General features: G+C 40.5%; 5 protein-coding genes across 8 annotated transcripts in view; 3 read left to right on the plus strand and 2 right to left on the minus strand.

Annotated features, from left to right (window-relative positions):
- Positions 1-5,043, plus strand: part of LOC139447531 (aldo-keto reductase family 1 member B1-like) — a 10,751-nt gene extending 5,708 nt beyond the window's left edge. Inside the window, exons 4-10 of the mRNA XM_071228936.1 lie at positions 257-340; positions 1,037-1,153; positions 1,474-1,586; positions 3,108-3,189; positions 3,542-3,625; positions 4,265-4,347; positions 4,641-5,043. Coding sequence (XP_071085037.1) covers positions 257-340; positions 1,037-1,153; positions 1,474-1,586; positions 3,108-3,189; positions 3,542-3,625; positions 4,265-4,347; positions 4,641-4,683 — 606 coding nt within the window. The 3' untranslated portion in view covers positions 4,684-5,043. The remainder of the gene's footprint in view (positions 1-256; positions 341-1,036; positions 1,154-1,473; positions 1,587-3,107; positions 3,190-3,541; positions 3,626-4,264; positions 4,348-4,640) is intronic.
- Positions 5,044-9,802: 4,759 nt separating this feature from the next.
- On the minus strand, positions 9,803-29,086 carry LOC139447385 (glycoprotein 3-alpha-L-fucosyltransferase A-like). Its single transcript, XM_071228712.1, has 2 exons — positions 27,545-29,086; positions 9,803-10,303 (listed from the first exon to the last, which is right to left on the minus strand). Exons 1-2 carry the CDS (start codon positions 28,531-28,533, stop codon positions 9,985-9,987), a joined length of 1,308 nt encoding a protein of 435 aa, XP_071084813.1. The 5' UTR covers positions 28,534-29,086; the 3' UTR covers positions 9,803-9,984.
- Positions 29,087-61,170: 32,084 nt separating this feature from the next.
- LOC139447351 (WD repeat and FYVE domain-containing protein 2-like) lies at positions 61,171-81,027 on the plus strand. The gene is made up of 12 exons (XM_071228657.1): positions 61,171-61,331; positions 64,658-64,725; positions 67,271-67,344; positions 68,831-68,885; positions 71,374-71,524; positions 72,383-72,495; positions 73,875-74,001; positions 74,678-74,783; positions 75,028-75,129; positions 77,207-77,337; positions 78,084-78,192; positions 79,016-81,027. Exons 1-12 carry the CDS (start codon positions 61,180-61,182, stop codon positions 79,040-79,042), a joined length of 1,215 nt encoding a protein of 404 aa, XP_071084758.1. The 5' UTR covers positions 61,171-61,179; the 3' UTR covers positions 79,043-81,027.
- Positions 81,028-93,177: 12,150 nt separating this feature from the next.
- Positions 93,178-101,877, minus strand: LOC139447690 (dehydrogenase/reductase SDR family member 12-like). The gene is made up of 9 exons (XM_071229128.1): positions 101,782-101,877; positions 101,169-101,302; positions 100,223-100,305; positions 99,035-99,130; positions 98,461-98,542; positions 97,864-97,925; positions 96,187-96,385; positions 95,194-95,331; positions 93,178-93,573 (listed from the first exon to the last, which is right to left on the minus strand). Exons 1-9 carry the CDS (start codon positions 101,835-101,837, stop codon positions 93,458-93,460), a joined length of 966 nt encoding a protein of 321 aa, XP_071085229.1. The 5' UTR covers positions 101,838-101,877; the 3' UTR covers positions 93,178-93,457.
- Positions 101,878-103,511: 1,634 nt separating this feature from the next.
- On the plus strand, positions 103,512-121,564 carry LOC139447359 (AP-1 complex subunit sigma-2). Of its 4 annotated transcripts, none has more exons than XM_071228668.1 (6): positions 103,512-103,607; positions 104,830-105,008; positions 106,181-106,289; positions 108,190-108,327; positions 110,078-110,134; positions 120,047-121,564. In XM_071228668.1, the coding sequence occupies exons 1-5, from the start codon at positions 103,605-103,607 to the stop codon at positions 110,120-110,122; spliced, it is 474 nt and encodes a 157-aa protein (XP_071084769.1). In that variant the 5' UTR covers positions 103,512-103,604; the 3' UTR covers positions 110,123-110,134; positions 120,047-121,564. The 4 variants fall into 4 exon arrangements, with proteins under 4 accessions (XP_071084769.1, XP_071084770.1, XP_071084766.1 ...); XM_071228669.1 differs by lacking the exon at positions 120,047-121,564 and adding an exon at positions 115,999-117,121; XM_071228665.1 differs by lacking the exon at positions 110,078-110,134.
- Positions 121,565-121,896: the final 332 nt, after the last annotated feature.

Here is a 121,896-nt window from a genome sequence, read left to right on the forward strand (position 1 = left end):
TTAGTCGCCTCTTACGACAAGCATAGTCGCCTTTTACGGCAAGAATGGGTTGCTGAAGACCTATTCTACCCGCATCTTCACGGGTCCCTTTTTGTGAATCATGATTCCGGTTTCCTTCAAACTATTCTTCTTGCAATAAATTGTTAATATGTAAGACATCATGTTAATTCAATGATTTTAAACATTCCTTAACGTGTGTGGTTTGTAATTACTTACATCAAGTACTGTCCTTATTGGGACTATGTTTGTGGAACAGGAAACAGGCAAAGGAAAACTTTTCCCTCTGGATGAAAACAACAAGCCTGCATTCTCGGAGGTACAGCTAGTGGATACATGGAAGGTATGTTTCTTCACTTATGAAGATTTGAGGGGCATTTGTCCTAGGGGATTGGGGGTTATGTCCCAGAGGTCTTTTTTCCACGAGGGCTTTTGTCCATGCGGGCTTTTGTCCGTACATCTAAGAGTGAGTGAGTGAGTATGGTTTTACGCCGCTTTTAGCAATATTCCAGCAATATCACGGCGGGGGACATCAGACATCGGCTTCACACATTGTACCCATGTCGGAATCGAACCCGGGTCTTCTGCGTGACGAGCGAACGCTTTAACCACTAGGCTACCCGACCGCCCCCGTACATCTAAGAAATCAGCTTCAACTATAAGAGCGATTCTTCACACCCTGTTAATGTTCTTGTGTAAATGTAAATGTGTACACATGAAAAACTCAAGTAGTTCTTAGAAAACATGTTATTACAGTTTTGTGAAATGAAAAATGATATTTCCATAGATATATTACATGCAATATGTATAATATAAAATGTAAAAGCATTAAAGTATTAGACAAACAATACATTGATTTTAAAACATTTTTGGTTTTTAAGAAAAGATGGACTGCATGATAAGAGACGTACAGTGTTTTCATGTTGACTCCTCGTTAGATGCTTCATTGTACTCATAGTCAAATCAAATCGAGTCATGTCAAATCGACGATCGTCAACCTGTGTAGATGTCCACATGTCAAGCTATGATCTTTTTACAGGGGATGGAACAGGTGGCTCGTGAAGGCAAAGCCAAATCCATTGGTGTCTCAAATTTCAACATGCAACAGATTGAAATGATTTGCAAGACAGCTACAATAAAACCAGCCACAAATCAGGTATAACGGACGCTTTTAATACTGTTGGTTTGTATTACTGTCAGTTTAACTATTTCGTTAATTATACGTCTTTTCTAACATAAGGTTTGTTAAGGTTTCACCAAGGACATTGCTGTTTTTAAGGCGTGAAACCCTATTACAACTCTTCACACAAATCAATATCTATTAGGCCACGAACTTTTTTCTTTACCCTCATAATTTCATTATTGTTACTGTTAGCAATATACATTTAATCACTAAATTATTCTGACATAACTAGTCTCTTATCCAATGCAATTTACATAAAAAGATTTCGCTAGGAGGACGCTTCTTCTTTGCAGGTTGAGTGTCATTTGTATCTCCAACAAACAAAACTCTTCAAGTTCCTAAAGGAAAGGGGGATAACCCTTACTGCCTACAGCCCCTTCGGCTCACCAGCTCGACCAGCTCACTTGTAAGATTATTTAATGAACAATGATTAAACCAGTATGTTGTGAAGTATGTTTGGATCTTGACATGGTGAATAATCAAAATAACAATATCTGTAACGAGATTTTACCACTGACATCTTTTTTGGTTACCATAAACAGTGACCTCCTATTTGTCCTGCAGCTGACCAAGGGACAATCTCCATCGTGTTTGTTTAGGCACTGTTCATCCGTACATTCAGCATTCGTTTACTTTAAATGTAAAAGAAACAATTGTTAAAAAGAATGAGCACTGTATAACATAGTGTCTTATTTGTCCAATTTCACATTTAACATCCATTTACATAATTCACAGTCCAACTAGATGTGAAACAGCATTGTCATAATCGTTCACTGGTTTCTGGTTGGTAAGAAGTTCTCTTCTCCCGAAGGGCATAGTCAAGGTTTCGATACTTTTTCTTCTTGGGTGGCATCAAACTACCTGGATTGTGATGCGGTATTATCCTGTCCAACCTGCAGTATCTAAATGAATCTGCACTTATTTGGATGTCAGTCCTCGAGATGATTTTGTGGCGTCGTCCCACTGTTCAGAGACATATAATTGTGCTTCGTGACAAATTCATCTTTGGTGTTAATGATGGTTGGGCATCCTCTTTGGGAGCATTTCCAATGAATGGAAGTTTGTCGTCTTGTTTTACTCGTGAAATTGTATCGGGCAAAGTCCAAGTGCCGATTCCTCTTAGCGTTAGAAATAAACTGTAAGTCACCCTGCGCATTTCCCACAGTGAAATACTGTTTCTTGTCTGTAGTTATTTGTATAGCCCAAATCGTAATGAATGATTAATATGTTCAATCACTCATTGATATATAAGTTTTCACCCAGTACAGTGTATTTGAATTGAGTTCACCAATTAGCTGTCTTGTTATAGTTTGTGAGATATTCGCCTATCATTTGTCTTATGTAAGATGCGCCTTGCTGGCGGAATTCTTCGTTTGCCTGTCGTTTTTTATCGTCCATTTTACGATATTTCCCCTTTTCAAATAAAATTTTGGTCAACCATTTGTAATTAATCATCTAAAGTATTACATTTTGCAAATTTTCTATGTTGACTTCACTTGCCCTGTTGTGAGATCGAATTCATATATTGGAATGGGAAGATGGTAACAGAATTACTGCCTACATTCATCACATTACGATACCATTGAAAGTATCTGACCTCAGTGTTTAAGTTATATGATTCAGTAACAATTGTAAACCCCCACTTTAGCACTTTATGTAGATCAACTAAAAATGCGTGCATGAAGAAACATAAAAAGAGCATCACATACGCCCATCCCCAACCCCATCCCAATTTCCCCATCTCCGCACTCCCTCTCCAACAGCCCCATCCAACACCTACCAGCCTAATACAACATAGTTCGAGCTGGAATGTGAAACACAAAAGCACACCCCTCTTTAGACATTAGGCCCTGAACTTTTCTCATATATCTAAAGTACCTATCGATCATATTTACTTGTACATTGTGTGTCAACGCTATGTATTCAGACAGGTGGAAGGTGCACCCAAAGTTCTAGAAGACCCAGTTGCTAAGGATCTTGCTGCAAAGTACAAAAGATCTGTTGGACAGGTACGTTACATTTAGATCGCAGTATGCTGTGTATGTTGTTGTAATATGGTCAGCACGAACGAGGTTAATCCATACTCGTGAAGATTCCGGGGTAGAATAGGTCTTCAGCAACCCGTGCTTGCCGTAAAAGGCGACTATGCTTGACTTAAAAGGCGACTAACGGGATCGAGTTGATGCATGTCATCAATCCCAATTGCGTGGATCGATGTTCATGATATCAATCACTGGATTGTCTTGTCCAGACTCGATTATTTACAGACCGCCGTCATATAGCTGGAATATTTCTGAGTGCGGCGTTAAACAACAAACCACCACCACCACCGTTTTCAATACAACTCTGTTTACTATGCAGATTCACCTACGCTACCTTGTCCAACGAGGCATCATTGTTATACCCAAGAGCAGTAACCCTGAGAGAATTCGGGAAAACTTGCAGGTTTGTTTCCTTCTATGACTTTTCAAGTATCTGCAAATATATAACGTCAATGCAAAAGAATAGCTTGAAGGTAAATATGTGTCCTGTAATATTAATTGTAGAGAAATCACACAATACCCTGCTGTGCATCTTTAACATGAGTATTACACACAGCCACAACCTGCACTATCATTATTCACATATCACAATGTAATGAAATGTATATAGGAGAAGGCCTCGTAAGTGTGTCACTTGTGCCTAATACATTTGATTTTCCGCAATGAAATGTGTTTAAATCAAATCAAACCACAACCTTCACAATGATCAGTCATTGTTATTGTTGTAAAAGCAGCGGTAATCAGAAGGGAAAGGATGGCTAGAACGAGGCATGATGTTCAATTGCTGTCATTTACATTTTTAGGTAAAATCACTCTGCGCCAAATAAAGGCAACTTATATATGATAACTATCATAACTATGATCCTTTTCTGTCATAATCCTACTGTGCTTTGTTCTGTATAGGTATTGCTGCTATTATTAATATTCGAGTTTTCATCGTAGCCTGCTTACAAGTTTCAGTTACACCCGGTTGTCTATGTTTAAAGACAAGTATGTTTTTGCAATGGTATTCGTAATTTAACTGGTTTTCTTGGCATCAAAGGTATTGGACTTCAAATTATCTGACAGTGACATGTCAAAACTTGCCTCACAAGACAGGAAGCTACGGTTTTTTACCGCTCTGGAGTAAGTTTAGATTTTTCCTATTCTGAATACTGAACATGGATATTTTTGCTCATTGTTAATGTCGTGGATATTAATGAAGAAAGATCCACACACCTATTCGGACCACTAAAACACGGTATTAAAATGTACTGAAATGACGGTATTGTTTCTTTTGTCACGAAAACAGAAAATGTTATCTTATGAGATGAAAATAATATTCCTTACAATCGCATTCTGAAAACATGTTAAAATTTGTAAAAGTGGCTTCTCTTGGCAACAAATATTATTCTGTAATAAAACTCTTCACCGTGCAGATTCAAGGGTCACCCCAGCTACCCCTTTGACGAACCACTCTGAAATGGGTATCTGCAGAACGGTTCAAGAGAGGTCCCCCATTTGGACACCAGATGCGATGATCTTTTTCGTGGCAGGATATTGACTCCGTGATAAACATTGTGTCTCATCAGTATGTTCTTCTGTCTGTTACTGTGTTAACGTTCGTAAACCTTAGCAATATAGTTTAGATTATTTTGTTTCTTTCGTTTATTAACACAAGTGTTTGGCTTATTTGAAAGTACTGTAAAGTTATTGTCATATTTCTCTGATATGTAAATGAAGTTTGAAGCTTACAAAACAAACGTTTACGAATACATGTACCTTGTTACCAGAGTGCTGTATACGCCGTCAGTGAAGCGTTAATCTGTATGTTGCTTTGAATGTGTGATGTTGATTTTGTTTTAGATATTAAATGAATAAATTCTGTGCATTGTATTTTCTTGAAGTGCATCTTGAATAAAAATGGTGTACACCCCATGTTAATGTGCAAGAGCAAGTGTCAGTATGTACATTAGCTTCATACTGAACAGGTTTCCAAAGGCAAGTTCGTGGGTATTCATGAGAAAGCGTGACAATGTGTATTGATATACGTTTTTCACGAATTCGGTATGCTGTGGTAGCCTGGTGGTTAAAGCAATTCGTCACCGAAGACAGGGATTTGGACAGATAATTTCAGCCCATTATTAGTGTCCTGTGCCGCTGATACAACTGGGCCTAGTTCGTTTTAATGTACATATTCACTTTCAATAACTTCATTTCAAGTAGAACACAATCTCAATTTCAACTGACGTTGACATTGACATTGACATTGACAATGAGTGTCCTCACGCTTACACTTTTTACTCGCTTTCATTTAACAATGATTGCCCACACACATATGGCTGCCCTTTGCAAAATTTGTACAATGGCTGTTCACTCGCTTACCTTGTACAATGGCTGTTCACTCGCTTACCTTGTACAATGGCTGTTCACTCGCTTACCTTTTACAATGGCTGTTCACTCGCTTACCTTGTACAATGGCTGTTCACTCGCTTACCTTGTACAATGGCTGTTCACTCGCTTACGTTGTACAATGGCTGCTCACACGCTTACCTGTACAATGGCTGCTCACTCGCTTACCTTGTACAATGGCTGTTCACTCGCTTACCTTGTACAATGGCTGTTCACTTGCTTACCTTGTACAATGGCTGACTTACTCGCTTACCTTGTACAATGGCTGCTCACACGCTTACCTTGTACAATGGCTGCTCACTCGCTTACCTTGTACAATGGCTGTTAAGTCGCTTACCTTGTATAATGGCTGACTTACTCGCTTACGTTGTACAATGGCTGCTCACTCGCTTACCTTGTACAATGGCTGACTTACTCGCTTACGTTGTACAATGGCTGCTCACTCGCTTACCTTGTGCAATGGCTGACTTACTCGCTTACGTTTTACAATGGCTGCTCACTCGCTTACCTTGTACAATGGCTGACTTACTCGCTTACGTTTTACAATGGCTGCCGCAAAACGTTCATAAGAGAATCAACGACACATTTTGACGTTCACAAGACTGTATTCTTGGAAAGGCCAAACACTGTATAAACGTCGACGTAAGCTTCATACATTTCGGTTCCCACTATGTGGCGATTCATACTCCAATGGCCTCACAAAAAAATCTTCTTTCTTTCTTTGTTGTTTAACGCCGCACTCGGCAATATTCCAGCTGTATGACGGCGGTCTGTAAATAATCGATTCTGGACCAGACAATCCAGTGATTGACGTCATGAGCATCGATCCACGCAATTGGAATGCTATGACATGCATCAACCAAGTCAGCGAGCCTGACCAGCCGATCCCGTTAGTCGCCTCTTACGACAAGCATAGTCACCTAAGTTAAATCTCAGTTCCTTAGCGTTCACAATAAGCGTGTCAATATACTAGTACGGAATCGGAAAAAAATGTAGTGTATGGTAATACAAGTAAAACAAATTAAATCCGCAAAAATTTAACACGTTCAAGCATATATATTTTACTGATGACGTCTATTCTATTTCAGTGTCAGTATATGCAATATGCATGAATACATTTTACAATATTAAACGTCAACGCCAGTCTCGATTATTTGCCGAAACAGATTCCATGGGGTGTGAAGGGCAGAACAGTGATGAAAAAGTATATGAATGACACCAGGTTTTTGCGGAAAGGATAAGCATGTCCTACTCTACGGGTAGCACCCGACACTCACACAGTGAGTGAGTGAGTGAGTTGGGTTTTAACGCCCTTTTAACAGTAATTCAGTTATACTGCGGCGTGTCAGCTTAATGTGGGAGGAAAGCACGAAGTGATGCAGGTCTCAGACGTTTACCACTTTGGTGAAACCCACGAGCACGGGTATGGTCTCACACAGTGTGCACGGATAAGTTAGTGTGCGTTGCCTAACGCAGTACAACAGTACTCCTGCCATTTAAGACACTTGATAGTTTGCGAACATTAGGAACGTGTCAAGTGACGTTGACTGGTGTACTTGAGGAGTTTAATGTGATTTATAGAACATGTTCAGACACCTGATCACCTCTGTGTGTAAATATCATATACATGTGCACGTACATAAGCCATGAAAAACCCCGCCGAATGTGAGGTCAACATACCTGTATTAATCCCATATTGTGTGGTTTTGTCGACAAGATAAAGACAACGGACAAAAATGGTATTCGTTGGAATCATATGCGGATAAATGAGAGAGGAAGCTGTAGTAAAATGTCCAATAGGCGTTCAGCGCTGTGTGGGAGGAAGTTGGTGTAAATTGTCTTATACGTGTGGAAGAAAGATGTATTATTATCCAATGAGCGTTCAGTACTGTGTGCGAGGAAGATGTATAAGCGTTTAGCGCTATGTGTATGAAAGATGTGGTATATTATCTAATAAGTGTCTAGCGTTGTGTGGGATAAACTTATTAGTATAATGTTAAGCCCATATCGGCTGTTTTGAACAGGTTACATTGCTCAAATATGTTGGGTATTTTCAATTCGAAAGAAATGTAAATAGGGAATGTTCGTGTCTCATAGGCCCTGCGGCCGGATATTGCACTGTTTGCTTTTTATATGATTTCGGTATCGAAAAAATGTAAATACGTAATACGTAAATAATAATATAGAATCTTCTTCTTAACTGTTAACTGCAAAATACACATCGGGGAAGGCAGCTGGTGTGGCCAGTGTATAGAGGCAGGTCAACCTGATCCGCTCGACCGGATAGAGCATCGTTACATACTAGAGTTCTGCTGGACAGGTACAGCGTTGTTGTAAGCTTGTTGTCAGCCAGACAAGAATAATGAAGTTGTATACTTGAGTTCACCGGACAAGATAGCATATTTGTATAGTGGAGTTCACCCAAACAAGCATAGCATAGATATTCACTAGAGTTCGCCCGGACAGGCATATCACAGTGCTGGAGTTAGCCAGACACGCACAGAAAGTTGTATGCTGGAGTTAGCCAGACACGCACAGAAAGCTGTATGCTGGAGTTAGCCAGACACGCACAGAAAGTTGTATGCTGGAGTTCATGCACACAAGCACAGCATTATTTTTATACTGTAGTTCACCCAGCCAATAATAGTGTTGAGGGCAAGGAATGTACACCACGAAACGTATCGTATTCTTTTGTAGAAGAAGATGAACAGGTATACAAATTTATTGAATGTAGTAATTACTCCTGCTTGAAATCACTTGAAAGCAGTCCCCCGTCACCTTGATCCCTTGCATACGGCGTCAGAGGAATGTTTGTGTAAGCTGTGAGTATATCCCAAACAGGTTCTAAGTTCATGCTTGAACGCATATCATTATTCCATTCGATTCAACGTCTTCAATATACAACATGTTTTTAAATGGCAAAAGATAGACAACCGGTGCAGCGTACGACACGCTCTCCTGGCTTGAGATTATGTTGGGGAAGGCGGTTATGACTGAAGATCGGAGTCAACCCTCAGCTGTGATAAGTAGCATCAGAGCCCATTCAAAAAGATCATTTCGTTCCTCCTTTTGTACGGCTTGTCCCATGCTGTTGTTTAAATAGATTCCTATAATTGTCTACTGTATATATTTATAAAGTAATTGAATACAGGAAGCCGTGACAAATATGATATGTGTCGATGGGACCTTCTTTAACAGGATTGTTCTTGGCAAAATGCGTGGCGTTATCTTGTCAGTACAAAATATTCTTTTTGCGATCTGTTTAAGTAATCTGCTCTTAGTTACTCATGTTGGAATTTCCCTATGTATGCCCTATATCAAAATGAATAGATGTCATATGTGTATATACAGCTGTATATATAACAGCGACAAAACTATGCCCATATTGATAAAGAATCTCCGTTAAAAGCAGAGTCGATTGTACGATTCCGACTATATCATGAGCACGTGTTTATGAATCACTATCAAAACGTGCTGACACCAGGTGTGCAACACATGCAAACCAGTGCAACCCATACTTCCTCCGCCAGTGGACGACACGAAGAAATACGATTCAGACAGTGAAAGTAACTTCACAAAAGCACGTTCAACTCAAGCTTCATCTGCGCGTGAACCACTTGGAGAAATGAGTGTGTTATGTTTAACGCCGCTTTTAACAATATTCCAGTTATATCAGGGCATGTCAGCTTGATGTGGGAGGAATACCCGAAGTGATGCAGGTCTCAGGCGTTTACCACTTCGGTGAAACCCACGAGCACGGGTATGGTGCTGACAAACCTAGAAACATAATCGGGGCGAATCGGGATTCGAATCCACAATCATAAGTTTCTGGCGTGGCCAAGGGACGCAACTCTGCACAGCAAATCGCGGCGCCTTAGACGACTTGGCCACCCATGCCCCTCTTGGAGAAATGAGATATTTGGGGATTGATTGCAACAACATAACGCGTGTGCTCATTTGCAACTCGGAAAACGAAGTTTGCAGCAAAGGTCTCCTGGTCTGTGTAGTAGGTGGAGAGCATTCTCGACAAGTGGAAAGCTCAGTGGAGAGCTCAGTGGAGATAGTGTCATCATCAGTTCAATTGGGAATTTTGGGCGTTCGAAAGTGACATCACAATGAAAGAAACTGAAAATATTCTGGATAACCTGAAACGAAAGTTTAAGGTTGACTTGAAACTATGCGATAAAAGTGATTATTAAAATAATTTTATTCATTTTTCAAATCTAAAGTCATATAAGAAAAATATCTTCATCTAGCCGATTGCACACATACACACATTAAACGTCAAGCTGAAGCGTCAAGGCAACATAGTTCAACCATTCAACCATTTACATTCACTCATTGAATAAATTATCACATATGATTTGCCCATCAATCTGTCCATCTTCCATCCCGACAAGTATCCGTGGACCTCCACCATTTTTCTAAATCTTCAACAATTAATTTCGGTTTCTGATCATCACTAACCAGCGAGCACAACCGACACCAAAATTTGGTGTTTAAGAAGCTGCCAGTCCCTTTCCAGTTGAAATATTCATTATAAAGTTCATCATTTTTGTCCAGCATTTTCATATATTCGGCTAAATCTTTCGCTGACTTGAAGTTCTCGACGTGAATGTAGGAATGTGGGGGTGCAACCTCCTCATAGTCTTCTGGGTGCGCGCCCATCACAATCGGAATGGCGTCATGACTGAAAACATAGAAAAGTACAGTCCTTTAATTTATTATCACATGGTATTTGACAGAAGTCGAAAAAGGCTGAAATGGAACTGTCATATTCACGAAGATTTCAACGTCTTCGTGCATAGGAATGAGTGATTTTAGTTTAACACCTATTTGAACCGTTTTTTTAGTTGAGTGTCAGCTTGATGGTGGCGAAACCCCGTAGTGATAAGGGGTTCTTGACGTGTCACTACCGTGGTACTGATGTGAGAAGGTAGATTTTCAAAACATTAACGTAGCATTGTGGTATATTGAACTTAAAAGGCTCGTTCAATGTATTTTCTTGTAGTTATTGATTATAAACAAATCCACGAATCCAAATGTCGTGAAAGTAAGAGATGTGATTTTAGAGTAATTAGGTCTGTGTGTTACACAGCGGCACACTGACAGCTTCACCCAATCGCCAACTTTAACCCAGTCTCACTGGAATCTTTGTGCCAAGTTTACACTTTTGTAACCAAAGTCAACATCGAATCGTTTAAAAAACATTGAAGCAGGTACAAAATGTCAAAAGCTCGGTCTATATCCACAGACCTGTTGCCATTTAAATGTCATGGCACCGAGCAAAATGTCAAATAGTGAATACAAGAGTTAAAGATTAAAACCAAATTGCAAAGAAAATTTGAGTCGGTCATTGGTAAAAGTTTTAAAACTTAACTAGCACTTTACGCTTAATCATAAGCGATCTACTAAAAGCAGAGTCCGCTGTATATATTTTTTTCAACTTTATATATGTTTTCAGGTGGAGACAAGTTATGGAAAGTTTGTTGTCACTCTTCATCTTGATGCATAGCTCTAAATATCAAACAGATGAGTCAGCATATTTCATTTCTATAAATGTCTTATTTTTATAAATAATTGGATGGGAATAGGCCATTTCACCATTATAACAATATATCAGATATCAGATGTACCTACAGCTTACGTTAAACTTTTAAGTTAAAACAATTCCAGTGTTTTGAAGTTTCCAATCCGAGCACAAATTCTGTTTCGCGGTTGGTACCGTTGGAGAAGCCCATTCTTGCCTAAACATTCCCCAATTTCCTTTTGATGTTATATGTTAAGGCAGCATTTCACGTTCTGGTTTCTCAGTAAACTTCAGATAACATTTGCCTATAGTTTTAACAAATTGTCCTGAACCTTTGAAGATGGTGATGTACAGGTGTTGCGTGATTCACTTATCGCACGTTCAAGGGTACATGGGGCCTAGTCGTCTATGGAGCCATTATTCCGTTTGGAGATTTGCCCGTCAGAAATCGATACTCCTTGGTTCCAATCCCAGATTCACCCCGATTATGTTTCTAGATTTGGCATTACCTGTGCTCAACTGCGAAAATTTTTGGCCAAATTCCCAAGTGCAAAAATGTCTAAAACCTTCATTGTTGTAGTCTTCCTCCTTTGTATGAAACTGACATACATGATCAGAGTGGCGTTAAATCAAACTCACGCACTCACAGACGTTTACGGTCATAAAGTCTGAGTACTAGGTTAATATGTTCTTCTTTTATTTCGATTGGTTACCTAAACTCGGCTCACTTCAATATCCCAGCATTGGGAGGACTTCAAATTGGAACTGGATTTTCTAGTTTCGTTGTTTTACGTGAGTATTACAATCACAACACTCTTTATAAAATGATGAATAGGTTTTCTCAAAATCGTTGGTAACGCCACACGAAACACATGAAGATGGATCACTTTGTATGCTGTATGCTGTACCAGAATAAACCGAATAGAGGTGAGGTGAAATGGGGTTTAACGTCGCGTCCAAGATTATTGCACTTATATAGGGACGTGTTCATGCACGTGTGTTTGTGTGTATGGCAGCTTGTACTAGTCCGGACTGATGCCGATTTATAGTGCTAGCCCACTGAGATACCATGCCGCAGTTTAACATGAATACCCCACTCAGACACAGTGAAATGGAGTTTAACGTCGCGTCCAAGATTATTGCACTTATATAGCGACGTGCATGTGCGTGTGTGTGTTTGTGTGGCTGCTTCACTGAGATACCATGCCGCAGTTTAACATGAATACCCCACTCAGACACAGTATACTGACTCCGAGCCGACCAGTCCTTGTTTTAGCCCCTTAATGCCGAGCCCCAGACAGGGTAACAACAAGTACAATCTTTTAATGTCTCTTGGTATGACGCGGCCGGGGATCGAACCCCGGACCTTCCGCTCACCGGGCGGACGCTCTACCACTAGACCACGGAGGCGGTCCAAATCGAATCGACACATATGCACTTCAACACCTGGTGGTAAATGTGGAGGGAAGTCAAGATCGTGAGCACGAATACCCGCCCTCATCATTGTACGTTGAGGCTCCTCATTAAACGCGTACAACCGTATTTTCTCGCAAGTATGTTTACCATTTGGGATGTCTCTTTCTCGCACTTTCTGCGAACTCGTTGGAACGAGCTGAATTGAATGTAGCATGTTAAGAATAGAGTTTTGGACAATCCCAGCATATAATCAGATCCTGTTCACTTTGTAATTAAGGTGATTAAGGATAAGAAAGAAGGATAATTGTTGTCGCGATTGGTCCTGATCATTGACAGACAGGTTTGTAATTTAACGTAACGTAACGTAACAGCATTATTTCAAAAGCTATTTTGGAAATTGTAACCCCAGTTGAGCTTCGCCCCAAACACCCTATCGCTGGTCGTAAGAGTGAGTGAGTGAGTTGGATTTAACGCCGCTTTTAACTTTATTCCAGTTATTTCGCGGCGTGCCTGCTTAATGTGGGGGGAAAGCCCGAAGTGATGCAGGTCTCAGACGTTTACCACTTCGGTGAAACCCACGAGCACGGGTGTAGTGCTGGCAAACCTAGAAACATAATCGGGGCGAACCGGGATTGGAACTCACAAGCATAGGTTTCTGGCGTGCCCAAGGGACGCAACTCTGCACAACGAATCGATGCGCCTTAGACGTCTGGGCCACCCGTGCCCCCGCTGGGCGTAAGGCGGTTTAATTAAATCGGTGGTCATGTTTTCAGTCACTGGTTTGCCTGACCCATTCTCGATTATCTAGAATATGGCTACGGCGTTTAACAACATACACTCTCATGTATTGCACGGTAAACTTGTAGGAATTTCAAATATTACCATGAAAATTACGATATTTAGATCCGTATTAGGTTTTCTACATCTGTACAGGCCATAACACTTACAGATAGTAATCGACAAATAATCCAGACTTATTATTATCAGGCGTTTTGACGTTTTATATTTACAAAGGAGCACAATTCTGTAACTTTTTATCTCAGAATGTATTAAACGCTTGCCGCACACAGAGCAGTATTTTTGGGTCAATCTGCAACGGGGTGTTAGTTCCAGGTTTGAATATAGACTGCTGCTGGCATACTGGGTACTGGTGTAACTATCTATACATACTGCAACTGTAACATTAATAAAGTATATTGCAATATTATTTTTCGATTCACAAAATAAAATATTATTTTAGTTTCATGTGCACAATAATTTTATAGGAATGAATAGCAAAAACAGCACAGTGAGTACATTGTTAGTTTAACATTATAAGACACCATGGTGAGAATGAAAGCGAAAAACAAATCTTTCCATATTCAAAAGAAAACTCTGCCAAAATCGATTGTACGATTACGACTATATCTTGAGCATGTGGCGTAAAACCATATTCACTCACTCTTCATGAAATGACATGTACTGATTTCGTTTCATTTATTTCTCTAGAAGATTTGTTATAATTAAACGTGTCCTCTTACCATTCTCCGGTTGGCCTGTAATATACACTCTTTAAAAAAAGAAACGAACAGGTAGTATGTAGTTCACTGAATATAAATTGGATATATCTTATTGGAAAATGTTGGTGGCCTGATATTCGACAAACGGTGCGTCAAAGCGCAGCCATGGTCGATTTGCAATGTCTTAAGCGGCTTTGTTTTCACACTTGTTAAAAAATGCCATGGAGGAAAACAGTAAAGCAAAATGCACGTGCCAGTTACGGCATTCGTAACTCGTGGTAGTGAATATAAAAGGCAAGCTTAAGCCACTAGTTTGTCATTCAATTGTCAACATTTTTCAAGTTCGTAAATGCCGAGACTCCGCACTGCCGATCGGAACATCGCCATAGGACGTATCCAAAGAGGGGAATCGCAGTCTTCTGCTGTATGCCAGTTCAACGCAGTTCGACGCATCACTGGTTTGAGGAGGATATCTGACCAGACTGTCAGGAACCATCTTCGCGAGGCTGGAATCCGACCCAGAAGACCAGTTTTCGTCCCTGTTTTGCAACAGATCCATCCACTGCGACGCTTGCGTTGGTGCCATACCTTACAACCTTGGAATTCGAGAAACTGGACACGAGTGTGGTTAAGCGATGAATCACGATTTCTTTCTCACCGGCGAGATGGAAGACAACGTGTTTATCGTCGTCGAAATGAACGCTTTGCCCCACATTGTGTACATAAATTCGACCAATTCTGTTGCTGTAGTGTCATGGTTTGGGGGGCCGTATCCTACACCACGAGATCTGACTTGGTTGTGCTTCAGTGAAAATTGACAGCAAATCGTTACATGAACCAAATTCTTCAACCTCACCTACTTCCAATAATTGACCGCCAGAGGGAGCTGCTTGTACAGGACATCGCTCCACGGCACACAGCTCGTGTCAAGGTAGAGTACCTGCATAATGCCCACATAAACGACTTGCCCTGACCGTCGAGATCTCCAGATCTCAACCCAATCGAACACCTCTGGGATGAACTCGATCGACGTGTACGTCAACGTCAGAACACTCCCACAACTGGCCAAAGCGTTACAAGCAGAATTTGGGCAGAATTCCGCAGGACAGAATTCGTACACATATCCAGTCAGTGATGAGGAGATGCAGAGCCGTGATTGCTGCCCGGGGCGGTCACACGAGATACTGAGTTCAGCGCTACCCAGTGGTCTTAGGTAACATGACAATGAACAGTTTTCAATGCCTTTTTTCAAAGCCAACATGTGACTTTCGAGCTCCAAAATTTCATTTTTGTATCTTTTATATTTAATTAAAAATATCGACTATATTAGGTACAATAAATTAACAAAAAATCTACCTGTGCGTTTCTTTTTGCGAAGAGTGTATGTCTATACAGATCTTCTTAACTTGGTTCACGGATATTCCAAGTCATAAATTGAAAAATTATATGTTTTTATCTTCTCACCGCGACGTGTAATAAATGTGCCCCCTTGTGAAAGCTTGATTCGACACAGTGCACACTGTAAAAATTAAAACTATAATATCTGACAGACGGACATTGCTGAAATGTTGTCCATCGTGGGGTGAAGTATAATCTAAAAATGTTTACAGATACGTGGTTTGGGTCACATGGTTTGAGAAAAGATCGACGTAAATCAGCGACCTGTTAGTTCATCCTGCCGATTAGGTCAGGCAGAGCAGTCATTTGAACTGTGGGGGCACAGAACCTACAAGTCCTTTCCTTTCATCTTTTTTCTTTAGACTATAAAAATCAGAAAAATGGCACCATTAAACATTTCACGGGGAACTATGAATGAACAGTAGGTATCCGAAGTCGTGAAATTGAAGCATAAAAATACTTCAAATCATCCGCAGTCCGGGACAAATATAGGAGCAGATATTAGACTGTCGTGTTGCATAAAGCAGTGGCAACAGGGTCCCATCGTCTTTAACGACACTTCAAGTTAGTCGAGTTCGAGACAAGAGGAATACCGACATTAGACTGCCGAGTTGTAGAAGGCAGGGGTCCTAGGGTCACATCGTCTTTAACGACACTTCAAGTTAGTCGAGTTCGAGACAAGAGGAATACCGACATTAGACTGCCGAGTTGTAGAAGGCAGGGGTCCTAGGGTCACATCGTCTTTAACGACACTTCAAGTTAGTCGAGTTCGAGACAAGAGGAATACCGACATTAGACTGCCGAGTTGTATAAGGCAGGGATCCTAGGGTCACATCGTCTTTAACGACACTTCAAGTTAGTCGAGTTCGAGACAAGAGGAATACCGACATTAGACTGCCGAGTTGTAGAAGGCAGGGGTCCTAGGGTCACATCGTCTTTAACGACACTTCAAGTTAGTCGAGTTCGAGACAAGAGGAATACCGACATTAGACTGCCGAGTTGTAGAAGGCAGGGGTCCTAGGGTCACATCGTCTTTAACGACACTTCAAGTTAGTCGAGTTCGAGACAAGAGGAATACCGACATTAGACTGCCGAGTTGTAGAAGGCAGGGGTCCTAGGGTCACATCGTCTTTAACGACACTTCAAGTTAGTCGAGTTCGAGACAAGAGGAATACCGACTTTAGACTGCCGAGTTGTATAAGGCAGGGATCCTAGGGTCACATCGTCTTTAACGACACTTCAAGTTAGTCGAGTTCGAGACAAGCGGAATACCGACATTAGACTGCCGAGTTGTATAAAGCAGGGGTCCCAGGCTCACATCGTCTTTAACGACACTTCAAGTTAGTCGAGTTCGAGACAAGAGGAATACCGACATTAGACTGCCGAGTTGTATAAGGCAGGGATCCTAGGGTCACATCGTCTTTAACGACACTTCAAGTTAGTCGAGTTCGAGACAAGAGGAATACCGACATTAGACTGCCGAGTTGTAGAAGGCAGGGGTCCTAGGGTCACATCGTCTTTAACGACACTTCAAGTTAGTCGAGTTCGAGACAAGAGGTATACCGACATTAGACTGCCGAGTTGTAGAAGGCAGGGGTCCTAGGGTCACATCGTCTTTAACGACACTTCAAGTTAATAGAGTGGGAGACAAGCGGAGTGCCGACATTAGACTGTCGTATTGTATAAAGCAGGGGTCCTAGGGTCATATCGTCTACAACGACACTTCAAGTTTCTCTGTAGTCGTTTATCCAGGATTGATGTGACAAGGGCTACTTGAATAGCCACGAAACTGTGAAATACTGATGAACCGACTTGCAGTAATATAGACTCATTCTCTTATTCCCTCAGTTTATTTCTTTGTCAGCTTCAATTAGTTTTTCCTTATACAATCTCAATTGGGCCTATCTCGGATATACGGGACACTTTGATATGTACCAAACAGCTGCGGTATTATATTCGCTTATCGGTAATCAAGAAATCCGTTCAATCTGGCGCTTGTTAAAACATATGTTGTTGACACAAGCGTGTCAAAGGAATCGGAAAAAACACAGGGAGGTGACATGTACAAAAGACAGCGTGTTGTCTTATGTGTGTCTGTACCACCTGCTGTCTGTGTTTGTACAGCTGTGCAATATTGCAGGTATATTGTGACATATCTGTTACGTTGCCGACTACATTCTGCCGTGGATACATACAGCTGTATAATATTGCTGACGACAGACCACCATGGTATACTTACACGCCTACTGGCTACAGGTGTCTGTGGTATATCGGTACAATATTGTTGACTACAGACCATGATGGTATACTTACACGCCTACTGGCTAAAGATGTCTGTGGTATATCGGTACAAGATTGCTGACTACAGACCATCATAGTACACCTGCACGCCAACTGGCTACAGGTGTCTGTGGTATATCTCTACAAGATTGCTGACTACAGACCATCATAGTATACCTGCACGCCAACTGGCTACAGGTGTCTGTGGTATATCTCTACAAGATTGCTGACTACAGGCCATCATGGTATACTTGTAATCCTGCTGGCTACATTTGTCTGTGGTGCAGCTGTACAAGATTGCTGACTACAGGCCACCATGGTGTACTTGTAATCCTGCTGGCTACATTTGTCTGTGGTACATCTGTACAAGATTGCTGACTACAGGCCATCATGGTGTACTTGTAATCCTGCTGGCTACATTCGTCTGTGGTGCAGCTGTACAAGATTGCTGACTACAGGCCACCATGGTGTACTTGTAGTCCTGCTGGCTACATTTGTCTGTGGTGCAGCTGTACAAGATTGCTGACTACAGGCCACCATGGTGTACCTGTAATCCTGCTGGCTACAGGTGTCTGTGGTGCAGCTGTACAAGATTGCTGACTACAGACCATCATGGTATACCTGCACGCCAACTGGCTACAGGTGTCTGTGGTATATCGGTACAATATTGCTGACTACGGACCACCATGGTATACTTACACGCCTACTGGCTACAGGTGTCTGTGGTATATCTCTACAAGATTGCTGACTACGGACCACCATGGTATACTTACACGCCTACTGGCTACATTTGTCTGTGGTGCAGCTGTACAAGATTGCTGGAACACAGTCATCTCTGATTGATTATATTTTCTTGCCAGATGCTCTTCAATCATCTGTGCTGACGACCTCTGTCAATAACAACATCGATTTCGAGATATCGGATCATTCACCAGTAGTGGTATCATTCCTTAGCGATGCGTTCTTAACAGAGCAAAAGCTATGGACTCCCACAACTTACAAATGGCAGAAGGCGAATGGCCTTGAACTGAAGATGTACTCATCTGAAGTTAACAAAATACTTGGGGACACCCTTCCAGACGTGACACATGCTGACAGCGATATGGTGGAATATTACTTTGATGCTATAGTGAGCTCTCTCCACACGTCAACAGCAATGTACATCCCAACAGGATACTACAGACCATACCTTCGACCCTATTGGAGAGGATCTAGTCTAGACTACTACCACTACCAGATGCGTCATGCTAGACGACAATGGATATCTCAAGGTAAACCTAGAGGAGATTCACATGGCTCTTATAAACAGTATAAAGCAGCTAAATGCAACTTCCGTCGACAGAAAAGAAAAGCCGAACGGCAATGGGACAGACACAAGTATACAGAGCTGAACTCTGCCTGTGAAGTGGACATTGGTGAATTTTATAGAACTGTCAGGAGACAGAGGAAGACTAATGTAACGTGTACATCTCTACAGTATAAAGACAAGACGGCCAGCACACCCGAAGACATCTGCAATATGTGGACTGATTACTACGGAGATCTGCTGTCTCCTCTCGATAGGCCTGAGTTTGAAACGGACTTTTATGAGGAAACAAAATCAAAGGTTTGTGATATAGCAAACAGTAACATATCTGAGAACGATCCAATCCTGGCGACAAGTATTGCATCTAATGAAGTGAAATCAACCATTAAGAGGCTGAAAAAGAATAAGTCTCCTGGACCAGACTGTATTACTGTAGAACACCTCTGTAATGCTGACAATCTTCTGTTTAAACATCTGGCACACCTCTACAATATGATGATCAGTGCTTGTTACACGCCTGTCATGATGAGAACTGGAACTATTATTCCCATCTACAAAAGGAATAATAAAGATAAATGCAACCCAGCTAATTATCGCGGTATCACTCTAACATCCGTGATTGGGAAGGTATTTGAGAGGCTGTTGCTAGACAGACTGGAGTCCTACATCAAATCTATTAATCCTGATTTCCCACATCGTCTCCAATGCGGCTTCCGGAAAGAGCATGGCGCCAGTGTTGCTACATATGTGTTAAAAGAGGCTATTTCCTATTATCAAGATAGACACTCAAATATATATGTTGCCTTTCTGGATAACGAAAAGGCCTTCTACAGGATATGGCATGAGGGGCTGCTACTGAAACTATACAATCTTGGTGTGAAAGGCCGTGCATGGCACATTATCCGTCAATCTTACCAAGAAGCAAGTGCTTGTGTTAAATACAATGGGAGCACAGGTGATTTGTTCAATGTTCAACAAGGAGTAGGACAAGGTCGCGTGCTCTCAGCATGGATGTTTCTAGTCTATATTAATGACCTGATATCCCAGCTTGATAATCTACAATGTGGACTAATTGTTGGTAAGGAGCACATCCCAACGGTAGTACTGGCTGATGACACTACTGTTGTGAGTACGAGTGTACATGGACTGAATATGTCTCTTGATACTATCCACCAGTATGCTCGGCGCTGGAGACTGACATATAACGCCAATAAGAGCTGTGTCTTGTCTTTTTGCAATAACAGAAGACATTGTAATAGACCTGTGTTCAGAATTGGAGATGTGACAATGAAGATCCAAAACAGTACGATTTATGCCGGCTCTCTGATACACACGGAAAAAGCAAGTGAACGAGCTGCTAGGGCTTGTGCTAAGGCGCGACAGACAATCAACTCCTTAAGAAATGTTGGTCTTAGAGCTGGAGGATTGAGCCCAGTATCTTCATCGAATATCTGGCAACGAGTGATCTTCCCCACTGCCTTCTATGCATGTGAGCTCTGGCCTAATATCAACAACCGTGAGATCAGTGAGATGGAAACCCTACAGCGCTACTTTGCACGACGAGTCCAAAACCTTCACAGGAGATCCTCTACAGCTGCTACAACCCAGGTTCTAGGATTGTGGTCAATGCTGGGCAAGGTGGAGAAAATGAAGCTTCTCTTTCTGGGAAGACTCTGTAGAGCAGCAGGCACAACCATTGTGAAGCCGATTTTCTATCTCAGACTATCCCAGTATGTCACCACTCTCTCACACAGTGCCAGATCCATAACACATGATTTACTGAATGTGGCTCAAAAGTATGGATTCTCAGGCGTCTTAGATAAACTAATCAACTCTGGGGAATTTCCATCTAAGAGTGTATGGAAGAGCATGGTACAACGAGCTATTAGTGAGTCTGAAAATATGAATTGGAGAAATACTTTGCAACAACGTCCAGACATGCATAGGTTTAGTGCTATCCACACCCGCCTTGCCCCACATCGTCTCTGGTCTCTGTGTATATGGTATGATATTGCTTCCCCCCCTGTATATGCTCTTGTAAAGCTCGGCATATTACCTGTAACGTCTGGACTGTGTCTTATCTGTAACAGTGAATGTGATGACATTGTTAAGCACCAATTGCTTTACTGTGATGGCCTAATGAAACAGAGAAATGTGCTTAGTGAGTCTCTATTTGACAATGTTAGCCTTGAAACATATCTCAGACTTCAGGACACGTCTAGTGATGCCGTCAAGATTCTGACATACCTCGGTGCTATTACAGATGTGGTCCAGGACATGACACTTGACAGCTGGGCAACATTCATGAGTATCGTGGCTAAACATGTCAGCTCATGGAACTTAACATCCATATTGTATTTGTGAAGCTATGTCACACAACATGTAAATAGAGTTTCACGCATCACTTCATTACTGCTTACCCAGCTCAACCTGTTGTATTCACATGTATTTTGTCATTGCCGTTGTCAAATAATGTAATGTAATTGTATGTACTACTCTCCAAATCATTGGGGGAAATAAAGAGTATTCATTCATTCATTCATTCATTCCTGCACGCCAACTGGCTACAGGTGTCTGTGGTATATCGGTACAATATTGCTGACTACGGACCACCATGGTATACTTACACGCCTACTGGCTACAGGTGTCTGTGGTATATCTCTACAAGATTGCTGACTACGGACCACCATGGTATACTTACACGCCTACTGGCTACATTTGTCTGTGGTGCAGCTGTACAAGATTGCTGACTACAGGCCATCATGGTATACCTGCACGCCAACTGGCTACAGGTGTCTGTGGTATATCGGTACAAGATTGCTGACTACAGGCCACCATGGTATACTTGTACGCCAACTGGCTACAGGTGTCTGTGGTATATCGGTACAATATTGCTGACTACAGACCACCATGGTATACTTACACGCCTACTGGCTACATTTGTCTGTGGTGCAGCTGTACAAGATTGCTGACTACAGGCCATCATGGTATACCTGCACGCCAACTGGCTACAGGTGTCTGTGGTATATCTCTACAAGATTGCTGACTACAGGCCACCATGGTATACTTGTACGCCAACTGGCTACAGGTGTCTGTGGTATATCTCTACAAGATTGCTGACTACAGGCCACCATGGTATACCTGCACGCCTGCTGGTTACAGCTGTATAATATTGCTGACTACAGGCCAGTGTAGTGTCATTGTACAAGGTTGCTGACTACAGGCCAGTGTAGGGTCACTGTACAAGGTTGCTGACTACAGGCCAGTGTAGTGTCACTGTACAAGGTTGCTGACTACAGGCCAGTGTAGTGTCACTGTACAAGGTTGCTGACTACAGGCCAATGTAGCGTCACTGTACAAAGTTGCTGACTACAGGCCAGTGTAGTGTCACTGTACAAGGTGGCTGACTACAGGCCAGTGTAGTGTCATTGTACAAGGTTGCTGACTACAGGCCAGTGTAGTGTCACTGTACAAGAATGCTGACTACAGGCCAGTGTAGTGTCACTGTACAAGGTGGCTGACTACAGGCCAGTGTAGTGTCACTGTACAAGAATGCTGACTACAGGCCAGTGTAGTGTCATTGTACAAGGTTGCTGACTACAGGCCAGTGTAGCTTCACTGTACAAGGTTGCTGACTACAGACCAGTGTAGTGTCACTGTACAAGGTTGCTGACTACAGGCCAGTGTAGTGTCACTGTACAAGGTGGCTGACTACAGGCCAGTGTAGTGTCACTGTACAAGGTTGCTGACTACAGGCCAGTGTAGTGTCACTGTACAAGGTGGCTGACTACAGACCAGTGTAGTGTCATTGTACAAGGTTGCTGACTACAGGCCAGTGTGGTGGAGCTGCAACGTTGCTGAATACTTCCCTCACTATGTAATGGGCAAGTCGAGCACCTGTGAAATCTGCTGTGTTTTGAACCTTATCATTATTTGCGAAGCTTGTTATCCGACACAAATACCCTGTCCCGGGCAAGAGTGCTTTCAACCTTGGCCCGGGTCACGCTCCTCTAATAGGCCCCAAATCTTTACAGTGTTATACGTCTCCTGTCCAATTTTAGGAGTTCTGGGGCTTCTAACAGTTCCAAAGCTTTTGGATGTGCATGTGACCTTTTCTTACCTTAAACGGTATAGCTGATTGCGTTTATTGTCGAGATACACTATTATTTGTGTGCAGTAGGTATGCAGTAATATATATATTACTGTCATGTTAACATGTGACGAACCGCCTTCGTGGTCTAGTGATAGAGCGTCCGCACGGAGAGCGGAAGGGCCGGGGTTCGATCCCCGACCGCGTCATACCAAAAGACGTTAAAAGATGGTACTTGTTGTTACCCTGTCTGGCGCTCGTCATTAAGGGGCTAAAACAAGGACTGGTCGGCTCGGAGTCAGTATACTGTGTCTTAGTGGGGTATTCATGTTAAACTGCGGCATGGTATTTCAGTGAAGCAGCCACACAAACACACACACGCATATGCACGTCGCTATATAAGTGCAATAATCTTGGACGCGACGTTAAACTCCATTTCACCTCACCACCTAACATGTGACGATAATCACGAGCTACAATTCTGAAAATATGTTTTACACTGTAATAAGTGTGAGATCTCTCAAATAGTTGAGTTAAAAGTCACCTTGATTCTTCCACTTCAGCTTTTTCTATCACAATACTCATGTCAGTCCGACAACTTCAACGCATGAAAAAAATAAGATGTGTCTTTACAACTGTGTATACCTATATAAAACACATATATGTTATATCTCACCCATCCTTCTTTCTGAGGATACAACTGTGTATGCCTTTATAAAACACATATATGTTATATCTCTCCTGTCCGTCAAAATAATCAGGTTTCAATTAAAATAATCCAAATACAAACAGTTCCTCGTAAAGTGATTAGTATGTCTTTAAGTGTATGTTGATTGATTTTCGATGTGAGTATTTATGTGAAAACTATTCGTTTTTGGTAAGTTTGTATACAGTGGACAAACAGATATACAGTGATACGGATCCTCGAGGTCGTGAGTTCATGTACAGGGCGGTTCAGAGCAAGCGACGCAACAAAATGGGGTGGGGGTTAGGGGGTGGGGTGTGAACGTGTGTCATTCAAGCAACACGCACACCCCACGTCACCAACCACACACGCCTCCAATACATGAATAAACCTGTACACAAACATACCTGAACATACCATCAAGCATGGGCATTTGAAATAGTAAAGGGGGTGAATTGGGCCCAGGGAGTCATTTGGGCCCTCGTTGACGGGAATCTTGCTGAGCCTAGGCCAAAGTCACTCCAAAGTGATCTCAGCCAAGGCCCACATTACTTTAGAGTGACTGAGGCCGGGGATTAAGTTGGGCCTCCTGCACGAAGACAGGGCGAACTTAATCGCCAATAGCCTAGTGACCGCGGGACACCAGATTAGTCAGTTTCGCGTTATCAGCCTATGTCAACTTAGTTGTTTCATGTATGTCAACATAAGATAATATTTAGAAAACACACTTGACATGAACCAGGCCTATCCACCCAGGCATCTGGTCACCAGATGTCAGTAGTTACGGCGTCTCACGCCTTGTCATAGATACATAAGTAACACAAAACTGATGGTGACTAAAATGAATCAAACAAGAAAAGGCTATTCAACAGTGATGTATTTGATACGGTGTCATAGTTGTGTTGGGGACGTTACGTTTGAAGTGCTTCGCCATTTTTTCAGCATTTTAACGTGATGGTAACGTTTGTATGTGTTTTTGTATATTCCAATTTTCAAGTGTATACTTTCTTTAACTCGACAGTTCATGTATATGACATTAGCATCGGCCTGTATGACGGCCTGAAGTCGGCTACTTAACAGTTATACAATGACGGCCTATAGTAGACTATTTAACAACTATACTATGACAGTCTGTAGTCAGCTATTTAACAGCTATTCCATGACGGCCTGTAGTCAGCTATTTAACAGTTTTACCATGACGGCCTGTAGTCAGTTATTTAACAGCTATTCCATGACGGCCTGTAGTCAGCTATTTAACAGTTATACCATGACGGCCTGTAGTCAGCTATTTAACAGCTATTCCATGCCGGCCTGTAGTTAGTTATTTAACAGCTATACCATGACGGCCTGTAGTCAGCTATTTAACAGCTATACCATGACGGCCTGTAGACAGCTATTTAACAGCTATTCCATGACAGTCTGTAGTCAGCTATCTAACAGCTATACCATGACAGTCTGCAGTCAGCTATTTAACAGTTATACCATGACGGCCTGTAGTCAGCTATTTAACAGTTATACCATGACGGCCTGTAGCCAGCTATTTAACAGTTATACCATGGCGGCCTGTAGTCAGCTATTTAACAGCTATACCATGACGGCCTGTAGACAGCTATTTAACAGCTATTCCATGCCGGCCTGTAGTCAGCTATTTAACAGCTATACCATGACGGCCTGTAGACAGCTATTTAACAGCTATTCCATGACAGTCTGTAGTCAGCTATCTAACAGCTATACCATGACAGTCTGCAGTCAGCTATTTAACAGTTATACCATGACGGCCTGTAGTCAGCTATTTAACAGTTATACCATGACGGCCTGTAGCCAGCTATTTAACAGTTATACCATGGCGGCCTGTAGTCAGCTATTTAACAGCTATACCATGACGGCCTGTAGACAGCTATTTAACAGCTATTCCATGCCGGCCTGTAGTCAGCTATTTAACAGCTATACCATGACGGCCTGTAGACAGCTATTTAACAGCTATTCCATGACGGCCTGTAGTCAGCTATTTAACAGCTATTCCATGCCGGCCTGTAGTCAGGTATTTAATAGTCTGTAGTTAGTCATGTACAATCGTTGATAGAGTTAGGGCGGTGAGCCATTGGTCGAGAATATGAGCAGTGAGTTATTCCATCTGATCCTAAATGATTCATCTGAGAATTGACAGTATACTATTATACCACATCACGAGAAGGCATCGTTGCCACCCATCCACCACTTACTGCTTTACCACAAACATAATCGGTCCAAATGATATAATTAGTCCCATGCATTTACAACGAGCCAATGCTACTAAGAAACTATGCTTTCCTGGTTTTCATACAAAATACCGCATGTAATTTATTTATGGACCTATTTTATTTTTAATTTGAAAAATAATATAGAATATTTCGTCAGAGTAGACTTAGAGCTATCCCACTTGTCGACGTTTCCAAACAAATAAGAAGACTATACGTCTATGACAGCTTCATTTTGCGAAAACGCCATGGTATAATAGATTATATTACTCGAGGATGAATATTTAACGCTGGTTAAGGTCATCATCAGTTCAGGGCCCATGCCCCCTCTACACGCAGCCCAGACAGCGAATGGGACTTCTCCAAGGAAGCGCTACCTCGGCAAACCCACCCAGAACTTTTCGCAGAATGTGAAGACACACCAACACTGCAGCCTTCTGCATTACCCAGATTGTCAGAAGGCTGTATTCCTGGTAGCAAGCCCGGGTACTCTCCCAATGTCAGTCAACAGATTGGGAGGTACATGTACCAAATCTAAGGCACCGAGAACAATCGGGAGTCGGACAACTTGGAACTTGGGATGCAAGCGAGACATTTCGAAAGCGAGGTCCTCATATTTGCTATGTTTTCCCTTAATCTTGTCAATCACATTAGTGTCAAAAGGGACAGAAAATTCAATGATATAAATGATTTCATTGGATTTATCAAAAAGGACAAGATAAGATTTGTTGGCCTGGATACGTCTGAGGCTGTATACGGGCCTATTCCAAAGAAGTTTGTATTGATCAATTTCCTTGACGCCCTCTGCATATTCCGGTCGTACCATGAATGGACCTATGTGTCAAAACCACAAGCATGGCGAAGACTGTAATAAAATTATCGAGCCCCACACCATGGGGCATACGATACTGTTTATCATTATTATTGTTTTTTTGTAGTTGTTTTTACTATAACTATTACTACTACTACTACTACTACTACTACTACTACTACTATTTGGAATTTGGACATGTAGTAGTAGTAGTAGTAGTAGTAGTAGTAGTAGTAGTAGTAGTGGTAATATTTTAACTATAATTATTATTATTGTTTTTTTGTTGCTAACCATTACTACTACTAGTACTACTGCTGCTACTATTACGACTAAGGCGCCTCCATTCGCTGTCCAGAGTTACCTCCCTTGGGCACGCCAGAAACCTGTGATCGTGGGTTCGAATCCCGTTTCGCCATGCTTATGTTTTTAGATTTGTCACTTTGGGCTTTCTTCCAACATTAAGCTGACACACCGGAATACTGTTCACAGCGGCGTTAAAACCAACTAACTCACTCACTTACTAGTTTTACTTGTGACATGTTTGTTTTAGATTATATATCACATCACTTTCCCGACCGAGCATTCACTACTTCAGCTTTAGCTTGGCAAGTTGTTTGGGATTATATAAGTTCCATTCACAGATTAAAACGCAAAACGTGCCACTTGTATTCACACTTACCTTAATCCGTTGACGAAGAACTTTTCCGTTATGTAATCCCTACAGTTAGCGTTCTCGAATGCAAGGTAAAACTTGTAGTCTTTGTCTAGCATCCCAAAACAGGTTCTAGCATTATTCCTGGCGCACTGTTTGTCGCCACAAAAACCGTAAATGTCAACCTCGACGTATCGTTTAAGTTCCTTGGCGTATTCCAATCGTCCGTTTGACGTTCCACAATTTGACACAAATATGGCGGCCATCTTTGATTTACCTTTCGCATAATTTCTTGTGCGGGTAATACTAGATGCATTGTCAAAACGCAACCATCGCTCATAGGGAGCGACCATGGTAGAATCTCTCCGATATGTTGCCGTCCAGTTTAACTGCCGGACAAAATTGAATGTTCCTGTCGCCATCGGACTTTCTAGAGCAAAGAATATCCACACAGCATCGGGGTGTCTGTATCTGCTCTCGTAGGGTTGTAACCATCCAATATCCTGCCCGAACAATATGGCATCTATTCGCTTTTCCGTGGTAGATTTGTCAACCAGTATGCAATTTTGAACTGGGCATTGGTGGTCTATAAATGTTTGTTTGCCATCTTTGACGTTCCAGTTCACCGGCCCGCTGTCAACCAGAATAACACGCGTACGAGTATCTCCATTAAGAATATTGGCTGGAATGTGTTTCATTTGTTCGGGTATTCTGTCGTGGCCCGACCCCGTGTCCCAAACAAACGGCATATTAGAAACGTTTTCCTTCGCCATATTCACTGCCGCCTTTGATTGTGTTGACCGAGCTCCACAACCGCCGCCTGAACTGTTACATATCTGTGCTGGTGTGTACTCATTGACTGTGGTATCCAGCTTAATCTTAATGTCCGCATCGGCCGACACGTCCGTCTGATATATGAGAATATGTCCCCTTTTCCACCACATGAATTGAAGTCCCAGTGAAATACTTATGAACAGTGAACCAACCAAAATAAACTTGGAATATAGGGACTTCATGACTGTTTAGCAGATGTGCACAGGTATATTCGCTCCAGGTCGGAGAAGGGACATGTCGATAAGGTGCCCTATTACACTGCGCCGATAACGAAGAGTAACACGGACTTAGACGGCGACCCTGTCGCACACCCACCAACACTATCTCTATCCAGCTGATAATAGAGCCATTATCAGATGGACTATACACCAATAATGCATTTCAAAACAGATTATCACAGCATTTATGATGAATTCCCTGAGGCCCCAGAAGGATTGAGAGTAGGAAAATCAATCGATCCATGAAAAAGATTTAAACAATACCTGCTTACCCTTTTGCATATGTCAAGCTACAGTCTACTGTGTGTATTATCCATGTTTGTGTATTCTTGAACACAGCCGTATGGTTATAAGCCTCGGGTAGGTATCTGTTTTCTGTCGACAAGCGTCAAAATTATGGCCAGTAGGTAAGGCTGATCACACGGGCTACTTCTCCACATATCTTTGGCAAGGATGACACGTTGATGTAATTTGAACCGACTATACACTTCCTCTATTCTATTTAACTGGTTTTCCACTGAACACTTGATACGGGAGGTTCAACATGGGTGGGTTACGTGACAGGGAATTTCGATATTTACGTTTGAAACCCAGTCTTACACCCTGTCTGAACCGACACCTGGGTTCTCTTACACCCTGTCTGAACCGACATCTTGGTTGTCTTACACCATGTCTGAACCGACATATGGGTTGTCTTACACCCTGTCTGAACCACAATCTGGGTTGTCTTACACCATGTCTGAATCAGTATATGGGTTGTCTTACACCCTGTCTGAACTGACATCTAGGTTGTCTTACACCATGTCTGAACTGACATCTGGGTTGTCTTACACCCTGTCTGAACTGAAATCTAGGTTGTCTTACACCCTGGCTGAACTGACATCTGGGTTGTCTTACACCCTGTCTGAACTAACATCTTGGTTGTCTTACACCATGTCTGAACCGACATATGGGTTGTCTTACACCCTGTCTGACTGACATCTGGGTTGTCTTACACCCTGGCTGAACTGACATCTTGGTTGTCTTACACCCTGTCTGAATCGGTATATGGGTTGTCTTACACCCTGTCTGAACTGACATCTTTGTTGTCTTACACCCTGTCTGAATCGTTATATGGGTTGTCTTACACCCTGTCTGAACCGGCATATGGGTTGTCTTACACCCTGTCTGAACTGACATCTGGGTTGTCTTACACCCTGTCGGAACCGACATATGGGTTGTCTGACATCCTGCCTCAGCGACATCTGGGTTGTCTTACACCCTGTCTAAACCCACAAATGGGTTGTCTGGATGAGTGAGTTTACCGCCGCTTTGAACACACGGTACGTCAAATTGATGTGGACGAAAAAACTGAAGTGATAAAGGTATCAGACGTTTACGAATTTGTGTAAAGCCAAGACAATGTCCCACTGCCCTTAGGGCAATCATTAACTCATAGAGTGATCCGTATGTACAACTTAAAGTTTGAGTTGGTCATGCTTACAAAAGGTTTTCCAACGCCATGAACTGAAATCGCAAGGACTACCACTCTACCCAAGCCTTGACTCCCTTTACTGTGTCCCGTTTCTTTGAATGTCCTATGCGCCGTATAGACTCCCCCGATGGAGCCTCACTCGGGCTGTTTGTTTAGCGTCCAAGGTAGGCAAAATCGCCAGGCATGTAACTGTCGCACGAGCAACAGGTTCTAGTTTAGAACTGAGCCTGTTTAAACAAGCGAACGCGTATATTATCAATACGCACAGATCAAACATAGGTGTCCCGCATCTATTCACGGTGTATAAAGGAAACCCGAATGATAAAAACGTTTATGGTGGTTGCTTTTCAATCAATGCATTGAGGTTTACAGAAGGCCGCGGGAACAAACGTTTCATAATACCTTTTCCATTATGACAGCAAACACGTACCTTGCACCAGTGTGTTGATGTGTACAGGTAAACCATACATACGCAGTCAGAGGTTGAAATTGAGAAAGCTTAAATAGAAAAATAAATCTGTGACTGCGATCATTAACCATGATCAATACATATGTATATATTTAAGGATTTACAAACCAATTTCAGGCTTGATCGTTTAAGCCCAGTGGGACATAGTAGCGTAGTCGTATTGAGATGCAACAGTCGCTGTCGAGTGACGAATCTATTCAACCTCAGTTATCTAGGACATCAAATATCCATTTTATTATGAGATAAGATAAGAAAATATATTAATGTGTCAAACGGCACGTTACACTGGAATAAAAACAATTAGCATCACCGAAATATGATACACCGTCCGGACAATAATGCCTATGAGATACAATCTCAACATGATACATGTTTTACGCCGCACTCAGCAGTATTTCAGCTACATCACGGCAGTCTGTTACTAATCGAGTCTAGACAAGACAATCCAGTGATTGATATCATGAGCATCGATCTACGCAGTTGGGATACGATGACATGTATCAACCAAGTCAGCGAGCCAGACCACCCGATCCCGTTAGTCGCAGGTGAGCGAACAAAATGAGAAATAACAGTAGACATGAAATATAGAATGTATATATTAGCAGCGTGGGCATCATCGTATTGTGATTGATTTACAATGTATATCGATAGCCCTCAAATCATCAAATGCGAATACATAATGTATGATATATAGAGAATCTCACCCGAGTGTCTTTTGATATCAAATATATCAACAAGAGTTGATAAAACTGGAAATATTCCGAGGCTTGCCAAGGATTTTTGCCACTTTTATCAACGAATGATGATATATATGATACCAAAAGACACGAGGGTGAGATTTTATTTATCATCCAACATCATTCTTCCAACTTTATCAATTTGTAGACAATAGTTAGCAGTGTCTTCAGTGTAAAAAGTACTGCTAACAGCTTCAGTAGCAGAGCCATTAGTGATGTCATTTGATTGTAACGTCATGGTAACCAAAGACGTCACAATGGTCTGCAAAGCATTGTGATGCAATTTCATAGCAGCGATATCTACAGTGTAGATATCGCTTGATCTCACCCAAGCGATATCTCCTGTGGGAACCAGTTTTTGATGATAAATTGATATAGCATGACTCAACATCAACTAAATTTAGTTTCTATTACGTAAGCATTACTCAAAGCGCCTCCTCGATATTTGTAACGCTCTTAAAATTCGGGCTGAGTGAGTTAAAATTTAACGTCACATCGTCACTATTTCAGCCAGGCCGTGCCGGTGCTGAGGAATCGTAATCTGAGGCCTCTCTTTTACGCGAGTAAACGTGACAAATTCATGCACGAATCACGTCTTAGTACGTGCTACATGCAAAAACTTAGTCGGTATATTTTTAGGTGACGTCACCTGCATACAGTCGGCATTTTACTCCCACGGTTGTGAGTATTACGTGTCTCCTGTTCATAGCAGACGTGTCGATCTGCACACACCACAGGACCGGGAACCGGTTCCACAACCCGGCCTCATCCATACGTCCATACGTGTTAAAGAATGAGCGAATGTTGTTTGGTGGTGAAGGTGAGGTGAAATGGGTTTTAAAGTCGCGTCCAAGATTTTTGCACTATAATTATTTAGCAAGGTGTGTGTGTGTGTGTGTGTGTGTGTGTGTGTGTGTGTGTGTGTGTGTGTGTGTGTGTGTGTGTGTGTGTGTGTGTGTGCGGCTGCGTGCGGCTGCGTGTACTAGTCCAGACTATTCCGTGCCAACAGTTAAACATAAATTCCCCATTTAGACACAGCATACTGACTCCGTCCTTGTGTAACCCCTTTAATGCCTAGTACCAGGCAGGGTAACACCAAGTTCCATCTTTAACATCTTTTGGTATGACGCAACCAGGGATCGAACCCCTGACGTTCCGCTTTCAGGGCGGACGCTCCTCCACTAGACCACGGAGGCGGTGTTGTTGAACATCGCCGTCGTTATTAATTCAGCCATATCATGGCGGTATGTTGGTTGGTTTGGTTGGTTTGTTGTTTAACGTCGCACTCAGCAATATTACAGCTATATGACGGCGGTCTGTAAATAAGCATTTTCTACACAACAACTATGTGAGACGATGATCCTTTGTGTGTGTGTGTGTGTGTGTGTGTGTGTGTGTGTGTGTGTGTGTGTGTGTGTGTGTGTGTGTGTGTGTGTTTGTGCGTGTGCGTGTTTGTTGTTTAACGCGGCACTCAGCAATATTCCAGCTATATGACGGCGGTCTGTAAATAATCGAGTCTGGACCAGACAAGCCAGTGATTAATGTCATGAGCATCGATCCACGCAATTGGGATCGATGACATGCATCAACCAAGTCAGCGAGCCTGACCACCCGATCCCGTTAGTCGCCTTTTACGGCAAGCATGGGTTGCTGAAGACCTATTCTACCCCGGAATCTTCACGGGTATGGCGGTATGTAAACAAACGAATCTGAACTAGACAAACCAGTTACTGAGCGGACCAGCATCGGGACACGATGAAACCAAAAACAAAGAACCTTTACCATCGACAGCAATAAGGCGCTGGGGGCCCATTTTACAAAATGTTAAAAATTGAAGTTGTGGCATGCCTGATGCTTTGTAGAATTGGATCCGCTAATCGATGGAATTAGTTTGTTACTGTTAAAGATCAAGGAGTTACGATAGTCTAAGTGCTCAGATCTCGTTTGTGAAATTATGTTTCTAGGTTTGTCAGCACCATACCCGTGGTCGTGGGTTTCACCGAAGTGGTAAACGTCTGAGACCTGTATCACTTCGGGCTTTCCTCCCACATTAAGCTGACACGCCGTGATATAAATGGAATACTGTTAAAAGCGGCGTTAAACCCAACTCACTCACTCACTCACTTGTTTGTGAAAACCGTCCAGGGTCATGGGTATCCAACGTCGTGACTGTGCATATACAATTAGGTTAGATGCATCATTTCCCCTGAGTATGCGGAAAGACGCGTTAATCAATATGCCTTTATATCACTTAACATGTGTGGCGTCTTTGAGGTTGTCTACCATAGTGCTCTGGTGGGTCGTCCTGTGTGCGCAGTTTTAAGAACCCATCGAAGTGTGTCGGCTATTCTTTTTCTCCACATCTCCTAGAGACGCGATTGTGTCCTCATTTATCACAAAGCCACCCAGCTCACTGCCTGAATGAAAGCTAGCTAGGCCGTGTTACAAGTCTCGGTACACCGCAGTCTGGTGCATTAGGCCTGTGTACGTATAATGTGCTTATGCCTGAAAGGGGCCTTTCGAGCGTGTATTAAACATGCCATGTGTTATCTGTACCTTCCTTTTTCAGGTGTATATTTGGCTTTTTCTTTGTTTTTCTTGTCGCCCAGGCCAATTTATTATCTTAATTTTCTGATACTGTTTTAAAAATAATGAACATGTTCTTGTTTGTATTTTCGATTAAAATCTTTTGTCAAGTGTGTGCGTTTTTTTAGGAATTTTACCTCAAATCATCGTTTGTATATTTTTGTAGTGTCACACTGTGTAAGCAAATCTGTTAAACAAGAACATAAACCGGCAACACGGCTCTGGATTGCAGATATTAATAAATGTAAACATCTCAAGTTAGATACCCAACCAAAGCATGCACAGGTGACTGTAACATGGTATGAATATATATGTAAATATGCCATGCATTCAATTAGGAACCCCATTTAAATTAGACTATGCCCCCAGTGCCCATGGCTGTATCGCGTGACTCTACTGTGGGTACACCTGAAACATACAGCTGAAATTATCAGGCACGACTAACGGTACTTTTGTTGACTTTGAGATTGTTCTTTGATGACGTTGGATACAGTTTTTGTAGAAGCAGTAATGTGTGTGTGTTGCATGTTTATAGCAGATTTATATTCTGATAATATACCGCAGACATTGTGTTATCTACAAAACACAAGCAATGGAGTAGTGACATGGCAACATTTCAGTGTAAACCGCGAGTGTGATATTGTCTTGTAAAGTTGCGTGAGTGAGTAATTGAGTGAGTGAGTATGGTTTTACGCCGCTTTTAGCAATATTCCAGCAATATCACGGCGGGGGGACACCAGAAATGGGCTTCACACATTGTACCCATGTCGGGAATCATCCCGGGTCTTCGGCGTGACGAGTGAACGCTTTAACCACTAGGCTATCCGACCGCCCCCTGTAAAGTTGCGACCCTAGTTGGATACAACAGTAAACTACGGTAATAACGAACTCGAGGGGACCACTAATTTTAGTTCGTAATAACCGTAGTTCGTTATAAGCATACATACAGCATATATACAACTGGCCGGGACTAAAACATAAGTTCGTTATATCGGTCAGTTCGTTATAAGCGTGTTCGTTATAAACGTAGTTTACTGTAGTTAATACAAACATTTATATTTTAAATAAATGATTACCTAATTATTGTTAATTTAATTAAATGTTTGGAAGCATGCTGGTTGTGTATTTTCATTTGACCTTTTCTGTGGTTTCACAACATACTGAGATCATTTCAAATTATCAAACTATTAGAGCTGAAATAAATACACAAACTGCAGAATTGTGCCTTCAGTGCTTCATAGGATGATGACGAGTATTGGTTTGTTATACATGTAGTTTGATTAAAGTTTGAGTGATTCTCACCCCTACATATTCACGTTTAACCTCTTAAACCTAATTTCCGTAATGGAGAAGTCATGAGAATCAACATATTTGAGTGATTTCTCCGGCTTTAACAATATTATGGTTTCTATAAAATTTCACATTAGTTTCTTTGTAGTTTATAGTATCATCTACGTAGACGTAAGTATTATCTACGTAGATTATAGTATCATACTTTCATCTACGTTGATGATACTTTTTGTAGACTGTGGCACTAATACGCTCCCATAGTCATTCGTTCTCTTTGTTGCAGAGGGAACTCGCGTCAGTGTGATATTGGTAGATACACGCCCTGTCCACGTTCTTTTCCATCCCAGTATACTTCCCATAATTTACCGTCCCAGTACTCCATCACAGAAATTGTTTCCCATCTTCAGTGTCGTTGCCGCAGCTTGGAAAGCGTGGGTCTACCCCGTCCCTACACTACTGTATCATGGCGAGCATGGAGTGTCACTTCTGTCAATGTTATAACGAGCCACCAGCAAACAAGCTGTTTCTCCAAGGCGTCAGCGATAGGCTCTCACTTCTGTTCCATTTGTTCATCCAAAGGTAATGAGAATCCGCCTTCAACAAAGATGCATTTGTAACCCGAATTCAGTTTCTTGTCATTTGAGCAGGGTAAAGTGAATGTAGCCCTTCTACCTGAAATGTAAAAGGCATGAAAATTTGCTCGGTCAACTGATATAAGGCTGTCAGTTGACTCATACATTGGGGTCAACTGAAATGGGGGGGGGGGGGGGGGATGCGTGAGAGAGAAGGGTTGTCTGGCTCGGTGAACTGATATAGGGTTGGGTGTCTAGGGTCAACTGATACAGAGGTGGGGTGTCTGTCTAAGTCAACTGATATAGGGGTGTTTGGCTCGGTCAACTGATATAGGGATGTCTCGCTCGGTCAACTGATATAGGGGTGCCTGGCTCGGTCAACTGATATAGGGATGTCTCGCTCGGTCAACTGATATAGGGGTGTCTGGCTCGGTCAACTGATATAGGGGTGTCTCGCTCGGTCAACTGATATAGGGGTGTCTAGCTCGGTCAACTGATATAGGGGTGTCTGGCTCGGTCAACAGATGTAGGGGTGTCTGGCTCGGTCATCTGATATAGGGATGTCTCGCTCGGTCAACTGATATAGGGGTGTCTAGCTCGGTCAACTGATATAGGGGTGTCTCGCTCGGTCAACTGATGTAGGGGTGTCTGGCTCGGTCATCTGATATAGGGGTGTTTGGTTCGGTCAGCTGATATAGGGGTGTTTGGCTCGGCCAACTGGTGTCGGGGTGTCTGGCTCGGTCAACTGATAGAGGTGTCGGGTATTCGGCTCGGTCAACTGATGTAGGAGTGCTCGGCTCGGTCAACTGATGTAGGGTTGGGGTATTTGGCTCGGTCAACTGATGTAGGGGTGGGTTGTCTTTCCCGGTCAACTGATGTAGGGGTGTCTGGTTCGGCCAGCTGATGTAGGGGTCGGGTGTTCGGCTCGGTCAACTGATGTAGCGGTGGGGTGTCTGGTTCGGTCAACTGATATAGGGGTGTTCGGCTCGGTCAACTGATGTAGGGGTCGGGTGTTCGGCTCGGTCAACTGATAGAGGTGTCGGGTTTTCGGCTCGGTCAATTTATGTAGCGGTGGGGTGTTTGGCTCGGTCAATTGGTCAAATTGGGGCCGGCTGTCACTTGGCTGGAGTTTGTGAGACGTTGATTTCTCTGATCCAGACTCGACTGCCGGGTGCCCTGATATGGCTTGTGTTAAATAACAAACTAATTTCATGATAGCATATTGTGTTCGGAAGATTATAGCGTTGAGGGGAAAGACAATTTGAGATAATGAGTACAGGAGTGAAACTGTCTTGATATCTTGATATAATACTTATAACCATAAGATGTCCTTGTAGGATTTTCACAGACAGAAATACACATTTTTTTACAAAGGCTGCGTCAAGAAGCTTACTGTTAACACCTTACCTGTAGTACAGAAATCTGATAACCATCCCAGTTTGAGTTAAAGTGTCACTTATGCCACCTACAAAGTAGTTCATTTTTTAAATAAAAGCCTTTAATTCAGAACAATACCTTTTTATAAAAAATAACGTATCTTTTAACAAGAGCATTTACCTCAGTGAAAGACCAGTGAGTTTCAGGCCACTGATTAGACTGTTCGTGTATTTACCTAGGTGAAGCCAATGTTTGCTCTGCAGATTCCCGTAGACACAACATACGATTTACGTTGCAGTAAGAGGTCCGCTGTCGTGCCGGCTACTCCTTTGAGGTCAGGTCAAACGTGATGTTCCTGAAATTAACGTCATGTCACGTTGCGGACGCGATTTCGCGGCATTTGATTCATTAGCACCAGACGGGGATGTAACAGGTTACGTTCTCCTCGACTTCATTCACGTGTTTGTGGCAGCAAACCGGTAAAACGGTGTATGTGAGTGAGTTGGGTTTAACGCCGCTTTTAACAGTACCAGTTATATCGCGGCGTGTCAGCTGAATGTGGGAGGAAAGCCCAAAGTGATGCAGGTCTCAGACGTTTACCACTTCGGTGAAACCCACGACCACGGGTATGGTGCTGACAAACCTAGAAACATAATCGGGGCGAATCGGGATTCGAACCCACAATCATAGGTTTCTGGCGTGCCCAAGGGACGCAACTCTGCACGGCGAATCGCGGTGCCTTAGACGACTGGGACACCCATGCCCCCGGTTAAACAGACTTTGGCCATAATGAAAGGACAAGTGTTACAACCCTCAATGTAAAAATTACTCTTGATGTAAAATAATTTACATTAGGAGTTGGGGTTAACCCTTGTTACAACTCTTAATGTAAAAAATACTCTTAAAGTAAATAAAATACATCAAGGGTTGAAGTGACAGATACTATTTTTTTACATTAAGACTTATCACTATGAAATATACTTACCGAACATTCATGAAACTTCGCAGATTTATTCAATCCTTACTTTGTCTAGATGTACAAATGATTTTTAGATTCCCTCTCTACAACAACCACCTGGTTGCTATATGCAGGTTTTATAAAAGGGTTTATGACCCCTAACCCTTTAAACCGATTTCTATCAAACTTACCGTTGTACAAATGACGCACGCCGTATGAGGACGGGTGGCATTACGTCACATAATCCATTCGGCAATTTTGCACGTAGGGATAAAAAATTAAGCTAACTAGAACTGTCCTATGCTGAATTAAATACCTACTCGCAGACGTATGAGATTCCAAACGTTCCTCTGCAATCATGTTGGACGCAACCTCTGTTTTTTAAGATTATACGAAATAGGGTAAAGTATTTAAAGGAGCAATCATTAGGACTGCTTTCCATTGACACGGTAAAAACAAAACCTGTGGTTGAGTTTGGAGTCACATTATAACATGTCAATATACAAAATTTTAACGAAATCGGACAGTTTCTAAATTACGACCAAAGTTACGTTGCCATGGTGCCACATTTGTACTGGAAATGAAGGCATGGCGTCGGTGTCCGTAGCTACACCTACGTACATATCTGAAAGAAATCGATGTAGTAGTTTAGAAGTTGTCGAGACAAATTGAAATGGCGAAGTAATAAAAGGCAATAACTCCGCCGAAATGAAAAACAAACAATTGCAATGTGCCCAACTGCATGTTGAAGTGGACACGTGTACACAGTTTAATTGAAATCAGTCATTTAGCGTCATACCAAGGACGTTAAAATATGATACTTGTTGTTACCCTGCCTGCATGGCGCTCGGCATTAAGGGGCTAAAACAAGGACGGGTCGGGTCGGACTATAATGGGTCTGAGTTGGGGGTCCATGTTAAACTGTGGCATAGTATGTCATTGGACTATAAATCGGAATTAGTCCGGACTAGAACAAACACAGCACCTCCTGCTTGTCGTACGAGTTGATTAAAATGAGGATAGGGTGGGCGCCAGAAACCTATGATTGTGGGTTCGAATCCCAGTTCGCTCCGATTATGTTTCTAGATTTGTCCGCACCATACCCGTGCTCGTCGGTTTCACCGAAGTGGTAAACGTCTGAGACCTGCATCACTTCGGGCTTTCCTCCCACATTAAGCTGAGACGCTGTGACATAACCGGAATACTGTTAAAAGCGGCGTTAAACCAAACTCACACACTCACTCACAATTCTCAGAATAATAAAACTCCGAACTAGATAGATATGGGAAGGGAAATTAAAATCCTTCACTCTCTTTCACGTTGTCTAAGGTGCCGCTGTGCGTCATCGTGGACTCTAATCACAGGTTTGTCAGCGCTGACGTAAACGTCTAACGCCTGTACATGTTCCTCACACACAAACTTGACCACGCCGTGATATAACTGAAATATTCGCTCACTTATTCATTTGTGCTGAATGCGATCGCAGCGCTTCGAGGGACGTGGTGCTGTCTGGTTGCTTCGAGCAAACAGGCTTATCCTGCCATCCCCATGGGCAGATGGGTTGGGGCCTACAGAGAGACATTTGGTGATTTTACGGCTTCTTCCTAAACACATGATTGCCATGTCAGTAAAACTGTATACCAATACCCCTTGTATATTTTCTTATACCCTAAATGCCCATGTATATCTACATATATAACAATCTTAATTTTTATAAAATTCCCAAGAAGAATTTGTACAAGAACACTATGTTTGTCATGACGGTCACGAGTCCAATTATGATCTACTCAGAAGTGAGATGTCGAAATGGCTTGACCAGCACTGACTTGCATTATCGATTCATATTATGTAAACGGTTATATGTAAACAGTGTCTGTTTCATTATCCGGCCTCTGTTTCTTCATCCAGTCTCTGTTTCCTCATCCAACCTCTGTTTCCTCATCCAGCCTGTTTCCTCATCCAAACTCTGTTTCTTCATCCAGCCTCTGTTTCCTCATCCAGCCTCTGTTTCCTCTTCCAGCCTGTTTCCTCATCCAGCCTGTTTTTTCATCCAGCCTCTGTTTCTTCATCCAGCCTGTTTCCTCATCCAGCCTCTGTATATTCATCCAGGCTCTGTTTCCTCATCCAGCCTCTGTTTCCTCATCCAGCCTGTTTCCTCATCCAGCCCCTGTTTCTTCATCCAGCCTGTTTCCTCATCCAGCCTGTTTCCTCATCCAGCCTGTTTCTTCATCCAGCCTCTGTTTCTTCATCCAGCTTCTGTTTCCTCGTCGTCCAGCCCGTTTCCACATCCAGCCTCTGTTTCTTCATCCAGCCTGTTTCCTCATCCAGCCCGTTTCCACATCCAGCCTCTGTTTCTTCATCCAGCCTCTGTTTCTTCATCAAGCCTCTGTTTCCTCATCCGGCCTGTTTCATTATCCAGTCTCTGTTTCTTCATCCAGCCTCTGTTTCATTATTCAGTCTCTGTATATTCATCCAGCCTCTGTTTCATTATCCAGCCTCTGTTTCCTCATCCAGCCTCTGTTTCCTCATCCAAACTCTGTTTCATTATCCAGCCTCTGTTTCCTCATCCAGCCTGTTTCCTCATCCAAACTCTGTTTCATTATCCAGTCTCTGTTTATTCATCCAGCCTCTGTTTCTTCATCCAGCCTGTTTCTTCATCCAGCCTCTGTTTCATTATCCAGCCTCTGTTTCCTCATCCAGCCTCTGTTTCCTCATCCAAACTCTGTTTCATTATCCAGTCTCTGTTTATTCATCCAGCCTCTGTTTCTTCATCCAGCCTGTTTCTTCATCCAGCCTCTGTTTCATTATCCAGCCTCTGTTTCTTCATCCAGCCTCTGTTTATTCATCCAGCCTATGTTTCATTATCCAGTCTCTGTTTATTTATCCAGCCTCTGCTTCTTCATCCAGCCTCTGTTTATTCATCCAGCCTCTGTTTCTTCATCCAGCCTCTGTTTCTTCATCCAGCCTCTGTTTCATTATCCAGTCTCTGTTTATTCATCCAGCCCCTGTTTCCTCATCCAGCCTCTGTTTCTTCATCCAGCCTCTGTTACCTCATCCAGCCTCTGTTTCCTCATCCAGCCTCTGTTTCTTCATCCAGCCTCTGTTTCCTCATCCAGCCTCTGTTTCTTCATCCAGCCCCTAACAGAGACAGCAGTACAACTAAAAGAACTAGTACGTGATGTTATTGGCATCAGGCCTCCACCAGACAGAAGCACCTTTACACCTGGGCTGGTGCTCCTGAGCAACCCACGTTTCACTAACATACGTATACCATGTGAATAGACATAGGTCTCAATGATTACGTGAACAAACAAATATCGTATTTAATCAGGTATATACTTTTTGCGTGCAGCTGGTTTGGACTTGTCCGTGTAGAGCGTATAAGTCACGTTTCCATTACGAATCTTTATGTCATGCAATGTACATCGAATTTAAAGTGGTAATGTTAACGGAATATCGATACATATACTGTAGCCATTTAAAGAAATCGTATCCTGCAGTAATATGCTGACGAAAAATACTCATTTCGGGGATAGGGAACAAAAATCGAGAAGGCCCGATGACATGTTTTGTATGGCAATAGTTATTTTTTTTTTATCCTCATACTATTTTTTGCCTCATATGATCTGGACACGTGCTTCCGATCTTCTGGAGGAACATACGTTCTTTTTTTTACTTTTAGACCTATATTTAATTGAGATTGATGTCATATATATACATTTTCCAGTCGTCTAAGGCGCCGCAATTCGCTGCGCAGGGTTGCGTCCCTTGGGCACGCCAGAAACCTATGATTGTGGGTTCGAATCCCGGTTCTCCCCAATTATGTTTCTAGGTTTGTCAGCACCATACCCGTGCTCGTGGGTTTCACCGAAGTGGTAAACGTCTGAGACCTGCATCACTTCGGGCTTTCCTCCCACATTAAGCTGACACGCAGTGATATAACTGTTATACTGTTAAAAGCGGTGTTAAATCCAACTCACTCACTCACCAAAGTGCATGAATGGTTTTCAAAATACTTTCCACCCACATTAATCTGACGGGCTGTAAAATATCTTTAATATATTTGGAAGCAGGCGTTAAAACCATTTCACAATTTATCTTGGCCTAACCCTTTCCCGCCAATGTTCGAACTGAATCAGTCTTAATTAAACCATCTGGAATAATGCTTTGAACGCCAATCCATCGAGACTGCGGCCTGGATCCAACCTGAATTTAAAGGTATGGATCCTATTCTGTCTATCGTGTAAGCGTGGGTATCACAGTTAGACTTGGAGTTGCTTTGGAGATATGTCAGATAAAACCTTCGAGGACTCACTCCACGGCTAGTATCTGCAACAGCAGAAATGAGAAGACATCCTTCCATCCGCGTTTATCCGTTTGACAGATCAGTGACATGAACTCCACAAGGAAGTGTTCAACACGCACCAAGCAGCAATACAACTAAGGACACAATTCAGATAAGTAGTTTATATGTCAGAAAAGTCATGTACATAATTTTGTATTGGTTTCCATGAATAAATGCCGAATAGACAGTACAGTAAACTACGTTTATGACGAACACGCTTATAACGAAATGACTGTTATAACGAACTTACTTTTTAGTCCCTGCAATTTGTTGTATATATGCTGAATGTATGCTTATAACGAACTCCGGTTATTGCGAACTAAAATAAGTGGTCCCTTTGAGTTCGTTATAACCGTGGTTTACTGTACTCTAAAGAGTAGACGTTTATAAACAATGTACTCGTGACAGTAACAGACAGAATTATCGGGACATGCAGCCGACGACATGATACGTTGTAACTTGCGCCCCTTAGTCGAGCCAGGATCCGCTGATGTTTTAAATCTAACTCACTGTCACTATTCTCGCCCCAATATTCTGCATGTGCTGCTGTGATGTCTCTATAGTTAAGCACATACACAAGTTTGGCAGTTTGCGTGAAAAGCACTAAAATAAATGTACTATATGTCCATTTTTACGGAACACTGGTGAATGAGGAGGGTTAACCTTGCATTCAAGGTTATTACTCTTTTTATACCGACGTGCGTGCAAGTGTGAGTGCGTGCAAGTGTGAGTGCGTGCACGCGCGCTTGCACTAGTTCGGACTAATGCTGTTTTATCAGTGCTTGCCCACTAAGGTATTCCATGCCACAGCGTATACAGTACACTGACTCCCAGCCGACCAGCCTTGTTTAGCCCCTTAATGAGGACATCAGGGTTGCAAGGTAATACCGTATTCGACGTAATAAGCGCTCTCAAAATTAGAAATATGGGTCTCTAATTAGAATATTATTTTGGTGGGAAAAAAACAGAGTTGAAAGATAAATGTTGTGTTTTATGCTGACAGTCTGAAATGTTGATATATGCGAGAGATACATTTTTCCAGAATTTAACTGCCCATAATTAAGGGCGAGTGCGTATTCTACGCGAATAAATAAGTGTTGTGAACATAGATCAATCGAAAGGGGTGCTAATTGGTATTGTTCACTAGCCTCATCCAGCCGTGGGCGGTTATTAGAGCGGGGCGCTTATTACGTCGAATACGGTAACAAGTACCACCTTTTAAATACTTCCATCTTATATGTGGTCGTTTAATCCAATTTGTTTAATATTTCTCTCATTTATTCCCTGTCCTGTCAAATTCTTGACGGACATGTAGTTTTCAATGCCCCATCCCATTTGTCTTGTTATATAGCATTTCAGACATTAACGTTACTTACATACATGGAAGAAGCTCATCCCATTCCAGTGCTATGGGTAACTGGTTCTGAAAATTGTTTGAGGTAACCGACAGTCGACATAATATGTTATCTTTGTTCAGGTATTATGCATTTATACCATGTAGGGTTTTTCCTCTTTGAATATATTTTTGTATTGACATCACCAGTAGTGGTACGTGGTTTTGTTATGTTATGTTTATATTGCTATCGTACCACAAGCACGCGAACCTCTAGGTAGCGCACATGTCGCAAATCAGGTTGGTTGGTTGGTTTGATGGTTTGTTGTTTTACGCTGCACTCAGCAATTTTCCAGCTATATGACGGCGGTCTGTAAATAATCGAGTCTGGACCAGACAATCCAGTGATTGACATCATGAGCATCGATCCACGCAATTTGGATTGATGACATACATGGACCAAGTCAATATTACAGACCCATATGAAGTGGAGCGTCACAGCTGGTGCTGAAACATTAGAGACCAAGTCATATGAAGTGGTACGTCACAACTGGAACTGAAGCATTGAAACACCATCTCATTAAAATTGGATTGTCAACTTCTGAACTGGATCTGAAACATTAAAAGACTAAACCATCGTTATAGGAGGTGGTACATTTCAAAAAAGAATCTTGATTTTTTTCTCAATGATCCTTTGGTAGTGATACGCAGATCGTTATAAACTTCTACAAAATGTAATTGCCGGAACGGGTATGCACAACAGGGGTCCATAACACAAAATCTTTACACTGACTATTGTGCTAAGTAATGGCAAAACGGAGACAGTTTATCGCAAAACCTGAAGCGGAGAGCTTTTTAATATCTATCATTTATGTGCTCCAGAGATCAGACTTCCAGAGGACCTCAGCTGATACTAGAACTGCCTTTCTCCTCTACTCGGAACATTCGGACCAGCAAAATACACCCCTATAGCTACTGGCCACATTCTTCACGGGGAAAGTCCAGCATAACATGGCTTTCTCACAATGGAGCCCCATGTGACAACGGACAGTTGAAACCAAAGAGAGCAACTCATTATATGAAGTGGCTTTTCACAATCAGAGCTGTAACATTTGAGACCAAAACATTATATGAAGTGTTTGTTTGTTTGTTTGTTGTTTAACGGCACACTCAGAAATATTCCAGCTATATGACGGAGGTTTGTAAATAATCGCGTCTGGACCAGACAATCCAGTGACTGACATCATGACCATCGATCCGCACAATTGGGATCGATGGATTGCGGAAAACCTATTATAGCCCGAATCTTCAAGGGTGTTATAAAGTGGTGCACGAAAACTGGACCTGAAAAATTAGAGACCAACTCATTATATGAAGTGTTGCATCACAACTGGAGCTGAAACATATGAGAACAAGTCATTATATGAAGTGGCGTGTCACAACCCGAGCTGAAACATAAGAGACCAACTAATACGAAGTGGTGCGTCACAACTGGACCTGAAACATTAGAGACCACTTATATAAAGTGGTGCGTCACAACTGGACCTGAAACATTAGAGACCACTTATATAAAGTGGTGCGTCACACCTGGACCTGAAACATTAGAGACCAACTCATTATATGAAGTGGTGCGTCACAACTGGACCTGAAACCTTAGAGCCAAATAATATGAAGTGGTGCTCACAACTGGAGCTGAAACATGAGAGACCAACTCATTATATGAAGTGTTGCATCACAACTGGAGCTGAAACTTATGAGAACAAGTCATTATATGAAGTGGCGTGTCACAACCCGAGCTGAAACATAAGAGACCAACTAATACGAAGTGGTGCATCACAACTGGACCTGAAACATTAGAGACCACTTATATAAAGTGGTGCGTCACAACTGGACCTGAAACATTAGAGACCAACTAATTACATGAAGTGTTGCGTCACAAATGGACCTGAAACATAAGAGACCAACTCATTATATGAAGTGGTGCGTCACAACTGGACCTGAAACATTAGAGACCAACTAATTACATGAAGTGTTGCGTCACAACTGGAGCTGAAACATATGAGAACAAGTCATTATATGAAGTGGCGTGTCACAACCCGAGCTGAAACATCAGAGACCAACTCATTATACCAGAAAGTGGCGCTTCTCAAATTGATCCGAAACACTGAAAGACATATTCATTAAAATAGGATTTTGCACGTCTGAACAGGATCTAAAACATTAAAAGGCTAAATCATCGTTACTGGAGGTGGTACATTTCAATATAGACTATAGAGTCTTGATTTTGTTTTCACAATGATCCTTTGGTAGTGATACGCAAATCGTTATGAACCTCTTCAAAAGTTACCTCCCGGAACGGTTACACACCACAGAGGTCCAGAACTCCAAATCTTTGCACTGACTATGGGGCTAAATTAATGGTCAAAAGGTTGGTCTTCATTTTAACCTGAAGCTTAGAGCTTTTTAATTTCTATCAGTATATGTGCTCTAGAGGTCAGATTTCCAGACGACCTCAGCTGACACTACAACTGCCTTTCTAAGGTAACTGGGGTATCATTGGGTGTGGACAGCACCCGCAACTCATTCTTACACTTCACTATGAATGCGGAAGGTTATACTTTCCCTACTACTCGGAACATTCGGACCAGCAAAATACACCCCTATATCTACTGACCACATTCTTCACAGGGAAAGTCCAGCATTACATAGCTTTCTCAGAATGGAGCCCACGTGACCACGGACAGTTGCAATGTGTAACCCATGTCCAGGCACCTTGGTCGTCTAGGTATACCTTACAATTGTAGAAGAACATATTTACACTCAGTCAAAGTCACTGTGACTATAGAAACTATTTGGAGTTAAGTCGCGCCGAGTTTAAACCATAATATTAAAAAATATGAATCATAAAAAATCAGCTCATAATAGTAGGAAGTAGTGCGTCACAACTGGAGCTACAACACTAGAGACCAACTCATTATATGAAGAGGTGCTCACAACTGGAGCTGAATATGAGAGACCAACTTATATGAAGTGGTGCTCACAACTGGACCTGAAACATTGGAGACCAACTCATTATATGAAGTGTTGCGTCACAGCTGGACCTGAAACATTAGAGACCAACTCATTATATGAAGTGGTGCCTCGCAACTGGAGCTGAAACACTGGAGACCAACTAATATGAAGTGATGCTCAGAACTGGACTTGAAACATTGGAGATCAAGTAATATGAAGTGATGCTCCCAACTGGATCTGAACATTAGAGACCAACTTATATGAAGTGGTGCGTCACCACTGGACCTGAAACATTAGAGACCAACTTATATAAAGTAGTGCGTCACAACTTGACCTGAAACATTAGAGACCAACTCTTTATATTAAGTGGTGCTCACAACTGGACCTGAAACATTCGAGGCCAACTAATATGAAGAGGTGCGTCACCACTGGACCTGAAACATCAGAGACCAACTCATTATATTAAGTAGTGCGTCACAACTGGACCTGAAATATTAGAGACCAACTCATTATATTAAGTGTTGCGTCACAACTGGAGCTGAAACATATGAGAACAAGTCATTATATGAAGTGGCGTGTCACAACCCGAGCTGAAACATAAGAGACCAACTCATTATACCAGAAAGTGGCGCTTCTCAAATTGATCCGAAACACTGAAAGACATACTCATTAAAATAGGATTTTGCACGTCTGAACAGGATCTAAAACATTAAAAAGCTAAATCATCGTTACTGGAGGTGGTACATTTCAATATAGACTATAGAGTCTTGATTTTGTTTTCACAATGATCCTTTGGTAGTGATACGCAAATCGTTATGAACCTCTTCAAAAGTTACCTCCCGGAACGGTTACACACCACAGAGGTCCAGAACTCCAAATCTTTGCACTGACTATGGGGCTAAATTAATGGTCAAAAGGTTGGTCTTCATTTTAACCTGAAGCTTAGAGCTTTTTAATTTCTATCAGTGTATGTGCTCTAGAGGTCAGACTTCCAGACGACCTCAGCTGACACGACAACTGCCTTTCTAAGGTAACTGGGGTATCATTGGGTGTGGACAGCACCCGCAACTCATTCTTACACTTCACTATGAATGCGGAAGGTTATACTTTCCCTACTACTCGGAACATTCGGACCAGCAAAATACACCCCTATATCTACTGACCACATTCTTCACAGGGAAAGTCCAGCATTACATAGCTTTCTCAGAATGGAGCCCACGTGACCACGGACAGTTGCAATGTGTAACCCATGTCCAGGCACCTTGGTCGTCTAGGTATTACCTACAATTGTAGAAGAACATATTTACACTCAGTCAAAGTCACTGTGACTATAGAAACTATTTGGAGGTAAGTCGCGCCGAGTTTAAACCATAATATTGAAAAAATATGAATCATAAAAAATCAGCTCATAATAGTAGGAAGTAGTGCGTCACAACTGGAGCTACAACACTAGAGACCAACTCATTATATGAAGAGGTGCTTACAACTGGAGCTGAATATGAGAGACCAACTTATATGAAGTGGTGCTCACAACTGGACCTGAAACATTAGAGGCCAACTAATATGAAGTGGTGTGTCACAACTGGACCTGAAACATTAGAGACCAACTCATTATATGAAGTGATGCTCACAAGTGGAGCTGAAACATTAGAGGCCAACTCATTATATGAAGTGTTGCATCACAACTGGAGCTGAAACATATGAGGCCAACTAATATGAAGTGATGCTCACAACTGGAGCTGAAACAATTGAGATTAACTCATGAGTGAAGTGTTGCATCACAACTGCAGCTGAAACATATGAGGACAAATTTTCACAGGAAAAGTCCAGCATAACATAGCTTTCTCAGAATGGAGTCTACGTGACCACGGACAGTTGCAATGTGTAATTCATGTCCAGGCACCTTGGTCGTCTAGGTATTACCAACAATTGTAGAAGAACATATTTACACTCAGTCAAAGTCACTGTGACTATAGAAACTATTTGGAGTTATGTCGCGCCGAGTTTAAACCATAAAATTGAAAAAATGATTCTGTCTGGAAAAATAATCTGCTTCGTCTATGTGATGCGTCTCAACTGGATATGAATCATAAAAAATCAGCTCATAATAGTAGGAAGTAGTGCGTCACAACTGGAGCTACAACACTAGAGACCAACTCATTTTTTCATATGTAAGGGTGCTTCACAACTGGACCTGAAACATTAGAGACCAACTCATTATATTCAGTGTAGCTCGCAACTGGACCTGAAACATTAGAGGCCAACTTATATGAAGTGGTGCGTCACAACTGGACCTGAAACATTTGAGACCAACTTATATAAAGTGGTGTGTCACAACTGGAGATGAAACAATCGAGAGTAGCTCATTTAGTGTCACAATGAGAGCTGAATCATTAGAGACCAACTCATTATATGAAGTGTCTTTTCACAATCAGAGCTGTAAAATTTTAGACCAACACATTATATGAAGTGTTTGTTTGTGTGTTGTTTGACGCCGCACTCAGCAATATTCCAGCTATATGACGGCGGTTTGTAAATAATCGAGTCTGGACCAGACAACCCAGTGATTGACATCATGACCATGGATCCACACTCTTGGGATAGTCAGCGAGTCTGACCACCCAATCCCGTTAGTCGCCTCTTACGACAAGCATAGTCACCTTTTACGGCAAGCATGGGTTGCTGAAGACCTGTGATAACCCGGATCTTCACGGGTTCTAAAATGATGACTGCAATTCCTTTTTAGCATTTGGGTTAAACGCTTATGGATACGATGTGCTGTAAAGTTGATTTCGATTTGTTTTCCTTTCATTGAAACTGTGATAATGTGGCTATGATTGGTTTGCTGAAATAGTATTTTCCGTGAGTCATGGTACATGCTGTGATTGTACAAGATAATTGATAATCAATTATGTATGTAAATACATCATCAAATACACATTATAAATCTCCCCAGAAAATGGAAAATATAACTATAGGACGACAGTTCGTATTTCAAACATCCTGCCATGGATAATAGATCCAATTAATATTAAATTTACAAATTATTAATGCAGACTGTCCTCTCGATTAACGTATGGTAATATATTGCAAGTCTACAACTCTTATTTTATATGTTATCTGAAAAGTCAGCAGTGAGTAAACGCTTTATTTTTTCGTTCAATGACGTTACAATCTTCAATTTAATTTGTGTAGGCTAACAAGACGATTTCCCGCCGCTGTGATTTGACCTCCCGTGTTGTGACGTGGATGAGGTCACGTAAAACAGCTGATCTAATGTTGTGGTCGTATAATGGATACACGTGGTTTCAGTTTCCAAATGATAATATATTATCTTTGACAGAATTAGAAAGTAGACTAGTACATCACGAATAGGAAGATTACCACGGCGACCGACGAGTGAATGAGACGGTTTATCACTTGACTAACACTGACAGTGGGGCCGTTTTCTAATTTTGGTATGTTGACGAATGTCCTTTGCATATCTGTTCAAAGGTTTGATATTCCAAAAAAATAATGTGCATTTAGTTGGGTAAGGGAATGGAATGTTTTACAGTGAGAAAGCTCTCAAAATGGACCCAATATTAACCAACCTTTTTAAATTTGTTATAGCTTTATATATTAGAATCTCGTATGTTTCAATTTATAACATAAACAGTAAATATAATTAGATCTAGGCCACTAATACGTAGAGAGTTTCTTCTACTGTACTGTTCAAGATCATCAGTTTTCATCTCAAGTTCATGTCGAAGATGAATGATTTCTTGCTTTAGCGGTTGTACAATATCTCTGGCTAGGCATTCGATAAAATCCTTTGCTACACTCTTAAATAACTTGGCAAACTTTTCTTGGAGTTGGGGCAACATGAGAGCTCTGCTGAGTTTAGTTGTGAGAATGTCAATGGAGGCATCATTTATAAAGTTAAATATTGTTGATGGATACGATATATCCTTCTGATTAGCCGACACGTTCATAGAAAAACTGTCCTGTGAGAGATTTTGATTTTGATCACACTTACCGGTTTAGTGCTTCTTGGGCTTTCAAATTCAAGTATTTAAATTGTCCAAATACATCTCGTTTCAAGCTTTTTGTAAGGTAGATTTAAACCATTAACAACACATCATAACACCCAAAGCATAATTAAGCAGTCTGTGTGATTTCACAACGAAGCAATATATTTGTATGACATACAGTTACGAGTGATCGAAAATAGGTTTGTTGAATTGATTTCAACCCATGAAACGATTTTGATTGAATCTACATGTATTTACTCTTGGGAGGTAGTATGTTATAATCTTGTTATTAAGAAATAATAATGATGTCAGATATTGAGCGATGTCAATTTGAGTATTGCTAGGGCTGTTCAGCGATCTTTCACATGTTGTCCTTTGAAATTGTCCAATGTCAATTACCCCGAAGTTGGTTTTATCACTTATGAAAGAGCACGGACACGTAAACCTACGTGGACGTAATCGGGATTTCTTCAAGATATACATTCCAAACTGTCACTCATATCATAACATTCTCTTTAACAGTCTGCGTACAAACTAATCACGACCGCTTCCAATTTTGTTTTGATGTAAAAAAAAAAAAACTTATCAAATTTTATCGGGATTATATATGGGTACTGACCAGTTATCGCTGAGGACCAATTATCGCCAGCTCCCCGTTATAGCGCGCACGTGTTCGTATCTCATTTACATTTGCTCGTTTTCATTAGAAGAGAGAAATATTTATCCGAAAATGATGAATAAAATGGACACTTGTGAGGAAGTAATTAGAAAAAAACCACCATAATCACCTTGCTGAAATACAATTTAAGAAAAGACGCGTGGGCTGTGTCACGTGAGTATTTCATGCGCAAATATAAATCAAACAACAGTTATGCATTTTCAGCTCTGTCATTTCTTCCCCCAAATACAATTCTGAAACCTATTTCTGACACCAATCCGCCATGTTTGTTTGATACTACTAATAAAGTAGATCGAATTTAGGGAAAATTTGTTTTTGTCAGTTTGTAGACGACAAATTGTTAATAGCATTTCATATCAATTTTGATGAAAAGAAAATTGAGGGCGATACCCGAGATACTGAAAAATGCAATTTGTATAACTAAAGCGGTGCGCGTGATCACGTGGCACTTGCTGTTAAGACGATTGCGATAACTGGTACAGGAAGTCGACGGGAAAGATCCATTTCCGCTGTTTTGATCCCTTATCGTAGCGTTATGACAGAAATCAAACGAATCTTATTCCACCCACAGAAATGAGCGCATTTGCTCATAGTTTCACCAACGTAAAAGTTATTGGTACAGTCAATTCTGTACACGGATTATGTCAGAAACAACATGAACAAAATAACTGGTCGGTGACCAGTAAACATTAACCACGGAACATTCTCAATGAATGTGTACTGCGACATACATGTCATATGGCTATCACCGTCAGGGTATGTTCTTTCCAATTATATCAATTATTGGACAATCAGATTTCAAGCAAGAGCGCTTACTTGACTTTACTTTACGGGTGCTTCCATATTACGAATTTAAACCCAAATGAGCATGGGAATTCATTATTTACATGATTTTTCAAATCGCCATTCTCGAAAATACGATACGAAAATATGTGCTTAACTTTTCCTCTCAAAATATAAATAAATTGCTATATTTAATGGAATACATCTATGTCGTTAATCACCTGGTTTTAAAGAATGCAATTATTCAAAAGACAATATTTAATCGCCTGTCAAATATTCGTCTTTCAGTAATATAGAGAACCTATGTGTTGTTTTGAAAATGAAACCAACAATTATTTTTGCTAGAAAACATTAAATATACTCTTTATACAAATATACTATACGCATATTTGATCAAATGTATTTCCTTGTTAAATCAATAAGATTAGCTGTCCCTGAGTCAATAAGGTCACGGTCATTACTATAGAGCCTGCCGACACCTTCCGTTTTAATCCTTCCCAAATTATCGATATGTCAATCTTTGAACGTAAAGAAGATTATTTATTAGAAAAGTACCTATGGCAAAGTATGCCGCCATCTTGGATGAAGATAACATAAACGTACGACAGGTATTGTGCTATCTTAGATTTGTGACAATCTTACGATAGTTTCGAAAACAGGATACGATAGCCTACGATTTCCTTACGATAACCTAACTATAGGGCTACGATCGTTTCGCAAAAAAAAATCTAGCTAATTATCATTATAGAAGTAATGCGTCTTTGCTGAAGCTGAAAAAGATTTACTCACCTTAATAAAAAAGGGGGGGCCTCAGCTGATACTGACACATTAAAAGACCAATTCATTTCTATAACCATGAAATTGAAAACGATAATGTCCGTATCTGCATCGTCTAAGAGATCTAGATGGATCTCAACTTGAGCACAAACACTTAAAGTACAACTCATTATAATAGGAAGTGGCGTGTCTTAAATGGAACTAATACATACAAAGACTAACTCGTTATTGTAGGAAGTGGGATGTCACAACCTAGAGCTAAAACATACGAGACCATCTGATCATGATAGGGTTTCACGCATCTGAGCTGGAGCCAAAACATTAAAAGACGCTCTCATTATGATTCATTCATTCACATTATTTCATGGTATAATCGGCCATAGCAAGTACTAACAGCGATAGCGACAGCGACATCCCGGCATCAACATCAGCACAACGTCCGACTCGCTAACAGGTTTCAAACTCCACCTCTAAGGTCTCCATCAAAAGCCTCCGACCCTACCACAATCCAGCAATGTCCTGTCCCCATTCTTCTTCAAACATATAAAAGCGAGAATACCCTTACCACATTCAATAGAAATCTCTGCTAAAAGCAGAGTCGATTGTGCGATTCCGACTATGTCATGAGCATGTGTTTATGAATCACTCGAATAGTGAAGATATCAGGTGTTCGCGAAAAGGTTAACGTATCCTGCACCACCGGTGGCACCCGTCACAAACACATGTGAAGGCAAGTTAACTGATTCACCTGAAACAACACGGGAAAATACCCCATGCAGCCACCATACCCGCCGCCATTGCTGGCCAGTCGAGCCCCGACGTTCATTCAGTTGGATCAACCTCTATGAAGGTTCACACCTTAATGAACTCACACAAAGTTAAAGTCCATTCTTAAGTAATCCCTAAAGGTAGCCCTGAGGGCAAGAACTGGAACCTTCCTCGACACATTACTTATATTATCTGACCTATTATGTACCCCCGCCAACTCTAAAACTCTTTAACTTAGCAAGAGGATCAGAACATTAATATACAATAGCATCTAATTTCAAAAATTTCAAAATATAGATTCCAAATTGTAAATCTATATGGACATAAATCCCTTCACACTAAATGTATTACTAAATGGCATATTGTTTTCTAACTCGACCAATTTAGACAAAATAAGTTCAAGAATTCTCAGAGCCATTGCATATCTAAACTCTGCAACTAAACACCACAGTGATCAATGTACAAACTGCAAAACAACCCATGACCTTGACAACTGATCTTTATATAAAAACTAATTTCCCTCACTCTTCAGGCCATTTAATGCATCGACAGTTTTCTCGGCAATTTCAAATTTCATTATAATATACAGCAAATATTTTAGATTAATCTTTGACAAAACAAAATTCCAAACAAACCAGTTGCCATATATATTGAATCTAAATTCGTTTTTTGTTGTTGTTTTTTTTATCTTTGTATGCATGTAGATGTCGGTCAATGGGTGCAGGGGTTTAGCAAAGTCTCACCTTGTGAAGATTTGTTGATACAAATTCCGAAGGAAAAAGTGACACCTAACCTCACCTCTCCCTATTTAGACACTGGTACTAAGTTTGCGGTTGCTTACAGCGGACAAAATAACTGCCCTCGTCAGAGTAAGACTGCTGAATCGACTGAGCTAAACACGTTTTTATTGTAATTATTACTTAGGTGTATTGACATTCAACCAGCAGTTTGCAGGTTTCACAAAGAAAACAGCATGTATTGATGTTACTACACCTTTCATAGCGGGGCTGGAAAAAGATAGAGCTGCAATGAATGGTTAAAACGGTCATTTCGCAGCAATTGTATGCAGTTTGTATGCATATGTTGTTGGCCAGTGTGTGGAGGCGTTGGCCAAAATTCTCCTTGTGAAAATTTATTGAAAAAAATACTTCGGTGTGTGTATAGCAGTGTGCATGCGCGGGTTCGAATCCCGACATGGGTGCAATGTGTGAAGCCCATGTCTGGTGTCCCCCGCCGTGATATTGCTGGAATATTGCTCAAAGCGACGAAAAAAACACTCATTCATTCATTCATTATCTAAACAATACTGATAAATGATATACATGTACCACTTGTTCGTACGGGTGGCGTTTAGAAACGGTATATCAAAACTGCATAATTGTGTTGGGGAAGCCGTTATGACGGCAACGAAACTGTTTTCTCTTGTTCCCATTACTGGTGTTGTATGGAGAAACCATGTTAAAACGTTCGCTCCTGTGACGAAAATCAGGGTCTTGTACCAAAATTGTGTAAAATGTGTGATACCCATCCTTGGTCTTCCCGTCGTAACGCGGTTAAAATATAATTAAAAAATATAATTGTGTAACTGGTTAAGTTGAAAAGACCAACGACATTGGTGTAAGAACATACAACAGAATTTAGAATCAATATGTTTTATGTACATGCTGTATTATTACATTAAATAATATGCTTCATTCATTGACGACTTGGGACAATCTCCCCCACTCTTACCGGCCTGGTGCCCTGGTGCTGTTTTGTATCGAATATAACATCAAATCATCTGCGAATCGTTACAGCCACAGCGATTATTCGTTTACATAATTATATGTTCACCAACAGATTGTTTAATTACATATTGCTGCACTTACCTTGTCGTTTTGTTCAACGTCCTCTCCAGAGTGAAAACATACGCGGTAGGGCAGGAAATCAAGCTGAAAAATGTTTCTTCTTGAAAAGTCTTCATAATGCAAATTACATACCAATTTTTTAAACGCAGCGTTCAAAGTAGCGCGTGAACAATATAAACATGTGAAATCGGGGTCTAAGCCCATTGTAATCTCGATTTTAAATGAATTCTAAACAGCTTGTTGAAATTAATTTAACATGCAACGATGCATTTGATAAGTAAGGTCGTCTGCTTCGATCCTCGTGCAACGGAAGTGTTTCCCGATTGGCTAAACTCGTAACCATGACATCAGGTGACTATTCTGGTGAACACCTGCATGAAATATACAACACTTCTAACCTGATTCGACATTTGTTTATATAAATAATCTTAACCGACAAAGCCATTGGCGGTGGGGTTTGTCTAGCGAGGTTAAAGCGTTGACTCGTCACACCAGTTCACAACAGGGGTACACCATGTAGAGCCGATTTTGACGCCCCTGTCCATAATATGGCTTGGATCTTGTTCCAAATTTCGCAAATGATTTTGTTATAATAAATTGTAAATTTTAGCGGTATTCATCATAATACATTGGGGATGTAATACATTGGATGGTCGACCATGATTATGAAAAAAGAATTATGAACAATATGTATTAAGTAGCACACGAGCAAAAACGTATTAACTGAGGGTCAAAGGAGAGTATACCGAGTTGTTTTTTTTATGTAATGAAAAATCATTGAAACTGTTGATAAATTTGATTATGTCTATTTAGCCATCACTTATTCCCGTAACAGTTTTTGATAAGTAATCTGTGGCTGAGTTATTTTGTGTAAAAATATATTGGTTTAATGAATGACCATGCAACCTCATGACCCCTAACATGTTTGAAATGTTATTGATTTATGCCGAAAAGAGCAACTATATTGAATTTCAAGATAAGATATCAAAGATGCCTTAGAAAATATTTATTTGAGCGAATTTTAAAGAGACCAAAATGCTGAGTTCATCAATACATTCCAGTTCAGTTCCAAGTAGCCAATGGTTCGGAGGAAGGTGTGTGTGTGTGGTGGTTAAAGCGTTTGGTCGTCACGCCGAATGCCTTGGTTCGATTCCCCACATGAGTACAACCCGTGAATTGCCGTTAAAGGCGACTATGCTTGTCGTGAGAGGCGATTAACTGGATTGGGTGGTCAGGCTCGCTGACTTGGTTCATGCATGTCATCGTATCCCAATTGCGTGGACCCGTGAAGATCCGGGGTAGCATAGGTCTTAGACAAACCATGCTTGCCGTAGAAGGCAAGTATTCTTGTCATAAGAGGCGACTAACGGGATCGGGTGGTCAGACTCGCTGACTTGGTCGGTGCATGACATCGAACCCAATTGAGTGGATCGATGCTCACGATGTCAGTCACTGGATTATCTGGTCAAGACTCGATTATTTACAGATCGCCGTCATAAAGCTGGAATATTGCTGAGTGCGGCGTTAAACAACCAACCAACCAACCAATTGTGTGGATCGATGCTCATGATGTAAACCACTGGGTTGTCCGGTCCAGTTTCGATCATTGACAGACCGCCGTCATATAGCTGGAAACTGGGTTAGGTCTTCGGCAACCCATGCTTGTCGTAAGAGGTGACTAACGGGATCGGGTGGTCAGGCTCGCTGACATGGTTGATGCATGTCATCGATCCCAATTGCGTAGATCGATGCTCATGATGATGTCAATCACTGGATTGTCTGGTCCAGACTCGATAATTTACAGACAGCCGTCATATAGCTGGAATAAACAACAAACATTCTTTTAGTCGCAATTACTCTTTCTGTTATGTTGATAAAAAAATGTAATATTAGCAAACGAATGTACTCTTAAAAATACGTGTGTGTATATTGTATCTCAAACGTGTTTTACACCAGTGACATAAAATACGTATTTGCGTTCAGGGACAAACACTTCTACGTGTCTGCACTAGAGACTTGTATGTGGTGCGAAAAAGCTCAAACGGGTGTGCATTAATGAATACATGTGTGAGTGAGTGAGTGAGTGAGGTTTTACGCCGCTTCTAGCAATATTCCAGCAATATCAAGGCGGGGGACACCAGAAATGGGCTAAAAAGATTGTACCCATGTCGGGAATCGAAACCGGGTCTTCGGCGTGACGAGCTAACGCTTTAACCACTAGGCTACCCGACCGCCTCCAGTACATGTGTGTGTTGGCTGTATGGCAAGCTGTGGTGATTATTAAGCACCAGTGATGTAAGATATACACTAGCGTTTAGGAACAAGCACTTCAACATGTCTCTACTAAACGTTTGTTTTTAGAGTGCATAGGTTTTATATATGTACTTGTTTGTTTTGAAAACGGGAAGGGCAATTAAACATTTTAACCACAAGAAGATACTCCAAGCATAGACAAATTTGCAGAAGATGAAAAAGATTAATTTGTGGTTTGAAAAAGGATGTTTCTTGATTGAGGCAATAAACATAATATATGATCTCAGTTAACAAACTATCTATAATACAGTACACCGCTCTGAATAGAGTGTTCTAATTAGAACTGTTACAGCCAGTGGTATTTAATTTATCAACTAACTCACTGTTTGACAAGGGGTGGCTGACTCATGGAGTTTATATAATCGCCTTCAGTGTTAAATAATTTGTGCATGAGTGTTTTTTGTTAATTACTACCATCAACCTTGAAATCAAGTAGTATGTTTCCACAATTATTTTTTATGTATATCATATGAACCTTTCTTGGAGTGAGTGAGTGAGTGAGTTTGATTTTACGCCGCTTTTAGCAATATTCCAGCAATATCACGGCGGGGGACGCCAGAAATGGGCTTCACACATTGTACCCATGTCGGGAATCGAACCCGGGTCTTCGGCGTGACGAGCGAACGCTTTAACCACAAGGCTATACCCGACTGCCCCTTTTCTTGGAATATATGCACACGAGCAATTTGTAGACAGGCAAGGCTCCATTGCACGGGATCATATCTACGGCTTCACATTTGGTCAGCCTGCCTGAGGGTCAGTCAGGTTTCGCTGCTGAAACGGAGGCAAGTCACCATGTACTCAAACTCATGCCGGAACTGCCGGAAGCAATGGCAGTCATCCTATCAGACTCACTATCAGACCAAGGGCAACAGCTGGAGATGTGTTGGACCCCGTCTCACATAGATATTCATGGAAATGAAAAAGCAGAGATGCAGCCTATTAATTTCAGGAAACGAGAGACAAAAATCAAAATCAAAGCCTCCATAGCCCCCTAATGGCAAACCCAGTGGGATGCAAGTTATATCGGCAGATGGCTATACAAAATTCAACCCAAGATCCACAAAACGCCATATTCTCATACTCAAATGAAATTAAAGTTAAAGTAGCTATCTCACACCTCAGACTCGGTCACAAAAAGCTCTGTGACAAGGTATGCCCCATCTTGCAATCAACCTGAACCCATGCATTGCTCACTAGTTACTGGAATATCAAAGTCATGCATCAGTCCCGTTAGATCCGCTATCTACCGTAGATCATAGGGCTGGGACCAGTCCAAATTTACTACCCAGGTACCCACCCCTCTATTACCCGACCCTACCCGGGTACCTACTGTAGGTCTCAAGAGATACAAAATGTCCGATTGGGAATTCTTTTACCGCAGCACTTGCAAAACGCATTTAGATACATGTATTAAACGATCTGGCCATGCATACACTGAAGTTGACTTATTTTATATCTTTTTTCAACCATATGAAAAGTTAGAAGGAATGGGTACATAGTCAGAAAACAATGCGAACATTAGTGACTTGTAGGGTTACCATAGAGTTCTAGATAATCTTTGTCAACAAACAATACATCACGTGATTAACCACGGGTCCGGGTAGTCTTGTGGGTACCCGGGTCCTACTCAGTACCCACCCGACCCGGGTTTCTGAGACGTGGTGGGCTAATCGAACGTTTATTTAACAGATCAGCCAAAGAAAGTCTATCACTTTCTACAAATCAAAAATGAAATCATATCAGTACGAAAATAGAAATCGTATCAATACTAAATCTCACATATAGATACCCCACTGACACACAGTACCAAAGAGGGACAAGGTCAGCCGAAATTGTCAAGGCGGCAGGCGACCTTTAAACCATTAATTAAAGCAACAACAACCATTACACAAAACTCAGCTAATTCTAGCCTTAACCACTCCGATTAGAATAAAGATTGCCTTAGTCTGAATTAATATTTTAAAGTTACATCTGTTTCACATGGCAAGAGTATCTCGATCTTAACTCGTGTGTCAACCACAGCGATACGGTTGCAATTGTATAAGGCTGTATAATATGACACCGCGTGTTGAAAGCATTACTCGATATGCTGTAAGAAGCACGACAGTATGGGATTTCTTTGTCTATTTCTAACATAATGTATATGTGCCGGTTCTAGACCGATTTACGTAATCGTCAGGAAGTAATTTACAATTTTTACATGAACGGTTACGAAACTATCGACAACTTCTACCACAGCGTAACCTACCTTTCATTATAGCACGGCTACATGTTGTTAAAAAACCTATGAGAAGGTGCTGCACCCCCCTCAAAATACCAAAAATGAATACAACCGCGGAAAGAATCTCAAATCAAATTACTCCCTTATTTTTTAAACATTTGTTTATTCTCATCAGATATATTAGCAGTGCTACATTCACTGGCATTAGATTTAACAATTGTTTAAGCTACACGCTTCGTTTATTAATGGGTACTGTTTTTATCGGCGAAATGAGTGTTCACCTCACAAACAAGGTATGTTCCTTCACAGGAAGTTAAAAATAAAGATAGTTTAGTCTTGGCACGGACTTGTATAGGTCCGTGGTCTTGGGTGGATGCGTTTATTTGTCGCGGGTGGGCGTGGCTTATACGGGCTTGTGTGTAGGGTTTGGGTGGGTATATCTGAGTATGTTTGTTTTTGTAGTGTACTGATTATATACTGTAAAATATATGGCATGATATGTGAATATATAAGAAAGATATGTTAATTAACGCTTTTCTGTAAATGGTGCATCATAGACCAGTAATGGCTGGATGGCTATCTATGAAAATATTAATTTTTGCTCCTTTCTTGGTTTTACCTTGACTTGTGACACCGAAATATTTTGTAAACATGATATTTTCATCTTGCTCCGAGGCTTTTGGTTTGGAACCTATACAACATGTGGTATATCGAAAGTCGTGAAAATATCCACTTTGTTTGGTCACACGTGCGATGAAACAAAAATCGTATCGGCCACTCCTCACTTAGGACAAGCCCCCAACTTTGAAATTCCTAAATTATTATAGTAAGGGTAAATTTATTTTTTTTGTGCCTAACTTGCATTTTTTTTTATCTGGTCAAAGGGTTCCAGCAGAACTACCTTTGTGCTATCTGTTGATATTATAAACGTATTTCGATATATTTCCTATTGTTTCAAAATTAAATGCTACTTTTGATTTTAGCGCCAGTCAACATGCGTCGCGCTTGCACGAGACTGCTGTCCTGCAAACAAGATCACGTGACGAAAACAAAATGGCGGCTGAAATCAAGCCAGCCGCTGGAAAACCAGTTGGAAATGTCAGAAAACCAATGCTTATAAACAAACTTGAAGGATGCAGCGACAGTGTCAACATGGCAGTGATCATCCCTCGGGAAGATGGTGTCATAAGTGTCAGTGACGATAAGTGAGTATGGTCAAATGACTGCCAAATCATCATCCCGAATGATATCAGAAACGCCTCCTTCCTGGCACAATGCATTGTTTACGTTCTCTGTCGGATAAATTAAGCATACTCCGAGACGGATCTGTAATTCCAGTCAAATGAAAAAGAAAAAACTGAATTTCTGGAGTGTGTATGGTGGTGAAAATAAATATAATTTCTCCAGATTAACGTTTAGTTTCGTCATGTTTGAAAATATAATATGACGATGACAGCGGGTTATAATGATGTCAGTCATGATCATCTGACGATTGTGGTCATTGTGTATACACAACCTTCAGGTATAGCCTATGTTATACCCTAGACATGCAGCATGTACGGCTAACACCATGTCTCCAATGTTCGTGTGTTATTTTGATCTCACTACAAGACAAAAGAATACAGTTACTGTAATTATGGTAATAGAATGATTGCAAGAGTGATAAACTTTGTTTCAACTTTACCCAACTCCATTATCGTTCTAACATGCCTGTAGACATTGTAAAACTTCTTTGTATGGGATTGAAGACGGCAATCACAATAGCGTGTACAACATTAATAACTTATTACTAATAGTGGCATCTGGTATTACTCAGCAGTAAATACTGTATCCGACCTGATTTCTGCTGGGTTGTCATTACATGATAAAAGACTTGTGAAGATCCAGGTAAAGAATAGGTCTTCTGCAACCCATGCTTGCGACTATGCTTGTTGTAAGAGGCGACTAACAGGATCATTTGGTCAGGCTCGCTGACTTGGTTGATGCATGTCATTGTAACCCAATTGTGTAGATCGATGATGATGTCAATCACTGAATTGTCTGGCCCAGACCCGATTATTTACAGACCGATGTCATGTAGATGGAATATTGCTGAGTTGCTGCATTAAATATAAGCACACAGACATAACAAAACATGAAATTCCCCACCCTATATTTGTCATAGGAGCCTGTGTTGAAGTATGGAAAGCAACACCACTATGATGCAAAATATCTATTTTGTCTTAAGTATTAAACAAGTTTTATCATATAATGAGTGGGTTTCTTGGCAGGATAAAGCCAACGGATAAAAATGATATCCGTTGGGCTGTTGGGGTCATATGCGGATAGAGATACAAATATCAAAGGTCACGTAGGGATTGCTTTCACTGTTCACAGACAAACATGGCGTAGCCCTTGTCATTTTGCGATTGAGTCAGAATTAACCATCTGGAATCTACTAGGATAATTACTATCATTATCAAAAGAATAGTCTTATATACTGAAAATCAGCATCAAAGTGTGACGTAGCTAAGACATTTTACAAGTTTGGGATTCTTTGGAGAAATAAATTGCAACAACATTACAAGGTCACTAGCCAAGCGAGATCACTTTCCACATCTGTGCTTGTAAACCTCTGCGGCTTGGAACCTTTTCCACAAATTAAGACAGTTGGATTTGGCCGAAATATGTTCGAATTGTTACCTTGTTTCATTTTGTCGCTGTGTATACATCTGACTGCACTTCGTAACGTTATGACAGGAAAGGCCGACTGTCACCAACGTCTGACTGTGGCCGTGACATTTCATAGACTAGGGTTAGAGTGACATGCCATGATATAACTGGAATACTGTTAAAAGCGGTGTTAAACCCAACTCACTCACTCAAAAGTTCTCATCTACTAGCATCACATAAATACAGCTGAAATACACACAAGGCCTTTACATGGGATAATTGTTTCCTTGTCGTAAGAGACGACTGGTTGATATATTAATAATTGCATATTTATGATTTTTATGGCTTTTTACTATCCCAGATGGCTAGAGCCAGTTGTCTCCAGGGGATGCTAGTTCACTTACAACAAGTAGCTTCATCATGTTCACCAGCCGTGACTTCAGAACCATGTGACACAGCAATGCTAGAAATGAAGTCTTTCAGACTGCAGTATTTGGATGTTGGACCCCCTAAAACATGTTTGTTTGTGGTTTAACGCCGCACTCAGCAATATTCCAGCTATTTGACAGCAGTCAGTAAATAATCCAGTCTGGACCAGACAATCCAGGGATTGACATCATGAGCATCGCTCCACGCAATTGGGATACAAAGTCATGCAGCAACCAAGTCAGCGAGCCTGACCACCCGATCCCGTTAGTTGCCAAGCACAATCGCCTTTCCCCGCAAGCATGGGTTGCTACAGTCCTAGTCTACCCTGAACCATCACAGGTCCCCTGAAACATGTAAAATGTCTCCTGTCAACATTACACATTTAAATCTAGGACCCATACCCTGCATACTTAGAGTTTAAGTATACATGATAGTCAGGGTGTGTCCCATTGCTGTTATTATAGTCTGGAAGTTAATTTCATTAGTTTACTTTCGAGTTGAGTTGATTGGTTCAACTGTGTCATATGGACCTGTGACGCAGGGTTAGCATTATGCAGATGGCTGTTACAATGAACATGATGAATGCTCGTTCAACCCGTGACGAACAGGTCTGGTTGTTGATGAAATATAGTGATAGATAAATAGACAGATTTTTTATTCATGCACCGGTTGTCTTTAAATGTAATATCCAGTTGTGTATGACTGTTTCATAATCTCATACCAACTTTGACTGGAGTAGGTCGAATAGTTTTTCAAATATTGTAGTAAACGTCGGTACCTTAAATTAACTTCCAGTCTTAAAGTTGGCGGTACATATCATGTTATGGCTTGTGATAGTCCATACTCACCCTATTCAGGTTGTGAAAGTGCCATTTACTAGGCCCAACTTGTCAGGCCTAGTGCATAACCCAGCCAGTGTCAGACAAACAGAAAATGGAGGAAACAACGTGTTGAGTAACCCCTTTGATAATAAACATGGGACATATAGACAATTGCAGTCTGTGCCACATGAGATAGAGTCTACTATCACCAGTGATGTTTTCAGTCAATTTTAGTGTTGATATAATTATAATTATTAGCTAAGCTTAATGATTAATATTATAATGAAAGAAATTATATTTGATCCAAACCTCTGACACACAAATGTGACCAACTGCAATTGAAACATATCACACCTTTTTTTTGCAATACATAAATTGGAGCGGTCGGGTAGCCTAGTGGTTAAAGCGTTCGCTTGTCACGCCGAAGACCCGGGTTCAATTCCCGACAATGTGAGAAGCCCATTTCTGGTGACCCCCGCCGTGATATTGCTGGAATATTGCTAAAAGCGGCGTAAAACCTTACTCACTCACTCAATACATAAATTATCTGAAGAAAAATTATTTTTAAGAATTAATTGATATTATCAGATGAATTTCGATGTCCTCTATCATCTGTGATGTTATTTCAGGACCCTGAGGGTATGGCTCCGCCGGGACACAGGACAGTACTGGCCCAGCATCTGTCATTCCATGCCATGTAAGTGAAAGCTGCGGCACTGTTACTGTATACATCGCTGTTACGGGTACATTGCTACATATTAAATGTTTTATTGAATTAACCCTGTGTTGTTTTGAAGTTGGTCCTAGTTACCTATGCTTGTCATCAGAGGTGACGAAATGGATCAGGGTTGGTGGCTTGGTTCTTCACTAGTTATTAGGGCTGCGACGGGTTACTCGGGTACTCAGGTCGGGGGGTCCTGAGTAGGACCCGGGTACCCACAGGACTGCCCGGTTAGTCACGTGATATATTGTTTAATGACAAAAACTCTCTATAGCTCAGTGGTTACACTACAAGTCGCTAATGTTCACATTTCTTTCTGACGATGCACACATTCCTTTTGACTTGTATATGTTTGAGTAAAGATAAAGCTTCAGTCAACTTCAGTGAATGCATCTGATTATTTGATGCATGTATCTAAATAGTTTTAGCCAGGGATGCAGTAAAACAATTAACAATCATACATTTTGTTCCTTACTCGTGAGACTTGCAGTTGGTGCCCGTGAAGGGTCAGGTAATAGGAGGTCCGGTACCCGGGTAGTAAATTTGGACTAGTCATCATGTTGAAACTTCCTCATTACCATATTAAGCATCCAGCTACAATAAGCGTGCCCTTACCATCTGTGCATAATAAAGATTGTTTTACAGTAAACACATCAAGGTGGAAAGGTATGTTAATGCCTTGTAACTAATATCAATTGTTTTTTAGTTTCATGGATGTTTGAACTCTGTTCTCTACAGCTCAATCTCTGACAACAAATTTAACAAGTATAAATCATCATTTTTCTAAGCTCCCAGGGTGCTTATTTGAGTGAATACGGTGTAACAATCATTGGTTTGTCTGAGCCAGACTTGATACTTGAGGCTGCTCTGCCTTTGATATAGCTGGAACATTGCTGACTTGGCTGAACAACAAACCGACCTTTAATACTGAACATGTTGAATATAGGGTAGGGATATTGCAATGCTTGATTGTGATTGATAATGACAATCATCTTGGTCATGATAATAAGCCAATGTCGATTACTAGGTAATATTACAATTATTCACTGGACTGAATCAACTTCCTTGATATTGCCTTAAATTAGGAAGTACCGTTACATCATGATTTCTTGCAGTTTGTAGTCAGGTTCACATAATCATATGGTCTTTTTGTTAACCTTTGACAATAGACACATAATAGATTATAATTTTTTATTTTGAAGTTTACACGATATACAGCTTTTCCATTGGACGAAAGTTCGGTCACATGACTGCAAAATTGTTGTTCATAAGTGTATGAACGACACAATTTGACGTTCATAAGTTTTTCACGAGACTGTGTTCTTGAAATGACGTAAACACTGACAGGCTACTTCCACATTCTTAGGGAAATCTGCACATTTAGACCCTTTAATCTTGAGCTCAGCATTTCAGTATACATTGAGAAACGTTTGAGAGTTTGACTGCATGATTGTTCATGAATATCCTTGCTACGACCCATCCTAATGAACAAAACGAAGAAATGCACTTCCAAACTGGCGTAGTATCGACTTGATCCGTGTCTAGACTGACAGTGACAGTCTACAGCAATCTATGAAATTACCTTAGTGTCAATTTGACACATCTTTAATCACCTTTCATTGATCGGCCAGTTGATCAATGATGACTAAAACATGTAACCACCACAGGTTCATTAACAATTTCAGAAATCTCTCCTGTCCTGTTTATCGTGTTGGCCATTTTGACGTCTTGTACTTATTGTAAATGTATTACGACGCGCTGTCATTGAGACTCACTTACTTAGGTAGTTCTTCACAGACCTTTCTCATCTAAGGAGGATATTATTTGAGTACATTTGTTTACAGAAACTACAAAAGTTGTCCCTGTTGAGCATGTTCAGCATACATTAGCTCATGTCACCACTTGTTTTGAGGAACTATTTTATTCCACGATACAGCTGGTGGTTGTATGTCTGTCAGTGTAAACATGTATTTTTAAAGTCACACGTACTAAATATAATTGTGTATAGATCAAGGTCTAAGTCCTTTGCGGTAAAAATAGTGATATAAAAAATTACAAGAATTGACTTTCACTTTCTGTGAGTTCATTGGAGTATGAACAGTCATAGAATGAGGGCCAAACTTCTGCTCCGAGGTCGGACGCCTTGTCCACATGACCAAAGAGGTTAACCCCGTCAGCAAGCTGACAAGATAAGAATGTCATCTGTGGGATGACTCCACGCCCTGCTACATACTCCCCCGTCAACAGAAAGCAAGTCCCTGGCTGCATAGTAGGGTACTGAGACTTATTTTGCTCAAATTTAATATGAACATGCTCACCCCCACGTTTGATGCCAATGTAGCGGCCATAAAATTTCCAAGTCCTGTGATGGGATTCGAACGACAGACATTCTGATCCGAGGTCGGACGCCTTGTCCGCATGAGATTTATTATGTCATCAAGCTGACAAGTGTGTACTGGTTGTTGTATGGTATGCTGGTTGTTTTCTGTGCATTTTGTCTGAAACTATGTGTTTCTTGTAGCTGAGGCAGCGTCACTGGATTTCAATGCGGAAACCAAGAAGATCTTCATCGGGCTTGATAACGGCACCATATCTGTGAGTAGTTGATGAGCATGTCTCGATGTGTAAAGGGTATAACATAAATAGAATACTGTACAAATATGTTAAACATTTTCGTATACGTTAAAATTTACATTTGGGTTCTTTCGCTTATGTTTGTAAACACGCTTTTCAGTGATATTTGGCAAGTAATGATACATTCTGAATGGAGACTTGGCTTGTTTATCAGACTCTCAAAATGTCTGATTGGTCAATTTCAGCAAATGTATCCAATCGTAACATTAGTTCAATGTTAGTTTGTTCATGTGTACGATCCCAGCACTTCCTTTCGAGTCATCCAGACATTTTTCTCACAGCAGTGAACAAAATAGGCTGGCAGGATAGAAATTAATCAAGAACGTGTATAGTGATAACATATAGCAATACCTCCCAAAATGTTGAAAATTTTACCAGCCCTTAGGATACCTTTAACATTGACAAAACTGTCCCGGGCTAGCAAACAAATGCTAATTTCAATCCCTGACTGGTCCATCATCAGACAAAGTTATGAATGAATTGCCTGGTCCAATGTAGAAATATGCTGCTCTGGGAATTCGACTGGGGATTTTTCACCTTAGCATATATGATATAGACTAGAGGAAGAATTTAGCCTGGAATGTTTGGGAAATCCAATATAAAGCCACTGTCTGATCAAGCAAATGCCCTAACTATGGTTCATGTCAAACAGCGGTGACTGAGAATTGACACTTTAGCACAATTAGACAGTCTTTATCTCTACGATAATAGTGACAGCAGAACACATTGTATTTGATCGATCTATCCTCATATGATAAACCAAAATGAAAAAGTCACATCTGCTTATCAATGTAGCAAGTTTTTGAGGTTTGGGCCATGGAGATTTGACTGCAGGAATTCAACACATTAGGGGCACATGGGGTCCAGTCGTCTAAAGCGCCGTGATTCGCTGTGCAGAGTTGCGTCCCTTGGGCACGCCAGAAACCGATGATTGTGGGTTCACCCCAATTATGTTTCTAGGTTTGTCAGCACCATACCCGTGGTCGTGGGTTTCACCGAAGTGGTAAACGTCTGAGACCTGCATCACTTCGGGCTTTCCTCCCACATGAAGCTGACAAGCCGCGATATAATTTGAATACTGTTTAAAGCGGCGTAAAACCCAACTCACTCACTCACTCACTCACACCTCAGCACATTACAAATACTATAATAAAGTGTTTGAAATTAAGCAAGAAATTGAAAGTCAAGAGGTACTTCTCATGAACCTTATGTTAAACATGTTAAAAGTTAAACATTATGGAATTCGAATGCCATAGGAGAATTTACTTTCAACCACAAATATCGTCTTCTGTGAAAAGTGTCACATTTATAACTGGTTATTGCGTTGTGTAGGCCATGTAGACATTGTAGAGCCCACTCACCCTGCAGAATTAGAATACATGCTGCTGTTGTGGCTTGACTATCTGTTGAAAGACATGTTTATTTGTGCTCTCTGTTCATCTTGCAGGAATTTTCCATAACAGAAGACTACAACAGACTGGCACACATTAGAGACTATATAGGTAACTCAATTGAATGTTCTTGTCCACGAAGACCGCCTCTGTGGTCTAGTGGATAGAGTGTCTGCCTAGAGAACGGAAGTCGGTTTGATCCCCAGGCGTGTCTTACTGAAGATGTTAAAATATGGTACTTGCTACCTTGCCAGGTGATCGAAACTAAGGGGATAAAACTATTTCTTGTCTGCTTGGAGTTGGTATTATGTGTCTGAGTGGGGTATCCATGTTAAACTGTGGCATTGTATCTAAGTGGGCTAGCACTATAAAACTGGCATTTGTCTGGACTAGTTCAATCAGACACACACACACTACCATGCACACGTACACATGGACGTCGCTTTATAAGTTAAGTCTCTTGATGCAATGTTGAACCCCATTTCAGTTCCATCTCTTTTGGGGGGCACGGGTGGCCCAGTCGTCTAAGGCGCATCGATTTCTAGGTTTGTCAGCACCATACCTGTGCTCGTGGGTTTCACCGAAGTGGTAAACGTATCAGACCTGCATCACTTCGGGCTTTCCTCCCACATTAAGCTGACACGCTGTGATATAACTGGAATACTGTTAAAAGCGGCGTTAAACCCAACTCACTCACTCACTCCATCTCTTGTGCACTGAATTGTTCTATTTAGTCCGCAGACAAACTGTAAAACAATTCTGGACACAGCAGTACTTTCATGACACCTTGCACACCTTGTCAATGCTCGTAACAAAACAGACCGACAGGTGTTTCAGCCATCCTTTTCAGTGTGATTTCTATGTCAAGGGAACAATGTTTTGGATGAACCACTTATGCAATGATGGCAATAAGTGTTTGTTGACAGCTGTGACACATACTTTATTTTATGTCTGTTTCCATTCAGTATACCAGGTCACAGCTCACCTGATTCCTTTCATACAAACGTGGACATATCTGGTGTTGTGTATCAATTACAATACAATTATTATGGGTTTCTGTAATGAGACTGTCTATGACATCATAACCAAGGTGACTATATTGAGGGGTAGGGTGGTGTTGAGGTGTGGGGGGTCACTGATGTTACATGCAGGGTAACAATGTTGAGGTGGGGTGTGTCTATGACATCATAACTAAGGTGACCATATTGAGGGGTGGGGTGGTGTTGAGGGGTGGGGGGTCACTGATGTTACATATAAGGTAACAGTGTTGAGGTGGGGTGTGTCTGTGACACATAACTAAGGTGACCATATTGAGGGGTGGGGTGGTGTTGAGGGGTGGGGGGTCACTGATGTTACATATAAGGTAACAGTGTTGAGGTGGGGTGTGTCTATGACACCATAACCAAGGTGACCATTTTGAGGGGTGGGGTGGGGTGGTTTTGAGGTGTGGGGGGTCACTGAGGTTACATACAAGGTAACAGTGTTGAGGTGGGGTGTGTCTGTGACATCATAACCAAGGTGACCATATTGAGGGGTGGGGCGGTGTTGAGGTGTGGGGGGTCACTGATGATACATGCAAGGTAACCATGGTAACAGTGTTGAGGTGGGGTGTGTCTGTGACACATAACTAAGGTGACCATATTGAGGGGTGGGGTAGGGGGTGTTGAGTTGTGGGGGTCACTGATGTTACATGCAAGGTAACAGTGTTGAGGTGGGGCGTGTCTGTGACATCATATGCCATGTGACAATATCTATTAGGGGAGGGGTTGGTGTGTGTGGAATAACAGGTATTGGCCTCACTTTTGTAATTCATTCCAAACATGATTCATGGATTGAGCTATGTACCACAATATATTGTTCTTTCAACTATAATTTGTCATTAACATGAATAAAATTAGCCCGAAACACTTTTCACAAATTTGTAGTCGCCATTTTGTTGGATGTTGCTATCGTCATAACTCATGCATACACATTATGTATGCAGGAAGTTTGTCGCAGTATAGATTGATGGGGGAGGGGTGGTGAGAGGGGTCACTGATATTAAATACAAGGTAGTCATGTTGACATCACACACAAGATGGCAGTATTGAAGGAGGTGGTGGGTGGTGTTTTGGGGTCTCCTATTACAAAGAAGGTATTTGTGTTGAGGTGGGGTGTGTCTAAGACATCCTACACAAGGTGACACTGTTGATAGGGGGACAGGTGGTGAGAGGGGTCACTGGTATTAAATACAAGGTAGTCATGTTGAGGAAGGGTGTGTCTAAGACATCCTACACAAGGTGACACTGTTGATGGAGGAGGTGTGGTGTGAGGGGTCACTATTTATTACGGGATTGTCATGTTGAGGAAGGGTGTGTCTAAGACATTCTACACAAGGTGACACTGTTGATGGAGGAGGCGTGGTGTGAGGGGTCACTATTTATTACGAGATTGTCATGTTGAGGTGGGGTGTGTCTATGACATCCTACACAAGGTGACACTGTTGATGGAGGAGGCGTGGTGTGAGGGGTCACTATTTATTACGAGATTGTCATGTTGAGGTGGGGTGTGTCTAAGACATCCTACACAAGGTGACACTGTTGATATCGCTATGTTTCAGCTCACCAGGGCCGTGTGACGAGTGTCAAGTTCTCCCTGGGGTGTGAGTGGGTGTTGAGCTGTGGGAAGGACAAGTACTTCATGTGGCACTGCAGCGAGACGGGGCGGAGACTGGGCGGGTACCAGGCCGGGGCGTGGTGTCTTTGTCTAGAGTATCCTTCACACTGAGAACATCCAGAGGCTGAGGAGTTACAGCTAGTCTTGCAATAGCAAAAATTACAACCTAGCTGAGGCTTTAAGGGATTATGAAACGTGGCTCACAATTGTAATGTTATTGATTGAACTGTATGTTTGGTTATGGTTGATTGTACCATCATCTGTGATTCAATCAGTTGACAGTTGTCATACAAGGGAACTGTTGGTTCGGCTGGTCTGACTCGGTGACTTGGTTCATTGTGTGTCATCGCATCCTGATGGCATAGTACAATGCTCATAATATCAACCACTGAAATGTCTGGCCTGAATTCGGTTACTTGATGTGATATAGCTGGAATATTTCTGACTGCTATGGTAAACAACAATCAGAACATAAAGTACTTTTAATTAGAGCTGTGTATTGGCAAATAAATTGTATTGCGGGGAGCTTCTGTTTGACAGTGTTTGACTGTGATTACAACTGATTGTACATTCAGATCCTATGTTCTACATGCTACAGTAAATGTTACTCACCGTGGTCAGTTGCTGTCATTTTGTAGTCATGGATACAGGGGAGATAACAGTATGAGAGAAAAATCACTTCCATGTTTCCACTATATTGTCAATCAATTTCAAAGGTGACACATCATTTGTGAAATAATTTCTGTGTAGATTTTAGGTTGAACAATAGAAATAAGAATTAAATTTCTTTTTTACCAATGTACCAGAACACAGACAAAATATTGCAATGCGTATATTTTGAAAAGTGTTTTTGCATTATACCGGTAACACCGTGCAGTCCTACTTTTAATCAGCTAACAACTAATTACTGGGAGTTGACTTCATTCCGTGGAAGAACCTTAACTCTGTGCTAGATTTGATGAACAGTCCAAGTATGCTTTTGTGGGTGACTACTCTGGTCAGATCTCTGTGCTGAAGATTGGACAGAGCAGCTTCCAGCTCATTGTGACACTCAAGGGACACTCAGGTCAGTAAGGACTGATGTACCGTAATCAGTGTGATTAATAACCATGTTGCATTGCCATGGTAATAAGATATTGTCTCCGTAACATAAATAAGATCATGGTCAAACCATTATAGGGGTGGTCAGTATTGAACGTAGTATGAGGGTTGTTGATATGTTCTGAGGTTCACAGGGGTGGCCGTTTAGCCTAGTGGTTACAGCATTCACTCGTCACGTCGAAGACCCAGGTTCGATTCCCGACATGGGTACAATGTGTGAAGCCCATTTCTGGTTCCCCCCCCCCCCACCCCCGCGATATTGCTGAAATATTGCTAAAAGCGGTTTAAAACCATACTCACTCACTCTGAAGTTCACATGGAAAGACTTGACCCAAAGACATTAAAATGATTTAGGTTTCAACATAATCCCTTTCTACGTATTGCCAAAGGTGTTGGAGGGATTTTGTCTCAGTCCTTCTCTTGGCTCTCAAAACTACAGCTGCTGACTTCATTGTTTGAGTCGAAATTGATTCAAGCTACAGTTTTCTACATGTTTTGGAACAGATGGAAGTCTGCAGATCACCTTCATGGAAAATAAGAGTGGCCTGGAATGAAAATATTCATAATAATAATAGTAATCATAAGCACCCCTTTTCACCCATGACATGGTAAATGTCTTTGGATTACGCATTAGAATTGGAACAGTTGGTTAGATTTCATGACTTTGTTGATTGTGTATCAATAGTATTGATAGTATCAATCACTGGTTTGTCTAATCAAGACTTAACTATTTCCAGGCCACAGTCACATAGCTGAAATATTGCTTACTGCAGTGTTTAACAACAAACAAACAAATGTGAAACAAATCTGTTTCCCATGTACTGGCAGACTGTAGCAAAGTGAAACCCATATGGCAAAAACTGGAAGAGTGGCTATCAGATGAGATTCAGGTTAAACTCACATTAACAAGAAAAAACATTCTGCTTGGATCTGATCAGCGACACAACAATCCTATAAATGTAATTATCTTACTTTGCAAATTCGTAATTTTTAAATATAGATATTCAAAAAAGGTACCGAACTTCCAGTTTCTTAAAAAAGAGATTTACAAATATTACATGCTTACAAAATACACAGCTCTCATAAGTAATAGTATCAATAAATTCTACAAATTTTGGTCATCTTGTCATCTTTTGTTTCCCACATAATAATTCTGTCCTCAACTTTTGTTTACTGCCTATGTATTACATTGTATAGCACATGTGTAAAAATGCAACAGAAATAAAGTTCCTGGAAAGGGCAAAAAACAACAGCAACAAAAAAACAAACACAAAGAAAGAATGAGGTACTTGGCATGAGGCCTGGGAAAGATGTGACTGATGGCAAAACTTGGTTGTTGTACAGGAAGTATACGCTGTATGGCATGGGACGTCCAGAGGAGTCTGCTATTTACTGGGAGCTTCGACCAGTCCATCATTGTGTGGGACATCGGGGGGAAGAAGGGCACAGCATTTGAACTGCAGGGACACCAGTGAGTATATCTCAGTTTATGGGGAATACATGATTGAGGTTGATGAATGGGTACCCAGTAGGATAGGATAATAAGAATTAACCTTCTAGCGCCTCATTAGGCAGCTTGGGTTGTATACTCACCAGGGAGCTGAGAAAGAAGATTGAGTGCACACTGAGCCATTATTATTATTATTATTATTAGTAGTAGTAGTAGTAGTAGTAGTAGTATAAATCATTGTCTCTCAGGGATTACTGACCTTTGTAAGGTGACTATGCTTGTCGTAAAAGGCGACTAACGGGATCGGATAGTAAGGCTCGCTGACTTGGTTGATGCATGTCATCGATCCCAATTGCGTGGATCGATGCTCATGATATTAATCACTGGATTGTCTGGTCCAGACTCGATTATTTACAGACCGCCGTCATATAGCAGGAATATTGCTGAGTGCGGCGTTAAAACTACAAACCAAACCAAACCAAAATTGACCTTTGTCCGAAAACTTGGAAGAATACTCAGATTGTATTGAGAGTTGTAAATTTAGAAAATTAAGAACTGGCAGTTATGTGGAAACTCAGGGTATGTTCCTAATTCAATCATGAAATCAAGAACAATTGTAAAAGAAATCTACATCAGATCAGCACAAGTCCGGACTAGTGACGTTCAACACCCTTTCATCTCACCTTTAATGTTTCAGTGACAAAGTACAAGGATTGTCGTATGCCATGGGGGCAAAGCAGTTAGTGTCAGGGTCAGACGATGGTCTACTTGGGATATGGCAGATGGATGTTGAGAGACTGGAGGTAAACCTTTGCTTGTTTGTCATTGGAATTCAAACTAAGTGTTCACATTAGAGACACTATTTCACCGTTTTGATGTAGCTGAGCAAGCAATTTCTTTTCAAGATGGTTAGTTTCTATCTTGTTGATTATGTCACTGTTTTGAATGTTTCAACTTGTTATATAATTGCAGATCAATTGCTTGTAAAACAATTCCCATACATGTGGTCATTGTATAATGTTCAGATGTAAATCTTGTTGTTCACAGACGCCGGAGTGGAAGGAGAGTGATGTGTGTCAGAAATGTGGTGCACCATTCTTCTGGAATGTCCGCAAGATGTGGGAAGAGAAGATGATAGGAAACAGACAGGTCAGTATCATCAGTGATTATAACATAGGAAACAGGTCAGTATCATCAGTGATTATAATATAGGAAACATGTCAGTATTATCGGTGATTTTAACAGGAAACATGTCAGTATTATCAGTGATTATAACATAGGAAACAGGTCAGTATTATCAGTGATTATAACATAGGAAACAGGTCAGTATTATCAGTGATAATAACAGGAAACAGGTCAGCATTTTCTGTGATTATAACATAGGAAACAGGTCAGTATTATCAGTGATTATAACATAGAAAACAGGTCAGTATTATCTGTGATTATAAGATAGGAAACAGACAGGTCAGCATTATCTGTGATTATAACACAGGAAACAGGTCAGTATTATTAGTGATTATAACATAGGAAACAGGTCAGTATTATCTGTGATTATAAGATAGGAAACAGACAGGTCAGTATTATCAGTGATTATGTGTAGGATAAAGCACATCTGAGGGTTTTTATGATCTTTAAAACCTGCATCAGCGGGATAAAACTGATGGCGGTTAGCCCTGAGGTTTTATCCCAAGGATAAGGTTTTTAAATATCATAAAAACCTGGGTGGAATTGTTTTATCTAACTTATAAACCTAAAAAAGAAGCTTTGTCAAAAAAATTTTGTTTCCACAATACTTTCTATGAACATAAGGAAACGGGCATAAAATATCTGTTGCTGGCGTACGGTTACTTAAAAAAGACATTCTTAAGAGCATTGTGATTTATCAGCGCCACTGCAGCCTAGTGGTACACTCGCTGGGCTATAGATACGAAGGTTGCGTGTTCGATCCTTGGGAATATAAAGAAAACATTTGTCATTTGATTTACATTTCATTACATTGTGTTAAAATGCAAAATTAATTACTTGCGAGAAACATTCATATGTTACAATCTAAACCGAAGTTTTTTAACAAAATCCCCGGGATCCTGTTTATGAGATTTAACCCTACTGGAGAACAATAGAATGAGGTCACTGGAGGTCTATAAGAAATAGGAAACAGACAGGTCAGTATTATCAGTCATTATAACACAGGAAACAGACAGATCGATATTGTCTATGATTGTGCTACAGGAAACAGACAGGTCAGTAATATCAGTGATTATAACACAGGAAGCAGACTTGGCTGGGTCTAACATAGACTTTGCAGTATTATTAAGCATGAAAGTCGAACAGTCCTTGTCACAACTCTGTTAAAATAGAAATGTGAGGAGTACCTACAGTAAATGGACATAAATAGTAGAGATTGTAGCAGGTTTAACCTTTCTTTATGTACTTACATGCATGTAATTTCACACAATAGATTTGTAAAATTTGTTTTTCTCACCTTAATATTTTGTCATTTGACCCTCAATTGCGTGGGTCGATGCTCATGATATCAATCACTTGATTGTCTGGTCCAGAATCGATTATTTACAGACATGTTTCATTTCTGGAGCAGAACTCAAAAACCATAAGCGATATCTTATCCAAAGTTGGCACACAGATAGGTCTAGTGGTGAACTGGTGCCTTTTGATAGTCTGAGATTTTAAAAACAAAACATTTTTTCGAGTTTCCATAGCAACGACTTTGACTTTGACTGAAAATTGTGGTAGTGCTCCACACAACCTGTCATACTGGCAAGGGATATGAGTATTTCATGCTTGTTTGAACATGGTGTGGTTAGACAAAGGACTAAACAATATTTTAGAGCATCAGAAGTTGAAAATGCATCCAAGCTAAAACACATGTTGATAGAGACCCATGAAGATTCCGGGTTAGAATAGGTCTTCAGCAACCCATGCTTGCCGTAAAAGGTGACTGTGCTTGTCGTAAAAGGTGACTAACGGGATCGGGTGGTCAGGCTCGCTGACTTGGTTGATGCATGTCATCGATCCCAATTGCATGGGTCGATGCTCATGATATTAATCACTGGATTGTCTGGCCCAGACTCGATTATTTACAGACCGCCGTCATATAGCTGGAATATTGCTGAGTGCGGTGTTAAACAACAAACAAACCAACCAACATGTTGACAGAAACAAAGACAGTATTTCCTGGCTGGTAGCATGTTGGTCTGACTTGTTTCAGCACCACTGCCGGAAGTGTGGGAAGGCGATGTGTGCCAAGTGTAGCAACTCCAAGTCCACCATCCCTCCCATGGGATATGAGTATGAAGTCAGGGTTTGTGACGAGTGTCTACCCACCATTACAGATGAAGAGTAAGTTGGTACTTTCGTTTTCCTCAAGAAATAGGCATTGATAGGTTAATATCATGGCTTCTACTTCTTGAAAATTAGACCGCCTCCATGGTCTAGTGGTAGAGCGTCCGCCTGGAGAGCGGAAGGTCCAGGGTTCGACCCCCGACCACATCATACCTAAAGACGTTAAAAGATGGTACTTGTTGTTACCCTGTCTGGCGCTCGGCATTAAGGGGCTAAAACAAGGACTGGTCAGCTCGGAGTCCGTATACTGTGTCTGAGTGGGGTATTCATGTTAAACTGCGGCATGGTATCTCAGTGAGTTAGCACTATAAATCGGCATCAGTCCGGACTAGTACAAGCAGCCACACACACACACACACACGTGCATGCACCTCGCTATATAAATGCAATAATCTTGGACGCAACGTTAAACCCCATTTCACCTCACTTCTTGAAAATCATATTTTTTAAAATTATTACTTGTTCCTGTTTCCAAACGAGGTGTATATCTTATGTCAATATGTATCAGTTTGATGCTGGATTGTATTATTCTTTAAAACTGATCCTTTTTAAATCACGGATTGAAGGATAATTGCATTTGATGAAATCAATCGAAATGGCCAATCTTTCTAGTATCATATATGGCTGATTGTGTATAATTCTATCTTGAGAGTATATCGACCCTTAATTTGCCTGGTGCCGACTGGATGGTGACGTTGTCATGATGTAGCATTAATAGTACTGACTTCCTGTTTCCTCCCTAGTCGGGCGCCACTGGCGACATTCCATGACATGAAGCACAGCATCATATACATGCACCTAGACGAGGCGAGGAAACGACTGCTGACTGTAGGAAAAGACAGGGTCATGAAGGTGTGTGGATTAAAGAGAAAGCTGTCAGATTGCTATGTATTTGATCAATATTCATTACCAATGTTGCTGACAGGATTATGGTAGTAACTTAATTCCTAGGGCTGGGACGATACACCATCTGTGTGATCCGATAAGTATCACGATACCTTACTCACGATCTGACTTGACCCGTGAAGATCCAGGGTAGAATACGTCTTCAGCAACCCATACTTGCCGTAAAAGGCGACTATGCTTGTCGTAAAAGGCAACTAACAGGATCGGGTGGTCATGCTCTCTGACTGATACATGTCATCGATCCCAATTGCGTGGATCAATGCTCATGATGTCAATCAATGTATTGTCTGGTCCAGACTTGAATATTTACAGACCGCCGTCATATAGCTGAAATATTGCTGAGTGCGGCGTTAAACAACACACAAACAAACAAATACGATCTGATTCATGTCACAATTCTTGCATGTATCTCTTTCATGGACAAGATGGTCACATACCTGCCACACTGACGATTTACAGTCACAAGGGCTTTTAAGCCTGACTGTCTTGCCATCATCCTCCATACTGCTTAGAATACTGCAATAAAATTGATCTGCATATCTGAAGGGTGGTAACTCTATGCCACCTGCGTTGATAATATTCAATTATGTAGTTGTGTGTGTGCCAGTTCCAGTTATGGCACAATGAATGAAAACATTTATCTTGTTCACAAATGAGAACGTGACAGGCGTCTTATATGTTCAGTGAGGTGTCGTGTTAATGCACCTGTTTTATTATACACCCTGTCATACAGCATGTTGGATAAATCATTGTGTTGTTTTATTTCCAGCTGTGGGATTTAGGCAGTGTTCTCTAGCCCCGGACTAAGGGAAGTCCTAGAAGTCATCAAGTAATGTATTCATCCTGACAGTGTGTCTGTCCAACATGATGTAACTGCTACTTCAGCACTTGGATGGTCTGCTCAGTAGCAGGTGCTTGGTACTTGGGCTGGTGCCCCCCAGCACCATTGTAGTTAGCCTCTTGGTCACAGGACTCCTGGATCTGTTTATACTGTACAGTAAAGACAATGTTTCCCAGTATATGGACCTTGATGTTGCCCTTTTTAACTTGAACAAAAATCTTAACTTTTTTTTTTTCAGATATTATCAAGAAACTGGCTCCATTTTTTTTCATTAATCCCCCAAATTGTTTATTGATCATTACCGGTATGTGTGCCCTGTGATGTATTGAGTGACCAGTAATCTGTCTGGAGAAACCTCCTGTATAGCTTTTGCCAGTCTGTAACCCTACAGGAGCTGGTGCTTATGGTCTACGAGATGATCACTTGATTAAGGTTAAGTCATGGCTTTAGGTTTGAGATATTCAGACAAATACCAGTGCAAATGATGAAAAGGTTCATTTGGAAATGACAATGTTAGCCAGCAGTTTCAAATGTTACATTTTCTGTACATCAATTACTCCATAACACCAACAATTCTAAACACATATGCATTACCTCTCGAGTTGTGAGACGGACATGACATCACACTGGAAGGCTATGATGCTGGATGAGAGGCCATAGGTTTCCATGGTGACAGATGGTGCCCAGAATGTGGAGAGAAAAATCAACTAAACAGGAAGGTCCTCTGATAAATATTTATCAAACATAGTATATAGTTAATGTGATATCCTATTTGCCAAGCCGGATGGCACATGTTTTGTATTTTTAAATTTGCGATTTACTTAACAAAAGCATTCATTTGAAGTGAAAAATCCAGATTTCGGGTGTCAAATCCCATTTGACACCTTTTTTCAGATTGTAGCATATACCCATTCGTTTTACAATGGTTGCTTTAGTCTTTCATCCACAGTGCCAATGGCTGGATAGTTCAAGCACCTGCAAGGGCACCACACCCACCATGCTGCATGATAAGCTTAAGTCATCAAAACTAGCAGATTTGAAAACCAGTTTACCAGAATTATATATCATAGCTTACTTTCAAAATCTTTTGTAGATCATTAAGAATATGTAGTATCATCATGCATGCATATTTAAAGGTAGTAACGTGACCTGTATTGATGGAAGATCAGTTTTGTCACTGACTGTGTGCATTGCTTTGTTGTGGTTTCCTGGCTTCTATTCAGGGATCTGACGCAGGCTTTAAACTTAGTGCATGTTTTTATTATGCAGGGTAGCTGGCTGCACTGGGTGATAGCCGATGTCACCATTGACTTAACCTGATAGTTAATAGGTTCAAACTGGAGACATGCATTGAAATTGTAAGAGTTGATTAGTTTTACGGCCCATGTAAAGATTGTATGTTTTTCAGAAGGGCTTGACTATAGTAGTCAAATCAGCTTCAGGCATTACAACATGATGCACGTAGTTAGTGGGTGCATTCATTTCTGTATGACGTATTTGTTGTGACATATGACTATTTCCCTTAAACACAGTAGAGGCATGATATTGATGGGCATTTCGTCCTGCTTGCCATAGAATACTCAGTGACACTGTATTTTGTGTATCCTGATAGCCCCATTTACTGACCGTAATAAATGTGACATATTGAGATATTGACATTTCCTCATTTAGAATTACAAAGGGAGATAACTATTGACTCTGAAGGTTGTTGAACAGGTTCTAGAGTTAACAGATGATCAAATGACTTTCACTACATTTTTTGCAATTATGATTCTAATTAGATCTGTGTGGAGCTGTTTCCAGAAGTAGGCGCTAATAGTTCACAGAGTTTTGCTCTAGTCATACGAAAAACCTGTGCATATGGCTTACTGATAGGGCTGGAACAATTCACTCAAGTCACAGTACATTATACATCACGATAATTCATACATGCATGATAAAGTACACAATATTATTATTATCATAATGATGATGATGTTATTTTATTTTATTTTTATTTTATTTATTTTTTATTATTATTATTATAACACGGAACACTATTCTGAGTAACTGCGTAAAATATGATATGACTAAGGCTAACAAAAGCTGAATATTTTTTCATTAATCCCTTTCAGTGTCAAGTGCTAATTCAATGCCAGTACATGATCAGATTGAATAATGGTACGTACGATAAAGGTAAAATGTCGTCTACCAGCTGTTATAAAACCATTGGATGTATTGGTTCAGTAATGAGTCGTATCATGTATGATATTGCCTGGTATGATGTTGCTATGGACTGTTACATTAGTGCATTGTTTCAGCACAGCATGATTACAATTTTGGTTGAGCTTTTAGTTTGGAAACAATGCAGGGCTCCAGATAATTTTAGCTGTGTCACACTTAGTGCAACTCACACGTGTATCACTATTACGAGCTTATGCAATATTTAACACACTTTGGCCATCACAAGGATGGATACAAATTAGAAGTCCCCTGATAAAGAGTTTTAAGCAGACTTATGCTTTAAAAAGGTTCAGTCACCAGTTAAAAAATTCTCAAATGGACTGGATCTAGGGAGAGAAGATATTGAATACCCACTGAAAACTATGACTACCCAAAGGGAATGATAACATCCATGTAAAGTACTTCATGGTACTTAGTTGCATTGTTCCCTGCTGTAGAAGGGGGCGATGGGGTAGCCTAGGGGTTAAACAGTTCACTCGTCACACTGAAGACCCGGGTTCGAATGCCCACATGGGTACAATATGTGAAGGCCGTTTCTGGTGTCTTCCACCATGATATTGCTGGAATATTGTTAAAAGCAGCGTAAAACCAAACTCACTTACTGCTGTAGAGGTCATTTATCATCCAAAACTGGCTCCCACAGGAGATATCCTTGGATGAGATCAAGCGATATCTACACTGTAGATATCGCTGCAATGAAATTACATCACAATGCTTTGCAGACCATTGTGACGTCACTGGTTACCATGACGTCACAATCAAATGACATCACTAATGGCTCTGCCACTGAAGCTGTTTGCAGTACTTTTTACACTGAAGACACTGCTAATTACTGTCTACAAATTGAAAAAGTTGAAAGAATGATGTTGGATGATAAATAAAATCTCACCCTCGTGTCTTTTGATATCAAATATATCAACACTTGTTGATATATTTGATATCAAAAGACACGAGGGTGAGATTCTCTATGTATACGCCTTGCCTGCCTTTTGTCAGTAAATAGTGACCTGTTGACACACACAGGTATGCCATCTGAAAGGCTACATTGGATAATTACACAGTTTTGTTATGCTGTTGGATGTATTTTTTTCATGCATATTTGTATGTAAGCAACTCAATATTACTTAGGCTATGGTGATTTATTCTGTGTATTTTACGCAAATGCACAGGTTATCTGGAGCTCTGACAGTGTGCCTACAGATGGAAGAATTATGAAATCACTTTACCCTGTGACCATTAATCAATGTATTGATTACAGTTTGATCTTATTCCATGTAGCAAGAATCTAGTAAGGTGCTTTGTACATACCTGCAGCCTATAGCCAGGGACAGCTAGTGAACAAATACATGTCATTGAAATATAATGGATAGTGCATGCACAAGGTGTGAGAATGGGAGAACGTTTTTGACATTTAGACATGTTCGACAATGTTTGCTTCTCCATAGAAGGCAATTTAAAACACTTCCGTTAATAATACATATGTGTACTTTTGATAAGGAGACCCTTTTGATAAGGACACAAAGTCGTTGCTGTAGTCATTTGGATAAGGAGTTATGGAGGCATCTCAACAGGAAATGTTAGTTAAAAGTCCCAAACTTGGATGATATTCATTTATCAATTCAGGTTGTAAGTATAACTAATATTTTAATATTTTAGCTTTGATGTGTATTTCACTAGACAAAATGCATCAATACTGAGTTTAACATTATTGCAAGGTTGAATGCAAGGTCCCATAATATTTTAGAATATAGGCCTCATAAAACTTCTGAATCTTGGACTATTTGATGTATTTGTATTTAACGATTGTGAAATATGCTGTTCACCATCTAAACAATGGAAGCAATGATACTTTAATCCCGGAAATGATAATTTCAAAACTAGAGGCCACGTCCAGTTACAGGCATGTGGGCAATCTGTTTTTATGACGTCAGTGAAGGCATACACAGGTGTCATGATCTCTCCCACCAATCACATGGAAACTGTGCATTGTCGTGTTAATATGATCTCACCTGGCGATGTCACGGAGGAAGCTCTCAGTTAGTGACGTCACGGAGGAAGCTCTCAGTTAGTGACGTCACGGAGGAAGCTCTCAGTTAGTGATGTCACGGAGGAAGCTCTCAGTTAGTGATGTCACGGAGGAAGCTCTCAGTTAGTGATGTCACGGAAGAAGTTAGTGATGTCACGGAGGAAGCTCTCAGTGATGTCACGGAGGAAGCTCTCAGTTAGTGATGTCACGGAGGCAGCTTTTAGTTAGTGATGTCACGATCATTCATTTATCCAGAAAGGTGTCGATCTATTAGACTTTGCTGGAGTTACACTGTCTGGATTATCAGGGCTTCGCTGCTCTAGTGTACATGTACCGTATTCGACGTAATAAGCGCCCTGCTCTAATAAGCGCCCACGGGGATATTTGCTAATATATTGGCAAGTGAACAATCCCAATTAGCATCCCTTCCAATTGATCAATGTACACAAGACTTATTTATTCGTGTAAAAACACACTCGTGTGTTATATGCACCCTTAATTATGGGCAATTAAATCCTGGAAAAATATATCTGTCGTATATAAACATTTCAGGCTGTCAGCATAAACCACGAAATTTACGATCTTTCAACTCAAAATAATATCCTAATAAGAGCTCCCCATTTCTAATTTTGAGAGCGCCCTGGGCGCTTATTACGTCGAATACGGTATGTTACTGTCACTTATTGTGCTGTACTAATCCGCTGTACATATGGTTACCATGGTTACATACCTTTACATGATACACTGTATATGGACCTTCCTATGTCACTCAAACAGCTACCGTGTCCAAGACATGTTGTTCTGATTATCAACCTGCTTTAACTTAAAGGTAGAAAAATTGTTTTACCTGAAATAAAAATATTTCATTTCTCATGTGTATATCTATACGACCAGAAAATGAAAATTGACACCTGGCAATATATACCAAGAAATTCTGGTGGCGAAATATGTAAGACCATCTGCCTCTTCAGTTATTGAACAGTGAAGAAATTAGGTAATGTTGTTTCCATAACAAAATACAATTTGTGACCAATATGTTGGATTTTGAAATATCATGTCAATAGATAATGTTTGCAGATGGATTACGCTGTTAGAAGTCATGCCGTCAGAACTGCATTTTTAGGATTTATTTGTTTTGTGTCGCCAAGCTGTCTTACGATCTTCATGAAAAAGAGATTGATGTAGAATATTTCCTGTTATTGAATGTGTGAAGATGTGTTTCTGTGTATATGCTTTGTGATAGTAGTACTATATTTACCTATTCTATCTCCAAAATATTGATTTCTTGTTTGACAGAAGGAAATACCATTCTAATTTTGTTAAAAAGATATATTTTTGAAATAACAATTTTATTTTGTCTCCTGGCTTTTAGTTTTTGTAAAATTGGTTCAACTGAATGATATGATGATCTTCTTCAGGATACATCGAAGACATTTCTGTCATGTGCAGACTTGCCAGTGTGCCCTTGGGGACATAGGAAACGTGTTCATGTCATTTTTTGCTTTTTGGAGTTTCTGCTCTTGCTACGATATTTGATGTTTGTCAGTGGAGAACCCTTATGCAAACCCCAGAGAGATTATTTCTGTTGTACGTCTCCTGCATTCAGTCAGTGAAGCTTGTGTAGATGTTATTGACGTCTCGTGTGATATAGTGCAAGGTGTCTCAGCTCATCGTGTGACCTGTGAAGATCCAGGTAGAGAGTGGTCTTCTGCAATCCATGCTTGCCGTAAAAGGCGACTATGCTTGTCGTTAGAGGTGACTAATGGGATTGGGTGGTCAGGCCTGCTGACTTTGTTGATGCATGTCATCGGATCGATGCTCATGATTTCTGGTCCAGCCTTGATTATTTACAGACTGCCGTCATATAGCTGGAATATTGCTGAGTGCGGCGTTAAATAACAGACAAACAAATACAGTCACAATACTAATTACCTGAAAATGTTGTCTGTTTAACAGATTGACTCATTATAGACATGATCACAAATTAGGATATACTACTGAGATCAGCCTCATTTACCCAACTGTCAGCCATAAACCAGGCTGTCATGCCCAAGGGACGCAACTCTGCACAGCAAATCGCAGCACCTTAGACGACTGGGCCACCCGTGCCCCCACATGGAAACAGGGTTGTATTTGTTCTGCCTATCATGGAAACAGGGTTGTATCTGTACTACATCTCAAATAGACTGGCTTGTACTACTTTGAAACCTTTTTAACACTGATTAAACATTGCATGATTCTTGTGCACAGATGTTAAAGACAGAATGTCTCACTTGATAGACATTGTGAAAAGGGAGGTGTGTAAAGATTTGCTACTGAATGCAGGACTGTTTGTGTTGTATTTTAAACACTGAACTTAAAGTTTATTAGGTAGACAGTCTGAACACTACTGTCAAATATTGTCAAAGGTTATCAATGTGCAAATCAAAAATCAGTTTCTTTCACTGAACTTGAATGTAGTATCATTTATGAATATAAGCGTGTTTCAACTGTCCTGTATACTTCACTATGCATAACTGTTTGATTGGCATTCTAGAAGTTGGTGAGAAAACGTACAACTGTATGGATAACAACTTTTTTTAATGCATATAGTGACGTTTCGATGTAGATTCTAACGCCATTATCAAGCTGGAGCAGAGTAGGTCCCCTTTAGTGCTGGGACGAGTCCAAATTTACTACCCGGTTACACGACCCCCTATTACCCGACCTTACCCGGGTACCCACGGTAGGTCTCAAAATGTCCGATTGGAAACTTTTTTAGCGTAGCCCTGCCAAAATGTATTTAGATACATGTATTAAACAATCTGGTCATGCATACACTGAAGTTGACTTAAGTTATATCTTTATTCAACCATATGAAAAATCAGAAGGAATGGGTGGATAGTCAGAATGAAAAGCAAACATTAATGACTTGTAGTGTAACCATAGAGTTCCAAATAATTTTAGTCATTAGACAATATATCACATGACTAACCACGGGTCCGGGTAGTCCTGTGGGTACCCAGGTCCTACTCAGTACCCACCCGACCCGGGTACCCGAGTTACCTGTCCCAGCCCTAGTCCCGTTGAGCTTGATAACGGTGTAAGAATCTACGTCGACAAGTCACTATATGCAATAAAATAAATCGGTTGTTATTCATAAAGTTGTACATTTTCTAACATTCTTGGTGCATGTACACCATCCAGCATTGGCTCAGACTTTTCACTTTTCTTGCCGAGGAAGTCAAATTTGATAAAAGGAGCAATAATTGGTGACAGGGATTCCAGGGCGTCAGACTAGGTCCCCAGTTCCTCATCTTCGTTGGTCAGCCTTGGTTGGTAGTGTGTTATTTTAACCAGGAGGTCAGCCTCCATCATTTTGTAAGATAGCGTGTTATTGAACCAGGACGACAGCCTCTGTCACTTGGTTGGTAGTGTGTTATTTTAACCAGGAGGTCAGCCTCCATCACTTGGTAAGATAGCATGTTATCGAACCAGGAGGTCAGCCTCCGTCACTTGGTAAGATAGCGTGTTATCGAACCAGGAGGTCAGTCTCTGTCACTTGGTTGGTAGTGAGTTATTTTAACAACAAGGTCAACCTCTGTCACTTGGTTGATAGTGTAATATCGAACCAGGAGGTCAGCCTCCATCACTTGGTAAGATAGCGTGTTATCAAACCAGGAGGTCAGCCTCTGTCACTTGGTTGGTAGTGTGTTATTTTAACCAGGAGGTCAGCCTCCATCACTTGGTAAGATAGCGTGTTATCGAACCAGGAGGTCAGCCTCTGTCACTTGGTTGGTAGTGTGTTATTTTAAGCAGGAGGTCAGCCTCTGTTACTTGGTAAGATAGCATGTTATCGAACCAGGAGGTCAGCCTCCATCACTTGGTTGATCACAATTTATTGTCACCTTGTGGTGGGGATCCATTGTCCTATGGAGGTGTTTCCACATAGAGAGGTAAGAAGGGATTTTAATGAGATTTGTTGGGTTTGCCTGGTCCATGATCGATTACTTACATGTCACCATGCTATAGCTGGAATAATGGAGACTGAGGCATTGGGCAACATTCCCTCACTAAGCCCCATAAGTTCCACACAGGATTTGACACACATTTTAGTCACACCAGTGCTTGTTATTAAATCTAAATGTGTAGATTTTTGAAGCTAGAATGTAAGATGTTAGTCATATAATACTTCTGATACCCTTTAGAATTGTGAATGTTTTCCCTGCCTTGATATTGGCAGTTTCAGTGTCCCTATTGCAACATAACCTTATCCTGTCACAGTGTAGACTACTGACTGGTAACGACATAGTGTTGAGATGAGTACATCTTTTAAGTATATGTATGTTAACTGTGCTTTGTTGACACCATATTGTCCTCTAGGCTTGTACATAGATTCTATTCTGGCTGCCTTTATATTGCCTTAGATGTATAAAGTATCAGTACTAACGTATGTGTGTGCGACAATGGTGTATTTGAGCACTTTGGAGCAAAAATAATTTTTCCTTTGCTAAGATGTTTTTTGAACACTTACGATCTCATTAAAATCAGATCTTAGTTTTCGCTCCCGCTAAACAAAGATCTAAGGACATCCCATTACGGGACACGTCAGAACGAACTTTCGCGAATTATGACCGACCAATGAAATGACCGACAAAAAATCGACATTAGCCAATCAGAAGGCAGCTTTCTCGAGCTTTACGACACTAGTTTCAAACTGGTGACTATGCGTCGAAACTTATTTTGCCGTATTCTTGATTAAAAGAATTAAAACTGATTAGAAGAATATTCTGGAATGGCTTATAAATCGCCTAGATTGTATGGATATAATCATAAAACCTGTAACTCGTTCGGAATACCCTGTGTTGAATATTTCGTGGTTGCATGATTAGAAAACACATTCTGACTGTCACTTTCATGATCTGGTAAGCGACGCTATGATTGGTTGGATGAAAGGTCGTTCTGACGTGACCCTTAATGGGATGTCCTCAGATCTTTGTTTAGCGACAGCGAGTACTAAGAACTGATTTAAATGAGATTGGGATGCTTACTTTTTGTGTGCCAGTTTCATGTCCATGTTTAAACAGCATAAACTTTGCATGTTAGCAAAAAAGAACAAATTTTCAGGGATTACTCAGCATGCTTAAATGTGTAAATAAGTTGTTCATAAAGATACTTTACAGAAATAGTTGATCAATATTCAGTTCTGTCAACAGTGTTTATTTTCGGAGTAACTCAGATGCCTGTCCATGCTGGTTTCCCTAAGTTTGAGTTTTTCAACAGTTTTATGTGCAGTTAGGTTTAGTGTCTTTGATTATTTATTAGTTTGGAATCTTTACGTAGTGCTGATCATGTGCATGTACTTCCCCACATGTCATGCGAGGGTTGATATGACAAGGTAGAGATGCAGAAACTTCTCTGATTCGCTCTTCTTGCAATTTTTATCTTGAAAAGATTACGTATTTTTCCTCTTTTGTTCAGAATGAGTGTAATGAAACTGTATGTTTATATATATAATATATATATGTATGGTATGACAAATGTACTTGTAAATGGATTTCTGTGAAGAGAATGCAGTTTGGTAATATATTGTGGTAATAATTAATTTTGAGTGAGTGAGTGAGTATGGTTTTACGCCGCTTTTAGCAATATTCCAGCAATATCACGGCAGGGGACACCAGAAATGGGCTTCACACATTGTACCCATGTTGGGAATCAAACCTGGGTCTTTGGCATGACGAGCGAAGGCTTTAACCACTAGGCTACCCGACCGCCCCTATTTAATTTTGAATGATCAAGAGATCTAGGTTTATAGGAATGAAAGGTATCAATTATCTACAGTCACAGGTCAGTCTGAACATCCAGTTGTGTGTATCATTCTGTGTTGTTATGTACTGGTAAGCATCGTGTCTTTCCTGCCTATATGGCTTTGTAAGCATTATCCCTGTGAAGATTCCTGTAGATAGAATTCGTCTCCAGTATCCCATTCTTGTCGTAAGAGGTGACAGGATCGGGTGGTCAGACTCACTGACTTAGTTGATGCATGTCATCGTATCCCAATAGCCTGGTTCAATTCTCATCATGTCAGTCATTAGATTGTCTGGCACAAGCTCAATTATTAAGAGACCGATGTAATTTTGCTGAGTGAAGCATTAAACAACAAAAACAGTATTACCAGTTAGGTTTGATTGAGTGAGTTTGTTGAATACATCGTGGAGTCGAATCTGGACTTTTCTTAACTCTGGGTACATTTTCAAATCAAATGGTTTTGTAAGTCATAATTTCTGTACATAAAAAAATTGCTTTTATTGCCCCTATAGTGAGTGTGCAAACAGTGTTTGTGCTACAGTTAATGTGCTCTACTGACGTAGAAGGCAGCTTGTAAGTAACCAGGGCCAGGAAAACTGGTGGTTAATAGTACGAGCAACAATTCAAGCCGTGGATGAAAAAGGGCAATCAGTGTAACCATTGGATGTTCATTCTAGTAGGTTCCTTGGTGAAGCTTTGTGTACTGCGAATGTATTCTGCCCTGAATTACAGCTACAGATCCTAGAGCTGCCCATACACAGTCATCATTGTGACCACCTAATCCTCATTTAGGCTTATTTGCATCATAAGCAGTGAGTGAGTGAATATGGTTTTACACCGCTTTTAGCAATATTCCAGCAATATCACGACGGGGACACCAGAAATGGGCTTCACACATTGTACCCATGTTGGGAATAGAACCCAGGTCTTAGGTGTGACTAGCGGACACTCTAACCACTAGGTTACCCGACTGCCCCCACAAGCTTTCTAGAACTGCCATGTTAATGTTCCCTAAGTACGGCTCAAATGATAAATTGCCACAATATGTTATCATATGCTTTGTGATATTTCCAGTAAAGTTTGATGACAGGACCAAAGACGAGAGAAATTCCTATTGATGTTGGAAAGTACTGAACATGTGTTTTCAGTGCTCACTGTTGACTTTTACATACTGATGGAATACTGATTAAAAACTGATGTCATTCAAAATATGTCTTGTGTTGTTTGTCAGCCTTGGAGGTAATATTCTAGTGGATTCTATTCCAACAAATGGTAGTTTTATGTTTCACTGAAAAAAATTATTCTCATGGATGGAAAATTGTGCTGCACGTTTACCAACAATTTTCTCTTATATTTCCCATCAGTTTTAACCTTGACAATAGCCCTGTACTGAGTATCATGATGACTTCATCCACTAGGATCTCAGTCAGCACTGGCAGTAGTCTATATTGGAACTTATATACTTTGTGCATATGACTATTACATAACTCAATACTCCATGGCTGCCTGATGTATTACGAAGGTGATGGAATAGACCAAGTGGACCCTGGAGGACTGAGGAAGGACGTCAAGCAACAGGCTTGAGTGACTGCATAACTATTATGGCTAATTTACCATGTGAAATTCTGTATTTTTTTGAATAACGTGAATTCTGCCAATGATACAACAATCAAACCACTGTGGTCATCTCACTGATCCTTAATAACAGTCATTATTATAATAATAAAGATCAAATAATAATGAGTCCGATTCCATTTACCAAGTAAATGCTTATGGTGCTACATTATTGTTGCCCCTGTGAATGTATCTGTGCCCTCAATTTTCATCCTCCATTCGGCTTGCCGCGAATAGCTGGAAAATTGCTGGTGTGGCGTAAACAACATTCATTCATTCCTCCATTTGAACTATTCAACCTAAACTGCCAGTGAGGTCCTAGAAAGTCAACATTAGGGCTGGGACGAGTCCAAATTTACCTCCAGGGTACCCAACACCCTATTACCCGGCCCTACCTGGGCACCTGCTTTAGAGTTGGGTATAAAATATCCGAACATGAATTGTTTTACTGCAGCCCTGGCAATAACTATTTATATACACATATAAAATGATCTGATCATGCATACACTGAAGTTGACAGATGCTTTATCCTTACTCGAACATATAAAAGTCAGAACGAATGCTTGCTTAGTCAAAAGGAAATGTCAACATTAGCTATACTTGTAGTGTAACCATGGAGTTTTACTGTTATTGTCATTAAACTGAATATCAGATGACTAACCACGGGTCCAGGTAGTCCAGGAGGACCCACCCAACCCGAGTACCCAAGGTACCCGTCCCAGCCCTAACATTCATATGACCATCCTATCGGGTACAAAATCACTGCTGGGTGAACAGGCATATTCTGATCAAAGACACATAAGGAGGCACCACATATATGTGCCACATGTGCTTCATTGTGGGGCAGAACCGAAGCCCTACAAACTCAGGAGTTAAGTTGCTGTACACAATCACCCATTCAGTTACTCTCCGCTTCACCTTCATCTTCACCTGATTTGTGACCTTTGTGCTGTACACAGGACTGACTGAGTATGGTTTTACGCCGCTTTTAGCAATATTCCAGCAATATCACGGCGGGGGGACACCAGAAATGGGCTTCACACATTGTACCCATGTTGGGAATCGAACCTGGGTCTTCGGCGTGACGAGCGAATGCTGTAACCACTAGCTGTACACAGGAACCTAGATGCCTTCTTGAGGATGTACAGACATAATCAGCACGGATGCAATCCAGCTTTTTCCATAGAGTGAGTGAGTGACAGTGAGTATTGTTTTACGACGCTTTTAGCAAAATTCCAGTAATATCGGGGGGGGCTCCAGAAATGGGTGTCACACATTGTACCCATGTGGGAATCGAATCGATTCCGGAACGACAGAACACTTTAACCCCTAGGCTACCCAAATGCCCCTTCCACAGACCTGAAACTGACACATGAGGACTGATATTATTAGTAATATTTTTTATTCAAGAAACATCAATTTGATCAGAGAGCATAACATTATATATAAATAACATTTACAAACATGAGTAACAAAGATAATATGTATATATGCACTACACAGGATATAACACAGACAATACATACAAGGTGATAATGCCTTATAAACACCATTGAGGTAAGTAAACAATGTAATCAATATCCAGAACAATATTTGCCATCCAATGAGTTCTATCTATGCGCTGCTCTGATCCATGTCAGGTCAACTAATCAAAACATCGGAGATTTTCATGAACGGCCTCCATGTACACAGAGGTAAGTAAATGTCATATGATATATCCTTACACACGCAGAGTGGAATATTCTTAACTTTCAGCGAACCGACAGAAAAAAAAGATATTGGTATGTGCAATAATGTTGTCTGAGTTTGAATCCTCATTCATGTTGTCATACCAGGACATAGACGATAGACTCCAGAGACTGAAAGATCAACTGAACCAAGGAAGGAAAAGTCCAGTCCAGTTCCTTGATGCAGTCCATTGAAGCTTGGATAGCAATTATCCGCCATTATGATGCTTTGAATGTTGAATTATGTAATTAATTCTTGTTAAACATCGTTCATATTTATAACATTACCTTGAATAAAACCATACTAATTTATTAATTACTTTTCTGCTTTACAATTTGTTTTCTTACAATCTGCAAATGAATTAGCACAAGATCATTCATAATTATAATCCTGGTGTTCCCTATAATTCAAACTTAAACAAAAACACAGCTAATGATCTGTGTGGAACAGTCCATATTGATAGGTAGAAGGCAGGGGATTAGTGGTCCAGTCATGCATATCCTATGTTGTTATAAGCTGTATGACAAATGGCCTGTATGACTAATGGGAGGATACCGTTGGCTTCCACCTTTTGTTATCTTATTACTTTTGTTGTTCCTACATGTACATATACATGCTCTCTGCCTCATATCATTCATTCACCTGATGTAGGAGTAAGCATATACTCCGAAACGTTGTGTTCCTGATAATAAAGAAGTCGACATCCATAAATTCTCAATTCTAAATGCCTTTCAAAGACTTGATCCCTGACAAAGTCTTGACGTAATCAGCCCTACTCCCTACATAACCTGTTGCTGATATATACTACCGGTACAATAAAAGCTTGTAATCTCCACTAATTACTTTACCAGATGCATAACATACTGTTCCAGAGTTGCTGTTAGTTTGCCCATTATGGCCTGAACATTGGCCTGGTGACAAGGTCGACAGCCCATCTCCACTTGATCACAGTCTGAGTTTCATCATAACAGTGTGGCTCTACGAGGTGACTATCATGCAGACTGGAACTGTGTCTTGAAGGCTGCTAGTTTGGTCATCAGTTCCTCTTCCTCCTGGCTTGTAGACTTGGTCCAGGCTAGGGGCAGGTGCTTGGCTACTATCACCCGATCTGCACAACAGTTAAAAATACCATCAGGATATTGAACAGAATCAATCCCTGGCTTATACTAAGTGTGATAAATAATTTGAGAACTAATTTATAGTAATTTGACCCCTTGGGTTAGAAGTGGTCCCCAGGAACCTATGCTTGTCAAATGAGTGAATTAATAAATGTGTGGTCAGGTTCGGTGGTTTGCATGTCATCTCTCCCAATCACATGGATCAATGCTTATGATGTTAATCACTGGATTGTCTAGTCCAGACTGTTATTTACAGACTGCCATCATTTCACTGGTATATCGCTGAGTGTGACGTTAACAAAAAACAAACAACATAATCGCGAACACTGAAAGGCAAATATATTTGCAACACTGACTGGGCAGTGGGAGTTGATGGGATCTCCTCAGTGTTTGCAGGGTGGCTGTTTACATGCAGATGTCATAATTCTGTTTCTCCAACCCATCACCCTCACCCTGGTGAAATACACCCACACCACCTGATCACACTGACATCCTCTAACTGTGTCTCACCCTGGTGAAATACACCCACACCACCTGACCACACTGACTTCCTCTAACTGTGTCTCACCCTGGTGAAATACATCCACACCACCTGATCACACTGACGTCCTCTAACTGTGTCTCACCCTGGTGAAATACACCCACACCGCCTGATCACACTGACGTCCTCTAACTGTGTCTCACCCTGGTGAAATACAACCACACCACCTGACCACACTGACGTCCTCTAACTGTCTCACCCTGGTGAAGTACACCCACACCACCTGACCACACTGACGTCCTCTAACTGTGTCTCACCCTGGTGAAATACACCCACACCACCTGATCACACTGACGTCCTCTAACTGTGTCTCACCCTGGTGAAATACACCCACACCACCTGACCACACTGACTTCCTCTAACTGTGTCTCACCCTGGTGAAATACACCTACACCACCTGATCACACTGACGTCCTCTAACTGTGTCTCACCCTGGTGAAATACACCCACACCACCTGATCACACTGACGTCCTCTAACTGTGTCTCACCCTGGTGAAATACACCCACACCGCCTGATCACACTGACTTCCTCTAACTGTGTCTCACCCTGGTGAAATACAACCACACCACCTGACCACACTGACGTCCTCTAACTGTGTCTCACCCTGGTGAAATACACCCACACCACCTGACCACACTGACTTCCTCTAACTGTGTCTCACCCTGGTGAAATACACCAACACCGCCTGATCACACTGACGTCCTCTAACTGTGTCTCACTCTGGTGAAATACACCCACACCGCCTGATCACACTAACGTCCTCTAACAGTGTCTCACCCTGGTGAAGTACACCCACACCACCTGATCACACTGACGTCCTCTAACTGTGTCTCACCCTGATGAAATACACCCACACCGCCTGATCACACTGACGTCCTCTAACTGTGTCTCACCCTGGTGAAATGCACCCACACCGCCTGATCACACTGACTTCCTCTAACTGTGTCTCACCCTGGTGAAATACACCCACACCACCTGACCACACTGACGTCCTCTAACTGTGTCTCACCCTGGTGAAATACACCCACACCGCCTGATTACACTGACGTCCTCTAACTGTGTCTCACCCTGAAAGAACTCTCCACTGGTTTGTTTAATGGCTGCCGGTGCCAGAGCCAGCCAGATGAGAGTGTCCGCCCCTTCCTCCGGTGTCCGCAGACGGTCCTTCATCTTGTTGTAGAAGTCCGGCATGGCTGATCTCACCGCTGGGGGCCAAAACATACAGCTGTACATTCACATAGTACCATAGTTCCATGAAGGAAGGATCTAACTAGGGCTGGGATGAGTACAAATGTACTACCTCGTGATAACAATAAAGTGAGAGAGTTAATTTTAATGTTGCATCAGCATTATTTCAGCCATATAGCGACAATAACAATAAAGACACTGTGGTAACACTTGACGGATTGTTATTTTTGTCATTAAATGGTACACATTGGAAACATCTTTTCTTAATGTACATACTTGTCTGTTTCTATGGTTTGTATTTGTTTTGGCAGTGAGTATAGTAACTTCTATCAAGCTGTATATTGTTTGTTTTGAGCAAAAAGTATTAATAAATTAATTACCGTAATCGTCGTTATAAGCGTCCCGCTGTGATAAGTGCCCACGGCGATATTTGCTAATATATTGGCTAGTGAACAATCCTAATTAGTACCCTTCTGATTTTTCAATGTACACAGAACATATTTATTCGTGTATAATATACGCACTCGTGTGTTATATTCACCCTTAAATACGGGCAATTAAATTCTTGAAAAATAAATGTGTCGTGTATAATACCGGTACACACAGACTTTTCTTTTGTATTATTTCAGACTGTCAGCTTAACCCATGAAATTTATCATCTTTCAACTCTTTCACCGAAATTATATTCTAATAAAAGCCCTCTATTTCTAATTTTGAGAGCGCCCTGGGTGCTTATTACGTCAAATACGGTAAGCAAATACGATGATATGATGATGATAGGCCATTTATCATGCTCATAAAAGTGAGTGAGAGGGAGAGTGAATATCGCACTACACTGCATCATTATATAAGTGCAAGCCACAATGGTGTACCTGGTGTGTCAGCCCAGCCTGGATGCATGCATGAGAAGTGGATGCGGGGATGAATTCTGGCCATCTGCTCGGTCATCACAACCTGATGTCTCTTGTTCTGGGCGTACACCATCGTGCCATCGAACTTGGACATCTTCTCGGACTGCAGGTCCTTCCCATCTAGCTTCTGAACCAGCATGCCTCCAGATGTCACAATCACCTACGAATATACGAATATATTATCATACATTTCAGGACTTATATTGATTGTTTCATCATGGTATTGAGGTAGAGAATCCTCGTGAAGATCCAGGTACGAATTGGTCTTCCGTAACCCATGCTTGTTGTAAGGGTTGACAAACAAGAACAGGAAGTCAGTTTCGCTTACTTGGTTGATTATGTCATTGTATCTCATAGATCAATACTTATGATGTCTGGTCTAAAATTTATTAGTTACACACAGCAGTCATATAGCTGTAAAACTTCTGAGTGCGCCATTAAACAAACAAACAAATTGAGTGTGAGTGGGCCTATTTCTTGTAGTGACTTTATTTACTAATATGTTCATATTAGGGGGTGAGGTATTATCGGTATATTGGTAAATTGAGGTTCATTCTTCCAAGAGGGGCCACGGGTGGCCCAGTCGTCTCAGGCGCCGCGATTCGCTGTGCAGAGTTGTTTCCCTTGGGCACGCCAGAAACCTATCATTATGGGTTCGAGTCCCGGTTCGCCCCAATTATGTTTCTAGGTTTGTCAGCACCATACCCATTCTCGTGGGTTTCACCCAAGTGGTAAACATCCTGAGACCTGCATCACTTTTGGCTTTCCTCCCATATTAAGCTGACACGCCGTGATATAACTGTAACACTGTTAAAAGCAGCGTTAACCTTAAACCCAACTCACTCACTTAATCCTAGAGGGTAGACAGTTATAATAAAGCTTGAGCTGGTACTCTCTGGTAATCATCTACTTCAATGTCATCATGCTGCATCCATCTTCAAACCAGTTGAAACTTACTTACTAAGGCCAGACCAAATTAATTACTTGTTTTACAGGAAACATGTTTTGAAATGTGTAGATGCAGGAGGACACAAAAAAGCAATTTGTTCAAGTGGTCAAGTCAAACAATCTAGATATTTTTCTAAGAGCAGTTACACAATGAATTGATGTCTGTCACATTTATGAGTATTATGAAAGATAGTTTGTTTTGCAGACACATGAACCATTTCTCTCTGAACCATCTCTATGGGTGCTTTGTCAAGAACACAGTGCAAGGGGTTGCCTCCAGAGTTATCGTCAGTCTGACAATTGAGCTCCTTGACAAAGTAGAATGACATATTAATTCAAGAACAAATTGCAAAATAAACTATCAAAATATATCAGAAACAACTTGATATTCATTCTTTTGGTCCAACATGTTCACTGCCATTACGAAGGTTTCGGAAATGGACACAAGAAACACAAAATCTAAATGGCTGTTGGGCGAGAATTAGTCAAGTGTCTCATATCGATTACGGCAATGAATTGATGAAGGCTCATCCAACTTGAAATACAAATAAATCTGTTCATTTTCACAGCAGGAACAAACATATTTTCTTTGTAATTTAGACAAAACTGGATTAGCTGCTTCCATAAAAAGTAAATACTTTGGTTTGGCCTTAATATTTCTACAAGGGGATGATTGATTGATATACACACCACTCTTGGATCTTCACTCTGTGACAGCAGTGGAATAAGAGATGCAGTCAGCAGATACGTTCCTGAAACATGCATGTTGTGAATCAATAATGATAAGGCTCAGGAAGGCCAAGCAACAACAACTAGTTACAATTAGGTATCGACTCGAAAAATGGGTTCAGAAAAAGTGATCAGCCAGCATCAGAAATTTCTCTTTTTAAATTGTATTTGTATTTTTGCCCTAGTATTGTGAATAAAAGGTGCAACTATTGCGAAAGAATTCAATCTCATTAAAATCAGATCTAAGTTCTCGCTGCCGCTAAACAAAGCTCTGAGGACATCCCATTCTGGGTTACCCAACTCTGCACAGCGAATTGCGGCACTTTAGATGACTGGGCCACCCGTGCCCCCCGTATTGCCAACAGTATGTATGTATGGATAGTTTCATTAAACCACTGAAGAGATCATTTGTACAAAATCAGAAACATTGAACAAAACTTGTAAAAGAATTCTTGGTGGACTATGTCTTTATACATAAACATCAAGGCTTGATACTTGTTTTTGTGTTTACACTCCAGTATGTGTGAAACATTTGATTTGTGATAACCGATGACATACCAAGTGTATTTGTGGCAAAGTTCTTCTCCAGGCCGTCTTCTGAGACCTCTCTTGTGTTCACCATACACCCTGCATTGTTTATCTGCGATAGGAAACCAACAGAAGAACAGTATTTAATCAGCTTGTTCTCTGTGTTGGCTGGAAGTAGACAGTGAGTGGATTTTTCTGCTGCTGTTGCCAATGTCTAAGCTACATTCTCTCGTGATTTCATAGGTTGACCTTTCTGCACATTTTCTCAAAATTATTTTTTCTTTCAATCATAATTCTATTCAACCCATGCTTGCCATTAATGGTGACTATGCTTGTTCTAAGTGGTCAGGCTCGCTGACTTGGTTGATGCATGTCATTGTATCCTAATTTGTGTGGATCGATGCTCATGATGTCAATCACTGGATTGTCTGGTCCAGACTCGATTATTTACAGACCGCCGTCATATAGCTGGAATATTGCTGAGTGCGGTGTTAAACAACACACAAAAGAACAAGACCTGTGAGTCTTGAGTTACAAGCAACCCTATTTTCACAATGCCCTGCAAAACATACAGAAAAATCAAGGAAGTGTATTTGATACTCACCAAAACATTTAACTTTCCAGTATTTTTTTCAAAATCTGAGGCAAACTTAAGGACATCTCTTGGCTGCGACATGTCCAGTAAATGGAGATGAACATTCTGGAAGGAAGATATGGTTCAGGTTTATTGTGATAAACACCAGCAAAACATTGGCTTGAACTTTAAACTTTTTATTCTCTTAGGTTAACATCCTATCTTATCGATCTCATCACACCAAATGCACCGCCAACACAGTTCCGTTCTTTGAGAGGCATTTAGAAGTTGGAGTACTAAGTATGATAAGATATATCAATGAACAACTTTTTTATTACAATTAGGCGCAACGTTTCGGTGCAGGTTCTAACACTGTTTGCAAGGAAGAAACCAGCATTAGAACCTACACCAAAATGATTATTTCCTAATTGTTATAAAGAAGTTGTTATACCTTTCCTTACTTAAAAGAGTTACGCTCAGCTAACAACCATAAACTGAAAGTTTTCTATAAAGATTTGATGCACGAATAACTCTCGCACAGCGCTATTTTGGTGACAGTACAGCCTTAACACCTTGGACTTAGTGTGAAAATGGGAGTCTATTTCCTGGAATGAAATCACCAATTAACTCCATATTAGCCATATTAAGCTTCTCCTGACCAAGCTGTCTATACAGAGACAGAAAATATACATGATTTACATGACACTGTACGATTTTCGTGTGTAATTCTTTTACAGAAAACTGCAGAGATAAAAGGATATATATCGGTAATTAGCGTAACTAATGTTTGAAGTAACTTGTCAGCAGCTGCTCGATATCTGACAAAACATTTAACTCATGGCATATGAGGTCTTTGAAGGGCATTTAGAAGTGATACACATAAGGAAGAGAATTTACTGTTGTCAACTTCTTTATTATGAGGAACCCAATGTTTTGGAGTATATGCTTACTCCTTCATCAGTTGATTCACCTGACGAAGGAGTAAGCATATATTCCAAAACGTGTTCCTCATAATAAAGAAGTTGACATCCATAAATTCTCTTCTTCATGGTGTATATTTTAAATAATGTCCCCCTTCGTCAGTATTCTAAGGATCCAGGGTGCTTATGACAGCAAATACGGTATTGATAAATGATATCAGTCAATCCAATGCTGTCATTTCAGTCAAACAAGTATGTGAATAAACAATACTGATTTCCTCCATCGTCTGGGCTTTACCTGGTTACCAGACAGTTCAGTTATTTCTGCCTTGGCTTCTTCCCCTCGCTTGCCGTCTCTGCATACCATGTGTATAGTTCCACCTGGAACATACAAATCAGGTTAATAAAACAAATCAACATCGTTTTCAGCTGCATTCAGCAAGATGACAGCTACACTCAGTTCGAGGCTTCTACATAGTCAGACAAGACCAGACAAGCAAGTATTTAAAGTAAGACGAGTTCTATGGATGAACAACTTCTTTATTACAATTAGTGCTATAGAACTCGTCTTACTTCATCACACCAACTTCTAAATGCCACTGAAAGAAGTTAAGCAAGTATTTGATAGCAGAAAATGAGCTACAGGTTTCGCTAGCAGGATGTATGAGACTCTACATGCTGTACTGTCTTCTACCAGCATTCGAAATACCTGCCTGCCCGACCGTCCTAGACGGGTTGATTTCAACTCGGGCTGCCAGATTTTCAAATCCCCCTGCCAAATCGGGTTATATTTCATAGGTGAAAATATTCTAAATATTTCCCGATGATAAGCATTAATTCACATGTAAAGATGAATGATAAAATGTAACCAAAAAGAAACCACGTTAGCTTTTAGACAACCTAACATTTAGCGATGCGCTTATGCTACAAGCAATCAGTTTTCATATTTTTAATTAAATTATCCTGAGAAACATATGATTATAGTGGGCAGGCAGGTTTTGGTCAGGGATGGCAAATATTTCAGCTAGCCAGTCCTGTGGTCTGGCTGAAATTTTTGGGAGTTTCATACCCTGCTTCTACACCATGAGAAGCACTTCAAAATGTATTGGGTCATGGTGGGGATTATTTTTACGTATTTTATGCACATACTCACAATCTGAGCAATGTTGGGGTATTTGACCGGCAATCTACCATGATCGTGACTACAACTGTTCTTTAATCTTAGGTGTATGATAAGTGAATACCTTTCTTTGCAATAGCAATTGCTGCACATTTTCCAATTCCACTGTTCGCCCCTGTGATCATGAAACTCCTCCCTGTTACATCAACCTCCAGGTCACCAGCATTGAATGCCTTACAAGCCGAGGCATAGCCTGATCTGAACAAACATTAATTATGAAATCATGAATGGGGTTTAATGTAACTTTAAAGATTATTGCACTTGTATAGTGACATGCATGCTAATGCGGGCATGTGTCTGCTTGTACTAGCCCAGACTAATGCCGGTTTTATAGTACCAGCCCACTGATACCATGTCACGGTTTAACATGGATACCTCACTCAGACACAACATATTGACCCCTGAGCAGACCAGGTTAATCGCAGAGTCTCAGGCATGGCAATATTTCATGATTCTTTTTCAAGTGGCGAGGACTATAGTAATCATTTATTGCAAAAGTTTTAGTTTTGTTTGAACTAAACAAAGTTTATTCTCTCTAGCTTCATCATTGACATCATTGTATATGTTTTTTTTAACAAACAGTCCCCTTTGTCAATTAACTAATTGTCCAAGGATCTTATTACAGTGATTATGGTATGTGTGATATTATTGTAAATGTGCATTTGCAAATATCTTACTTTGTATATTCTTTTAATCCTTTCACAAACCAGATTGCATTTCTGAAGAATGACATGTTCAACTGCTTGTAGTTAGTTCCGTCGTTTTGACAAACCTGCAAACATGGAATGCAAACAGTGTGAGGAAGACATATCAGGATATGGAGCATGATATATAAGTAGCATGGGGACAGGGATGTGAGAAATGATAGCTTTCCCAGGTTCGGACACAACACCAGATATTAAGTTAATGCAAATTTCAGATCACTGGGTGTTTAGAGGTTTATTTGACTAGCGCGAGAAGAACGATTACTCTTCCTTAAAGGGACGTTATTCTTTATGGGCACCTTTCCCTTGAGATTTCAGTGATGCCTTCAAATTACAAGGTATGTTATTATCACACTCAAATCACCGAACACCTTATAATCAAAAGGCAAGGAAGGTAACTGATGGTGTATTTTCAAATGGCAGCAATAATACGAGCGCTAGAAAACTTCAGACAAAATTTCGGTGTTAAATGCAATAAACTTTAAAAGTGCCCAAATGGAAAGTTTTCTACATTTATCGCTAATGTTATTTCTTGCACAAAAACTTCTCCCATTTCAAAAATGGATTGAAGCTCCAAGTTAGAATTCGGCAGCCAGTGACCTGATTCTCTATGCATGATTTGATTGGTTTATCTGAAATCCTCTTATGTCATATTGCAATGAATTGTAAACGACATTTGCTGAAAAAAAACTGTGCTGCAAGGTGTCCCATGATGATCATGTTCCAAACCTATAGCAAATCTCAAATCGTAATGATACAAGACAGCAGTGGTCGATATGTCAAACGCCCAGTAGTTTAAGTGTGCCACTGAAATTTACAAACACCTCAAAATCTGGTCGTAAGCCTAGTTAATTAAAGTAGGAGAGTTATTATCAACTTAGCGCTAAGATCGCTTTGTGGAACAGGCCTCTGACGTGTCTAATGCTGTGTACTGACTCATGTACTAAATACAGAATATGATTTAGTATACTTAAATAGGGATATTAAACCTAAACGTGAAACGTCCCATCCCTGTGACACATCACTGACACGCTCGTAAAGTTTGTAATGTAAATTTGAGAGAAGAATTCGTGCCGTTTACAATCACTATACAACCATACAAATAAAGTTCATCTATTTTCGACGAATACAATTAAGAAAGAATAGCCAATTAAAGTATGGACTATGTTGTAAACTAAAAAGTACAATATACATGATATACGTATGTACTCGTTGACGCACTAGGTATCACTAAGGTTATGTAACCAGATGGTAACCCAACATTTAATCATTTTCTGTCTATAATAACATTTGACATGTCCAAACGATGTTACATTCAGATCAATTTGCTATTTCTTGTGAACAAAACCAGCAATTTAACGAACGTTGGTGGGTAATTATGGAGAAGAACTGCATTAATGAAATGCAAATGTTTCACAAGCCAAACCTTTATGTGAACGGCTGCAAACTACGTCATCAAATTATGTGCACAGTGCTTGGTTCAATACAAAGGTTGAAGTGACTGTCACACGAATCAAGGACAACATGGTCTTACTTCGAAAACTTTTCTATCTATGACCTAAAAGACTACCTATAGATTATAACCGACATGTTCTTTCCGTTAACATTAACACGCCAAAAGGGATAAGCGATTGCTTCCAATTAAAAATCGTTTTTTTTGGTTTGTTTCGTAATTTCAATTTTCACACAATTGATGACGTGTAACACATCCTGAATAATGAGCTGGAAGCTGTGCAAAATGTGATATTTGTCTTTGTATTTTTCATCGTATATAAGCCCAGAACAGATTTTCAAAAATGGTGAGAACACTAGTTTAAACAATACTTATATATCTGTCTTTGTCGCATTAATATTTATCTAATTTTGAACCGAGAAGAAGTTGAAATAATCATGTGCTATTTTATGAGGCCATTCCAACCCTAAACATATTTTATACATATTGCCACGCCCATGTATCAAATCATTTCATCCGGTATTAATCCCATAGGCTAGTACTGATATAATATCAGAAAACGAACAACTTGTTATCCATAAAATTGTACGTTTTCATATTTACTCACCAACTTCTAGTATGCCAGTCAAACAGTTGTATAACATTATCATCCAAGACTGTCAGGGTTTGAAGTGAAATTGCTCCATTTAATATCGACAGCCTGGGTGAATATGAAGCTATTAGGTCTTACAGTCCCTATGAACATGATTAATAGAAACCTTCATGTTTTATCTTGTCATTATCTGATAATCATATTGTGGTTGTCACACAGAAATATAGTTAAAATATAGTGAACATTCACCCCTGAGCTAGGAGCTATTATTCATTTCAGTCCTTTGGGAAGTTTTATATATTTTATTTTTTAATTACCATAACTCTTTTTTGAAGCAGAACATTGAATTGCTAATGTTGTAATTCAGATGTGTGTTTTCCCAGACAGTCATTACAGGACAGTCCCGGACGTTTATCATGGTTATTCGTACACTCCATGCCATACCTTTGTCATTTACAGTTTACAGTATACTGAAATTATTCAATCCAAATTGAGTTATTTAACATCAATGATGAGCTGGGTTTCTAAAAGGTGTTCTTTGGCTTCACATGATATACTCTAAGTCCTTCACATACGTTTTCTACGTTCCACAAACTTTGATTGGAGGGTGTCACTCATGAAGTCTTGCTTGACATGGTATATCAAAGAAGTTGTTATTGATAAGTTGTATCAACTTTGTCATCCGTCAGCTTCTAAGAAATGCGGGGCGGTCGGGTAGCCCAGTGGTTAAAGCGTTCACTCGTCATGCCGAAGATCCGGGTTCGATTCCTGACATGGGTACAAGTGTGAACCCATTTCTGGTGTCCTCCAACGTGATATTGCTGGAATATTGCTAAAAGCGGCGTAAAACCATACTCACTCACTCTAAGAAATGCCTATCAAACAATTCATGAAAGCATTTACGAGTAGTACTTTATCATTTCACTTAGAAGCAATATAATGTTGGTTGTTTATGTTGTTATTTCTTTAATTTCAGATGCAGTTTATGCTTCTGTTTAGCCGGCAAGGCAAACTCCGGCTACAGAAGTGGTATGTTGCCAACACAGACAAGACGAAGAAGAAGATCACACGAGAATTAGTAACAATGGTCTTAGCCAGGAAACCAAAGATGTGCAGCTTTCTTGAATGGAAAGATCTTAAAATTGTTTATAAAAGGTCAAGCTTTATTTTCTGTTGTCTGATCTATATGTAACATTGCAAAACAAGGACACAATTTCCCTGTCATGAAGTTATTGTTAGCCTGTTTTCTCTCCGGTCTACGTGCTTAACCAACACAACACAGTTTCCCCAAGTCGTGACTCCCACAGGTTCAGGAAATTCATTAAATTCAGTTATAATTTGTATGATTTTCCTCAGCAATGGAATACATGTACAAAATTATGTGATGGTACAGTGATGGTACAAGACAGCAGTGGTCGATACGACGAACACCCAGTAATTTGAGTGTGTCACTGAAATTTATAAACGCCTTGAAATCTGGTCGTAAGTCTTCGTTAAAGTATGTGAATTAGCGCTAAGACTCGTATACTTAAGAGAGAGAGATAAGCAATAAGTATGAGTCAGGATAAGATAAAATTTTCTGTATACTTCATGTCATGAACTTGATGAAGTTTGCTGCTATCGTATTTTAATCAAGAGACTCACCAAGTCTCAAGGGGCGGTCGGGTAGCCTAGTGGTTAAAGCGTTTGCTCGTCACGCCGAAGACCCTGGTTCGATTCCCGACATGGGTACAATGTGTGAAGCCCATTTCTGGTGTCCCCCGCTGTGATGTTGCTGGGATATTGCTAAAAGCGGCGTAAAACCATACTCACTCACTCACTCACTCACTCACTCACTCACTCACTCACTCACTCACTCACTCACTCACTCACTCACTCACTCACTCACTCACTCACTCACTCACTCACTCACTCACTCACTCACTCACTCACTCACTCACTCACTCACTCACTCACTCACTCACTCACTCACTCACTCACTCACTCACTCACTCACTCACTCACTCACTCACTCACTCACTCACTCACTCACTCACTCACTCACTCACTCACTCACTCACTCACTCACTCACTCACTCACTCACTCACTCACTCACTCACTCACTCACTCACTCACTCACTCACTCACTCACTCACTCACTCACTCACTCACTCACTCACTCACTCACTCACTCACTCACTCACTCACTCACCAAAGTCTCAAACCTACACAATGGTGTAATAACATGGACCCTTTGATTTACAGTTACATGTTCATGCTAAATTTTGAAAAATGTTGTTGAATGAATCGTCATAAATGACACGCTATCATTTTATTTTGTCTGCAGATATGCCAGTTTGTACTTCTGCTGTGCTATCGAACCTGAGGATAATGAGCTGCTTACATTAGAAATCATCCACAGATATGTTGAACTATTGGATAAATACTTCGGAAGTGTGAGTATTTTCCATAAATGTTATATACTATTTTTCTTAAAGCTACAGCTTTTACCTCATGAAGATCTAAGCTAGAATTGGTCTTCAGCAACCCACGCTTGAAGTAAGAGGTGACGAATGAGATCATTTGTGTGATTGCATGTCATTGCATCCCAATTGCATAGATCAATGCTCATGATGTCAATCACTGGATTGTCTGGTCCAGACTCAATTTACAGACTGCTGGAATATAGCTGGAATATTGCTGAGTGTGGCGTTAAACTACAAACAACAGCTTCTGAATGCCACTTACACATGTGATAGAAAGCATTTTGTTATTAGGTAATGCAACATTCTAGAGTAGATGTTTGTGAAATCAAAAGTGAAGTTGGGATTCCAGGGTTATAGCTAAGTCCCCCAGTTCTTCATGTCATAAGAGTCAAATGTGGGAAACATGTATTAACCATGAGTGATCTGCGTATCTTTCCACAAATAGGTCTTAAGCAGCTTTACTCCCAAACCTAATCATGTTTATTCTGACAATCATGGCACAAAGATCTCTTTGTGACATGGTGAGCTCTGTGGAATTCTTACAGGCTTACGCAATGATTTAATTTGGGCATTTGATCTTCTTGTTAATTAGAAAACATTCACTCCAACTTATTATGTCCCCCCCCCTCTGTGGGGATTCCGGGTTTGAAATAGTCCCCACCAACCAGTGCTGGTCATAAGAGGCTACTTAATGGATCGTGTGTGGGGGGGGGGGGGGGGGGGGGGGTCTCATCTAGGGCCTCATCCTACCCTGACGGCATAGATCGGTGTTCACAATATCAGTCACTGAAATAGTCCCCACCAACCAGTGCTGGTCATAAGAGGCGACTTAATGGATCGGGGGTGGGGGGTCTCATCTAGGGCCTCATCCTACCCTGACGGCATAGATCGGTGTTCACAATATCAGTCACTGAAATAGTCCCCACCAACCAGTGCTGGTCATAAGAGGCTACTTAATGGATCGGGGGGGGGGGGGGGGGGGTGGTCTCATCTAGGGCCTCATCCTACCCTGACGGCATAGATCGGTGTTCACAATATCAGTCACTGAAATAGTCCCCACCAACCAGTGCTGGTCATAAGAGGCTACTTAATGGATCGTTGGGGGGGGGGGGGGGGGTGTCTCATCTAGGGCCTCATCCTACCCTGACGGCATAGATCGGTGTTCACAATATCAGTCACTGAAATAGTCCCCACCAACCAGTGCTGGTCATAAGAGGCTACTTAATGGATCGTGGAGGGGGGTCAACCTCGGTGACTTGACTGATAGGGCCTCATCTTACCCTGACGGCATAGCTCGGTTTTCACAATATCAGTCACTGAAATAGTCCCCACCAACCAGTGCTGGTCATTAGAGGCTACTTAATGGATCGTGGGGGTGGGGGGGGGGGGGGTCAACCTCGGTGACTTGTATATAGCTGTAATATTGCTGAATGTGGTGTAGATCGGATGGAATAGGTGTTCAGCAACCCACGCTTGCCGTAAAGGCCGACTATGCTTGTCGTAAGAAGCGACTAATGGGATCAGGTGGTCCGGCTCGCTGACTTGGTTGATGCACGTCATCGATCCCAACTGCGTGGATCGATGCTCATGATATTAATCACTGGATTGTCTGGTCCAGACTTGATTATTTATAGACCGCCGTCACATAGCTGGAATATTGCTGAGTGCGGCATTAAACAACAAACAAACAAATGTGGTGTTAAACAACAAACAAAATACTTTTCTACTCTTGATAGGGATAGGTATATGTCATTCTTTTTAAATATACACTTACATCTTATGATAATCAGTCTGGTGTATCTTAAAAATAAAATAAAAAATATCCCTACCAAAACTGGAGTAGTATATTATGTCCACCATTGCTCCTCAGGTGTGTGAGCTAGACATAATCTTCAACTTCGAGAAGGCTTACTTCATGTTAGACGAGTTCCTACTGGGCGGGGAGGTGCAAGAAACGAGCAAGAAGAATGTGCTCAAGGCCATAGCTGCACAGGACCTGTTACAAGAGGTGAGCCTATCTTCCAGGGTACTTGAATGTCTCCAGTCACAATCACAGTATACCCATGTCTGTCTGAGGATGGAAACACAAATGAAGCAGTTCCTGAATCATAAGAGACCATGATGGATCTCGGAGGTATATTACTACCAGTTAATGTTATTTTTAATTGTAAAGAACTATTTTTCAACACTCAAAGGGATTTTTATTACATTTTGTTAAGTTTTAAGGAAAAGCAGTGATTGCCTTATGTTGTCAGGGTTATTTTTAAGATCCAAGAGAGATTTTTTGCGAGACATGAAACAACAGTTTAACACTGTATTAAGTGTTCTTATGGGTCCTGGTTAATTCTGTTTCCTGCCTCCTGTGGACATTGGTGTATTGTATGTTGACACTAAAACATATTTGTTCTTGCTTTATCTTAGAGCTTTGAGGCATGTCCGACCTAAACTCTCTTCACCTTTTCGCCTTTCTCCTGGAATAATTGCATTTTCTACTTGCAAAAATCTAAATGAAAGAAATATTTAGATGGGGTTAAACATAACATGATGAGACATGATGATCATGTTCGTTCCTATTAAGATAGTCATTGAATCAAAATCCTTGTCATTGTCTAAATACTTTTCTTACGTATGAAAGCAAGATAGAGCATTTGTTTTTCGTAGCGTGGCATGGGTTCATCGTTATTAACCTTGGAATTGATGCTTCGTGTTCTGCTAACTTAATTAAGATGAATACTAACCAACACATTCTAACTGCATGTATGTTAAGGAACTGTCTTGTCAAACATGTTAAGCAAGCCGCATCATGTCACCAGCTATAAATAGAGTACCCACAATGCACTGGAAGGTTTGTTGCCATGGTTACATAAGAAACACAAGCTGTTAGTTTCAGCATCGTCTATCCTCGGACCCAGAGCATGCTGGGAAAAGCTACGGCTGTTTTGTTTAAGCACTTTTAGCATGTTGAGAGGAGTTTGAACTTTTCAGATTGGAACTATCCGGAACAAACGTGGTTTCCTTTTGTTTATCTTATTTCGTCTTTACTTTCGATTACTTTGATGACTGACTTCCTTTCTCATCTTCATCATGTTTTCCTGTGATGAATGTTATTTGCACATTTTCATTTCTTTTGGAATGTTCAGTTTACTTTACAGTTTGGAAGAGTTAACAATAACTATTGTAAATCATAAGCTGATGAATATGGTGAACAGTTACCATGGTTACAGTCATGTGCATTTAAGGAGAAATTTGACCATACCAGCAATGGCAAAAGTAAAGTCTTTTATATTTGATTTGAAATTTCTTTTGTTATGCATTTTTGAGTGTTCAAATTTGTAGTAAGAATGGTATCAGTTTGGAACTTTGAAGTGTCTTTCTTCTAAACATGGTTGAATGATTAGTGCACTTTTGGTTGTTTACGTAGCATGCCACAAGTGTGAAAACAGATATACTAACTTTGATTTTTATATTACACGTGCACATATTGTCTAATAGATGCAGCAATGTGACCTTTCGATTAAACGTTCTGAATCCATGCATGAGATATTTGTTTACTATTCCCCTCATATAGAAGAGTATTTGTTTATGTGAGGAGATGGATGATTTATAATTCTGTAAGTGTAAGTCTTGTATTCTCCTTGTTTTGCAGTATCCAGAACACTTTAATAGCCTCTATAAGAGGACTATTTAATCTTTTCCTAAATGTCTATCCCTACTCTCATATATATTCATTGAATGTTAATGGTTGTTTTGATTTGAAGGATGAAGCGATAGAAACTGCGCTTAAAGAATATGGATTAACATAATCCACTTCACAGGTTAGCCCTTAATCCTCATCGCAGCGCTGCTCAGTCGACAGGCTTCGGAGATTCATGTCGTAGTTGTCTCCCTTGTCATGGCAGGCTTTTGTTTCACATGTCAATGTCACTAACTGACACAGGTGTGTAGATTGAACTACAGTCGTTACTGAAGTGGTTTTGATAAGAGTTACTGTTTCTAAGGTTACCCCATTTGACCTAGCTCCTGTAATGTTAGATTGTTTGACACATCAGTTTTTCCGAGGATTAAGTTCGCGAAAAGATCGTCCGCTATAGTATTATGTTATTGTATTACGTTACCTGCCCCATCTTACCCATATCTTGTTATTATCGCAAGTAAGGCATTCGTGGATAACAAACAAAACGGGATTTTAAATTCAGTAATGAATGTTTGCTAATTGCCTCCTAATTACAAAAGAAACAAAATCCCATTCTTGTGATATTTGTTACCATATGTTACCATGGTTACATCTGGAACGAAAAACTTGCCATATTCTTCAGGGTCTTGACATGCTTGAGGATTCACAAAAACAATTGGATGTTAGAGTTAGAGGCTGTTAATAAAATAGACCACAATTTTGTGTTAAAACAATTGTTTGATGTCTACAATTATCATGATTTCAAATAATTTGTCACTTTTACATCACAGAACAAAACAATTGGGAGAATCAACAAGATCGATTAACATTGGTGAACGTCTCTTTCATCCCAAACTTTTGAAATAAAAATATCCATCACAGCTTATCATCAGCGACCGAGCCATACTCGTAAATACTACGTAAATAAGACATGAAATAGAGTTGGGTTTAAACTGTTCCTATGTTTCTTTGTGGATCTTTGTAATTGGGGAATTCAAAGTCATGTAATATGAATCATGTATTTAAATACTGTATTCGACGTAATAAGTGCCCAGGGCGCTCTCAAAATTAGAAATAGGGGGCTCTTATTAGAATATAATTTTGGTGAGATTAAAAACGAGGTTGAAAGGTTGTAAATTTTGTGGTCAGCCTGAAAATATATAAAAGAAGAATCTGTGTGTATCATACACGATAGATATATTTTCGAGAATTTAATTGCCCATATAACAAATAAATAAGTCTTGTGTTCACTGATCAATCGGAAAGGGTGCTACCTGGGATTGTTCACTGGCCAATATATTAGCAAATAACACAGTGGGCGCTTATTAGAGCGAGGCGCTTATTACGTCGAATACGGTATGTGTGGTATGAAAAATGAAAAACTTTCCTGTAGCTCCTCAATGTTATTTTATTATATGGTGTATCATTTCACATATACTGCTTGTTAAAATCATTTTTAATTCATGGTCCGTAATTTGTCCTGGTGATCCTTCCACGCGTATTAAATGAAGTAATTCCTGAATATATCCCCTACCATATAAAACTGTAATGTTTGTGACACTGACAAGTGAAATGAACAGCTTGCCATGGATGACAACAGTTGTTTACCGATGTGTGATCTCTTGCTTTGAGAATGTTGGAATGACCACCACTTCTACGTTATTAGCCAGTCTAGTGCATACTATCTCTCAGTCACCGAATGGGCCACCAGTTTGCGTTCTGTGTGAATGTGTTTGGAAGTGTTCTGTTGTGTTTGTTACTGATTTCCATATCGGTCGTGCATCTTCCTCTAATGTGAATGCTGTTCTGTCTATCATGGCTACAAGTTACACTATATAAATTTAAGCACCAGCTTCTTTCTGAATACGACTAAGGGGAATCGGATGGCTGAGTGGGATCAGTTCACTTCATAAATTATCTTCCTTTATGGTCACTTTAGGCTTAGGAAAAGTTGTGGTGTTGATATTATGGTAACAAGACCAGGCCAGATTTGCAACGTGTGCAGAGCTACTTTAATATTAAAATTTAATATTTAAAGTAAATTAAAAATATGCTAAGTTTGAGTCTTCCACTGCATTCTAGGAGTAAGGTTAGGTAATTTATGAGTATGGCATTAATGTAGAAACATCTTTATCTACAGCTAGAAATTTAAATTTGAAGTTGATATGATCTCTACTCTTATTTTATTAAATGTTGGGTTCGCTCTAGATATTTTCTGACATGGGCCCAGCATAATGTTCAAATGCCCCATTGTATTTGAACATGTGGGCCTTTTTTTTAATTTAGGCGCTAAAAGCACAAGGCCCCACCCTAGAATTATCCCTGTCAATGTATCAAGTCCTCTTTTTGTTCAGAGCTGGACATGTATTGTAGAATACACTAACATTTTCAAACTCATATCCTTAATATTCTTACACATCATAATTGACCTATTGATCTCATGCATCCCAACTGATTGTGAAGATTTACCAGAATAGCATCCTTCATCTACTGCTAGTACTATAGTCTGATAGTAATAGGTTTGAATCCAAAATATCCCAGTTATGATTCTTGGTCAATCAAGACCACACCTGAGCTCTTATGTTCCATATCCCTCGGGCACGCCAGAAACCTATGATTGCAGGTTCGAATCCCGGTTCGCCCCGATTATGTTTCTAGGTTTGTCAGCATCATACCCGTGCTTGTGGGTTTCACCGAAGTGGTAAATGTCTGAGGCCTGCATCACTTCGGGCTTTCCTCCCACATTAAGCTGACACGCCGTGATATAACTGGAATACTGTTTAAAGCGGCGTTAATCCCAACTCGCTCACTCACTCACTTACTCACTCATGTTCCACAAAAGTGGTAACGGTCTGTGACCACGGTCAGTTCGGTCTGTCCTCCCTCTGTAGTTTGCATGGTGTGATTTACTAAAATACTTTCAAATTTGCTCCAAGTCCTGACAATCTCACTGACAGTGTAAGCTTTTTTTTCCATTATTATTGTGGACAATGTATTCCTGACTCTATTTGATGGACTCCGTACCTGCCATAACACCTGTTCCCTGACCCCATTTGCCATAAGACCTGGGCACTTAGAACATTCACGAAGTGGAGCTCTGGTTGAAGCCCTAAAGGAGTTAAATAGTTTCAGAGATTGAGCAGGTGAACAAATGGTTTCAACAACAAAATTTGACAAAATCTGTTTGGAAAATAAATACCTGTCATTTCCATGTCCCTTCTACGCTTCTGTTTTGTGTAAAAACAAAATCTGTAATAGTGACAAGAAAAATATGGTCTGTCATATAATTTTGGTCTCGGTTGGTCTAGAAGTTGGTAGGGGGTGATTATGAAGAGATTACATACAGATTGGTCTGGAAGTTGGGTCGGGGGCAATATGAAGAGATTACATACAGATTGGTGTGGAAGTTGGGTTGGGGGGCGATATGAAGAGATTACATACAGATTGGTCTTGTAGTAGGTCGTTGGGCGATATGAAGAGATTACATACAGATTGGTCTTGAAGTTGGGTAGTGGGCGATATAAAGAGATTGCATACAGAATGGCCTGGAAGTTGGGTTGGGGGCGATATGGAGAGATTGCATACAGAATGGTCTTGTAGTTGGTCATTGGGCGATATGAAGAAATTACTTACAGTAGTTACAAACTCGTCTTGAAGTTGGTTGGTGTGCAACTATGAAGAGATTACTTACAGAATGGTCTAGGAGTTGGTCATGGGGTCATTATTAAGAGATTACTTACAGAATGGTCTAGGAGTTGGTCATGGGGAGATTATTATGAGATTACTTACAGAATGGTCTAGGAGTTGGTCATGGGGAGATTATTAAGAGATTACTTACGGAATGGTCTAGGAGTTGGTTATGGGGAGATTATTAAGAGATTACTTACAGAATGATCTAGGAGTTGGTAAGGATTAGTCCAGAAGTTGATCAGGTGTTGCTTATTAGAGCAGTGTGGTTAATTCTGTGATTACTGTATTTTGTCATATTGGCTGAGAGGTTACGAAATATCTGAAGCAAGAAACCAAATTGGTCTGGCCAGCAAAAATTGTAGACAGTAAAACTTTAAAAGATGGGATATATGACAACTGAATTGGCATTTTTATTCACACTATGGTTTACTATGTACTGATATGCAAGACCACACTTAAGGCGGAGTATACATATATATATAACATATCTGATAGAGAACCACAGTAACAGACCCAGCAGTAGATGTATTATATCTACCAACCTGTCATCAAATATATGTAGAACTAATGCATTATATATCATATCAACATCTGCAGTACATTTTAATTATAATATCTTACATATCGTTATCCATGCTCTGTCAATCAGCCCATTCACTTCCTAGTCACACTTACCTTGAAAATTCGAAAATTGCTCTTTTGCTGAGATGTTCTTTTGGTAAATATGAATTTCAGAGAGTATGTTTTATTGACATGGCGACAATAGCATTGACCAATCATAAAATAAATAAGTTTCTGGTATTCCTGCCCTCACAACTTTGTCAGATAATATATAAAGAAATGCGTCTGAAGAACAAAATTGGCAAGGGATATGTGACTAATCTCCTTGTATAACTAGCGTGCTAATAAAGAATATGTACACTTACTAAACACTGTACACTTATGTAATTCACTTACCATAAAAAGTATATATGGATGACAAAGCAATCATGTAATATTATATCGGTGAAAGACATAAAAGTTAAAGTGTTTGACATTGTGCCAGTATATTATCAGCTGATCATAGTAGCAGTATCTTGTTGTCATGTACCGTACATCTTCCCGAGGCAAGTGAGTTAACTGACTATAAAAGTCCAGTTTCCACCCTTGCCGAACTAGGCTGGTATTATGGAGTTACATTTTGGCTGGACTAATGAGTCTATGCATAGTCCAATCACAATCGCGCACCAAATTGAAATCCGGTTCGTAAACTGTCATTCAGATGTCGGTCGATTGCAGGATTTGCAAAGCATGTGCACCGCCAACTTGTTGTCAACAGATATTTTCCAAATCTTTTCATGTTTTTAATCAAGGTGCTCACGTGTTTTGATGCACTTCGTGATGCAAGACCCGTTTTATCACAATTTTAGATCTTGATTATCGGTCAGATCGTCTTGACTGGGCGCCGCCATTTTGCTTGAAGCAAATGCAAGTGATACGAGAGATGAAATCTGATTGGTCCATAGGAGAGGCATAGAAAGGACATTACTCGTAATAGCCACTGGTGGCGGTACGATCGCGCCTAGGAATTCCAGCCTAGTTCGGCATGAGTGTAAACTGGACTTTTAAAGTCAGTTCACTCTCTTGCCTCGGGAAGATATGTACCGTATGGTTAAGTAGTTAAGTCTGTTTACTTTCTATGTTGTGTGTATGGTCAGTGCTCTTTGACCTTGTCTTCTGGTAGTCATGGTGATGGTGACCCCTAGATAGGCTGGTTAGAGAAGCACCTGTTTGTTTTGTTTCAGGCCGTGCCGGTCACTGTTAGAACTTTGAATATGTCTTCCAAGGCTGGGGCTGGGAACGCAACAGTCAGTGTAACACACTAGTTAGGGCTGTGATGACTCAATGAAGTATACTTTGTCATACAAGCATTGTGTGGTAAAGTCATGCATCAGTACAAGAAATGTGGGTACCGTATTCGACGTAATAAGCGCCAAGGGTGCTCTCAAAATTAGAAATAGGGGGCTCTTTTTAGAATATAATTTTGTTGAGATAAAAAACAGAGTTGAACAACTGTTGAAAGATTGTTAATTTTGAGGCCCTAACTGTAGCTATAATGACATGTTCAGAAATGTCGCCAGGTACAACGTTTCTAAACAGTCTTTTGCTGATGTTTCGGATCAGTTTCCTTTCTCTGGTTTGGATTGGAGAGACAACAAAGTTCTAACAATGACAAGCAAGTCATCCTCACTCTCATTCCTCAAGACAGGGCTTAGTTTAGTTAGATAATTATTTCTGTTGCCATGGATACTTAACAAATCCAAACTCCTTTCTCAGGAGGAGACCCCACAAGGATTCTTCGAAGATCACGGATTAGGATGATTGCTCACAGATTTGCTTCCTAGTCATGTGACCATCAGATGTGATCACATGACCCAATCACATGACACTCATGACCACTGCTATTTCGTGTATTGGACGCTGTCTACGTCAGTTTACAGTCAAATGGTTGTTTTGTATTTAACATACATTTGTTTAATTTTTTTTACTAGATGCACTGAATTCCATGACGAAATGATGAACATTTCTAACACAAACGTTGACATTATTTTCCATGCACGTTGACAAGTTTTATGTTTGGGGTTATCGTGGTTATGACGGTATTCATTTACAAGCTTAGGTTGTGAATTAAGTAGCAGCATTGTTGGATTTTGTTTAATGTGTTGCACTGATGGTAGGGTGTGCAGATCTCATAAATGGCAATAGGATTTATGACACATCTGGTAATATAGGATGTTGTAACTATGTAAGCAGACGGTTCAATTCACAGGCTTCCAAACTAGCTAGTACCCGGTATCGTTGTACATGTATATCCATTAAGATAACATGAGTCTTATGTCTAATATACAAAGATAATACTTTCTCTATCTTGATCATGTTGATCTCAAGTCAAATTGTGTCGTCTATTCTGTAAGGTGTTGTTCTGGACAATTAGAGCCTGTTATAGTCATGTCATGAACTGGTTAAAATAACTGATAACAGTGTACAAGTATTTGCAAAAATGCCAGTTTAACGGAAATGTTATGAACTTAAGTCTCTTTTGAACATTCAGCTTATGATTTCCTTCTTTAGGTGCAAGTAAGCCCTTTCAGATTATATTGATCAGAAACTTCAAGTAATAAATTTTGTCAGGTGGCTTATGTTATTCACGGAGTAAATAAGGATGAAATCAAAGTGAGTACACAAACAGATTGCTTATCACTAAACAAGTCACTGTTAGTATGAACTAATGCTTGTAAATTTGTATGGACAATTTAGCATAATAAACTTCTGTATGTATCTATGTGTTGTGTGTTTCTTTTAAAAGGCTGGATAGTCTCAGTGGGAGATCTTTGCTTTTCTCAATAGAAATTTCAAATGAAAATAATTGCTCGCTAGTGCAATAATGTTGCAAAGTCAGATTTACAGTTGTTTTTTATGGGAAAACATTCCAAATTATGTATTTAATTTGCTGTCCTGTGTGATATCAAAAGTTGACAACATAGGTCATGAAAGAATCCATCTTTTGAGTTTTCATGCAAAGTGAAGCAGTGCAAGCACTGCCTGAAACCAGTCTGTTGGTCTCTTGTGATCAGTAGTGCATGTCAACGAATGAGGGTGTGTGGACATGGTTAATGTTTGCAGTCTGTGAAATAAGGGACAAAATATATTTCTGCGTTACAATATTCCAAAAATACTAAGCTCCTAAAGAACAAATGTAAATCTGATGTTGCAGCTTGATGTGAGGAAGATTTTCACCGATATCATGTCGGTTTTTGAGATGATATCAAATGATCTGACACAACAGCTTCTGAAATATTCTGAATCTGCCTTGATTGTTCAGTGTGTTACATCTCCATTTTGTTATGATATTGTACACTGGACATTTGAGGAGGATTCTGAATGAATAATATCTGTAGTGTTGGGCATTACTCCTGCATAGGAAGAATGGAGGAACTCTGAACCTTCTTGGCTGCTGCGTTACCCCTGACAACCGATGATGTGAGTGATAATAAGGTCATGGTGTCAACAGTTCAGTCTTAACATATGCATCACTGCCCCATTCTTCATTCCTATTCATTTCCCTTTTACAGATAATCAAGACTTATTACACTCTGTCTTTGATATTTTATACTGTTCTGAAGTTGTCGTAACTGCCATGGCTGGATATTAATCTACAATTCACTGAGCTTTTCAATAACTATGTAGATTGGTGAGACATTTTGGCTACCAAGGGATTAACTGAGATAATCTTGACACTTCATTCTCTAGAATTTAATTTTAGCATAACAGTTTAAATAACCTGTATTCCTTATTTTCTAAGACCTTTTTTTCAAAATTATGTTTATTCATTGGAAAAATGTCAACGCAATATTTGTTATGTATGGCTTGAAGAAGCCCGTTGGAGCTGAAAGCTTTTATTTTGATTGATGCATGTATATTTAATTAGTGACACTATCAAGTATTAGTTGTGAGGTTACTGTTGAGTGACTTGACGTGCTGTCTGAAAAAGGTTTCTTTGAATTTTCACATATCATGCATATGAGAAGGTAGATAAACGTCAAGGTCTGTCAATCTGTTGTTTGCATTTCAGAATTGATTCAACTTAATGGTTTAGGTAATCCTATCACTAGATGTATGCAAGTTTATGTAACTAAGTCATTGTGGACCCCCAAATATTGTCTGTGTTACGATATTCAGTGGGGCTTTTTTTGAAATCCTGTGTTCCCACGAATTCAGAACCTCATACACAGATACACATACACATACACATGTATGCCAGCCTGATTGTCTGTGACAAAACCCTGAAATACATGTCACCCACAGCTAGGGTTTATGTGACATGAAGCTGGACACATGTGACTTGAAGCTGGACACATGTGACATTCAGCAGTACACACGTGACATTCAGCTGGACACATGTGACATTCAGCTGGACATATGTGACATTCAGCTGGACACATGTGACATTCAGCTGGACACATGCGACATTCAGCTGGACACACGTGACATTCAGCTGGACACATGTGACATTCAGCTGGACACATGTGACATTCAGCTGGACACATGCGACATTCAGCTGGACACACATGACTTGAAGCTGGACACATGTGACATTCAGCTGGACACGTGACATTCAGCTGGACACATGTGACATTCAGCTGGACACATGTGACTTGAAGCTGGACACATGTGACATTCAGCTGGACACATGTGACATTCAGCTGGACACATGTGACTTGAAGCTGGACACATGTGACATTCAGCTGGACATATGTGACATTCAGCTGGACACATGTGACATTCAGGTGGACACATGTGACATTCAGCTGGACACATGTGACTTGAAGCTGGACACATGTGACATTCAGCTGGACATATGTGACATTCAGCTGGACACATGTGACATTCAGCTGGACACATGTGACTTGAAGCTGGACATATGTGACATTCAGCTGGACACATGTGACATTCAGCTGGACACATGTGACATTCAGCAGGACACATGTGACTTGAAGCTGGACACATGTGACATTCAGCTGGACACATGCGACATTCAGCAGGACACATGTGACATGAAGCTGGACACACGTGACATGAAGCTGGACACGTGGAATTCAGCAGAACACACGTGACATTCAGCTGGACACATGTGACATTCAGCAGGACACATGTGACATTCAGCTGGACACACATGATTACATGTTGTACACAGTTGGAATACATGTGACCAAAAGCAGGATATATCTGATTTATAACACCCCAGCATCCCCTGATCTTTCATATCACACACATACGTACACCACTGGAGCATGCCCCTGTGGACTAACAACTGCATGGGATACTAACCAGGTAGACTTAGCATGTCAATACCATACCACATCAGTATGTATATAGTAATGCCCTGTCTGAGGAATGGAGAGATTTGAAATGAGCAATGCTTTGCCCCTGTCTTTATTGTCTCTTGTGCTTTGTGCTGGAGTGCATGAAATCTGCATGTTTGTCTGTCCATCAAACTGTCATGACTGTGGAGAAATCTTGATGTCCCAAGATAATTTGTTGAACAGTTGAACTAGATTAAGCTGTTTTTGTTAAGATCTATACTCTTTTTATATAATTTCCAGTTATTGAAATATTATATTAAGGCTTAACTTTTCAGTATTTCAGAATTCATCAGCATGAATGTTCTAGTAGTAGTACCTGACAAAGTTGAAATTCAAATACCATCATCCATTTGCTTTGACTTAATGCTTTATCATTTCTAGGGATCTAGTTTAATGTGCTTTGTGCTTTATTTTGATTTGGCGTGTTTTGTCGCTCATTTCTGTCTCTCCGTTCCCGACAGGAAACTGAAGAACCGAAGAGTATTCTCGAGGAGATGGGATTTACTGTTCCAAGTTAGTGTGCGTCCTTTGTATTGCTGTCGTCATGGTGATACCTCCTTGTTGCCACGGTGATCACACCTGCCTCATGTGCCTACTTTCATGATATATCTCCAAGGCTGAGTGTTAAAACATTGTCAGTTTTCATTTGTTTTGACAAATCAGTATCAATAAGATAATAATCATTTTGGTGATACAAGAATACATGAAAAAACAAATCAAACTGATTAGATAGACAGACATATTAAGTTGGTTGTTTTCTTTTCAACCAAATCATTAATTAGTTTAATGATGTGACTGCTGATAGATCATCTCAATGATGTAGTCCTATTGGCATGGTGTAGATGCTAAAAGGAACTAGAGTTTAAGTGTGAATGTGATTAGTGATTAGCTGTTGATTAGGAACATGATGGTAGTTTATGAGTAAGCTATCCTGATTCTCTTCATTCATGTTCGCTGATTTTGGTTGATGCATGTCATCGATCCCCATTGCGTTCATGGATGCTCATGATATCAATCACTGGATTGTCTGGTCCAGACTCAATAATTTACAGACCGCTGTCATAAAGCTGGAATATTGCTGAGTGCGGCGTTAAACAACCAACCAACCAACTTTATCCATGCTGCCATGGTTACTTTTGATTGTATATTTCCTAATATATGTCCTTATGCATTTATAGAGTTGAAGATCTTAGAAAACAATGGTTGGAATGTCATCCACATGTTTGTCTGCATCCTGTAATCTCTGCTTCTCATTGTTCTTGTCATACTGAAGGTGAAGGTCATTAAGAAAAACATTCCAACCTGTTGGAACACTTAAATTGAGACATGTCCATTCATTCCAATGTGAAAGTTGTTAACTAGCCAATCTATGTGACCAAATGTGGAAATGCTGTTTGATTTTATGGTGTTGTGATGTAATGAATTTCATGAAGCATTGAATAGTTTGTTGCTGGGCAGAATGTTGGATCCTTTTGCCTTCGATAATCCAGTGTGTTATGTCTCCATTCTAGTGTGATCAGATCAGCCCATTTGCTATTGAGCCCATGTTATGTACCTTCAGAAATACAACTTGAAATCCCGGTAGTTTAAGGGCTCACTTTTCCCCATCTTTAAACTCATCTTTTCCAGCTAATAGTTTATTATTACTTTTGAAGTAGATCTATGGCTAGCTTTGATTCAGAAGAGTACTGTAGTCGCCGTAATAAACACCCTGGGCACTTTGTAAATTGACTTATTATAACCATACACATCGAGTTAATTTTTTGTCAGAGCTCAAGTAGTAGTGAACAAACACAGTTCCACATCATTGAAATGAAAACATTTTTGGTTAGTAGCCAGCTGTAGACACTGCTGTTTTCTGAAAATCTGTAATATATTCATGAAAATACAGACTGTCCTGTAAATTAAATTTTCTGTCTGCGTAGGGGGCGCTTATAAAGGTTACGTCCAGATTTGTCTAGAAATTGGGGGGTGGCAGATTGGTCTAGAAGGTGGGGGGTGGCAGATTGGTCTAGAAATTGGGGGGTGGGTGGGGCTTATGAAGGTTACTTCCATATTGGTCTAGAAGGTGGGGGGTGGGTGGGCCTCATAAAGGTTCTTCCAGATTGGTCTAGAAGGTGGGGGGTGGCAGATTGGTCTAGAAATTGGGGGGTGGGTGGGGCTTATGAAGGTTACTTCCATATTGGTCTAGAAGGTGGGGGGTGGGGGGGCTTATAAAGGTTACTTCCAGATTGGTCTAGAAGGTAGGGGGTGGCAGATTGGTCTAGAAGGTGGGGGGTGGGTGGGGCTTATGAAGGAAGTTTCATGTGTT

The sequence above is a fragment of the Haliotis cracherodii genome, unplaced genomic scaffold, assembly GCF_022045235.1.
Source record: "Haliotis cracherodii isolate W230 unplaced genomic scaffold, xgHalCrac1.p SCAF_7, whole genome shotgun sequence".
Lineage (NCBI taxonomy): Eukaryota > Metazoa > Mollusca > Gastropoda > Lepetellida > Haliotidae > Haliotis > Haliotis cracherodii.

Coding starts and splice junctions, on each gene's coding strand:
- LOC139447385 (XM_071228712.1), bottom strand. CDS start 28,533: ATGAAGTCCCTATATTCCAAGTTTATTTTGGTTGGTTCACTGTTCATA. Junction 10,304..27,544: donor TTCTTCGTCAACGGATTAAG/GTAAGTGTGAAT, acceptor CTATGTTTTCAG/TCATGACGCCATTCCGATTG.
- LOC139447351 (XM_071228657.1), top strand. CDS start 61,180: ATGGCGGCTGAAATCAAGCCAGCCGCTGGAAAACCAGTTGGAAATGTC. Junction 71,525..72,382: donor GCGTGGTGTCTTTGTCTAGA/GTATCCTTCACA, acceptor ACTCTGTGCTAG/ATTTGATGAACAGTCCAAGT. Junction 77,338..78,083: donor CCCACCATTACAGATGAAGA/GTAAGTTGGTAC, acceptor TTTCCTCCCTAG/TCGGGCGCCACTGGCGACAT.
- LOC139447359 (XM_071228665.1), top strand. Junction 105,009..106,180: donor CTTAAAATTGTTTATAAAAG/GTCAAGCTTTAT, acceptor TTTTGTCTGCAG/ATATGCCAGTTTGTACTTCT. Junction 106,290..108,189: donor TGGATAAATACTTCGGAAGT/GTGAGTATTTTC, acceptor ATTGCTCCTCAG/GTGTGTGAGCTAGACATAAT.
- LOC139447690 (XM_071229128.1), bottom strand. CDS start 101,837: ATGTCATTCTTCAGAAATGCAATCTGGTTTGTGAAAGGATTAAAAGAA. Junction 96,386..97,863: donor AGAGTGAAGATCCAAGAGTG/GTGTGTATATCA, acceptor GTATATTCGTAG/GTGATTGTGACATCTGGAGG. Junction 95,332..96,186: donor AGGCTGGGCTGACACACCAG/GTACACCATTGT, acceptor TTTGGCCCCCAG/CGGTGAGATCAGCCATGCCG.